This window comes from Trichoplax adhaerens, genomic scaffold, assembly GCF_000150275.1.
Source record: "Trichoplax adhaerens TRIADscaffold_4 genomic scaffold, whole genome shotgun sequence".
Taxonomy (NCBI): Eukaryota; Metazoa; Placozoa; class Uniplacotomia; order Trichoplacea; family Trichoplacidae; genus Trichoplax; species Trichoplax adhaerens.
In genome coordinates this window covers 5,517,891-5,646,295 of record NW_002060946.1, presented here as the reverse complement: position 1 = coordinate 5,646,295, position 128,405 = coordinate 5,517,891, and the positions used below count along the sequence as shown (strand labels likewise).

At 33.9% G+C, this 128,405-nt stretch overlaps 19 protein-coding genes across 19 annotated transcripts; 11 read left to right on the top strand and 8 right to left on the bottom strand.

Moving 5' to 3' along the window:
• Positions 1-8,013: 8,013 nt before the first annotated feature.
• TRIADDRAFT_55838 (uncharacterized protein) lies at positions 8,014-8,841 on the top strand (the record flags this gene model as incomplete). The annotated part of the gene is made up of 3 exons (XM_002112087.1): positions 8,014-8,191; positions 8,390-8,555; positions 8,757-8,841. 3 exons carry the CDS (start codon positions 8,014-8,016, stop codon positions 8,839-8,841), a joined length of 429 nt encoding a protein of 142 aa, XP_002112123.1.
• Positions 8,842-9,314: 473 nt separating this feature from the next.
• On the bottom strand, positions 9,315-14,489 carry TRIADDRAFT_55837 (uncharacterized protein; the record flags this gene model as incomplete). Its single annotated transcript, XM_002111581.1, has 20 exons — positions 9,315-9,705; positions 9,792-9,889; positions 10,009-10,053; positions 10,183-10,278; positions 10,396-10,523; positions 10,628-10,685; positions 10,824-10,957; positions 11,042-11,141; positions 11,282-11,354; positions 11,635-11,708; positions 11,806-11,871; positions 11,995-12,075; positions 12,170-12,239; positions 12,374-12,442; positions 12,545-12,625; positions 12,731-12,847; positions 12,988-13,075; positions 13,823-13,879; positions 14,106-14,134; positions 14,389-14,489. The coding sequence occupies 20 exons, from the start codon at positions 14,487-14,489 to the stop codon at positions 9,315-9,317; spliced, it is 1,956 nt and encodes a 651-aa protein (XP_002111617.1).
• Positions 14,490-18,690: 4,201 nt separating this feature from the next.
• Positions 18,691-29,243, top strand: TRIADDRAFT_55836 (uncharacterized protein; the record flags this gene model as incomplete). The annotated part of the gene is made up of 14 exons (XM_002112086.1): positions 18,691-18,732; positions 21,355-21,495; positions 21,592-21,685; positions 21,788-21,865; positions 22,531-22,648; positions 22,780-22,864; positions 23,042-23,121; positions 23,655-23,727; positions 23,823-23,876; positions 23,952-24,063; positions 24,135-24,184; positions 24,332-24,397; positions 25,549-28,173; positions 29,175-29,243. The coding sequence occupies 14 exons, from the start codon at positions 18,691-18,693 to the stop codon at positions 29,241-29,243; spliced, it is 3,687 nt and encodes a 1,228-aa protein (XP_002112122.1).
• A 2,039-nt stretch (positions 29,244-31,282) lies between these two features.
• Positions 31,283-32,293, bottom strand: TRIADDRAFT_23956 (uncharacterized protein; the record flags this gene model as incomplete). Its single annotated transcript, XM_002111580.1, has 1 exon — positions 31,283-32,293. The coding sequence occupies one exon, from the start codon at positions 32,291-32,293 to the stop codon at positions 31,283-31,285; it is 1,011 nt and encodes a 336-aa protein (XP_002111616.1).
• A 763-nt stretch (positions 32,294-33,056) lies between these two features.
• TRIADDRAFT_55834 (uncharacterized protein) lies at positions 33,057-34,061 on the top strand (the record flags this gene model as incomplete). Its single annotated transcript, XM_002112085.1, has 1 exon — positions 33,057-34,061. The coding sequence occupies one exon, from the start codon at positions 33,057-33,059 to the stop codon at positions 34,059-34,061; it is 1,005 nt and encodes a 334-aa protein (XP_002112121.1).
• A 2,964-nt stretch (positions 34,062-37,025) lies between these two features.
• On the top strand, positions 37,026-37,955 carry TRIADDRAFT_55833 (uncharacterized protein; the record flags this gene model as incomplete). The annotated part of the gene is made up of 2 exons (XM_002112084.1): positions 37,026-37,353; positions 37,699-37,955. 2 exons carry the CDS (start codon positions 37,026-37,028, stop codon positions 37,953-37,955), a joined length of 585 nt encoding a protein of 194 aa, XP_002112120.1.
• Positions 37,956-40,569: 2,614 nt separating this feature from the next.
• TRIADDRAFT_63887 (uncharacterized protein) lies at positions 40,570-41,266 on the top strand (the record flags this gene model as incomplete). The annotated part of the gene is made up of 2 exons (XM_002112083.1): positions 40,570-40,909; positions 41,013-41,266. The coding sequence occupies exons 1-2, from the start codon at positions 40,576-40,578 to the stop codon at positions 41,264-41,266; spliced, it is 588 nt and encodes a 195-aa protein (XP_002112119.1). The 5' UTR covers positions 40,570-40,575.
• Positions 41,267-44,455: 3,189 nt separating this feature from the next.
• Positions 44,456-48,774, top strand: TRIADDRAFT_55831 (uncharacterized protein; the record flags this gene model as incomplete). The annotated part of the gene is made up of 15 exons (XM_002112082.1): positions 44,456-44,497; positions 44,680-44,747; positions 44,890-45,064; positions 45,146-45,205; positions 45,420-45,705; positions 45,871-46,087; positions 46,163-46,299; positions 46,375-46,439; positions 46,573-47,632; positions 47,768-47,835; positions 47,927-48,044; positions 48,120-48,207; positions 48,300-48,420; positions 48,510-48,572; positions 48,652-48,774. The coding sequence occupies 15 exons, from the start codon at positions 44,456-44,458 to the stop codon at positions 48,772-48,774; spliced, it is 2,691 nt and encodes an 896-aa protein (XP_002112118.1).
• A 606-nt stretch (positions 48,775-49,380) lies between these two features.
• Positions 49,381-51,673, bottom strand: TRIADDRAFT_55830 (uncharacterized protein; the record flags this gene model as incomplete). The annotated part of the gene is made up of 3 exons (XM_002111579.1): positions 49,381-49,887; positions 49,982-50,665; positions 51,443-51,673. 3 exons carry the CDS (start codon positions 51,671-51,673, stop codon positions 49,381-49,383), a joined length of 1,422 nt encoding a protein of 473 aa, XP_002111615.1.
• A 4,966-nt stretch (positions 51,674-56,639) lies between these two features.
• Positions 56,640-59,560, top strand: TRIADDRAFT_50235 (uncharacterized protein; the record flags this gene model as incomplete). Its single annotated transcript, XM_002112081.1, has 14 exons — positions 56,640-56,690; positions 56,811-56,922; positions 57,003-57,065; positions 57,141-57,296; positions 57,390-57,490; positions 57,559-57,605; positions 57,724-57,886; positions 57,990-58,154; positions 58,216-58,364; positions 58,447-58,501; positions 58,609-58,743; positions 58,912-59,133; positions 59,232-59,353; positions 59,479-59,560. The coding sequence occupies 14 exons, from the start codon at positions 56,640-56,642 to the stop codon at positions 59,558-59,560; spliced, it is 1,623 nt and encodes a 540-aa protein (XP_002112117.1).
• A 3,396-nt stretch (positions 59,561-62,956) lies between these two features.
• On the top strand, positions 62,957-65,947 carry TRIADDRAFT_63886 (uncharacterized protein; the record flags this gene model as incomplete). Its single annotated transcript, XM_002112080.1, has 5 exons — positions 62,957-63,221; positions 63,514-63,627; positions 63,915-64,040; positions 65,195-65,244; positions 65,848-65,947. The coding sequence occupies 5 exons, from the start codon at positions 62,957-62,959 to the stop codon at positions 65,926-65,928; spliced, it is 636 nt and encodes a 211-aa protein (XP_002112116.1). The 3' UTR covers positions 65,929-65,947.
• A 5,672-nt stretch (positions 65,948-71,619) lies between these two features.
• TRIADDRAFT_55827 (uncharacterized protein) lies at positions 71,620-75,002 on the top strand (the record flags this gene model as incomplete). Its single annotated transcript, XM_002112079.1, has 9 exons — positions 71,620-71,782; positions 72,786-72,982; positions 73,598-73,624; positions 73,729-73,801; positions 73,919-73,989; positions 74,086-74,155; positions 74,501-74,549; positions 74,659-74,731; positions 74,889-75,002. The coding sequence occupies 9 exons, from the start codon at positions 71,620-71,622 to the stop codon at positions 75,000-75,002; spliced, it is 837 nt and encodes a 278-aa protein (XP_002112115.1).
• Positions 75,003-78,922: 3,920 nt separating this feature from the next.
• Positions 78,923-83,213, top strand: TRIADDRAFT_24155 (uncharacterized protein; the record flags this gene model as incomplete). The annotated part of the gene is made up of 12 exons (XM_002112078.1): positions 78,923-79,027; positions 80,863-81,027; positions 81,230-81,382; positions 81,542-81,582; positions 81,730-81,862; positions 81,966-82,099; positions 82,212-82,319; positions 82,445-82,602; positions 82,639-82,651; positions 82,749-82,771; positions 82,868-82,956; positions 83,052-83,213. Coding segments are annotated over 12 exons (1,284 nt in total), but the record flags the coding sequence as incomplete, so codon positions are not given.
• A 2,491-nt stretch (positions 83,214-85,704) lies between these two features.
• On the bottom strand, positions 85,705-86,706 carry TRIADDRAFT_55825 (uncharacterized protein; the record flags this gene model as incomplete). The annotated part of the gene is made up of 2 exons (XM_002111578.1): positions 85,705-85,835; positions 86,490-86,706. The coding sequence occupies 2 exons, from the start codon at positions 86,704-86,706 to the stop codon at positions 85,705-85,707; spliced, it is 348 nt and encodes a 115-aa protein (XP_002111614.1).
• A 2,466-nt stretch (positions 86,707-89,172) lies between these two features.
• Positions 89,173-90,778, bottom strand: TRIADDRAFT_24572 (uncharacterized protein; the record flags this gene model as incomplete). Its single annotated transcript, XM_002111577.1, has 2 exons — positions 89,173-89,406; positions 90,365-90,778. The coding sequence occupies 2 exons, from the start codon at positions 90,776-90,778 to the stop codon at positions 89,173-89,175; spliced, it is 648 nt and encodes a 215-aa protein (XP_002111613.1).
• Positions 90,779-92,200: 1,422 nt separating this feature from the next.
• Positions 92,201-98,856, top strand: TRIADDRAFT_55823 (uncharacterized protein; the record flags this gene model as incomplete). Its single annotated transcript, XM_002112077.1, has 17 exons — positions 92,201-92,454; positions 93,866-93,941; positions 94,105-94,173; positions 94,498-94,611; positions 94,901-95,009; positions 95,086-95,144; positions 95,299-95,350; positions 95,440-95,534; positions 95,608-95,688; positions 95,771-95,840; positions 95,906-95,982; positions 96,058-96,147; positions 96,228-96,298; positions 96,431-96,596; positions 96,669-96,725; positions 96,955-97,152; positions 97,222-98,856. The coding sequence occupies 17 exons, from the start codon at positions 92,201-92,203 to the stop codon at positions 98,854-98,856; spliced, it is 3,273 nt and encodes a 1,090-aa protein (XP_002112113.1).
• A 1,424-nt stretch (positions 98,857-100,280) lies between these two features.
• On the bottom strand, positions 100,281-112,158 carry TRIADDRAFT_55822 (uncharacterized protein; the record flags this gene model as incomplete). The annotated part of the gene is made up of 19 exons (XM_002111576.1): positions 100,281-100,503; positions 101,287-101,402; positions 101,495-101,615; positions 101,717-101,817; positions 101,900-101,941; positions 102,023-102,145; positions 102,586-102,771; positions 103,210-103,308; positions 103,451-103,655; positions 104,188-104,351; positions 104,421-104,528; positions 104,609-104,659; positions 104,782-104,952; positions 105,131-105,216; positions 105,304-105,364; positions 105,449-105,588; positions 106,837-106,949; positions 107,856-107,931; positions 112,056-112,158. The coding sequence occupies 19 exons, from the start codon at positions 112,156-112,158 to the stop codon at positions 100,281-100,283; spliced, it is 2,289 nt and encodes a 762-aa protein (XP_002111612.1).
• Positions 112,159-116,785: 4,627 nt separating this feature from the next.
• On the bottom strand, positions 116,786-119,581 carry TRIADDRAFT_37607 (expressed hypothetical protein; the record flags this gene model as incomplete). The annotated part of the gene is made up of 7 exons (XM_002111575.1): positions 116,786-117,333; positions 117,541-117,683; positions 117,765-117,841; positions 118,026-118,122; positions 118,300-118,406; positions 118,622-118,745; positions 119,483-119,581. The coding sequence occupies 7 exons, from the start codon at positions 119,579-119,581 to the stop codon at positions 117,207-117,209; spliced, it is 774 nt and encodes a 257-aa protein (XP_002111611.1). The 3' UTR covers positions 116,786-117,206.
• A 5,405-nt stretch (positions 119,582-124,986) lies between these two features.
• TRIADDRAFT_23425 (uncharacterized protein) lies at positions 124,987-128,403 on the bottom strand (the record flags this gene model as incomplete). Its single annotated transcript, XM_002111574.1, has 7 exons — positions 124,987-125,110; positions 125,294-125,436; positions 125,543-125,619; positions 125,844-125,940; positions 126,447-126,553; positions 126,667-126,790; positions 128,311-128,403. The coding sequence occupies 7 exons, from the start codon at positions 128,401-128,403 to the stop codon at positions 124,987-124,989; spliced, it is 765 nt and encodes a 254-aa protein (XP_002111610.1).
• Positions 128,404-128,405: the final 2 nt, after the last annotated feature.

The following is a 128,405-nucleotide window of genomic DNA, read 5'->3' as shown; positions in this document are numbered from 1 at the left end:
TATCCATTAGCCTTCCTGTTAAATCACTCATACTTATAAGCTATTGGCATTAATAGTACATATGCTGCCATGCAAAGACTCTGAATACGATAATTAGATTGATTTTGGTTGCAAAAATTTACCGGAAATAAAATCAGCATATGTCATAATAATATAATTAGCAAATGAAGTGTTATTACGTTATTAAACAAAGTGCCATGGCAATACTTTATCGGTTAAAATAGAATAAAAATAAATCGATAAAATTGAAAGATTAAACGAAACTGCAAGCATGAACTATACAATTTTACTTATACCTAAATACTTCGAGTAAAATTAAAAAGAATTCCATTGTAAGTGTAAGGGTTAATAATAAATTTTACTTTAAAACTAAAAAATTATTCGTCGATATATCAACATTATTTAAATTGGATATATTTTAACTTTTCCGTATATTTACTAACCTCATTTATGTCAATATTGGTTATAAGTCTCGCTGTTAAAGAATGAGCACTCAAGGTATTGCTGTACCATTCAATTCTATTCATATCTTAAGAATATTGTTATCCGATGCCAACCTGTATAACATTTTTCATCGGAATGACTTAAACAACAAACCGTCTTATGGTATAACTCTATTGCTAATATCAACGCATCGAAATAAGGCGAACAGAAATATTAAGTAAAAACTAAAGCAACATCTGGACAGCTTGGCTTATTTAGAATAGATTCAGTACTAAAAGTTCAACTCAATGGTTTAGAACACTAGCAATGAAATATTAAGGATTTGTTTAATCGATATGTCAATAATCGGACAATAATTGTTAGCCATAACTAGTTTACTCCCCCCTCTTCAGACACCACTGAAATGGTATATGCTTAATTGGCTCTTTCTGGAGGAGCAATAGAATAAAAATTAGCATAAGGCGTCAACATGATGCCGGCCTAAGGCTATATAAGACCTACAACTACTGGAAAAAATCACTTCTCCTCCAATCTCTGCCAGTTCAATAGTTTCCTACAACTTTCCCCTAAGTTGTTTATCCATTTTTCCGAACACTATTGCTAATTGATTTCGAATACAAGAAAGTCATGTCTGGTAAGTCATGAATTTTTATTATAGATTAGGAGTACTGTTTAGCCATGATAAGCCATTTTAAATCGTCAGGTTCTTGTTTTGGGATATCCTTAAAATCGGTTGAGCTTCCAGTTTTTCCAATAAAATAATGATATATACTTATGGCAATATCTTATTTTACCATGACTTTATTACACAGCGAAAAGTAAGATAATTAAAATAGGGATAAGTTATTCATACGCTGACTTAGATTAATTTATCCTACCTGTTGAATGCTGAATGGATTGTATTTTTGGTGATCAATCGAACCTATTTTTATTATTTTAGTAGCGATAATTTAGAAATATCCATCAATTTTAAGTTGTACATCCTGTAATCATTATTAGGGTATATTGACACATAGAAGCTAGAGTCAAGTAAATTTCATCTCAATCCTAAACATGTACAATATCCTATTTGTAATAGTCTTGGATTGTCTTAGTGGAAAGGATATGTAACATATTCTATATGCTGCTAACTGATGGAATTATTAGAATATTGATTGCACTCTATATTTTAGCTTATTCTACGTAACTATCATACAATAGTATCTGACATACTGTATGAATGTCAATAGAATAGAGTGTCAGCATTAATGATAAAAAGTGAAATTAAAGATGCCGGTATTAAAGACGTATGAAATCGCTACATCTTTAATAGTCTAAGCTTAGAATTTTTGTAAGAAAGAAGTTTTTACGCGGTAGAGTTCGATCAAGGTTAAGGTTAACACTAAAAGATAAGCCGTGGTATAATAATTATTTCAATTTTTATACCTCATAAAGTAATAGAAAATTGAGCATCTAGGCCATTCATAGTAAAAAAATTTTTCTTATGCATACTTCGATCGTAATCCACGTGGATAGAAGGGTTATTCTATGGTCTTATTTTACCACCTAATGTTAATAGATAAAATGTCATTTATTAAGACGTCATAATTTTAAAATCACGCTACGTTAATTAAATCTAAGCTAATTGACTATCGAGAGCGTAGATAAATTACTTGCATGACGTTCATATTAATCAGACGATATTATTAAATATTAAAAGGTTGCAATATAAATATTTCATCAGTCCCTAGAGGTTACTATCATGAACCTACATGAATCGTTTATTGTTAGAGGTCAAAGTTCTCGATGAATCAAAGTGAATTGTTTAAATAGTTAGCTGAGACAAACTATTGATAGTTTAATTATTTTAAGCACTATAGAGCAGGATGAGGTACCATAGTTAATGGAGATGGAGTTGCTCTATAGTGCAGTTAATTGTAATCTATTGAAACTATTCTATATTATTGTCAATCTTTACCTACTGGATACGTAGAAAATGTCTGGCCTGATGTCATTTATTAAGATTGCTATTATTTTAATTGAATCTAGTCGTGATCACATCGATTGTGGACGTGTCTAGTTAGTCATTGTAATGGTGGAATGATATTTTATAGAAATTAATACATTATTCTTCTTTCCAATTTAGCGATAAATGAACAAATCAAAGCCCCTGAAAACGGTTGCCAGATCGTAAATAAGGGTAGTAATACCGTGGCTGAAAACAAAATCGATACTAAGAAACCTTGCGAGGTTGGTGAGCTCCATAATGAATTAGATTTATCGACGAATGTGTTAATACTAACTAAACATTATCTGTAGTTATTCAATGATTGGAGATATTTGAGACATCCATTGATCTTATTAAATCAGTTACTGTACGGTATATGATGATAATTATTTCATTATTTATTAGGATCCAAATTTGGTAAAGCAACAGGTAAATGCTGTCAGTGCTGAAATATCGATGAAAGATGTCTTGGAGTCGGAGCCGAAGCCAACAGAGGCTTCGTAATCTATAACAACACCTTATACAAGGCTGATGGATCTGTCTTTGATAACGGAAAGTAAGTATTCTAGAACAATATACAAGTAGAGATGCCAATATTGAAAATTTTTATCGTCCAACATCAACAGTCAGACAGTATATCGTATTTATGCTACTTGATAGCATTTTGAATGCAATGGGTAGATAAGAAACCTAATCTGTTCTTATTAATACGTCTTCTTAGGGGTCTTGCTTTATACTACAAAGACAACGGTGTATGGAAGATCTACGCTGATTCAGCTAATTCCAATGCTGCTTCAGCTTCCTAAACGTAGCTGTAGTATCATTGATTATTTATACTTATTGTGTAGTGATTCGTACTTATTGGTGTTAGTTGTAATGTCTTATCGTCGATGCTATGTTACCTGCTACATTTTTGGTGTAGCTAGTAATTGCTGTAGACGTAACTAAAAGATTAGCTTTTGGAAACTTTTAGCAACTCTTGAAATAAAGCAATTGAAATGTATCCTATTGTAGTAACAAATATTGCCTGTGCTCTTTTGATTATATTATTAGGAAATACTCCACAAAATTTAACTAGACCTGTTTTACCTGATAAAAATAGATTTAATATTGGTGACTAAAATGAATCATATCAGTTTTCATGTCATGAGTATTTCATGAATACTAGTAATAAACTTAGGTTTTATCAATAATTGATGTTAGTTTAAAAGGATAGTAGTAGTAGTACAAAGAACATTTTATGAAAAAACATAAATCTTAATTTTGTGACTTAGTATAATTCACTAAAGAATTGATAAACTAGTACAATTAATATTTTAAGTCAAGCGACAAAATATGCAAACATAAGAAATTCAACGATAATTTCTTTAGTTAATATCCAACTAGGGTATACTTGAATAATTTTTATAAGGTTAAAAAACAGATTTAGTTGTATTCTGTTAGTTATAGCGGGTAAATGTGACATTGAAAGTTCGAATCTGCATAGCTTTTAGATCGATGTTTAGATTTTCAGCTATCACTTTTTCCAAATTTAGCTTATCTATGTAAGATAAAATTTTATCGAATTTCAGAATTCATAAACTACCAAACATGAAGACCAATAAATTATACTTTAGCAAGATTTATTGTTTAATGGTAAATCAAACCTGAACTTGTGTCATGTGTTTTCCATTGAAGCGGTTTTAATTGGCCTATTTCAGCATTAGCTGACAGAGTCACTTCAGAAATACTAGTTATATTGAAAGATTTGAACAAATTCTGTTGAAGAAAGATAGAAAATTAAGTTAAGCTTATGAATGTCACACACTTCTTGTATTGGGCTTGATTTTATTATAAAAGATGTTTACTACAATTAATATTTTTTATGTGCCTGACCTTTAATGACACAGTAACTGGCTTAGACAATTTGCTGTCTTCTTTAACAGCAAATTGATGTTCCAACCGCAATAATATATTATTATCAAATCTTTGCAATGTTAATAAGTGGACATTTTCGGGTAAACCTTTCTTAATATTTAATATCGGTTCTTTCTTCACGAGATCGTACGGTATTATTTACATAACTCTAATTAAATTAAATAAACAAAGAACTTTCTCATTGTTGGAAAGGACAGTTTTAAATCCCCATCACTTTTAAAAAATAGCAATATAATTAAAATGATCATTGTTATTCTTTTATTCAATCTAAATTATTAATATATTTAGGGAACCAATCATGACAGGTTACAAGCTTAAAAAGCTATTCACAATAATTAAGTTTTCAATGGTATATGAATAATTTGGAGACTAGAAAATATCAATTATTGCTCTATCGCGGATAGATAGAATCCAACTTGTCGACTGATTTAGCCATGATTGATTACATTAGTCTCTCTCCAACTTGAAGTATGTCGCTATCTTAATTCAGTCTGGACATGATTGCCATGGGTTTGATACACTTGATAAAAGTAGAATGTAGGATGATCCATGAAAAAAAGGATAAAATATATAGATTGGCAATAGGGATTGTGATTGCCGTTTTGTACATGATTCTATGCATATCTATGGTGTAAGAGGATTACTGGTTATTTATTTAGTCTGTTGTATCGATAGATGAGATTCCTTATTGTAATAGTAATTTAGCAATATACTAGTATAGCAACAGAAAGCTAATTTTGGCTACGTTATACTAGTATCGAAGTCTTTCTATATTGAAAAGAATAAGCAGACCAATAAATTACTTTCATGAGATGCCACGAAGACTTAAACTGTTTAGTTAACCTTAATCTATTGAAAGGATCGAATGCCATTCATATCTACTTCTCTAGATCAAGAACAAGTTATTTATAAGTACTGTTAGATATCAAAGACGCCATTTCACCTTGCTATCATCGTAGTAGAATTTTATTTCTACTTTTCAAGGGTTAGACTATCAACAATGTGAATAAAGTCTAATACAAGTAAAAGAGGGCGACATAATCTAAATGCTAATGATGGAAATAAAAACCCACTCCTCAATTTTTTTTTGTACTGTCCTGCAGACTAACTCAATAAGGGACAATAGGTGTAAGCTCAAGATGAAATAATATCGTCTAAGCTTAAAAAGTTCCTTAAAGATTGTAAAGAAAGTAACTATAGCGTAAATAATTGCCTTTTAATCAAACATAACTCTAATTATAAATTGATATTTTAATGTCATAGCTCAAAGTATTACCTAGTAGTAGGCCTACGGTTCCAATAACACAATATCAATACATACATAAATATCTTTACATTTAGCCACTAACGAATTACTCTGTATTGATTTGGCCTACTCTGTTCCACACGTGTTTATCGTCTTTTAATTGGATCATTAAATCAAATATAAAACATTTCCATCTGTATAATAAGGTAAATATTACGCCAAAAAAGTTTTTGATACCATGCCATAAAAAGGACAACCTTACAATAGCTATCAATAGTTGTAATCATAGCCATTTCTAGTAATTATATAGACTATACAGTGGATAAAGTAACATCCACTTATAGCAATCTTGAGCTAATTTTAAGAGTTGATCACCTTGTATTTTGAAGAATTACTACTCTACTGTACGGCAATATTGCAACAGTCAGTCCCAATTTACAAATGGGTGCTCCGATCATACCTGTTGGATGACAAACAAAAATCGTAAACACGTTGCATAGCTATAGTAAATAAAGAAAGAATAGCAAAACTATCTCAGTATAATCCTAGCTCCATATTTTACTGCAATGCTATATCCGACGAATGATATTGATTACTAACGCATAAAAGCTAGGATATTGCCATAAAAAGATATTTCCTTGATATTTATCTTAATGGTTAAATTAATTGTGATAATTCAACCAAATTGCCTATTTCAATCTATACAGCTAAGAATTAAAATTAGTTATCATGAAACAATTGATATTCTATTTGCATTTCTTAGTCATAAAAGGTTTAATATTGATTGTATAATAGGAAAAGGACTATTCCTGAGCTCTCTTACACGCCGTTATCAAGCTATGATGATTGCTGATAAATGAATTTTTCTGATAATTAATGGATAGTATAAGCTAAATTTAGCCAGCAATCTGTATGGATTTATTTGATAGAGCAAAAATAGTGTTCAGGTGTATCCTAAAGTGGAGAGATTTTTTAATTTGATTCGTTTAATTTAATTAATTACTATAGCTCTATTGTTGGTAAGGGCGTTTACAACAGGGATGGTTTGCAATATTGGCCACCTTCTAGAGAAATAAATCTCAGCATACCGTGTTCGCTGAAATGCTTAGGAAGCAGTGCTACTAGTAATAAATTACCTTTCAGTTAAACGACCTGCATAGGTAGCCCGTAAAGAATTGGGATACTACCCTAATCTAAATACTTTTCTTATATTCAATGCGGAAGAAGGAAAATCTGAAATTTTACCATACCTGCTTGATTTCTGCACGATATTAAATTATTCTGGCACGTTAATACCGGCTGTGATTGCGTTAAGATTGATGTAAGTTCCATTTCAAGTATTATATGGCAAATAAATCGATGAAATTTTAATCAATCGCTGTATGATAGTGCAATAGAGAGTAATTTGTATGCGATAGATCTGTTTTCTTCCTTCATAAAATCTATTTTAAATTTTAGATTAGACGATACAATTTAGATCTATTTTCATTTATTGATGATAATTAATTTAACATTACGATAAAAATCAAATACTTTCGTCACTTTAGAAATGGCGTGTGTAACTAACTGCGAATGCAGACATAGCGATACTGCTAATAATAGAATTAGTATTACTTAATCATACGTATAAACGTGTATTAGATCAAAGTTTATTTGCTAGTTAGACTACAGTTACACTGATATCTAAGTTTAATGCCTAAAAATAAGAAATTATACATTCCAATCATATACTGTAAAATAGAAAATCTAATTCTATCCGCAGCGTCTGCAGTAACGGAGGCAAAATTTCTTCCAGTTAAATAATATAATTTATATCATCATTTTATGCTAATAAGGAATATTACTAATATTTAATGAAGTAATAACCGTACATCATAACATATGGTTAGATCATTGAACTATTTGTTCCTCCTTTGAGTCCCATGCCGTCTAAAACTCTGAAAATATCGTCATTTAATTAATAAAAACCCCTATTGCATCAGCAAAATAGGACATCACCTCGTAAATATCTACTAGAAAGGAAAGACTTATAAAATAATCAGGTTAATAACTCTTTTATAGGCTAAGGTGAGCTAAAATAATGCATTAAAATTAAAATACATAGTTTAGAATACTATCTTCGCTTGCAAATTACATATTTTGTCCATGTCTGTACTCTGTTTCAACTTAAAAACTGCAAGGTTTTGCAAAGAAGCGAAATCGCTTAATTGCTACTGCTGCAATGCTACCATGAATTGGTGATATGAATGCCATCTTGCTATGCGTTTATGAATAGTTGAGTTATATTATACTTTTATTGCATAATCTTACAGTACAAATAGTCTAATTGCAGCAATGGAATAATTTGCTAATACTGTCAAAATTTTGGCCTTTCTTTATATAGCGAGCATTTTGAACACCTGCAACGTTGTAGTTAATCATGTCAAGTGAAACATCTGATTTTGTTGTCGATCCTTTACTGAAGAAGGAAATTAGTGCTTTTAATAAAATGTTACAAGATGCTTTTAATCAACAAGACTTAGGCGCTATCCATCATTTATTTACTGATGACGCCGTATTATTACCTCCGGGTCATTGCGAAATTGTAGGTAGGCAAGGTAAGATTTTCAATGTGCAAAATAAAAGCATCAAGATGACTTTGCTATTATTTCAAAATGTCGAAGAGATAAGAAGTTAACAGATATTATCAGTTGTACTAATTGAATCTGTGTGGCTATCAATTACTACTCCTTGATTATTTTATATCGTATTGTCTTTATTATGAAAATTTTCAGTTTTTTTTGTTCTATCTTTAGCCATTACGGAATATTTTGATGAAGTGGTCATTATGGGTAAAGAATATGGCTTGCAAAGTCGATATTTTTACGATGGTTATGGAGTCATCATCAAAGATTCAATGTATTATATTAGTGGTCGCTATATCCTTCATCGTGAAGATGCCACTGTAATTGATAAAGGAAAGTAAGTAATGCAGTATTGACAGATTGCCTACTAAATTTAAACTAGATTGAGAAGCTACAATACACTTGCAAGTGCTCGATTGCACAAAGATAATTTGATTGACCAAGATTGATTTACGAGTAAACACCGTTTTGTATGTAGCAAAATATAATCAAGAGTGATTCTTTGGTATTCATAACGACAGACTTGTTTTATTAACAGGTATTTATCTATAGCAAAGAAAATCAACGGCCAACTACAGTTGTATATTGATATCGCAAACTCGGATTTAAAAGATGAAGACTGATATCTTTACAGCGTCATGAAAAGAGATATCTATTACAAACTAACAAATTAATTATACATCATGTTGCCTAACATGAGAATAGCTTAAGACGCATCTTCGAACTTTACATACTCTTATATATCAACTCAAATGCACATTTTAAAAAAAGTAAAAAATCCTCTCCTAAAATGTAATTATCAAAGTCAAGAATGTAATGCAAATATTTTTAATCAAAGATAATGTTATAAATTAAATTTTGATACCGATAGTGACAATTTCACATTAAAGCAAGCATAATTTTAGATCTTTCTTGCTATAATAATGTTTAGCCTACTTTTTCTCGCCATATAATTTATATATAACAGGTGTCTTTTGTTATTATAATGCTATAGAGCAGATAACATAAAATAATACTGTCCTGAAAGAAGTCGATTTCTTTAAATTACTGAACTATACAATTCAAGCTATCAATTCCATTTGGATTATTATAATTATTACTCATCAAAAAATTCTCGGCTAAATTTTTTACCCCAGTCTCCTTTCGATCTTCCTCTTCCTTCACCCATTTTAGAATCCCTATTCCCATCTTTTCGGTAACGTGTGTATTCAAAATCTTTACCAAACTCTCGACGTCTAGAATTTCGATCACCTTTACCAAAATTTTCACGATTCCTACTAAAATCACGATCGCCTCTACCAAAATTTTCACGTCTCCTACTAGAATCGCGCTCACTCCTACCAAAATTTTCACGTCTCCTACTAGAATCGCGATCACTCTTACCAAAATTTTCATATCTCCTACTAGAGTAATTATCGTCCTTATTCGAAAATTTCCTTTTAGAACGCTTTCTATCCCAGTCGTCATCTGCATCGTCTGAACTCCATCTAAAAGATAATATCTATTTTAGTACACTTACCAACTTTATAGGTATAGAGTCGCTGCTACGCTGTGTACGATTATCAAAACTTACTTTGGTTTTAAGCTCGGTAAATCTGCTAAAACCAACAACGCTTTTGCTAAAACATCAGCAGGACCATTTCCGTCAGTAGTTTCTTCTTTTTGTAAGAGCTAAAACGTCAAATATATCCAAATATTGAGATCAGATTTATGTGCTACTCTTTGCACACTGTATACGAGAGAATGAAGTGTATATAGCAAATTTTGGTTGTTTAGTATCTTCAACTTACTTCTTGCGCTTTTGGTAAAGCAAATTTTATCGATCTCTGATCAGCCTATTACATCCAAATAAAATTCACAATGGTTAAGCTGTATTCATGGCTAGCATCTAGCGTGCGGCTACTGGTAAAATCTATCTCAAAAGAGTACAGTATGCTATCATGATAACAATGCCACTACTTTACCTCTTGAAGTCTATCACCCGCGGCACTAATTGCATATTTTGCAATTTCTTCAAACTTTAACGGTGATTTTTCCTCTACTTGTACTTGCTGTCTGAGCTATCATCATTGATAAGTATATGACTTTAAATCAAAGTTTACTTTTGTAAACGACATCAATATCTAGACATAAAATTTAAATTTCAGATAAACATCTGCAGATTCCGTTTATACTACCTCCTTTAAAAATAATCGATCTTTGCGATCGGATCCATAAATTAGTACAGCAACTCCAGAACGACCGGCACGGCCTGTGCGACCAGTACGATGCACGTAAAAGTCAAATCCGTTAGGTGGTGGAGCAACTATAAAAAAAAGAACGTTGATATGTTAATGGTAAAGGGTGGTAAAGCTACGCAAATGACATACTGATCATTATTATACGCTGAAATATTTAGTAATTTCTTACCTTGAATTACTAAATCAGTTTCAGGAATATCTAATCCTCTAGCAGCTACATCGGTTGCCTAATTATATATAGCAAAACGAGTGGAGTATTAGATAAGACACATTTCAAGTGTTTCCGGAACTCCCAATATTATCACTAAGCGTATTGTACTACATATACGGTAATCACAAGGTTAAAATGTCAACAATAAACTTACAACGATTGCCTTTAATTTTCCAACTCTAAATGCTTCTATAATTTCCTCTCTTTTATTCTGACTTAAATCAGAATGTAATGGTTTAACAGGTAAGCCAAAACCATTGATCTTTTGAGCTAAATCGTTGGCTTCCACTTTAATGGTTGAAGTCAAGATATAAAAATTAGTCATAAAACTATTACCAAATGTAAGGTGATTAATAGGTATACTTGGCTGACCTTTTGTTGTTACAAATACAACCGACCGCTGGATACCCTCTTCCTCGATAATATTTCTAACTGCTAATGAACGACAACTCCAGTTTAATAGTTTGACGGCCTATATATGCCAAAAGTTAATTTTTAAGAATGATCAGCAAGACACAATGGTAAAAATATGAAGCCTAAAACTAGGCTTCATGTGTTTAACTATATAATACTCCTTAAAAGGCATCATCTGGTATGGAACTAAGCATCTACCTTATGGGTTACAGTTTTGGGAAATGGAGAACCCTTTTTGGTTATGTCGATTACTTCTGGAGTTTTTAAATATCTTAAATGAACCAATATCAGAAATAGTGAGAAGACATCACAGCACATTACATGGATTATAAAATCATCATAATATTTGGAGCAGGAAGTGTATCAGTCAAGAACTATACGAGAATACCTCATGTTATGTATCCCGTGTGAAAAACAACTGAAAAATGATTTCCCTCAGGCTATGGAACATCACTATATGCTAATATTATAGCTATGTTCTAGGCACCTGAGGTAATTCGACTAGCGTTTATCGTAGCAAAAAAAAATGATGCATCTCCTAACATACATACTTCTTGGCAATTTCTTTGATATATCGTGGCATTGTTGCACCAAACATTAAAACCTGTTTGTTTTGGGGGCTATCCTGTAGAATATTTTCAATTTGTTCCTAACAAAATCATGTCTTTTAGTGCTTATGGTATAGTTAAAAATAAAAGCTATGAAGGGAATGCAACTCTTACTCTAAAATTTGGGGTCAACATTTCATCAGCTTCATCCAAAATTAATAACTGAACATCATCTAAAACCTGCGATCGATTAGAACATGTAAAAAAATCCAGTATTATGACACTATTTAAAAAGATAGCAGCACCATCATACCGCATTGTCTATTCCGCGATATTATTTAAATAAGGGTAAAAGTAACTTACAAAATTGTTACGCTTCAGGTGATCGTTTAATCGTCCAGGTGTAGCACATATAACATCAGCACCTCTTCTTAGCTTTGAGGTCTACAATGAAATATTTGATACTGTTAGACAAATAGACGCGTATAATAGTCGTTCGTAAAGTAAAAAAGCTTAGTATCATTCATTAGCCAATTACTTGAGGACCGTAAGCAGTACCACCATACAATGCAACAGATTTTATTGTACTTGATAAATCAGCAATACACCTGCATTTTGATATGATTATTAGTAATTGATATTGCATCTATGGTTATGACGTTTAAATCAACTGTTTCTTGATTTATGTCACTTCAAGAATTTATTGAACTAGGCTTGTCAACATGATGAATAAGCAATTTACCCATGAACTTGACTACATAACTCTCTTGTAGGAGCAATGACGATGGCTCGAGGATTACCCGTTTTCTCACTACAATTGATATTTACATCCATTTGCTTAGTATTACCTTATCAATAACACAGTCTGTAGAACAATATAGCACTAACTATCGAGCAAATTTAATCCCTTTACCCTTGCGATAATTTTTGAATAATTGGTAAAGCAAAGGCTAACGTTTTACCGCTACCAGTAAGGGCTTTCCCTAATACATCTCTACAATAGCATTTGAAATCATCCAGAGTTAGATATGATTACAAATCTGCAAACACGGCAAACAATACAAGAAAGTAGTTTTGCAATACTGCATTTATGCATCACCTGCCATTCAATGTATAAGGAAGGCTAACTGCTTGAATTTGAAAAGGACGATTGAAACCAAGTTGATGCAGTCTGGATACCAATGTTTCATCTAATGGAAACTGTGCAAAGTTGTCACTGCAATCATTCAAAATAACTACTATTAGTTTGGAAAACAGGCGAAGCCATCAAAATTCTATCATGATATCTCGAGATCCATTGTGTAGCCAATATCCACTACTTATCAACCGTTAATATACGCGTCAGAAAAGACTTACACATCTTCATCGATGGGCTGTAGTCGATTTTTCAAATGTTGAGTTGGTGCATCAAAATGGTGACTAGAATCTTGTTTTAATGCAGTATCTGTCCATCACGAAGCAATTGCAAGCATCATTAGTCTATTGCATTTTACTAAGTTATGGGCGTAGGGCATTTACGGTATAATCACTCAGTCATGATCTATACTACTATCCTTGATGATAAGACATGATTGTATAACGACTCCTTTCCTTCCTATTGCATCCATATGCCTCATCATGGATTTCTACTCTTCTCAGCTTTGTGAAGTTGTACGAAGTGATGCACGCATGTATTTCCTGTATAATGACTTTATCATGATGTACACTATGGCATCCTTGCTTATGCCATACTTGATGATAACTACCTCTATACGTCTACCTCATCATGGGCTGTATTCTCAGCCTTGTAAAGGTGACCAAAACGTTGCATTCCTTACGTATTACTATTTCTAGTCTACAGTCCTATTGCCAACGAATAGGATCACACTTTGAAAATTGCTTTCTAAAAGGTCTTGATCACTTTTTACACTTGAATATCAAGTAAGTTGGATGTAGTGTCTACTTCAACTGTGTGATTGGTATAAAAATACAAGTATGGCATGAATGCTGCAATCGCTATTTCTATTTTATAAGCCTGTATCTACAAGTCATCAAAGTTTTTGATGGAGGACTGATTGATTGTATGCCTGTGATACCGTATCCTTGAACTATTGCCCGATGAGGATTATCAATGCTTGCATCCTAATCAACTCCTGTCCACCAGTGTATCTATAGAACGCATGATTTAATGTAGAAAAGTGTGTCTACTTACTATTATACTTCATGGTCGTGGTCGCTGCCAGTCGAAAGGTAGACCAAGCATTTAATCCTGCACAGCAGATATCAATGACAAATTTAGGATGAATATACACACGATTTATTGTAAGATGATTATGTAGACAATGATTGGATCTATCAAGACTGATGATGTGTATCAACAATTCAGCTATCCTGCAACACTTTCCATCTAAGCAATGATTTATCATTGGAATTGCAAAGATGGTGCAAAACTAAAACTCTGCTCATGGACTTGTGACCAAGATGCAGCAGCATACCTGGTGACAGCACACGTGGCAACCTTAAGCTGCGCGAGTACAAATGAATTGCTGAATAGAAATGCCTTGCAATCATTTTCTTCTGTCGTTTACAGTTAGTTGATCCAATAAGACAATTCCTTGTAATGCTAAAGCTATAATGGCTGCAATCTTTCCCTCTACAATGACGACGTCTGGAGGAGGAATTGCACGAATGGATTGCAGGTTGTCAAATGCTACCTTGAAATAATAGCAAAGATGAGTAGAAAGAGACCTAGAAAAGAATGTGATGCAACCGACTTACCTACAGCAAGAGGCGGATGGTCCGACCGACGTCAGTCCTATCGTCTGCGCCAAAGAGATGACGTCACGTGGATGGCCCTCGGGCTCCTTTATCGGTGACATTCTTTCTGCCAGCGAAGGATACCTTGTTTGGCTGTCTTGGATCATCATACGATATATGATAGAATAAAGTCATTGATGATACAGTAGCCTGACGTCAGTATCGCATCGCTGGCTAAAGTAATGTCATGACAACGTGACCACAGTGACGGCCACAAGCGATTGTCATGGGTGACATTGATTGTGGTGATTTTTTTTTTTTCCTCCACCCTAGTCGCTACTAGTCGCTACCGCAAGCGTGTCCTTGATTCCTATACTGTACCGTGTACGGTAGAATGAGAGTTGAGTAGGTGAGGGGAATAGTCCTACAGTGGTTCTTTTTACGGTACTGTTCCAGTTAGTACTGTAAATAGTAGAGTGTACTGTACAGTACTGTAGACTACAGTACTGTACTGTTAAACTGTGTCCTGTACAGTACAGTGTACAGTACTACAGTATAGTACAGTGTACAGTCGGACGGAAAGCGATTGTGACCAGATCGGACTGTACTGGATTGCTGGACTGGTGGACGTGATGTCTACAAAATTTCTTGACAGTACAGTATTTCTTGACAGTATTTCTTAGCTTCACTACAGTATAAAGGAGTTCATACTGTACTGTACACTGTACAGCCATGCCCTTGTCACGTAGTCCGTCCTGAATGTAATCTCTACAGTACAGGTATTCTCATGTACATTGTACAGTTACACTCACTATCATGCCTTGTCACACAGTCCGTCCTGCCACCGAGTCTACAGTCTACAATGTACAATACTGCCTGGTCGAAAGTGTTACTGCATGCACTGTACACTGTACTCTTGTCATCGATATGATCTGCAATCATTAATGGCGGCCGACTTTGGATCCTCAAATTGGTGCAAATAAATACAAATCCAAACCTAGTAGTACATCCATATACGCGTAGACTACATTTTAAATCAGTACATGACAACTGGATATTGAAAATCTTTCTTAATGACTGCATATTTATCATAGCAGTATCGGATATGGCATTGACCTTACATCCACATACACTACACGAAATTGAGAATCAATACAACATGGCCGACAATTTACTGTTAAAATCATTTATTAACGCCATTCTATTATATCCATATTGGGCAGTAGATCCACGTCACTTCCATATATATTCCATTTACTATCAGTTTAAATAACAATTGGATACTAAAGTGATTTATCAATCAATACTGGTATTGAGTAGGATATCCACATCCTATCGATATACACGAGATTGATAATTCATTATTAGTATGCATAAGAGTTGAGTATTCAAGTTTTTTTACCAACTGTATATTAATATTAGGTATAATATGCACCATCCTTATACATTGGGTTAATAATAATAAACATATAGAAGAATTTGACTTTAAAATTGCTCATCAACAAATTGATATCAAAATTGAGCAGTATATGCAAATCGCATCGATATGCATCGGTTTCAAAATATCTTATACTATGTAAAAGAATTTGACTTTAAAATTGCTCATCAACAAATTGATATTAAAATTGAGCAGTATATGCAAATCGTATCGATAGGCATCGGTTTTAAAAATATATTATAGCTATGTAAAAGAAGTTGCTCTTAAAATTGTTTATTAACGACTATACAATAGTATTGAGTATTATCTTCTGACTACACAATGATACATTGAAAATCTTAGTCTTGTCATCAATAAATGCAAATTTATACACACCACATATAATTACTTGTATACCATCACTTACCAGTATGATCAGAATAGCTAAAAATTGGCCAATAAAAATGCTCTTTTACCACTTTATTTTTAAAAGTTAGGGGTCCATTTACTTGCTGTCTTTCACTACATCACCATCATTGAGGAAAGAAAAGCAATATTATACACACCACCTACATTAATACCATTGTTTGCGGGTGTAGTCAGTAGGGCTAAAAATTAGGCAATAAAAATACTGTTTACTCGGTTTATTTTAAAAAGTGATCCATTCATTTACCTGCTGTCTTACATTACCATCTGTGAGTAGAGAAGAGTAATATACATCATATACACACGTATATTACATAGTACACACCACATCGAGTTATATCATCATTTACCCGTGTAATCAGTATAGTCAAAGGTTGGGCAATCAAAATTTTCTTCTGCCAGTTTATTTTTAATAGCTATGCGTCTATTGACCTGCTGTCTCAAGTTAGATGTTTACACATGTGTATTACATACACCAAATAGATTTAAACCATCGCTTACAAGTAGAATCAATATGGTAGAAAATTAGGCAATAAAAATGCTGTTCTGCTAGCTTATTTTTCAAAATTATCAACCTATTTACCTGCTATCTTACATTAAATCACCACCAATGAGTAAGGAAGAGTAAATAATAAAATAGAGTGATTATATAAATGTACATTGAATATTCATTTCTTCCTATGCACTTGTTTACTACACTATCACTAGGGATAAATTACAAGACTAAATAAAAGAAAATCAGTCATTGAGCATAAATCAATTCTTAACCCTAGTACAAGTCTATAATATCATTATTTGATTTATTTTCAACATTCATCCCCTTAGCCCATAAATTTGTAAACGATGCAATTGCTTTCAAATCTAAAGTACTCAATGAATGGACAGGTGAGTGTACATCTATCAATCTTTTGACAATTATTAATGTACACCTGGATATCACTACATGTTATGTTATATAATTGTTTACAAGCAAGGAAAACATTTGAACGTTTGTGTTCATAGTAAACAATTTATAAATTATGCTAGAATTAATCCTTTCCCTAGTACGTAGTAAAGACCCAATGGAATAATTGAACACGTCAACTTAACTCTACCTAATCTTAACAAGGTAGAATAATTTTTTACCTCTGGAATAATTTTTAAATTAATAGCGATAGATTAACTACTGAGCTGACTTATTTATTATGCAAATTAATTTGGACTTGGTCAATATCATTTATTCACTTGATTAAAATTGTTCTTCATATTGTTTCCATCAGCTTTTCTAGTCCAACCGATTATAAAACAACAAATTAGTTACTGTTTCCTCTATTTCTCTCTTCTTTCAATAGATTTATAGTAATATATAGCATCTGCATTGTTCCCTCATAATAATATATAAACTTCTACCAATTCTATCCATACATCATCATGTAACTTGGAACGGAAGCAAATGTTAGAATAAAAAAATTATGCAAAGAATAAAAATAATCATCATCCATAGCAATCCTCGATAATATTTAGTCTTTTATCTTCTACTCTGATTTATTATACTAAGCAGGATTAGCGTCCTACAGTTTCCATCAATAGCATAAATTATATGCAAAAATGATGAACAAAACTTCGCATAAGGGACGATACTATTATTATCCTTGATGAAAATAGACAATAGTTCAAATCGATTAGAATGACAAAAGTATTGTTTCCATGCTCTAGAATGGAATAGTAATCAGGTTTATAAAGCAATTTCAACCATCATCGTTATTATGATTCTAATGCGTCTAACAGCAGATAAAAAGCTAATTAAATAATAGTTTGACGGAGCAGAATTGGCTCTTGTCCTATCTGTAATAACTGCTAGCTAGCTAGTGTCAAATTAGAATAGGTAACACCCCACAAACTACGCTAACAAATTGATTAAGATGCTTGATTAACGTATGTTCGCATCTCGATATTGAATAAAAAGTCCAGTAAGAATTTGCCCATCCTAGTAATCCGTTAATAATGATTTCAGATCTTTAACAGCAAATCAACTTTGAAAGGTTCATAACGAGAAAATAGTATTATCCAAGTAAATCCGTTACTTTTTTCAACATTATTAAAGCAAGCATTACTTTTATTATTACCGATAGCCATTTTGCTACCCATTTGAACAAAGTAGAAAGACATTGACAGAAAAAGAGAGACAGGGACAGATTGATTACTGGCGTCCATCGAAGGTGAATAATAACTCTATTCGATTTTGAATAAAATTATCTATAGTTATTTAATGTATCCATGAAATTGAATAGATTCTAGTTCAATGTACTAACTGCAATTTTAAGAACGAGTAAAGTTGATGGATTTAAAGCTGATATGTTTTTGTTCGTTAGACAATAACGAATGTGCAATCATGATTAAAATTATTCCATCTGCATAGGTTTTACTATTATCAATTGGTTCAATACAATTTTGTTAATTTACTAGATTAATCATCGCCTTGCTAGACTGGATATTCTAAGATGGCTAATACTAGACCGAAAAAATATCAAACTTTAACAGAGGTAAGCCAATCCATTTACAGCTGCAATCGGAGGTTACCAAATGATTTAGTTACTACCATGAAATCAATGGACATGGTAACCTTAAACAACTCAAGAGCTAATGCCCATTATTATTCTTCGGATTGAATTTATCCTACTGCAGCTTTGATGATTGAAATACGTTTTATTTTCTTCATATTTTTGCCATCATTGCAATAGATTTAATTGCATTCGTACCTTGACATGGTAGTGAGCGTGATTGAATTTCGTTTCTGAAATCATGTCGAGGCACATCATTATTCCAATGTTACAAATTATTGATATAGCTAGCGCTGATTGGAACAGTTTATGCTTACTACAGTTAAAAAGGAAACAAAACACTCGAATTGTCGATGATCTACTACGACATGGGAATCAAATTTTGCACTCTTTCAACTTGTTACTGTAGTACTATCCTAGCAGTTAACCATAGAGAGTATTTGAAATGTCAATATATTCATGATCGAATAACAATTAATCCTTGGCATAAAGATAAAATGATCCGACTATTTTGGCTATTCTATTTTGTTCTTTTTGGGGAATACTATAAATAGTAAATTTAGCAGATTATGACAAAGTTGACAACTTTATTAAATCAATCACGATAATACTAGTGTAGATATACCTTAAACTGTCCGCCATAAAAATATTGCTGGGAAACTCAAACTACTGTAGATAGCATCATAAATATCATTAGCTTGCATGGTGATAATTTTCCTGTCTTCGAGAACATTAAGAGATGACACTAAAATAGATTATGAATTGAGAATCGTGAATTGATAGCCTAAAATAATGTTTACCAAATAATCATGTCGATTAATTCATGGGCTGAGTATATTCTCTACGCTGCATTGCCTCTACGAACAGCAGCGGCGAAAAGTAAAGATCAGAAGGGTAGAAAGTAGTATCTATTTCAGTGAATGAGTAGATTGTATATTTACAAACATCCAACTAGAGGAAAGTCCCTCCATCATGTTATATTAATAACGAATAGAATTTAGAAGAGTGATTCTTCTAATTTTCGCCTTTCTATGCAGATTATGATAGAAATTTTACGAAAAGACATTCATGTCTTTGCTACATAAATATCCTAAATGAACCTAATTTTATCTCAGTATCCTTAAGTTATAAATGTAGTAGTTCCTTGATTACCATGATTATGGATTTAAAGACCTTAATATTCAATCAATCTACTTACCATTTACAATACTGTCAATTTCTCATATTCTGCCGCTTAGACTAAAAAGATATAAAATTATTCCTTCATTAATTCCACCAATCATTGTATTATAAACTTTAAAATAGATTACGAAGATTAATTATTCGTAAGAACTGTACATACACGTATGCTAGAAATTTACAAATAGATCCTATTGACTAATGTACAAGTTGATTGTTGTACATCAGCTTTAACGTCATATTACTTTATTTTCTTAGTTCTAATGCTGATAGAAACAAAGTTGTTTCTCCATTAATTCTATCTATCATCAAGTATATCTTAAAGATATTTCAACTATATTTATTAACTCATACGAAGGCCATCAAAAATCCTCAGTTACATTCGATTGACTGTTGTCAGTCTTATACTTATACATATTCAGCTTTAAGATTATAAATGTATTATTCTCTTATTTCTCATGGTGAAAGAAATAAAATTATCCGTTCATGAATGCTACCTATCATCATAAAGTAGATTAAAAAAATATTTTACGACGATGAGTAAGTTGTACGGACTTAATGCATGCTATCTCAAATATATTCGATCGACTTTTATACAATATTACACTTTTAGTTTTGATATTATTCTACTTTACTGTTCTATTTCTCGTGATATTAAAAGTAAAATTATCCCTTCACTAATCCTATCTATCGTCGTAAACATTACGGTGACTATTTGTTTGTAGGGACTGTACACGTCCTCTAAAAATTTTAAATATATTCGATTAACTTTCAAACGAGCTTATACCTATATTCAAATATTAACATTATACTACTTTAGTCTCCAGCTTCCGATGCTAATAGAGACAAATTACTTATTTGTTAATTACTCTTTTTATTCCATTCATCACCATCAAGAGTAAAATTATAATATTTTATAAGGATTAGTAATTCGTAAGAAGTTTATATGGGCTACGAAAATCTCAAATATCTTCGATTCACTTCTGTATAAACTTATACCTTCAGACTTGATTTCATACCTTAGTAATTATAAAGTTAAATTAAAACTGCTAGCAAAATAGATCATTTTAAGAATTATGCTCTTATCTTCCCATTCGTTAGCATTGTAATTACACATATTTTGAGGATTATTTCCGATTCATTCCCTCACCAAGATTGGCTTGTTAATAAATTTAATATAGTGTATTGGTCGGAACAATTTTATTAACAGATGAAGCTATGAATGAACGATCATTTATTCTGATAACTTCAAATCATTTAAAATTTTAATTTTGGATATGAAAGGCCATTATTAAAGCTTTCAGACAATGAAGGATAATAAGTAATATAGTTCAGTTTAAAATAAAAGTCCTCTAAAATGTATAGAATAGAGTTAATACTGTATAATAATGTAAACTATTTCATTGCCTTATGGATCTCATTTAGGTCTATTTAACATGGGCAAACTTCCATTTGGCTAATCGTGATCTAAAGATCAAAAAGATCCAACATGACTTTTGCGATGGAATTTTATTATGTCATTTGATTGAATTGACATCCAATCATCAATTATTGCATAAAGTCCAGGTTGGAACAGCATAGGAAAAATAATTACGGCATTAAAACTTATATTATTTCAGTTTTTATCAGCTGAATAGCTAAATCAGTCTTTCTCACTGCTAGCAATCACAATCAGTCATGTCTCAAATTAATAATGTCGCTATATTATTGGAGTTTATGAAAAATTGTGGAATCAAATTAACCACAAAACCTGAAGGTAAGTAATTTAATTTATGCTTATTCTTGTGTACTCCGCCTTAAAATCCTAATTAAAATCACTTGGGATATTAATTATTGGCCATTATTTTATTTATTGTAGACATTGTTAAAGGTGATATTAGATCCATTTTAAGCATATTATGGGCAATATTTATCCATTTTGATGTCCATGGAAACGGTAAATAACTCTCTGTTCTAACGTCTAATTGCTGATAGTAGAATGCGTTCGTTTGCAGTGTGCTCCTATACTCATGTTATATAAATTTATCACTCTATTTTTGCCTAGCAAGGTTTAGTTTAAATTTGGTTCCTATTGTAATATTTCTAGCTATGTTTTTACCTAGTTTAAGCAGATTTAACTATTCGTTGTTACCCAGTAGTCAGGGATATTTCCGTACTTTCATATTGAGTTGCCTACTCTTACCGATATTTCATGTTACACATAAACTAATATTCTTAAAAGGAATATAATGTTACAGAATGTAGCTTATGGTGTTATCCAAGGACTTTCACGCTAAATTGATAGTTAATAGATTAAATAAATTACTTAAAAATGTTGAAGTAATCCCGATTATCGTGCTATTTTCCGACTACATGTACTTTCACATCTACCTTACATGCTAGCGATCAAAAGAGCTAGCATTGGCTATTAGTTATTACAAATGATCAGCTTTATACTTGTATAATAATGACTGGGTTATCTCAGTCATGGATATCGTCAACAAATTTTATGCCGCTTCTTATAAGATCCTAAGATTAGCAAATCCGATAAAAACAACACATTTTTAAATTCATAGAACCAAATCGCATTTTAATTTAATTCGTTCTTGCCTAAACCCACAGATTCTACGACTTACTTACGCACAACAGCCCAGGCCATGAAAAAATTAACCAAGTGGTGTCGCGATCAGTTAAATATAACGGATAAATTGGATATGAAGAGAACACCATTCGTAAAATGGTAATATTTTCATAAAAATAATAAACAGCTACATTAAAATCAATTACTAAAATTACCTTGAGCTGCATTAATAAATTAATAGATTTACATCATGATCAATCTTCATTTATGAATTTAATTTTGGCTTTTAGTTATCAAGACGGGAAACTTTTAGCTGGAGTGATTCAAAAATATTGTAAACTACCATCGTCTACGGCCGATTCTTATGGTGGTTCGGTATGCTTGCAAATTAAACTATAGATACATTTCTCAATTTTATTGAATATTTTACAATTAATAACTCCTAGAACTGATACTACATGAACTCAAGATACTGTAGTTATACATTAATTAAGAATGAAATCTCGGCTACTGATACTTATGCTGTCATTCACAATCGCCATCTTACTATAGCCGAATGATAAATTGCGCCATTTTACCAGCGTAATAGAAGCTGCTGAAAATCAACTGGGGATACCTAATAATTTAATTCGGTAAGACTAAACCCAAATTATAAAAACCTTTTAATGCGTAACTAATTCATTATCATTTACCTATCCCTAACTTAACTATCTGAAATAAATAAAGTGTGATGATGCCACAGGAATATTCGCATTAATCAAGTTAAATTTTTACAGTAACTCATGAACCTAACTACGACATGGGCAAGTTTCAGTCATTGAAATTGAAATCAATTAAATAGTACTTTAAAGTAGCTAATGAGCATAAATAATGTATACTACTAGGATATTTCTATCATTGATATTGAAGTTAACCTAATAAGGTTTTGAAGCAATCAATAACCTTAAAGTCGGGTAGTGTAATAATATGAGGGATTTATATCGTTGAATTTGAAGTTAATCCAGTAAGATTTGTAGGAAGTCAATCAATTTAAATAAAATACTTCTCATAGTACCGTTTTAAGCTAAACTATTTTTTAGATATTTTATATACCACTATAATCAATGAATTTATATTGTTTTTAATTAGTACGATAGTCTTAACCTTGCTAGCACTATACTTCTAGACCCAGTGATATTCTCCAAGGAAAGGCTGACGAACATATCCTACTTATTTTCTTAGCATTGCTAAAACACCGGGTTAGAAATCGAACTACTTACTCTTTGCTCTTTACTTTATATATTTTCACCTAATTATAAATCGAATACCTGATCTAATATGCATAAATCTATAGGTGGAAGAAGATAACTTAACGAAGGAAAAACAAGTAAAAGACTCCATAGCTGAAGTAGGCACTTAATTCAAATTGGGCTAATTGATCCTCCTATAAGTTAATCTTTATATTTTTTCTAATTCAAATAAGGGACGCAATAAATATGAAATAAAAACAAGAAATAACTCATCATGGACGGAACTAAACCATCTCACTAAGCCTCTACGTAATCAACTAAAAACGACATCAGCTCCATCCAAAGGTAATATTTCGTTTAGGCAAGTACTCAATGTTCAAATCGTTAGCAATAAAATTCTCCTTTGCAATATTTAGTTAAAATGAACGACATTAATAAAGATGAAGTCACTAGTGAAGCTCTAAAGGTATGTAGGGTACTTTTAGCAGTTGCCGAGTAAGGCTATAGGAGTAAGAAGGTTAATAATTGAATTGGATTGGTAGGGTAGATTGCCTCTCTTGTCTATCACTGATCTAATGCTTTTCTACAACTTGAACTCTTCAACATATTGCAGACTCTACATCAGCGTATTCACTTCTATAAAGATGCTCGACTTGAAACTTTTCAAAAATCAAATCAGGTAGCTATAACATGCAGTTTTCAATCTGAATATCTTGGTCGTACAGATAGCTATGATCATATTTATTTTTACTAGAATCAGTCTATTAATTAGTTAATTAGCAATAGAATTTGATTGCCGGCCTAATAGAAATATGCTTACTCTAGTTGAATCGCTTTCGATGAAATGAGAATCTTTCTATTGAAAGACTGAAAGTGATAATTATCCCATGAGTGTACATTAAATTAGCAATCAATGTCGACCTATGCCTATGGTACTCATGGTATATCTATATTGAAGGTATCCATTCGATTACTGGGCCTAATAGCAACATACCTACTGTAATTTAATCACTTAAGTTGAATTAAGAATCATTCTATTGAACTACTGAAAGTGATAATCATCCCATGAGTGTACATTAAATTAGCAGTCAAATGTCGACCCATGCCCATAGTACTTGTGGTATATATTTATATCTAAGGTATGAATTCGATTACTAGACTGATAGCAACGTTCCTACTGTAGTTTAATTACTGTAGATAAATTAAGAATCTGTTTATTTAACAACTGAAAGTGATAACCATTCCATGAGTGCACATTAAATCAGCAATCAATGTTGATCCATGCCTATAGTAGTTGTAGTATATCCTTATGCAAGGTATTAATTCGACCGCCGAACTTAATAGCAGCATGCTGTAGTTCAATCAGCATAGCTGAAATAAAAATCTTTCTATTTAATGACTGAAGCTGATAATTGCCCTGTGAGAGCAAGTAAACTTAGCTATTAATGCCAGCTCATAAGAGAAACGTATCGTTATCAGCAAGAGCTTAAATGCTTTTAATAAAATAAAAATCTTTCTATTCAACGGATGAAATGGTTAGGCATCTCAAGAGTAAGCATTAACTTAGCGATCAATGTTGACCTATGCCTGTCGTACGGTATATCATATTTAAGGAATTTCTTTGAGACGGATAACTAGAAATGGCCTTGTAATAAAATATCTTCGAAATAGTAGAACAAAGACTCAAATTTCTATTAAAATTTGATTACATTAGAAGTTTGTACTCCAAATTATCTGTGAGCGATTACCTTTCTATTTCGTATACACTTGTTAAATTAACTGTCTGTTTCTATTAAGCATCAACGATTTATATTCCACTCTGTCCTATAGGATAGTCATAGCAAGCCATATGGTGAGCGAACTCCAATGTCAGAGCCAGCTCAAGCTGTAAAATCAGCAGATAATAATGATGATGAACAGGCTCTAGCTTCAAAGATAAATGGACATGCTAATCAACTTTCGCAGTATCAAAATATGGCTGATTCAAAAGTCGATTCTTCCTATCCTCTATTGAATCGAGTTGGACAGGATGGCTCGAATGAACCCAATGGAACTTCTACATTACATGATAGTCATCATGATAGCCGTTATTTAATTGAAAATGAAAGCCGAAAAGTCCAACAAGAATTGGAAAAACTAGAGAAACAATTGCATGCCAGTAAGCAACGTTTTAATCAACCAGATAGCGTTACAGAATTATTAATATCATCCCAAGAACTCGATTTAGAATTGAATGATCGTATACAAAATCATCAACTTTATGAGAATAATGTTGAAGTAAAACCGGTCGATAATCGACAACATTTAGAATCAACTGCTATTATAGAAAACAACACTTCCATCGGCTACGATAAACTTCAACCTCTATCGACATTAAATCAATATCATGGTAAATTAGAATTGCAACACCAATTTGATGAGCAACAGATTGAATTAATCAAGGTAAAAAAAGAGAAAGAGGATTGGATTGCTAAGCAATCGCAATTAGAACAACGGATACAACGATTAAATCAACAATTAGGTAGTGAAAAAGAAATTCAGTTGGAGTTGGGAAAACAAAATATCCTACTTAAAGAGAAATTGATTAAACTAGAAGAAAATTTACAACGTTGTACGCAACAAAATCGTCAAAATCAAGACTTTGAAGTCGATAAAATACGCGATGAATGGGAAATGATGAAGAAAAATAAAGACTTTTATGAAGATCAAATTCAACGGTTAGTCCGTGAAAATACGATCTTACAGACAAAGTTGGACGATTTCCATGTTGTTAAGCAAGAATTAATGGAAGTTCAGCAAGATTTTAAGGTAACTATAACAGATAAAATGGCTAAATTACAGCAAGAGAATGATCAATTAAGGGAAGCATTGCATGAAGTAGAAAGTTTACGCCATGAAGGGATGCAATTTAAGGTTCAATTAAATGAGATATTACAGGAAAATAATCAATTACATCAACAATTAGATAGTGCTGAACAAATGCAATCCTATGTATCGCAAATTAAAGATGAATTAGATCAGTTAGAATTGGAGAACGGCCAATTACACCGAAAGAATCAACTTTTATTCGATCATCAAAACGATGGTGAAAACAACGTTGCTCCAATACAATCATCAACAGTAGCGACTACATTGGATCCTAATTTAAATCATCAAGATTTGGAACCTACGGATAGCCTCCCTTCATCACCTGTAAATCATTCTCATTTAGTTAACGGCCAAGGAAATGATGATAATCATTTCAATCAAACATTGGATACGGATCTATCTACCTTGTCAAGAGAATCCACCAAGTTGAAAGAAATTGAAATTCGTCTCGATGACTTAAGGCGAGAGAATAAATTATTATCCGGTAGTTTAAGAGATACCGAAGTTGCATTCCATTCGTTAACCAACAGTTTTAATATGGATGACCAAGCTCCTAGCAATGCTATAGGACCATCATCAACGACAACACAAGATACTTATCAAGCTGCAAACTTGCATTTACCGATGGTAGAAAAACATGATCCTGCTCCATCATCGATCATGACAGCGAAAATAGAAGAGAGCGAAATGAACTCCATCACCAACGGAAATGATCCTGTTAGGACAACCCATGTCGAATATTTCTCTAGCCAACAGTATCATCATAATCCATTTATAAGTATCAAGAACGATAATCATCATCTTCATAACCGAGATATCAGTCATGCTAATTTTAATGAAGGTAAGAACACGCTTCCTGATGGAAAAGGAAGTCTCAGCGAGAAATCAGTAGAATATAATTCTAATCAATATGGGAATCCATTTTTAAACACACATGCTAACGGCTATCGTGATAACCAAAGTCATCAGGACGATTCTATAACGAAGAATGATCATCTACTCAATATGGGTGAAAATCAGGAGGCAATAGCAACGAATCCAACCTCTGTAGTCCAATCGCATGCCAATTATGATTCTGGTCATTTTTCAGCCAGTTATAACGGCCATAGGACGAATACTATTCATGGAAATCGATCTCTAGGCAGAGATAGAGAGGATTATAATCATCAACCTAATATGGATGTCATAAAACAGCCAACCAATCATTCTTTACCATCGACTCTAAATCATGAATATCGATTAGCTAAAATGCCTGGAAATGATTTACAACCTGCTAAGAATAAATCTACCGTGATAACAACAACGACGACATCGAATGGTAGTTTTGATCGTGAAGAAGTAGCCAAACAACCATTCCGAATGGAGATTAAAGTTCAGCAAGAGAAATCTAATGGCGATGTCTACGGTGGATCATGCACTAGCTCCTTCAATAACGAGAATGTTAGCAGCCGCATTAGCGTTTTTAGCGAGGATAGTTATATGGAATTTGCAACTACTACACGCAATCAAGGTAAAGGCATACCTGCTGGCCATCATCCTCGAAGCGCAATACCCTCTCACCAGCCACAGCAAGGTCGTGATAGAAAGGTAGAAAATCAAGGCAATGGCCGCAGTATTAACTCACCTTTCAAATATGATTTATCCGTAGAAGATTAATTCTCCATTCCATATTATGACTTGATATAAATAGAAGACTGTCGATTCTACTGTGAGAGACAACTATTTAACCTTGCAGTAATAGAATCTTTTAAAATGAGTCCATCATGACAAGAACGTATTGCCATCATTTATGTTCACCATTGGCTACCATTAGCTATCATGATTGCCATCATTTTTATCGCTTTTCCATTACATTAACCATAGAATTTTTTTGTATAATTTTATACTAATGATCAATATAGAAATAATTAAAATAAGGCAGCAATAAAAATATTCCTTTTAGCGATACTGCATACTCTTGTTATAAGCACTATCATGATGAGAGTAAACATAATTTATAGCTGCCAAGGGATGATGTTCAATATTAGGATAATACAAATATTGAGTAATGTTGTTGAAAATGATGGATCGATTAAGGTGTGCTTCGTGTTGATAAATGTATTTTTAGGATTGCTGTTCTATTTAATTTCACTCTCGAGGCAGTTTCTATATCATGTACAAAACGGAAAATATATCAATTCTTTTGAATTAACGCCATTACAATATATCAATTTATTTCATCATGCAATCATCATAAGCATGTATACCTCTAATTTGGGGAAAATTAGCTAGAATTTCCTCATCATTATGGTAAAATGTTAGATTGATTTCATTTTAATCAATTCTCTCACTTACTGTACATGGATAAAACATAGTTATGACAGCTTGATAGTATCATCAGTACTGATGCCAAACTTAAATTCATTTATTACATTCTTTTTATCTAATCATTATGATTTATAATTCATCATAGTCTTCTTATGACATTAATGATACGTATAAATTGTACCTGTACTTTTGAGAATGATTCATTGCTTATGAAAGTGGTGCTCATTACTATGGTAAAATATTTACTTCAACTTCATTTTAATCGATTCTCTCACTTATAGTACATGGATAATTACTATAATCATGGTCATGACAGCTTTGATAGTATCCTAACTGATGCCAAACTCTAATCCACCTATTACATTTATTGTATCTAATAATTTTGATTTATAATTCATTATCGTCTTCTCATGGCATTAAAAATACCTATAAACTGTACTTATGCCTTTTAAGGATGATTAATTGCTTCTGAAAGTGGTGCTGGAAAACGTAAACTCTAACATGCTATTACAGCGGTTCGTTGCTAAAGAGGTCGGTGCTAGTTAACTGGAACTGGCATAACGTATAAAATTTCTATGATATACAGTAGTTAGCGATGACAGGTGTTGTAGTAACTTTAGATTTAGGGTACCTTTTACTGTTTGTGAGATGGCAGTGGATTTGATTTATTTTTGAGCCAATTTTTAAAGGATATTTTACTGGTACAATATTGTATTTCTATGGTTATAGTTACAAATGAAACCTCTATCGTTAGACCGATACTAGTAAGCAGGAATTGATATAGCGCTGGTAGATCGATATTGAGAAAACTTCAGATTTAAGGTCCTATGATTGCATGTGGGATGATAGCAGTTCGGAATCGCTTGAATGACAATTGAAGATTAATTACGTTGCCACTAATATAGTTCTGGAGCTACATTTACGTATATGACCTTTATCGTTAACAAATGGAAATTGATCAGCAGGAGCTGGCGTAAAAAATAGACGTGGGTCGATATAATAGTTAAGATGGTGGTGCGAAAGACTTGCTGCAACGTGCCATGGTTGCCTGTTAGTTAGCGAGAACATAACGTACAGCATATCGGTACTAAAGTCAAGAAGATTCTGTGGGAACTCAAAATTTTACGTGCTATTATTACCTCTGCGATTGCACTAGGTTATTCTTCCTTGAACGAAATTAAAATGCTTTCACTAGTTGTAATGATGTTGTTCTGGAGCTATTATATATTCTACTCGCTACATATGTCGTTACTAGTCAACAGAACCAGGAAAAATACACCAAAGTCGATATTCTATTTTAAGTAGGCACTATCAAAACTTCATATTAAAAATAAAAAGGTGCCATTATTGAATCTGTTGCTAAATATTTCGGTGCTAGTCGGCAGGAATTGGCATAACGAACTGTATGGCAATGTTGTAATTAAGTAAGCATCGCGAGAAGTTAAAATTGAGGGTGCTATTATTATTTTGCGGGATAATAGTAAGGACAATGTTAGATCAAAGTTATTTTGAATGCAATTATGGAAGAGTTTTTTTAATGGTTCAATAGTAGAGTTCTGCAGCTATATTTACGAATAGAATCTTTATCATTAGGTCAATGATGTAGTTAAGTGATAGGTGATATGAAAACTTAAGATTTAAGTTGCCATTACAGTATTGCCTTATTGCCAGTAGGATGATGGTAGATTTGATTCTCTTGAAGGAAATTTTTAACAATTTTTTTATCTGTAATAATGTAGTTGTAGAGCTAGACCGACAACTGTATTTATAAGCCATACTCGGAGACAGATTGATATTGGCATATAATGGACGTCAGTTTAGAACAGTGATCTAAATTGAATATCAGTCATGCACAGTACTAACTAGCTGAAATTATAACTTGCCATTAGCTGTACTTATTCATAATTTATTTCATACTATCAATAATTTCTTGACTGTCATACACGAAAATAGGTGTAAGAGGATCATTTATCCACATTGGATAGGATTAGGATAATTTTACCGCTCCTGTATAGATTTCATAAAAATATGCCATGATTATGGTAGATGATTAATTCACTAATCTCCGACAGATTACTAATATACATTAGATGAGCTGTATGTACCAGTATTCATATATATAGACATATATATATATTATAGATAGATTGCGAAAGACGTTGATGTAGATTAAACTGTCGTATGTCAGAACGTCTTGATGGCCAAGAATTACACACAATGATAAATAACTTTCATCAACGACGATCCTTGGATATACAGTATTAGCATAGGAATTCACTTTATGTCAGTCTAGTTTTCTTGCTTGTCAATGAGCTTAAAATGCATCTTCACGTATCAAGATTGACATAGGATGATCAAGACCTATAACGATTTCTAGGGTCTAGACACATCAACTTAGGAAATCAATTACTTCATCTAATTCTCGCTTTCTAGCTTGTTCATGAGCCCAACGATCTTCAGCAGTTCTAGCCGATATTTTCCAACGATCATGATAGATTCGTTTGGAGCATGCTGGGCATTTTTTTCCTCCAGTAAAAGGAGGCTTTTTCATGTGTTTATCTAGACAACCATAATGGAATAAATGATCACAGTAAACCCTTTCCACATAGGAATCATGCTCTATATCAGTGACAATCTGACTCGGATTTTCTGGTAACGCCAGCTTTTTACATATTGGACACTTTGCAATCGCATGCTTGCGGCAAAAATTGACGATATAATCGGTGACTGGCTGCAATGATGGCTGAGGGATAAAAGGTGGATCTTTTGGATTAGGTTTGAGTGGTTTTTCAACACATTTTCGAGCAATTTCTTCACAGAAACCAGATAACGTCTTTTTTAGTAATTCAGGAAAATTAGTACTTGTAATCTCTGCTGTTGCACAAGCTACTGGATAGTGATGAGGTATAGCTAATTTCGTTTCAATATAGTAACGTTGTTGTTGAAATCGAAGCAGAATAGTGGATGATTTTTGCTTAATTTTAATCCAATCGCCACGCTGAGCATCGACAATATTATTCTTTAAATGGCGTACTTCATCAGCACAAATACATAACGGATTATTGACTATAAATTGGTGTACAAAATGGAGTAGATAAAGAATTTGCTTTTGACCTTTGTGTTTCTTGAATTCACTATTACATAAATTTAATAGAGTATCTAATATTTTTTCAGATATGGTTTTACTTTTGAATTCAACAAGCAGCACATCATGAGGATAATTGGCTGGAAATTGAATAGAGGCTACTATTTGCTTATGCTTTGTCAATCGGATTCGAACTTGTACCAATTCAGTGTTACAAGTTAGAATGGTTGATTCCTTGATTAACGAGTTTAATTTATTCTTTATTTCTTGTAGTTCATCTTGTATCACTCGATTTCGATCAGAGGAATTATCCATCGGCTCCATATCGAAGGACGATGATTGAATATATGCCGATTATATACTGCAGTAGGATCGCCTTGAAGAAGGGGGAGGAAAATCCACAAGCCTGGTAGCATAAGTGGCTTAGTGCCTAACTGCATCAACTGTATAATATACTATAGAGTAAGAGGTAGAGTATATATGTACAGTATGTCAAGTTGCTTGATCTCCGATCGTTTTGACTTCAGCATGATGCCATACTCGGCACAGTCATGCTACTTAAAACGCTTCTACACGATAGTACTATCGTATGGATGGCAAAAGAGGATAGGAGCACATCATTGGTGACACTTTTCACCGTTGCCAAGCCGACGGGCTTGGCCCAACCTCTACTTGTACTCTCGGTTAGTCCTCTACTCATCGCTACTTAGGCAGAACGCCTGGAGAAGCTTGTCTTTAGTTTACCAACATTGAATGATAGAGATCTTCAGATAACCAGGATCAACTCCTAGGAATCCTAGACACACTATCGGGAAAGCCTACCGAGTACGAAGTGAAACCGAATGATGCAGTAATGACAATATTCATGCTATGTTTGTAAGAAGGAGAGCCATGGCCAGAAAGGCTCTGCTTTAACTTACCGTCGATGTGGATTATGGAATTAACGGTGAAAAGCAACACAAAGACATTACTAAATTAGATTGGAATCAAATGCCTAGTAACTTTACATCTACTATCTTATTCATTCACTTCATAAAATCAATCGTTATTGCACGATCGATCCGCAAAGATCCAAAAAATGAATGCTCAAGATGCTAGCGTCAAACTGTTAAAAGCCCATAGTGATGAAATCAATACTTGTGCTTTTTCATCCGATGTAACACTATTATTAACAGGAGCAGACGATGCCACCGTTTGTGTTTGGGATTGTCAATCAGGATCCTTAATTAAAACTTTAGAAAAGCATACAGGTCCTGTTCGTTGTTGTTGTTTCTCACTTGACAATAATTATTTTGCAACATCATCTACCGATCGAACAATTATCCTATGGAAAGCAACAACTTGTCAAGACATTATAACTTTAAAAGGTCATCATCGAAGCGTAGAGGTTTGCTGTTTTTCACCGGACAGCACCTTACTATGTTCTGGCTCCTGGGATAATTGTGCCATTTTATGGAAAATAAATGAGAATAAAAGTCAACTTTATACTAAGTTAACGGGACATTCTAGCTGTGTTCAATCGTGTGCATTCTCCCCTGATGGAGATCAGCTCGCTACAGGATCATGGGATCATACAATTAGAATTTGGAAGTTATACTGTGGTATTCGATGTATCCAAGTGTTAACTGGTCATTCCGGTAATGTACATACTGTAATTTACTCCAGTAAGAATCAATTAGCGTCAGGATCGTGGGATAAAACCGTGATACTATGGGATGTAGATAAAGGATACCCTCTTCACGTATTAGTGGGTCATGATGGATGGATTCAAGCTTGCGCATTTTCTCCTGATGCTACATTTCTGGCATCAGCAGCCGATGATGAAAGCGTTAGGGTATGGGATGTCAGCACTGGAAAATGTACTTCCATTCTACAGGGACATGTCGATGAAGTTCATACTTGCGCATTCTTACCAAGTGGTCATATTTTTACGTCAGGATCCGTAGGAGAATGGTTTAAGAAAGAAAGTGGATTGTTAAATTTATCAACAGAGAGTTTGGACACGATTGATAATGACTTGTTGGCCATGCAGTATAATCCAGAGAAATATATACAAAATTTAGATTTTAATATGCACGTATAGAACGTCGCTGGCTTTATTGTTTATCAATAGTCTGGGATATTGTGTTATACATATTTCTTCTGTACAGGACATTAGAATAGCACCATTATGTATATATATACTATATATTGATGATCTTAGGACAAACTTTGTTGTTCTCATATCAATTCTAACATCTAATAATAATCAACAAAAACTTTTGTCTTTGCCCAATTTCAAGCGCTGTTTGCTGTACCATCGTGACAACTGTCCTATTAATTGTAGAATTGTAAATAATGGAAAAGCCTTCGCGTTAGATTCCTATAGATACACTTCTTCCATTTCAATTATTAAAGATTCAAGTTTTCCATTTAAATATAGCATTAATAACTGTATGTATAACTACCATAGTATAATAAAAATATTCAGAAACATTAGATTGAAATCATGTATTCATACGAACGAGACTTTTTGTTTCATCATTTTAATCATAATCAATTCATAAAAATTACGAATTCTAAGTACATTTCTACTATACTTTTTGTGAATATAATCATTATATCTTCCACAAAAGAAATCAGTTACGCTACAGTTAAGTAGGTGCCGTACTTCATAGTCACTGCAGAGCCAAAAACATCTACGTCATCCATTCACAAAAGCTTGACCTACAGTGTAGAAGATGAGTAAAAATATTGCCATTAGGTGCAAATTTGACACTTTTCCAAGCCGCAAAACTCTTTTTAAACTAATTAAGGGCCAATCAGGAAATAAAATTTCAATATCAACATTAAATTCTGACATATGCTTGTCGTAATTATTTCATCACCTCTAGACCTAGCTTAAAAATAATTTTGCAAAATAACTCATACACTGTACCTGTCCAAAACGGCGTTCGGAAAGTTACAGCAGAGCATGTGGTCGGTCAGCCCTAATATCTGTAGTGGAGAAACGTAACAATTATAAGCTCAGTGCTATACAATCATTCCATGTCCAAGGGCTTATAGAATATGCAATTAACAAAGATATCAGATACAGTTGTCATCAAGACTCAGAACAGGTCTGTGTAGGTGGTTTTGATCATCATTAACTAGTAACTACAGTCGAAATGTATCATACACTACTTGCAAAACTAGGTCTGCAGTCGCTCAAGGTAAAGCTGGACTTACTAGCTAGCATTACAGCTGCAGGCATTTTATTGCAGTAGCAGGTTTTGTGAAGACTCCACACCACCAACAGCAGATACGTCTGCACTTTCTTCTAGATAGCAAAAAAATTGTTGTAGGAACCCAGTCAGGATCCTATGCAAGACAAAGCATAAGATCCTTCACCTGCACACGAGTAGCACGTTATCATTTGATCCATCCGCATTTACAGCAGAACACCATTCCTAAGAATAAAGCATGTTACAGTTAGTATCATTCCTAATCCACTGCTTCGAATAAACCACAAGTTTCTCAAATGTCTATGGAGTAAGTCGATATTTCATTTCCGATCTTTAATTCTGCTCAGATTTGACGTTCGGAACAACTGTCTCTTCAATGTTTCTTTGCGAAACTCAAAGCGAGCTGGGATTATTCCAGTCATCATTGCAGTATATGAAAAAATCGGATCAACTTTGATTCAACAAATCTCTAACGGACTAGTCGCTAACTATATTAAAAGTAGCTTTCAATTTTTTATAATACTGTAATAATTTGTACAGTATATTAAAGTAGGAGAAATCAATCAATGCATGAACCACTCGGCCCATGTGTCAGGTGTACAGAGCTGAAGAAACCAGTTCAGGTCCAAAAAATATCCTCCATTGCAACAGAATTTTAGCAAAAATGTGATTCATTTTGTTTCAATCATTGGATCCGATACTCATAATAGTACTTGTCTATCTTTTTACCATAAAGTAAACTATCTACCATTCAAGATGCTAGAGATGACTATGCGATCTCTTTTCTTGAACAGATCTGCATTTTCTGTAAACGTGCTCAGCATGAAGAATAGGACTGCTGTCGTGTAGATAAAATTCTCTACATCAACTATGCTACTAAAATTCATACCTCCGCAAACAAGTCAAAGTCAAAGTCAGCCTATAATAATGTCAATCAGCAGTAAGTCCTAACCTTTCAAGTGACATTTGTCCATAACTGCAACTTTCCCATGGCGGTTAGTGAGGAAAGAAGAATTTTTGAGGGCCACGACATCATTCCACTGAGATAGAAAGAAGGTCTGGGCAACGAGCAAGGTGCAAGAGATGCTAAATACTATAGGAGTGGATCTCCACAGTGTACAGTACAGAACCCTAGCTGTACTGTAGGGTTATCCTTACTGGACCTGTTCTTGCTACAGTACTGTACACTGTAGCAAGAACTTGTAGCGTCTTGGTGCTTTCTTGCTACCCAGTAGCATGGACTAGCACGGACTGATCACTGTTGGACAGACAGACATTTTCCGCTAAAACAAATAAGTGCCTAACACTCCGTTAAGGCAGTACTTTAGTATGAGGTCGGTCGATTTTGGATTGCCCGATATTTTCTCAATGAAGTAATATGGCATTGAAGTTTATTATTTGTTGCAAAGTTCCACTTAAAAACGGTGCTATAAGATCATAGACGATTTTTAAAATTAGTACCAGTAATTTAGAAAACAGACACGGAAGACCCATACTAAGTCGCCATTTTTTAATATTGACGTAAGAAAAGTCTGCCTGTCCGAGGGAGTGATCAGTCCAGGTCTTCTTCTAGTAGTCCAAGACTGTTATTACCGCCCGACGACTATCATTAACTATCCAAACCATAATTCATTCATTAATTAATTATAACTCAATATATGACGATATGTTATACATTAACATACAGTATATAATGTGCTGTATGTGTAATTAATTATACAGTACAATAATTGACAGCACAATTCATTTTCTAGCCCAAATCCAGAAGGGCCAGATGTGAATGGTGTGAATTATTTTCAAAGTTAAAGCATTCAAACTTTAGCAATCCGTCGAAACGATTCCAAATGGTCTCACCACTACCTATATTTTCTCAGCCGCTTCCAAAGGTGAACAATCAAAAACAAATAATCTATCAGGCAAAAATTGATGAAGCTGCTCTTAGCAGTTTCATGATGAAGCATGCATGCTGTTATTCCTTTTTCCCGGTCTTTGGCTGTTTACTATTGCAACCATGTCGCGCACTATGTTGTGCACGACATGAAGCGCATTTGCAAGCTGCAGCGATCAAAGTAACGCTATACGATGACGATGTAGAAGTTCGTGCAGAATCATATATGCAGTGCTGCACTTGTTATGGTGCCGGTGCGCCTCCACAACCACAAAATCATATTGGTAAATACTGTAGTATCATACATGATTTCATCGCTACAATAATTTAATGTCCGATCAAGTTCGCAGTACTGCCATTAAATCATGATGATACCAATAAGTGTTAATACTAGGAATTACGTGTACAGATATAACGACAACGTATAAGTTTTTGGATCACCCAATACAAATGATTCATTATAATATAATTGTACAGTATTGAAGTAGTTTATGTTAGCCTTTTTTATTCATTAACGATATGTACGCGTGTTGGCGCCTATACCATCGATTAATTGACACCTGAGTTTTTAAAATAATATTAATGATGGTATACAGTACTGAATTCAAATTTTTGATTTTCCTATGTAGGTTTTTGTTGGCCCAGCCCGAAAATGATACGAATTATTCCATTGGATCAAATAACTGATGTAACAATATCGTCTACCTTTCAGTGTGATCGCATATGTATTACTTCTACTGTTAGTGCAAGACCGAAGGATCTCGATTATGGCATTGATATTATCGGCTTGCAAGATACAAAAGATTTTAAAAATGCAATCCTAAAACAACAACGTCTGCGCAAGGAAACAGCCAATGGACGGATGTTACCACCAACTGACAGTTAATGTTTTGCTGTGCCTAAATGATGTGCAATACTTCGTTTCAAGTAGAATTTTAGCCGATAAAAAACACCTCTTACAGTGGTACAGTATCATAGCAAAGTATCACTTTCAAAAGGGGTGTACGCGTATGAATCAGCATGATACTTAGACTTAATATACAGGAATTGGAATCATTCTGTAATAAATTCTCGAGCAAATGTAGAGACAGTGTATTAGCAAAGTATAGAACTTTATTAAGACTTATAAAGGCGAACTAATAAAATATGACAGCAACACTCATATATAGAATCTATCATGGAATATTTTAGAACTTATTAGTAGTTGTTATAATCTACATAGAATGAGTATTTTAGAAGGTTCTACATACATATGAGGTTCGAATACATGCACATCTAAAACTAACCCTTACGAAGTCACTCTATTAATACTATGGCACATTCTTCTCGTCAATTGTCGTCTTCCATATCCTGTAATTTAGCGGACTCTAGCCCAATTGTTCATGATACGCCTAAGCAGTAATTACATATAGTACAACAGAATATTATTTTTGTTCATAATGTGCAATCGGAACTGTACATTATGCCTAATATAATGAAAACCTAGCAGTATTTTTAGATTGACGTCAAATAACAGGTACAATATTTTACTTTTAACAGTATCATCGTTTCGGACGATCTCGAGTATGCATTGTCTGCATGCCGTAGTTTCATTAATAACCAATTATTAATTAATGCCAAACAAATGGAAAAGCAATTCATATTCTATACGTTTTGAGACTCTTTAACAAACTATTACTCAAGAAGTTTATCTAATTATTCAGCTTTAATTTGCGGATTTATTCCTATATTTCTTTAAATCCCGCCTCTGAACAGTTACGTTATTAATAAGAGAGTTGATAGAAAGATTAAAACAGCTATATGACATCATATCTTGATCTCATTTTTTTCATTTATTACAACGACGTTCCTATAGTAGGAGCAGAACCGATTTCTTCTATTTGACAACGTATTATTAGTGAAGACTCTAGAATTGTATATTATTTTAATCGTAATTCCGTGAATCTGTGTTACAGAATATTATTCAAATAGATCATCATGTTCATAGTCGAGGTATGATACAGCCGCATGGTCTCGATCATATTCGTACTGTATACTGAATCAGAACGTCAAAGAAAATTAATCCTTGTTTAAATTTGATTTAAAAATTCTATAATTACTGTATATATTAGGTACCGTGCGCGCAGATGACATTACAATAAATTATAATGCTGCATCCTATGGGACATTACTTAATAATAAAATATATATAATAATTATATTGTATAAATTTAATCAAGTGAGCCATCCAACTTCCGTTCACTACAACACTATTCACAATTCATCATTGGCTGTACAGTATAATGGGTTCATATCCCCAAAATGAGAATGTCCAGTTGATATGATTTGCCAAGGTTTAGTGAAAATACTGCAGAAAATTGCAATCTAATTTTAATGGCCGCCCCACTATACCGAGTATTAGTCCATCGTTGGCCATAGTATTAAATGATTCTTTGAGCATTCTCCAGATACACTCCTATGTGCTATAAAGTGTAGGAGAAATTGAAATACTGTATTTTTTCTACGGATTTGTGAATACGAAGAGAATTTAGTAACTCTTGACAGTATTGGAGATTACTCTTCTAAAGTGATTTCCCACCATTAGCCTCTTTCTTTTGAGTATATCTCTATAATATCAATGTAGGCTATAACTATTACGTCATCATAATCCAAGATTGCCATAAATAAGAACTACCGGACTATGGACATATAAAGTGTAGGAGAAATAGAAATATTGTATTTTTCTACGGATTTGTGAATACGAAGAGAATTTAGTAACTCTTGACAGTATTGGAGATTACTCTTCTAAAGTGATTTCCCACCATTAGCCTCTTTCTTTTGAGTATATCTATAATACCAGCGTAAACTATAACCATTACGTCATCATAATCCAAGATTGCCATAAATAACAACTACTGAACTATGGACATATAAAGTGTAGGAGAAATAGAAATATTGTATTTTTCTACGGATTTATGAATACGAAGAGAATTTAGTAACTCTTGACAGTGTTGGAGATTACTCTTCTAAAGTGATTTCCCACCATTAGCCTCTTTCTTTTGAGTATATCTATAATAACAACGTAAACTATAACCATTACGTCATCATAATCCAAGATTGCCATAAATAACAACTACTGGACTATGGACATATAACAATATTGTACACGTATTCATATTTTTAGCCATGACGAGAGTTTTACTGCCATCGATTGTTATTGTGCTTTTAATAGATGTTTTTAGCATCCATAATTGTAGGCAATTCATAATTAATTAATTATTCATAAATTAGCATCAATTCAGTCATGGACCACTAGAAACACACCTGTATTCTTTTAATTGTGGTCTATGGTTTAATTCACTATCCGTTTTTTTTGCACAGCAAGTTTCTAGTGTTTGGCATTGTATGGTGCTTGGTGAAAAATACTACAATAGTGCATCGCTACAAGGTATACCAAACCTTATATAAAGCTGCTTTTATTGGTAAGAAAATCACTAGTGGTAAAGCAATCACAAAATCTTTTTAAAATGGCACAATCAGCGACAGTATTTTCCCAGCCGCAGCCGTATGAAAAGGCTACTAGCGAACGACGAGTAGTTTATGAAGGAAAGTTGGATGAAAATGCTCTTGCTAGCTTTATGATGAAGCAAGCTTGTTGTTGCTCGTGTTTACCCGGATTTGGCTGCTTATTTCTACAGCCATGTCGAGCAATTTGTTGGGGACGACATGAAGCACACTTACAAGCGCAAGCAGTCAAAGTCCTTATATACGAAGATGCTGTAGAAGTTCGTGCAGATCCGTACATGCAGTGTTGTACTTGTTGCGGAGCCGGTGCACCACCACAACCACAAAATCAAATTGGTAAGTTATGATTTGAAGAATACTCGTACAAGTGCAATACAAACAGACCATAAATTGATAATGATTGAAAACAATTTTAAAATGTCCACATCATCCCATTTAGGCTGCTGTTGGCCCAGCGAAAAAGTGATCAAAGCTATTCCATTGGATCAAATAAGTGATGTAACCATATCGCCCACTTTTGAATGCGACCGTATTCGCATCTCTTCTACCGTTGGAGGGCAAAATAGCAGCAACTACGGCATTGAAATTATTGGTTTACAAGATATTGAAGCTTTCAAGGACGCCATATTTAAGCAACAAAGTGTACGAAAAGCAGCAACCGGTGTAATGGCGTTACCGCCCAGCTATACTTAATAATTTCGTTCAGAGGTGGCTTATCCTATATTGCGGTATAGGGAATAAGTAGAAACTGAAGGGTTCATGTAAAATTGATCGAAAGTAGAATCATCTGGTGTGGATAATACTCTACGATAGCTTTTTACCATTTTATGCATCAATCTATGTATTATTGTTTGATCAGTTTTATAGACTTAAGGTTGTTTACAGTAGTCTCTTACGTGGGTGTCTTAACAGTAATCTTATGCGTGAATTAATCTGTCTTCTATTTCGCAGTCATCTTACCATCGATGGTGCAATAATTGACATAGCGGATGATTCAATATTTCACTTTATTTATTTATAATAGTACGGATGAGTTAGTACTAATTGCAATTGCTTTATGGTACTAGTTTTCTTATTAAAGATCGATTCATTAATTATAACTTCTCGGTATGTAAAATAATTATCCAATAGCGCGCTATACAGGATGTCGTATTGAAGAGCAGTCTATTCGTATGTAGCTGGTCTTTCCAATGTAATATGGATATTAATAGTTTGATTAGATACGAGTACTTCTAATCTGCGCTCAAATGAATTCATGTACAGTAGACTTATTAGAATGAATAATTGGATACGGTTAACGCATACGAGTTTTACATGCTCGTGATTTATTAGACAGTATACTGTATTGTTATTTATTATTGACTAAATTGAAAGTGAATTCCAATTCTCGTGAATAAATAATTTGCTTTGTGATCCTTGATTGATTACACACGTTATGATGTTATGCTCGACGATGGAGGCAAAGAGTCTTCTGTTGTTGAATAATATTCACGGTTTATCGAACAGTTCCGGTCGATCAAATCTTCTAATACGGTTGAAAGTTGGAGTACACAACAGGCATATTGCACCTTATTGATATTGTCGAAATATTTGTATCATCACTATTTGTAATAAATAGCAATCTATCCTAGTCTACTGTCGATTAATCTAGACTGGTTTACTGTAAACAACTATAAGGTATTATTCCGTGTGTAGGCAGTCAGAACTCGGCCGCACTTGGAACTGTTTGCCGATATAAAATGGTGGATAATAGTTCGTGTGCTTCATAAAATGATTATCAATCTACGTTCATGGCAGGATGCTTATGTCTTCAGTCATGTCGTGCACAGTGTTGGGCACGAAATGAAGCACATTTACAAGCCCAAGCAGTCAAAGCTACCTTATACGAAGATTGTGTAGAACTTTGTGCAAATCCATTTCTGCAGTGTTGCATTTTTTATTAGATCTGCAGTAGGCTTATTCTGACCTTGCTTTTCTTGCAAAGGCATTAGCTTAAGCTGTAGTATTGACGAGAAGTATCCAGTTGTCAGTATGCTATCCGTCTATCCATTTCTTCACTATCAGTACTGTACTATAAGGAAGAAAGTCCACATATGAGTAGAGATCTTGATGTTCTAACCCTTCATTGGATCTGCAGTAGGCTTATCCTGTGCCTTGCTTTCCTCGCCAGAGGCTTATGCTAAAGCTGTACAGTAGTATTTACGAAAAGTATCCAGTTGTCGGTATGCTATCCGCCTAGCCATTTCTTCACTAGCAGTACTGTACTATAAAGAAGAAACTCTATGTACAAGAAGAGATCTTCATGGTCTATCTACCATTATAAGTCCCTAAATTGATCCTGTAGTTTGCTTTCTTTGCCATTCGCAGTTTTGCCTTTTTCATATTCTCGATAGTCTCCATCCATGCAAGTTGATGTAAAACAGATGTCGTGCATTGAGGTAGCAATTTGCAGCGCCAAGTACAGACTTGACATGCCCTTTTGTGACATCTATTTGACACATATTGTTCTTATTGTACTAGTTGAAGTATACAGTCCTGGATTGACTCAATTACTATGCTTAATTACTATAGGTAATTTAGTACCACAAGGGACAGTACTTCAATTTCAGTATGCAAAAGTATAGACGGCCTACCGCCATTCCAAAGTCGAAACTTCTTAGCTGGGTAGCAAATATCATTATTATCCTTCAATCAGAGCTTGTGGAAAACCTAGAAAAGTTGCAATCTTCCAGCTTGAAACTGCCGAAATGAGAGTCTATTAGGTCTCTACGGGATAACATTTTGTGCCGCCTGAGACAGCCTAAAAGATACAAATCGTTTTTGCTTAAAAAGATAGATGTACAAACATTTAGTTTACTGCTACTTTTCAAGTCTTCTTGTAGCTCCGAGCACCGTGTTTCGACTTTTAACTCCAGTTTTTAACCCACCTGACTAGGAGTATGCTCTGTCCTTTGGGCTAAACTAGACATTCTGATAGATGGCACTTTAACAATCTTATTGCAAGCCTAAAATTGCATACTATACCTAATTTTCTGGATTAGGTTGCTGCAATAGTGGACAAGAAGTTAACCTCCATTGGTAAGTAGAGTACCTACAACCTTGTCTACAAGTGTGCATTCCATGTTGCAGCTGTTGATACATCAATACCTATCGAACTATCCTTAACCCTCTTCCATAAACTGCTTGATATTGTCTACAAAATTGTCTTTATCAGCCATTAATTTTACTGGTTTTACCTTCACCCTTCAGGAACCATCGATTTCAATTAATGTTTAGGATATGTAGTGTAAAGTATTCACAGTCATGTAATATTTGCTTATATCATAAGCTCTGTTCAGGTTTCAGTAACTTGCACAAATGAACAAGATTTTACACCTTTAGAGCTGATGATTCAGCTGCAATGGCAGACAAATGAACTAAATGGACAAAACTATTCGTATTCATATCGATAATTGAGATGATAAATCTCAGGAATGATACTGCTGATTTGCAGCCATGGACTAATACTAGTGTACTTCAAACTTACAAAATGGCTTGCCTTTCTCAACGAGCTATATTGGCCGTTCATTATCGAATTATTCATTCATACCAGTCAGTGAAATTATTACAAAGTTGCATAGAGGATCAGGGCAGGAAATATTAAAACTATTGAACGATAAACTTGCTTTTATTGTTCTTCTTTTTCCCCTCCAATAACTTGATAATATCTACAAGTTATAATTTCTCCATCTGGAATGGAGACAGACGAGTACCGTGCATACCTTGAACCAAGAGATTCATGATTAAACTAAAAATATTAACAGAAAAACAAGCTACAATGTGCTAACCAAATCGAACTGACTCAATTGTATTTTTATTCCTATTATTGGTAGGCGGTGAAAGATGAGTATTCGGAATCATAACCGTTCAGATCAATTCGCTCAGGTTAGCCATCCAATTACTTTCAAATTTCCATCTACTGTACAGGCTCAGTTTTATTAAATTAAACTTGACCCGGTATTAGACTTATTACTATTACTCGAAATTATCAACTCCAAAAGTGATAAATACTGGATTGCCACATAACCTATACAAAATGAATCAAATTATATACTTAATGATTATAGAATGACAACAGCGATGACGATTATCTGCTAGAGCAAAGTCTTGTAAAAGTAGAAGCTGACTTATCAAAGTAGGTTAAATGCAACGCAATTGTTTAAGTCAAGAATTGAATGCTGCGTTGTGTATATTTGCATTACCATCATGTAGTGTACGATGGCATGACAAACTTGTAACTATAACAGCTTTTTGATGCTATCCATTTGTCAATGTAGAAAAAATTCGTTTGTCAGCATGGACGATATCGAAAATGGAGATGATATAGTGTGGAGTGATGGCGACTCTTTAACTTGGCCTGAAGTAGAAGATACAATCGATAATGGAAGTGATATTTTAGTAGCCGAAGCATTAGATGAAACGAAGGCCAAAACGATCGTTAACAGTAGTCAGGTAGTTGTTTAATCATGACCAACATGAATGATATATGTTCTTATCCTTGGATATTACTAATATCGATTTTCTACTATTCAGGTTGAAGATATTTACGACTTTGATTCATCAGATGATGAAGAGCTGGTTGCAGCAGAAGAGGTGAGAAAGTTATTTATACAAGTCGATAATTCTTTATACGTCATTGTACTTATTCTAATGGCTTGGAAGAAATCAATGCTTGCACTTGTCTATGCTCACCTGTGAGCACTATGCTAATAGATTACACTGTGCGTATTATATAGTATCTGGAAGTATTTCTATTTTTTGACCATATTCCTTACTTTACATTAATTGTACCTATTCAAATCTCTAGGAAATTACAGGACAAACATCTTTTTCTTCGATTAAAAGTGAATTAACGACTTCATCGAATTACAAAACTCCATCGTCAAAAAATATATCATCACCTTCATCATCAATTAACAGCATAGCCAGTAGCTCTCCTGAAAATGTTAAAACCAATGTGACTTCAACCCCTCTGCTAAGTAGCAAGCAACTGACATCGCATAAAGTTCTAATGCGTAAACGAAAAGCCAGTGAATTTATAAAAGAATTGACCAGCCGTGATAGCCCTTCAATGGATGAAAATTTTGTAGAAAGTCCGCCCAATTCAGTAAAAAAGAAAAGAAGAAACCGCCACATTAGGTTGATGAAATTAATTATAATGCTGCGTAACCGTTACCTCTGTATAGTTGCATAGGTGGCGTTATAGTCAGTATCATAAATGCCTGTTGTAATATTGTTAACGTCTGTGTTCAATATAGAAAAGAAATCGTCCATAGAAGTTCAAATCTTAACAGAATGCAAGTCTTATGGTTTATCTATAACCTTCTGCAATGTTGTCAAACATAATCAAATTGGTCAAACCGAAAAGGATGATGATTTATCAAATTACTCCCATGTGATTGCTATTTTTACTGGTGAAACTAAAACATCAATAAAATACAAAACTGGCGATTGTGTGGAAATTTTTGAGCCTTGGTAACGATATTTTTACAGAGTTGTGTCTACATAAAACTGGTAGTGTTAAATTGAAATCTTTGATTGCTGTTTTAGGCAGAGGCTGGACATTCCAGCTAAGGACTCTCCAGTTCTTATATGTACATACTTCGGTATTCTTAGTAATACGAAAACAGAAAGCATTGTTGGAGATGGTAGCCAAAACAGTGGCGTCAGAACAGCAGTAGATATTCGTAAGTTACCTCTTATTTAACGTCACAAACATGACGCTTGCACGTACTTATCGTTAACTATTTATCCATCGTCAGAAAAACTGCTCAATTCTTCTCGTAGCGCTCTTAGCCCTGATGAGAGTCGAATACCACTATCCAAGGTTCTTTAATATTTCTTTTATTATATTCATGCAACGCCTTACCGTTTCAGCATTTTGTACTAACCTATTGCTTAGATAATATATTTAAATACGCGATTAATAGTACTACTTTACTTTCATGTTTACGTTATAGGATCTTCGTCGTCGTCGTTTAATATTCCATAGTAGCAATTTGTCTTCAATAGGGTCAGATGAAAGCAAAGCTGGTAACGAGTTTGATCAGACCAAGAATGAAACTCGATCCATAAAGAGTTCGCTAACTTTAGTAACAAGTTCAGATGATGGATCACTTTACGGGTCTAGTACGTCACTACATGCAGCAATTGAAAGTAGCTCTCTATTTAAGCACCCAAATAGTGTATCATTTATTGGCAGAATACAAAGAATCTGTAGTACTATTGCAAGAAATTCTACGAGTTCAAGGACAGACTCAAGAAAAAACAATGTCGTTAAAAGTATTATCCATAGGGCATCAAGCTCTAGCTCATATTGCCAACAGAAGTGGATGCTCATTGTACAAGATCTCTGCGGAACTTTTACCGAAATCATAGTAGACTGTCAAGTGAGTCAGCTAAACAGTTGGCATCATTGCTTAAGGGAAGGTGAAGGAAAGTGCTTCAAATTTTCCAATTTAGACGTAGCTAATCGAACGAACAGTCAGAAATCTCCAGTACTATTTAGCTTACTGAAATCGTTACCTTTAAATGACGACAATGAATACAAAAATTTACAAAATATCGATAACAACAATTCTTGTTCAAATTGTTATATTCTTACTGCTCGTGCTGGAGAATCTTCGGCTACTCTGATTCCCTCTAATGAGGAATATCTCTACGAATCAATCACAGCAAGCTTTGATGCTTATTCTTACCCTAAGATTAGCTCCTTATATTCGGTTAAAATGTTATCGGGAGAATGTCAACGAGTTAGCACGGCGGTCAAAGTTGTCTACATAAGACATGATGATGATCCAAATTCTAATATTCAGCAAATCAGTTCTTCTAATGTTTCATTTTCTCAACTGGGATTATACGTATATGCAACGGACAGCAGTATACTTAGTAAAAGTATCCCGCGAACACCCAACGAAAGCAATGATTGTAATACTTCACAATTGTTAAGGAATGAACCTATTGTAATGATCCATTTGGACAAGACTGTTGTTTTACTAAATTCTTTGGTTCAATGCCTTGGTGAGAAAAATTGTCTTCTATATATTAAAGATCTCTGCATTAAGAAAAAAGGCAAGGGCAAATCGCGTTTCATTCTTCCCGTTAATTAGCGACTGATTAATTGTCCTTTATAAATTTTTTGTTGATTCTTTCTAGATTCAAATTGCAACTTTTTCGCTGATCGTTATTCTATTGTTTGTAAAGCAACATCGGAAAAAGACGTGGTATATTGTAGATAATTATAGTATTACTAAGATTATTTATGATAGCAATTACTGATTCTGATATAAATCCTTTTTTAATTATATAATTTAGAAAAATGAAACCATAGGAATACCCGATAATATTTATAATAATTTGCTAAGTATTGATCTCAAAAGTCTGCGAAGGTTGCAACTTAGTAATACTAATCGAAACTTAGTTTGTATTGAAGGTTAGCAATGTTTTGTGAATGCTTTGTACTATTCTTGTTTAGATCTATTAATACTTTAAATTGATGAACTGACAGGTCAGCTACTAGATCTTGATAAAGAATCAATAAAATTCTATTTCCATTGTATGGCTTGCAAGAAAAAGAACTTTATATATGATGATAGGTAAAAAATTGAAGAAATATTTTGTATCTTTTAACAGGTTACATAGAAATTAGTAGGTTTATTGTATTTATATATCCTATTTCGTTCCGTAGATACGTGCGCCGGTGTCATAAATGTAAACCGAGTCAAATTACATGCAAGCTTGGCTTTGAAGTTCAAGCCAGCCTTGAAACAGAAGAGAGTATTGCTCAATGCTTTGACTTAAAGATGACGGTATGTATTCATTTTTAAATGCGTTAATGAAGTGTTTGAAATAAAAAGTAGACGCTGATAAAATTGACGATGAAGTTAAATCTCTATAGATAAATGATATAGTATTAGGCAATCTTATAGCCCCTGAACGTCTACGATCTTGTCCTACAGAGGTAAATTACAATGCAAACCGATGACACGATATAATTAATTACATAATCATTTTAAGTAAGCAAAAATGTTTCAAACTAGGATTTGGGATATTTGAAAGGAAATAAGATTGGCCCTCTTAATGGTTACGTACGGAAGAAACTAATTAATAAGTGCAATAATAGAACTACGTTTATTATTGAGGAAATAGCGTTATCAAATTAACCAGTATCTAATATATGATCTTCTTAATTCTACAATTGTTGCGGAATTGAAGCTTTTACTTTATTAATAAATTATAAATTATTATGAATATCTCAAGACATATTTAGACAGCTTGCTCTACATATTATTCTTTCAGTAGAGACTATTGCTACGATACTTTAATATCGTATCTGGTTATATTAAAGTGATTATATTTGTGTAAATATTTTACTATATCGGTTTCTAAACGAAATAGATTCAATGTGCCTGTTCAGATATTTTGTAGGTATTACTCGCAGTGTACAGTAAATAGTGTTTAAAACATTATTTATCTATATCATACTATCTGGTTTTGTAAAACGCAGATTCGTGTTCATTATAGCAATAATATTATTCACGAATAATGATTGTACAACATATTATATTACTACTTCTATGAATCAGAAGTGACCTTTACGCTTGCATCGTTATGAACTATGTCTACCTGGATTATTATTTCACCACATTTATACGTGTATTAAAAGTACTGTTTTAATAAACAGCAACAAAGATAATTTAAGTCATCTGATTAGTGTGCGTTCTGTACTGTAACATTAAAAATACTTTAGACTAAGGATCATTGATTAATCATTCAGATTGACCAAATTGTTTTATAACTGCGTCAGGAATGTCAATAGAAAGTGGCAGTATAACATACTGATTCCTACTTAAATCGAAAAGGTTATAATTTCGACATAGATACTCCTTTTCACCAATTCGACCATCTTCAAGCTTTGTATGGCCATCACCTGCAAAGAGTTCCAGTAATCGAAGTTCACAATATAAAAATAGTCTGACTTGCCATGCTTTACGCGGATGAGGGAGATTACAAAATCGTTGATAAGACATGTAGTTTAAGCTATCTCTGAAAGGCAGCACTTCAATAAATCTGAATTGTGCTTGCTTTTCGAAAGTCTCGATATTTGTTGCTTTTATCTCATCCAAATGGATTAAAAGATCATCATAAGCTTGCGGATAAATGACCTTCATGGCTTCAACAACACCTTGCCAGGTTGCTTCGTAAAAATCTAATTTAGACCCACATTGGCCTGGACATAATAATATCAACCAATAAACATGTTTGCGAATGCAGCACTAAAAACAATATGATAAAATTGATAATTGGTGATTAATTCGTTCATTTCGATTTCTCTATTAAGCAAACTACGTACAGTGCTATGCATACAACCTTTTCGTGAATTCCTTCAGGTAACATCCCAAGCTCGAGTAAGATTTCATACGGTTTCTTTTGCAATAAAAGGGTTTGCACAGTTTCAGGTCCAAAAACAAAAGCCGTCTTTCTTCTAGGCACATAGGATAGATTCTTGGGTCTTTCTTGCCTAGTTGGTGTCGAGCAGATTCTTCCAAAGACTCGACCATTTGCTTTACTTAGGAAACCATTGACTATACCAGGAAGATTACTATAAGTCTTGATAGTCTCTTCAGGTATGCTTATTTGCGACGGTAGTAATTCAACACAATCAGCCATTGTAAAATCTTTAGCTGAGCATAAATATCTTTCTGGTAAATTATCTGGATGTAGATTTCGTAAAGTATCATAATACAACTGGTGAACATGCATTTCGCTAGTTAGGAAATACAAGGCTTGATTTTTAGTAACTGGCTCCCTTAAGTTCATGAATGTATCATAGTGCATCTCAGAATCGTCACTATTATAAAGGTATCGACCTGGATCATTGCTCAATTCTCTTTCAATAGTGTCAAGCCATGGTTGCAAGCGCTTTTCGGCCAGTGGCAAACAGCTCTTAATCGCTGCTTTAATTCCAGCCCATGTCAAGGGATAAAGTCGTAATCTCGCAATGGAATTTTCTGATATGAAAGCTACGGAGAAGTTATCTCCAGCTTCGTATAGCTAAAAAAATGAAAGAATACAATTTTAACATTTTGATTGATATTTCCATTCTATAGTACACGTTTTTTAAATGGTTTATTTAAAAGTACTGCTTTATTAATGAGTTCAATTGCTCTATTTGTAAAGCTATGATACTTGTGCGAGTGCCGAGTAAGGAACTGTAAAATCTAGTAATGTTCATAAGCATTTCACAATTTTTTAGTTTACAGTATAGCGTAAAGGTTATTAAGATAGCACTCATAGTTATGTAACGCATATGCACATGTTATACTATATGCTCGTATATGGCTACATGCGTGTCTATTAATGCAAATTTTATTGACGCTTCTAATAATAGTAGATGCTGCATACTCAAATCGAATGTAAAATAACTTCTCAAGTATCTTGTAACTGTAAAGATAAATTAGCGTCATAAAACAGTAATGACACTTGGATTTACTAGCGATTACAGTAGTACTGTATAACCAGTTTTACGATGGTATATTTGTGTCCTTGCATAACAAATACAAATATAAACCAACTTCTATACAGTATATGCTATATACCCATAGATTAATCAATTAAAATAGTAGCTAGCGGTATACGGCAGACTTGTATTTCCGAATTTGTATTAGCTATCCGATTAAGCTCATAAAACCGAATTACACGTAGGCATTACACCATTGATGGCTATACGCTATATAGTATTCAATATATGTGCATACTCCTACTGCCGTTGACTTTGAAGACAACATACAATTTACGACTTGCATGACGCCATTAGTGATAGATTATTACCGTTTGATATATCTTGAATGGTTTCAATCCAGACCATAATAACAACTGATAATGATTATGAGAGTCCTGAGGCGGTGGAATATTCCGATTAGAGCATAAGATTACAAACTTTCCTTCTGTTGGTTGAACTACCGGCATAGAATGAGCGATGCTCGCTTTACCACTAGAGTCAATATCCGATTGGATAGAATTGATCACCATGGTGAAATATCCATTGGTTCGCGCAGACATGGCAGCAATTGTTATACACCGTACTGCAATGAAACGATAATGACTAGATTTACTAATCAGAATAATCTCATTGGAATAGACTTGATATCATTCTTGTAGGCCCTGTTTTACCCTCAATCAGCCGATGTTGACGTTCTATTCGTGAGGAGTAAACGCCATGCAAAGTCTAGCTCAGCAGTTGTTAAGATAACTTAACTACTACTATCGCATTAAATCAGGATAGACTTGATGTCCATCCTGTCCATCCTCAACCCATGCAAAATGAATCAACAGGTGTTTGTTGTATTCGTAGTTGTGCTAGCGTAGTCAAGTATCTTCCATTGCAATATTGAGATTGGTGTCTTTTGCAGATCATGTTTGGGCATCAATATTATCGAAATCCTCCAAATAATCTGTCTTATATAAGTTGTAGGCAAAAATGCAAAGTACGCGTCCGTTAATAGGACTACGAAAGATCCAGTATGCCCATAGATCATATTTTGCTTCGAGTCCATAAATTTGTTGGACTCTGGGCCATCTACAATAACGTACAAGTCTGATTGACTTCGATGGTACCCCATGGTTGAAAATCAAAGTTGTATTGTGTTGAAATTCTCGAGTAATATTGATATGTACACGTAGAAGGATATCTATGAAATAAATAAAATTGTGCTAGTTTGAGCTTGATTTAACTTTGCATTCTTTCCAGGTGCCATCGAAATTAATCAGACTCTAGTCTATTTCATTACATTATACAATACTATACAATATTCGGAGGGCCTGATTGTAGTAGACTCCAGTCTAGACTAGAAGTCCATACTGCTACTACTGTACTGTCAGTAGATTTATGGCTCATTATTGAAGAAATAATAACGAAAATTGTGAGTTAGTCATTTCCAACCGTCCGCTAGCACCGAGCAGTTTTGCAGGCATCTCCTTTAGGCTTTTAGGCCTTTTTCCTCCAAGTCGATGGAGTAAAAGGCCTAGTAAACTCTATTACAACAACTCCTGTTTGGGTATCAGTACTACCGTGCTATTTCCAGTCATACACCATTTATGACCAGTCATTGGGTCAAAATGCTGTACTGTATCGACAACTACAGGTAGCAGATAGTAGGCCTAAATTTTGTTTTCTACAGTGTACAGTGCACTATAACTACAGTGCAGTACTGTATGAAGAAGAAAGATACACTATATACGGTACGATACAAGGGTACCATTGCACTCATACTGAGTGGCTGGTCTGACAGCCGTCGGCTACCCCATTTTAGACTGTAGCATCACGACTGCGTAGTAACGACAACGTTAGCGGGCTCTAATTCAATCATTTGAAAAGGCCAGCGAGCAAAGATTGCAATTCTTGCTGCCTATTTGTGACTAGAAATTGAAGAAATCGTTTGAAATAGCGGCCGATATGGATGATAGTGATGCTGGCGGTTTTGATGTTGGCTCTCATGATCGACTGGAAGGTAGTCAAAGTAGTGGAGGTGGTTTAGTTATTAAAAAGAGGACCGCCAATGATGGAGATCAACATGTCTTTCGAGCACCTCCAACAGCTGCAAATGCCGGTGTCTCGGAATTAGGTTTGGATAAGTTAGCCCGTGAGAAAAGACGACAGAAAGAGGAGCTTCAATTTAAAGAGAAAAGAGCTAGATTAACTCCTTTACGTCGTGATTGGGATGAAGATGAAGATGTCCGATTTAGTCGTGGTGGTAGTGGGAGTAAGAGAGACAGTAGCAGTCATCGTGATCAAGGTCGTGATCGGCATTTTCGTCCTCCACGTATTGAAACGCCTTCACATACTGGTGGAGTTAGCGATCAAGTACGTTTAGAGAGGGAAAAACGGCATCAACGCGATAGAGAAAGTCGAAAACATGGTGTTTATGCTTCTAACCAGCATACTTCTCAATCACGTAGAAGAGATGATGTAGAAAGAGAACGCTATCGCCATTACCAACAAGAACGTGGCGTTCAACGTTCTGCTCGTGATAAATGGGAAGAGGATACACCAAATCGAAGACACAATCGCAATTGGGAACATACACCGCGCTTTAAAGGTTACCAATAGTAGAGTATAATATAATTCAATGAAATGTTAAAAACCATAGTAAAACGGATAATTATCCTTCTATTGATTGACCTTTTATTCATGTAAAATTAACTATACTAAACCGATATAAAATAAGGATGGACAAGTGCTAATGATCATGGATAAGAATGATATGTAACAACAACCATCAGAATGTACTCATACTGTAGTAATTCAACCTGACTTTTATACGTATCTTTGCAGTCAGTATCAATATGTCACATATATTAAAGGAAAAAACTTCCAGTTATACGCTTTATATGCGAAAGAAATTGCTTTGCCTAAAACAATGACATTAAACCAATTGTTCACAACTAAATAACTATTTAGGCGATCGAACTCCTTCTCGTACTGGCTGGGAAGACAGCAATAAAACACCTAAACCCTCTGATTGGGATTTATATTCACCATCTCGTCAAGACAAGACAGATCGACGTGATAATCGTAGCAGGTGATACAAAGATACGAGAGAATAGTTAATCTAGACATTGATTTTGTTATAATTGATCATATTGATACATTGATCTTGGCTGATTATTACCATCGATATAGATACTGTATTTTCATAAATATCATTTTCTCTTATACAATGCTATCATTAGGCGGTATGCTGATGATACTCCTAAGGCTACTCCATCTCATAAATACAATGCATGGGCTAATGATCGCAGAAGCACTGGCGCTACACCAAGATTTTCTACTGGCCTAGCTGGTATGACCCTATTAACAGTTTAGCCGATGTCAACAGTAATATTTATTTTTTAACTGTAAAGAATTCGAGTTACATAATAGTTTCTTAATTTTAACACGACTATTGTACTATAAAATATTACACATCATGTCGATTAATTAAAATTTTTATGACAATAAAAACAACACGACTCAAAATTTAACCAGTCCATTTATCTATTTGTTAAGGTGATACAGATGATTCAAAATTAGATCAAGGCATAACAGAGAAAGGATGGGAAGAAGAACAAAAGGTAACACCGTCGAACTTATATTACCCTATGTTTTACAATTTAGGTTCAAGAGCGTCTTTAACTACATGTTACATTACCATAAGAGTTTGTAACTAAAGTACTTTGATAATCACTGATTAGAAACTCGATCGAGCATGGTATGATATGGATAGCGGTTATGATGAATTAAACAACCCTTTCTCTAACTTATCCGAAGACTATGTTAAAAAGAAGGAAGAAGAAATTACTCGAAAGCATGTCAAGAAAGTATCCGCTCAGCAAAGGCAAATCAATAAGGTAAGGATCATAGCACAAGATTGATCACATTTTGTGTACTATACGCGTATGACATGATTACATGCGTATGTAATTTACTGTACCCTATATAATTATTCTATTAAGGATAATGAAAGATGGGAAACTAATCGGATGTTAACAAGTGGCGTTGTCCAACGTTTAGAACTAGAAGAGAATGAAGAAGATGAATACAAAGCCAAAGTTAACCTTTTAGTTCAGAATATTGTACCACCATTTTTAGATGGTAGAATTGTGTTTACTAAGCAGCCAGAACCGGTATTACCAATCAAAGTACGTTTACTAAGGGATTTTTTAAATTTAAATCAAAATTATTGTATTTTTATACTAAAAGTTGTCATTAATTATTAATTGTTTCATTATTCTGGTATCAATTTAATTTTTGATGTTGTTATTTATGATGCAGGATCCAACGTCTGATATGGCTATCATTTCACGTAAGGGATCTTTAGTAGTCCGACGCTATAGAGAAGAGAAAGAACGAATGAAAGCTCAAAATAAAGACTGGGAATTAGCAGGTACAAAACTCGGAAATTTAATGGGTATTAAAAAGAAAGCAGAAGAGGTATATAATAAGTCATTACATATTGATTCAATCGTCTAGCCTTGCGGTCGAAATGTCTTAAAAAAATTAATTATCATGTCTTCGTAGGATCAACAAGAAGAGGGAGATTATAAGGAAGGTCATAAATTTGCAAAACATATGAATAAAGCCGATGAAGCAAGTAGCGAGTTCGCTAAAACGAAAACTTTAAGAGAACAGCGACAGTATCTACCAATATTTGCTTCTAGAGAACAGGTCTTTATTGAAATGATATCAAAACTAATTAAATAATTACTTGGCTCGTGATGATTGATGATGATCTTTATTTAACCCATTCAATACACAGTTATTAACGATTATCCGCGATAATAATATTATTATTATTGTCGGTGAAACTGGCTCTGGCAAGACAACACAATTAACTCAGGTATGTATATCATTTGATGCATCTTCTCTAGTTTTATAAAATATGTATCAAGACGATAATACAATATATAAATTTATATTAAAATTTATCATTCTATCGCATTTGTAGTATGTACATGAAGATGGATATAGTAAATATGGCATGATTGGATGCACACAACCTCGTCGTGTTGCAGCAATGTCCGTAGCTAAACGTGTTAGTGATGAAATGAATACAAAGTTAGGCGAAGAAGTTGGCTATGCTATCCGATTCGAAGATGTGACCTCTGAGGTTGTAGTGTTAGATGCGTAGAAAGCCTACGTGTTAGTTAATAAAACTGTGAATTAATTACTCTAATAATAGATAGTATTGTTTGTTTCTTCGTATAGAATACAATCATTAAATATATGACCGATGGAATTTTATTGAGAGAATCACTCAGAGAGCCCGATTTAGACAACTATAGCGTAATCATTATGGATGAAGCTCATGAACGATCATTAAATACAGATGTCTTATTCGGCTTACTTCGCGATGTAATATACAGCCATAGTTTTATTACCATCGTTCTTTCAATATAAAAATATACCATTATTTAATTTCATGTATACTATATTTTTCAGATTGCTTGCCGGAGAAGAGACCTGAAATTAATAATTACCTCTGCTACTATGGACGCGACAAAATTTTCGAAATTCTTTGGAAATGTTCCTACCTTTACGGTTAGTTGTTTACAGATTATTAATACACGTTATAGAAGCTTTCAATGTTTGATTTCTATATCGAGTTAGCGTAAAAATTGTTCATTTAATTACTTAATTTCTTATCCTGCCGTTGTGTAGATACCTGGAAGAACATTTCCTGTGGATATATTTTTTAGTAAAACTGCAATTGAAGACTATGTAGATGGAGCTGTTAAACAAGCACTGCAGATTCACTTACAACCTAGTAAAGGTAGGCATTTGAAAATTTTTTATTACAAGGGTGTTGATAATTATAAATCGAATACGATCAATACATTATTCCATTTGTAGGTGATATCTTAATTTTTATGCCTGGACAAGAAGATATTGAAGTTACTTGCGACCTTATTACAGGTAAATACCTTACCGAGTTAGATATTAATACTATCTGCAATTTGAAGATTTGAATTCTGCTGTTGTTTGCTTTAGAGCGCCTTGGTGAGGTAGAAGGAGCACCTCCATTGACTGTCTTGCCTATATATTCCCAACTTCCATCAGACTTGCAAGCTAAAATTTTTCACCGCGCCCCTGATGGTGTCCGAAAATGTGTAGTTGCTACTAACATTGCCGAGACTTCATTAACTGGTATGTGAACACTTAACGAATTAAATCTTGGTATTAGGATCCAATTAGCTCTATATACCATAAAAGAAATTAAAACATACAATTACTCTCTAGTTGATGGAATTATGTACGTAATTGACTGCGGATACTGTAAACTGAAAGTATACAATCCTAAAATTGGTATGGACGCTCTTCAAGTTTTTCCAATTAGCCAAGTAAGGAAATATAGGACTTCTCAAATTGCAATACGGACAATATTCCTTAATATATTATCGTGTATTAGGCAAATGCTAACCAAAGGTCTGGCCGAGCTGGTAGAACTGGGCCTGGGTAAGTAGATTGCAAACAAATTCAGTTCTTAACACTTTTAATTTGTTGGGAGATTTACAATCGTAACTAAAATCTTATTTTAAATCCCTTCATTATTGCCTTGGATTTATCAAATTAGACAATGCTTTCGATTGTATAATGAATCGGCTTACAAGAACGAACTCTTAATAACAAATGTCCCCGAAATACAAAGAACCAACTTGGCAAATGTTGTATTGCTGCTGAAATCATTAGGAGTAAACAATTTGCTTGAGTTTCACTTCATGGATCCGCCGCCACAAGTAACGATAGATTACTCGTTGAATGCATTGATTTCATATTACAGTTAAGATTAATCATTTCTGTACTATTTGAGTAATTATTGCGTTTAAAATCACCTATTAGGATAATATACTTAATTCAATGTATCAGTTGTGGGTTCTTGGCGCCTTAGATAATACTGGTATGCTAACGCCTCTGGGTCGTCAAATGGTTGAGTTTCCTCTTGATCCCGCTCTATCAAAAATGCTTATTGTATCAGTTGATATGGAATGCAGTGCGGAAATTTTGGTATGATACGTGAATTATTTGGATAATGTAACTTCTTAACTTAATAAGACACTTTTTTTAGACAATTGTCTCGATGTTATCCGTGCCAACAATATTCTACCGCCCAAAAGGGAGGGAAGAAGAGAGCGATAGTATTCGTGAAAAATTTTCCGTTCCTGAAAGTGATCATTTAACTTACCTTCACGTTTATCAACAATGGAAAACTAATAAGTAATATAGATTTTCTTTGTGAGAATTTTAGTTAATGCAAGTAGGCTTAGGTTGATATGCTATTGCATCTTTTAACTTTTAGCTATTCATCATCATGGTGTACACAACACTTCCTCCATTTCAAAGCTTTGCGTAAGGTCAGCTCAAAACGATTATCGAATTAAAATTATGAAATGGTGCCTTATAGCTCGATACATATTTTGTCTATATGCTGTGTTAATACTACTACTTTTATATTGCCTAGGTGAGGGAAGTTCGTTCTCAACTTACCGACATTATGCATCAGCAGAACTTGAAGATCGTATCTTGCGGAACTGACTGGGATATCTGTAGAAAATGTATTTGTTCATCATATTTTCACCAAGCTGCAAGACTGAAGGTAAACGATCGTTTAAGAATAAGAAAGTATTCCACGGTTGTTAGCTGATAATAAAGATGTACTAAGAGTATTTATATAGTTAAGACAACTAATTACTATCAGTGCTGTAATTAAAATATGTATAAAATTAACAGCATTCTTGATCAATGTCTGTCAATGAATCTCTAGGGTATTGGTGAATATGTAAATATGAGAACCGGCATGCCATGCAATTTACATCCGACAAGTTCCTTATATGGTATGGGATTTACGCCCGACTATATTGTATATCATGAACTGGTTATGACAACAAAAGAGTACATGCAATGTGTAACTTCAGTAGAAGGGGAGTGGTTAGCTGAATTAGGGCCCATGTTCTATACTATTAAAGAGACGACAAAAGACGCTCAGGTTCGCTTCAATGAAGTTGCATTAATTTTAAGCGCTATAAATATTTTTCTTTCACTGTATCGTATGTCTGATTTTGTTAAATGCAATTATTTGTACAGTCAAGGCGTAAGAAAGCACTAGAACAGCAAAGTGTCATGGAATCTGAAATGGAAGCTGCAGCAGAATTACTCAAGAGTAGAAAGGAAAAGGAAAATGTCACAACAAGAATCGACGCTAAAAAGTAAGCTATACTGTCGAATTATTTTCCTCGCTAAATTTTAACTAAATATTTTTATTTGATGACTGTTGTTAGAGTTCTGTATTTAGCATTGTAAGTTTATAAAGTAATCCTTATTCTATCACTAGAAATAGAATAGAAACACCTGGTAAGTTTACTGGCAAGGATGCACCAACACCACGTAGGACCCCACGTCAGTTTGGTTTATAAGCCTCTGTTACGTGTATATATAGTATTCAATTTTACTAGTTAATTTAATGTCTGATAAGCTCACTCTGGGCATTGAAGTAGGTCATGAAAAAAATTCTATTTGAAAAGTAATCTGAAATTATGCAAGGCTTAGTAAAGTACTCGTGTAATATTTATTGTGGCTTTCGTTGCATATAATGATTTTCATGAAACATCATGCAATTGTAGTTTGACAGAATTTCTGTTATTTATGATTTTAATCGTATGTAAACCATTGATTCTGTAATACGATGTATATTATGCTATCACACCCGGGCTACCATAAATTGCAACGATTGACATGATCTACATTTATAATTTTAAAACTTTAATGTAAATAGGGTTTACGTACAACCTGTATTATAATGTTTTCTCGTATTTTTTTGTTTATTAGACTGTCCTCATCAAGGCGTGATGAGTGTAAAATTACAATATCACTACTAGTTATGCAATTATACAGCATCCTTAGAAGGGTGAATAAATTTTGCATTAAAACGTTTTTAGTTTTGAAAATTCACTCTGCAGCTGCGCTGTGTAGGTTCTTTATTGTTTACTTAATCCATTTGATTTAAAATGTGTTGCAAGTACGAAGATTGCAAAGCACTGTAGTGTAATAACTATATAATCAACAACCTAAATGAGGCCTTTTTTCTAAGTGAAGATCATACCGTAATTGATCTGCTTAATCTAAAGGTAAACTGCCGATTAATATTAAGAAAATCAAAACGATTTCTTATAAACTAGTAAATTATACATAATCGAATTGTTCATATATTTTTCTAGATATAGGATTAAATGATAATGATCGTGCTTTAACAGGGCAATATTCAGACTGTCAGCTACTGCATGTTCAGTATTGATTGCATATTAACAAATGATTCGTTATAAAGATTAATCAATATTAAATAATTAAAAGAGAATAAAGATAATCTCCCACATACACGTAAATTATAGCTAATCGGGTTATGCTGTACTTGATACAGTATATCTGTAGATAGGATAACATTATAATGACTGATTTTTTCAACAGAAAATACTCTAATAAAACAGTCTGTTCGCTTTTGATCTTGTCAGTCATGTATTCCAGATAATTAATTCGTATATTACACGATATTTAGTATATAATCCTGCATACATCTAGATCAGATAAACAAAATAAAAATCGGTCCTCACCCTTAGGTGGATGTCGTCATTTAAACGATGTTAAAACATTTTTTTTCAACAATGATCGACGATTGGTGTTGGATTTACGAAATCACACTAGGGGTTTGGATATTCCCCATCAAGATAGAATGGATCATAATATCAACAGTTTTGTTATTAACGTCATCATTTACATCGCAATTGTAATGTACTTCGTCACAAGTCAATCATCCTTGTTTAAAACTCCGTCAGAACCATTTTAACCGCCTGGAGTTGCTCTTAAATTAACAAATTATTCCTATCTATTACTTACATGATTCCTTGCATAAACTAACGTCTTTTATCGCGTCAAGACGGCCCCCATACTATCTCTATCTGCCTATATAATAGTTGAAAGTAGATGTAGGAAAAGTGGAATATTTGTAAATTATGATCTATATCCACTAATAGCATGATATTGATATTTTCATTACATCGTCTAAGCTATCGAAGATTAGAGCTATGAAAATTAAGTAAAATCAATGCTGTAAAGTATAGAGATACGAGTCTAATAAGTTATTTATCAAGATCATGTCTAGCATATTTAAGCTGTTTATTTATCCTACGATAATTCAATTATACAGAATATTAGAAAAAAAGGCTGTTGTAGCTATATCAATACCAATAATTTCTTAGAAAACGTTTATAGGAGTGCCTTTATTTTAATGAATGAATCTATTTTGATCAAGGGTTCAAGGAGATTGAATCTTTAATAAACTCTTCATTTATCCATTCAGAAATCTTTGAGTTTACCTTACCTAATTTTAATCAAAATATATTATTGAAAACACCCAATCATAAGTATATCAATACTAACAGTTTCTTCGAAAAGGACTTGTAGCTAGCTATGAGTATGCCTTTCAGCTATTAAATTTATCTTGATGAAGGTAAAGGCTAACGGAATTTGGATCTTTTATTAAACTCTTAGTATAATCATTTAGTATTGGAGTTTGTGATATTTCAATTGAAGCAGAATGTTGGAAGCTGTTGAAGTTCTACTACTTTTCTAGAAGACTAATTATTGCTCATATAATAAGGGTACTTTCATCACAACAAATGGATCTACTTTTGATCTGAGGTATAGGTGAAGCAAATTGCGACTATTTATTTACCCGTACTGTGAATATACCTACAAGGTAGTTTTTGGGGGATATGATCGATCGGATTAACATGTATTATTGAAAAGAACTAAATTGTCCATATTCACTTTAACATGGTAGCTATTCTCTGCTAACGTATAAATTGCAAAAATCTGTTTTAGCTCTCTCAAATTAGAAAAGTATTTATTGCTCTACAGTAGGAGTACTTTCATCATAATAATATAAATTTAAGTAGCTTGAGTAGTATCGATGGGATGAATTTTATCCAACTGTGGAAAGTCCAAATTCACTCTAATACAAATGATCTTTCTTTACTACAGGCTAAGTTGGAAAGGGTTGTTATTCATTCCCTCGACGAGAAGGGCGTTTATTGCTTATACAGTAGAAGTACTTTCATCATAATAATGAATGTGTTTTATTTTGGAGTATAAGTTAAACTAATTAAAATCATTGATTAGCCAGTACTACCAGTATACTTAGAAGGCGATTTTGGGATAGTAACGATTCGATACATTATTGCAATGGAAGAAATTCAAATCAAGTTTACTTAATAACATTGCCATATTCTGCCCACTTTCTACCTTATTTTATGTATAGAAAATTTTGTACCGTCCATTGCCAGGATAGGTATATTTCAAGTAAGTTATGGCGGTTTATCCGTAAGTTAAATTTTTCTGAAACAATAAACCTTTCTTGTTTTTCTGTTGATCTTATCGAATTGATTGTATATTTGTATAAGTTATTTATGCAGTAATAAAAACAACGTCGATCTGAGTTAGCGTGGCCGACTGAACGTCGAATTGTATCCTATTTATTTGGTATACTATCCAGGTTAACTTCAGCGTGCTTGTACTAGCCATTACCTCATTTGTAAAGATTGTTTTATTTCTATTACTGTTCCGCAAATTGGAACCGTTTTTCCTCAAGATTTAATCTGTCCTTTATTAGATTTTATAAGAAATAATTTTGACCGATTGCAGAAATAATTGCTCTGTACTCGTCTATTTCCTGTCCAAGAAATTTAAATCCTATTTTAGCCGGTTACTATTTCTATCTTGCCACGTCATCAGTCCAAAAGAAGAAGAAATCATTCATTATGTCTTCGGAAAAAAGTGAAGAAACCACCGAGAAAAAATCTTGGCAGATTCGAAAGAAACATATCATCATTGCTATTATTGCATTAATCGTCTTCTACATTGGTTATAAATTTTATCCAGTCAAAGGCACAGATGTCATTCGTAAGATTAGTAAGAATAAGAAAAAGGTTTGTGGCAGTGCCAAAGGTGAGAATCAAATGTATTGGAAAAAGTGGCTGAATGACCCAAATAAAGTTGAGATTGGCGATGTTTTCAGGCCATGCCGTAAGTTTCATTTGTTAGACATGTTATTATTATATGTATAAGTTACAGTATTCCTACAGAGAATCAAACTAGCTAAGGAATAATATCCCTTTAAGAAATGAAAAAGGGAACAGGAAGGAATTATCAACATAAATCATCATTGATTATACAGAATTTCATCATTTTTTAAGTCTCCATAGCTATTTCAATCGCGTTGCAGATTAATAATTTCATCATTTAAAGTTGATCTAACTTTTCGCAATATCTAATTGACTATAACTAAATGGCTTCATATTGAATTTATCTGGTCTAGCATCCAGCAATCAGGAGGTCATTTGTGACCGAGAGATATTGGGTAAAATTGCCCTTGTAGTGGATCAAGAAACTGAAAGATTAAATGTAACCTATAGAGCTAAAACCGAACTAGGTAGGAATATATAGACCATACTGTCGCCATAAGAAGAAGCAAAGCTGTCATAGAGAGAATAAATAAATTAATTACCATACTTTAGAATACTGCTGCGAAGAAAAGATATTAGTACTATATTTCCCGTTAGGTTACCTTGTTAAAGCAAGATGAAATATCCGTTGAATATTGTAATAAAAAAGCTTTAGTTCTACCGCCTTTCACTTTGGATTCTTTAGCTCATAATTATTATCATTCTAGTTTTTAAAACTGTTATTTGACATTTGATTATTCTGTCTGTATCATAGAGTATGATATCACGAAAGCCGGTATCCACTTAAAAGTTACCATCGATGGCCTGTCTGCTGTTGATAAACAGCTAGAAATGTGTAAGATGTCCAATTTAACTCATATTTCCTGTCCTGTCCGAAAAGGTAATTTAGCTGCAGCGATGATATTATTTCCAGACTAATTTTACAGCTTTCTAGTATTAGCGGTAGTTGTTTCTAGGCATCTTTCAATCAAAATAAATATAGTACTCAGAGTTTTTAATATAAATGGAAAGAATCAGTGAGGTTAGCGTTATTTCTTGGCCTCTCAAAGTCAAAATAAATATACTACCTAAGATTTGAAAGTTAATTAAAATGACTTCTCTTCAAATATCAGGCAGTAACTTTTCTAGTGCCATCGTGAGTCATACCCATAATTAAGCTTCCATAACGATAGTCTATCTTCCATTGCATAAATCTATTGATCTATCATCTAGTTATACTATATAGATTGCATTTTACAGGATATATTTTCGAATGGTCTATGTTAAAATTTCAAAATAAAAAAGATCATCAGGAAAGAATTTCTTTAATAGTGATTTGAGAGAGAAAATCGTGAAATTTTAGTTTTCGAATGTATTTTTATGTTGGCTAATCGTGCTATAGAAAGTTAAAAATGGCATTTCTGTCCACAAGTGTCTACTAAAAGTAGCCAATAGTGATGGTTTTATTGCATTCATAATAGCAAGATTCTATTTTTTTAAAGACTGCTTTCAATGCCTTACAGTAGAGAGTTTGAAAGCGCAAATCTATCTGTGAACACCTGCTAGAAATAGATAGTAGCAATAGCTTCGTCATTACTTTCAGATAATTATTTCATTTTATTTTAAGCAGCTCAAATAGAGCAACTAAATAATGTTTTAGTGCTTTTTGAGACTGATGTATAAAAAATTTTATTGCTACTTTCAAGATGATTACTTATCTCAAGGATAGCCATCATTGTAAAATTTAATAATCATGGCTGATATTGTATTGAATCTATTTTAGCGCAGTAATACGAATACGAGCTATCCTTCCGTTTTTTTTAATAATTATATATAATCAACCAATAAGATCGACTGAAAATAGTATTTCGTTTAAGTAGAGTCCATGTGAAAATAATTTGTTTTAACGAGAACGAGATGGAGTCCAATATATTATATTGTAAAGGAGAGAATATCGAATTACAAGTTCTATTTTATAAGTTTAGGCAATAGTCTAGGAGAAGAACGGTATTTGTTTAGCGTATCTAATATTTTCTATTATACATGAATTTTTAGGACTACTAAAACTTCACGATAGCTTTGCTTTGCCAAAACTTCTTATGAAAGTAAGTAAAAGAGCTTAATGGATGAATTTATATCCTTCTTAATTATACGTTTAACTGAATATACAGACAAGATTTAACTCACTGTAATCTGAATATGACGAAAACAATATCGTAGCAAATAAACTTAGCAATAAGTATAGCTGATCTTCTCGAAGCTGATAATCATTGAAGATTTTATGGCTTGTAAGAACTTCTCTACAATATATTTAGCTTGTAAATGATATAGAATATCTTTTTAGCTCAAAGTAAATCCTCTACTCTAGAACATCGCCATTCTATCCAAACGCACCACTTCACTGATTATATTTATTACATACGCATAGCCTTGCCGATTGCTTGTAATAGCGTATACATTGCCAAAATAACCATCTATTTGCAGCTGATGATATACTGTGTTCGATAGTAATTTAGTTGTAATCTTTAAAACAAAAAATTTTCTAAAAATCTCTACCATTAATTAAATTATGATGTGACTTTACTTTTTCGAGATGGAAACCGCTGATACCTCCCATTTTGATAGATCATTCTCAAATTATTTGCTTCCACACTTAAGATACGGACTACAGTTAGGATCCAGTGCTAATAGATCTTAACTTTCATTAGGGATCATATTCCGCGGAAGCCAGATTAACAAACCAGCATGGAGATGACATCGCTTGTCTTAATGTCCAATTCGATATCTAGTTCGATTTGCTCAGTCATATTAATTTTTATTGGAAATATATTGGTACTATCCTAGTTTGTATTAATTTTATGAGTAAATCGTTTAACGATTCGTATAGATCTTGATGATCTTCCAGTGTTAACTTGGCTACCTACAGCTGTCTAGCATAAGTTTATTCGTACATTTTTAAGTTCCAATGGCTATCCTATTCTAAATTTTGGTGTACCTTACATTTTTCGGGAGACCTTAACATTCGGTGGAATGACAATTGTTGATACTCAATGTATCTATAGAACTACGGTTTTTCATGTTCCATCTATTATTTTAGTGTATATGCCAAAGGATAAGGAAGGTTCACGATGATGTATGCCGCCCGCTTATCTTTTGCTAATGTTATAACATTTAAAGTAATCTCGTTGCAATGCTAATGATATTTGTCTTAGTACTTGTGTTAAGTAAGTTTAACCTTCTAGAAGGCTACTGATCAAACAAGCATTTGATAAGCTAGATGACCAAATATCCAAGATCTATTATGGTCTAAAGATTTATTACTGTTAAACGGAAAATATAATGTAATAAATCAAATATAAAATCTTCAAAAGGATTGTTATGATTGTCTATTATCTCACCTATTATTATAATTATTTACCGTAGGCAAGATTTGATAAAATGAAATACATGTTTAGTACTATCGAATACAAATTGACGTATGGAGGCAGTAATCAGTGATTATTTACATAACATCTCGCGTAATTTTATCTCGTATGATTTAGTTAAAATCTAATGTAAATGAACCCTACTATAGGTAATTTACAACAATATCTTGGGATTAAGTTACTTATTTAGTATATTATGTTTAGATATCTTTTGCTGGTTAAGAAGGCATGATCTTTGCAGAAAAATAAGTACAATTTGAAAAAGATTGAATGATATCAATTGAAATCACGGGATAGAATTTAACGGAAGATTATTATACTCTCTGAAAAAGGATTTTAGTATCTTAACGTAATCAGACCTTGGATATAAAAAATAAATTTTCAGTGGATGACATGATCTTACACTATAGACCATGACAGCATACATTTCGATTTAAACATATTTTTCTCAATTATGAGTTATCATCTTCTACATTAATATACAATAAAAAGTTTCAAATGGGAAAAAATTGATCTTGCTGTTCAATTTTAAGATTAATGACCAGGTCGATACTTCAAAAGCATAGAGAACTAATGTAATCATTCTAGACAATGCTTCGTAAACAATTTTATATTGTCGTAGTTTATATAATTTCTGCTAGTGCATATCGAGATAATTATAGAACAATGAATTTCTTAGCTTTGATCATCCAAGTAGGATTAATAGTCGTATATATATAATCAAGAAGTAGTTCAATTTACAACACTTTACTGAAGCGGTCTGGAAGCGCAGTAAGAACCGCCAAATAACAATTGTTGAAGCAGTAATAACACTTTCGAAGTGGTAATATAGTAATTCATTACAGATAGATTTTGAAGCCAAAAAAGGGTGCCTTGTTTAACTTACTATTAATAAGACAAACCCTGTAAGTAAACCACTGTCTAAGGAATATAACGAGTTTGATTCAACGTCTGCTTTTTGCAACTAATTTTACGAGTGCCGACTATACTCGTACCCGTATGTGGATTACATTCATAATAAGCGTTGCCCTTGTAAAACTATCAAATAATTCTTTATTTTCTTGCCACTCTATTTGTTGATAAAGAGGTAAAAGATGAAATAAACGGCCAGCAGTAATACAAATAGTCCACCAACAACAGCAAACAAGGCCTGATTATAACAGAGTGAAAAGCATGGTTAACCGCGGAGATCAAAGATTTACTTCAGCACGCAAGGCACTTTTAAACTTTAGTAACTTTATCTCAACGCTGAAATTTTAAATAGATACCAAGATTTGATTGCAGAACTAAATACAGCAGTAAGCATCGCTCATTATTGCTTTGCTTAATCTTAAAATTGAGCTTTTAATTTGTTGACAAAATCGATCGAAATGGAAGGCATTGAGAACTCTACTATGGTTCTAAAATACAAGTAATTTATCATAATTCAACTTATTTTGGTTCTGATCTAAAGGTAGTGTGATGGTGGCATTTAGAAGTAGGAAAATATCGATGGATTTATGCAATATAAAGTATGGAATGCATTACTACCAAATAAGTATGTGGTAGGGCACTGTAATTCTAAGATGAGTCATGGTGTATTGCATATGTAGCATTAGAAGATCATAAGCTAATAATTGTAATTACTTAAATTAGTTTTACAGGTAGGAACTACTTTCTTTGTAGTCCCCGTTGCAGGTTATATTGTAAAAGCATTGAATTGCACAGCATATACGTTGAACAAGTACATCAATTATGATCTCAAATTTAGATGGTGTACTCACTTGAATGCCATTGGAAGATCGGCGAGCCTGAGCTTTTTCTCTGGTAGCTAACGTATTTCTTTTATTTCTTCCTTTAAATTCTTGCTCACCTAATAAACCAGTATTGAGGTATTCAATTTAGCCTTTATTATTAAAATCGAAAATCGAAAATCGAAAGCAATTTGCTAGTGATTGTCGAAATTATATGAATACCACCGTAACTAGTTTCTAACATATATTGGTAGGCTAGTCACAAAAATCTATCGTATCTGCTAGTTTAACGGCAGCATGATTTCTGAGATACTCCTAGTTTGCAGATTTGTATAATTTTATTCGTCATGATAGCAGATAAAGTACCAAATGTTTGCATGTTACAGTTTCTTAAGAATATACGTACGACTATTATGCAATTCGAATATGTTTTTAAGTGCATTTATGAGTATACATATATACTGAATTAATTATGCAGGATATACAACTTGAGAGCAGCTATATCAAGTAAAGTGTACGCATACTTGAAATTAAAGTGCAATAAATACTGATCATTTCGAATGATTCCTCTATCAGGGACTTGTATCATAGAAGTTTCTGTCTCTATCATGGAATAGGTACAGCTTGCATAGCTGTATTTTAAGCACAGCCAAGCGCCTTTCGTTATGGTTCAAATATCGATTTCATAGTACAGTATATGATTTTTACATTGCACGTAACATATACAAATCCAACAGTGTTGTTATGCTTCATCATTCAGACAGTAATATCCAATTCTCCAAATTAATAATGCCTGAAGAGTCTACTCCATATCCGTACTGTACTACATAAGTGCAGTCATAAGAAGATGCAGCTTGCAAGATGTCTATCACTACAATGGCAGAATCATAGTGTGTCAATTAAATAACAATAATGGAATTTCAGGTACCGCAATATGAATGGCCGCAATCACATTACAGTACTTTAGCACTGTCTGCTGTCTCAAAATCGGGGGGAAAGGGGTGTACGAGTAGTAATATTCAAGTTGCTATTAAAAACTTCCTGCTGCAGAAACATGCAGAAGAAAGCTTTTGCCAGATTGACTACAGTGCTGTGATCATCATTAGGGGCACCTCCCATTCCAGGATAATTTGGTCTATAACTTTTGTAATCGTACGTTTACTGTGACGAAACTGTGACATGGCATAACTCAATTCATCATCACCCATGCACAACTGTTCCATTTAGTCTTCAATTCAGTATGATAGTCTGACAGTCCAATTTCGACACCCCCCTACTAAAATTTCGCATTGATCGCTATTCATGAATTGCCGTCTATATCGATCTACAATTTAAAGGTCGAAAGTGAAACAAGACCTAGGCGATGAGTGCTACCAAGTATGGCTAGAGTCTTATATAGCAAAGTTATGCATTAAGGCCGCTATATGAGGAGGAATGCAAACAGAGTGACTGTCCCTAATGATGATGACAGGACTGTCTATGTTATAAAGCACATAGCAGCCATGCCAGTGATGCGACGTCAGCACGGCAATGATAATAGTCTAGCAGAGTACTGTAATAAGGCGAAGGTTGCTCACTTAGTGTGCTCATTCCTTCAAGCGAATGTAGAAGAAACATGCATCGTGGCCGTTTCTACAACAGGTCGTACTTCTAGGTTTAACTAGTCCATATCCAAAGCGAATAAAACACTACCAAGTGAAAGAACTATCGATGACCAGCAACACCTAAAATGGACAACTACTCTTCTCACCGGTCATCATCCTATTCTAGCAGAGTACTGTAATAAGGCGAAGGTTGCTCACTCAGTGTGCTCATTCCTTCAAGGGAATGTAGGAGAAACATGCATCGTGGCTGTTTCTACAACAGGTCGTGCTTCTAGGTTCAACTAGTCCATATTTCAAGCGGATAAAACATTACCAAGTGAAAGAACTATCGATCACCAGCAACACCTAAAATGGACGACTACTCTTCTCAGCAGTAATATGATAGATACTACTGGTATCACTTGCCGAATTCACCATTTCCAAGTCAACATTGTTTCCACACTGGATTCAAGGTGGATTTATGCATGTATGGACTTCAAGCTCAAAGAATTTCTATTTTGTTGGATATCGTAGGTAAAACCAAGGCAATAGAAGAACAAGTAGACTGCAGTTTACCTAATTTTTGACGATATTGTTGGATTGGTGTAGAATTGGCAATATCTTTTCGTCCCATGGCGAATCTTTCTTGCTGTGAATTTGTTGACAGGCAAGGTCGATGAAATGGATGAAGTGGTGCGGCGACAGGTGACAGGTGTTGATTTCAAGTGTAGCGGTTGGAATGACGCGCAGTGATAGCAGTACAGTACAGTACAGCGACGTACAGTACTGTAAGGTTCTCAAGGTATAAGCATTTGTATGGGTGATGTCTACAGTAGGTACAGTAGTTACAGTACTGTACACTGTACAGTACAGTACTGTAGGTGACAGTTGACTTTACTTACTAGGTGACATGTGTTGATTTCAAGTGTAGCACTGGAATGACGCGCAGTGATAGCAGTACAGTACAGTACAGTACACCCTAACCCACAGTGTACAGTATAGTACTGTACACCGTAAGCCGAAGAATACAGTACTTTGTATTGTAAAATAGTGCAGTACTGTACACTGTACACTGTAATCAACTATTAATAGGATTGCACTTTCAGTACAGTACAGTACTGTACTGTACAATTAAATGTGTACTGTACTGTACTGTACAGTACACCGTAACCCGAAGTGTACAAAGTACTGTACACTGTACACTGTAATCAACAATAGGATTGCACTTTCAGTACAGTACTGTACTGTACAGTATGTACTGTACACTGTACAATTAAATGTGTACATAGAGTACTGTATACTGTACTGTGCTGAAACACAGCCAGCACAGCCCACACGAGATGCACCTCGTAAGTTACAAGTGTAGTCAGCGACTTGTCTTCAATGCTCTGACCTGGTACAGTAGTCCAGGCCAGGACAGCACGACATACTGTAAACAAACCATTTTTACTGAGTCACGTTCGTCAAAAGCCTCAACCACAGTTCGTTTCACACAAGTGAGGTGAAGCAGCGATCCAATCCACCAGTCTACTTCCATGTCCGATGTGAGCAACAGTTCTCAACAGCTGCAGCCATTTTCGTCCATCTAGGAAAGTGTCGTTGATCCAATTCTGTCTATTCCTTTTCAATTCTTACTGCATCCATTTCTATTCAACAAAGTGCGGGTGCCAAATCAAAACAAAGAAGTTGTACAATTTTGAGCTGCAGTACAGTAATCTCCTTCAACGATATTATCATTCATGGAGAGCGTGAGTCATTTAGTCAGTAACGGCCAATCTGTCCTTTTGGTATGGAGTCAAGGTGGTCAACTGGATACATTGGCCAATTTTACTTCTTCACTACGAGAAAGAGTAGGTACTAATGGTACTGTAGCCGTGGAAAATATCAACCGACTATCTCAATGTACGTAAGTTACAAACCTATTGAATGATCAAGAGTCAATCAGCAATGAAAAAGTACTTTCCATTTGTCCATAGCTTGACGAGTGGAGATCTCCTTCCATGGTCAGTTTGACCATGAAGGCACTGCCTACACTACTAAAAGTCATCCAGTACAGCATCCAATAAGACAGTAGATTGCCGATGTTAACTTTGTATTCAATGTTGTGAATGGCTGGAAATCGCCAAGGTGTACAACATAGTATGACCAATATGGCGACTCTAATCAATCTCTAGTTGCATAGCTAATGCTAAGAGAGCATGACTTACGTAAGAGCTTGAGTCGATATTGTTGCCCTTTCGACCAATTGGACAGTATACTGTAGAAATTCAGCAAGACATGGTGATATCGTCTTGAAAATGTTCCAATTGGTTGTCAATGATGTACAAGTCTATTAACACTGTACAATTTCACTTGATCAGCATGATCGTTATGGAAAGAAATCTGCTTAAAATAAGGTCACAAATTTAAAGTACAGTACTTACAGGCAGGACTAGATTGATTGGGAAACGGATCAAAGTAATCTTGCTCGTTGAATCATCAATTATTCTGTATCGGTGAATTTGAGAATGTATAATTTGACGTATTGCAATGTTAATAATGATGATAATGAACTCTTAGTGGTGATTTTGTTAGAACGTTTTAGTAAAGTCTGTAAAAGAGCAATGAACTCAATTTATTCAAAGTATACGTGTGTAACCACAATCGTCGTAGGTTACATATTAAGTGAGTTTGCACTTTGATTACTGTGATGGTGTGCTTACTATACTAATATAGTAAGAATCGCCAATGGCACGGTTTTAGAGTGCCTAATCGACAGTAAACATGTTATAAACATACAACTATGGATTTCATATATTGTAGCAATGTCAATTACACAACATATCCGTTTCCATTGTGCCATATTAGCTAATTTAGCCCTCCTTGTGTAGTATTGAACACGTTTAATCTTCATTTTATCTTTCAGCTTCTTATGGATCATCAACGTTTGATGTCGCCCTTTCCAATGTTGTATCAAGTTACTGTTGCAAGCATACTTCGGAACAGTTAGCACAGATTCTAAAAATGTTAAAGCCAGATTGCAAATGTTTATTAAGAGATACCTCACCGTCTGACCAAATTAGAAGTGAATTAATTTTGGCAGGATTTACCAATATATCCATAGTAAGTAATGTTGAGATTATGCATTGCTTGGAATGACATGTACGTATTTCCAGAATAGATTCTGTATGATATAGCTATAATAATTTCTTTCAATCTTGAGATTTTTCAACATTTTGGGGGAGGGGAGATGAACAGAACGATTAATGATAATTGAAGTCTTCGAGCACAAATTTTCACGTTAGCCTAGTACAGTTCGAAATTTGAAATCATGCATTTTCCTATGTTATAAAAGTTATTTATCTACGAATAAGCACAAATTTTCACGTTAGCCTAGTACAGTTCGAAATTTGAAATCATGATTTTCCTATGTTATAAATGTTATTTATCTACGAATGGGTATAGTAAGTCTACAACTTTCTCCTTTACGTACGTTGGTATAATGCGTGCCACTTTCTATCCATTGTAAATGAGAAATCTATATACGAGTCTTTACTCGTATATGAGTGTGTCTTTTGTGTTACAACTTTTGAAGGAATTACAGTCTTGATTGAAAAAAAAATCCAACGTCATTTTCGTTCCAGGATGTTCTTAAAACCATTTTTAGTACTTTTAAAGTATATGGGTAGTAATATTGTCATAAAATTAATCTCTCGTTGTATACACTTTGCCTTCTAGGTAGCAGAAGACAATGCAACTGTAAAGGTATTTAATTCCCATTATATAAAATTGATCATGGCATGGATTTCGTCGCTCTACAGTACTTGTAAACTTAAATGTTGCCTAAAATTGTTTCGTGTTGTCCATAGGTAAATGCTCGCAAGCCCAATTTTGAAATTGGTTCTTCCGCTGCGCTACCATTTGCTAATAAAATCTCATTAGGTATCGTCCAGCATAATAATTCAATACTGATAGTATAAACGAAAATGTTTCAACTGGGGAACACCCATAAGGGTGGTTATGAAATAGATATCGTAATGGTGTCTTGTATTTCACTAGGTGGCAACTCGAAAATGGAGACTGCAAAAATGTGGACGTTGTCATCTCAAGATTTTGTGGATGATGATATTGTTAGCAGATATTGATATTATCAATTATTCTTACTATTTATTTACGCGTATAGTGAGCTTTAATTTTAACTATTTTTTATGACTGCAATTGGTTAGGATATTATCGATGAAAACACACTCATTGAGGAAGACGACTTTTTGAAGCCCGATCCGTCATCGTTGAGAAGTACGTCTTTACGAGTACATAGTTTATTATTAGCGTTTGCGTGTTACTTAAGAAATTAAATTAGTAATAATGCCAGTGATTACTATTTACGCTATTTGGGGGTTATATTACAAAGTTACTGTTTCCACGTAATCACTTCAATTACATCAGTTGTACAATAGGATTACGAAATGAGAGATTTTCGGTATTTTCCTAAACAGTTTATTCAAATAATCGTGTCTGTTTTATCATTGCTATTAGTATATTGTGATGAATTTATTTCATATGTTGAAACTTCCCATTATTGGTCTACAGTAACTTAATTATTTAGTGTCATAATTGCTATTTTCAATATCACAAAAACAGGTCAAGAATGCGATTCAGCTAAAAAAAAGCGAAAAGCCTGCAAAAATTGGTTTGTAGTGACAGGATGTGCTGTCAACTCTTAATACTTTATTAGCTTAAACTGCTATTGGATCGTCATTAGTAACATTAGCTGCATCTATGTATTCTACTTGTAATAGTTCATGTGGCTTAGCTGAAGAAATCGAAAGCGAAAAGAAGACCAATGGGAACCCCGTTTCTTCGTGCGGCAGTGTATGTTTTTAAATAGGAATATAACCTGATGACTGCAATTTGATATGATACTGTATACAGCAACCAATGCATTTTATTCATATTGATCTTATTACTATTATTACGAGCCGTAGCTTACAGTGGCTCCTCAAGCGTAATTCCTTATTCTATTCATTAGTGTTATTTAGGAGATGCCTTTCGATGCTCAAGCTGTCCCTACCTTGGAATGCCAGCATTCAAACCTGGTGAGAAAGTTGCATTACCGTCTCGATTGCTTCAGGCAGACGTATAATTGCATTTCAATGTACAAGTTGAGGTTTCAGTCATCATACTTGCGCCGCAGATAAAATCTTGATGCAAAAACTGTAACAAATTCTTGGCGATATAAGCAAAATTTACAGTCTATCTTAGCATGTCTATGAGCTCTGAAACTGTAGTCTCTAGAGCCAATTGGTAATTTTTAACTACTGTTCCAATTAGACCAGAATCCAATTTGTTCAATTCTTACGATTTACGAATTAGCATTAGTTGTATTATTTGTAAATGTGTAATTTTTGTTGACTGACATTTTAGCTAATGTGCGCCTGCGAACTTGTTATACAAATAATTTAATTTTGCTGTATCCTGGTCTATGAATCATGTATTTGAAATTTTATATTATCTAACAGATACCTATTGTTGATCAATCTTTATGATACTATTTGTATTCTTGCGATCACTGTTATTATAGCAAGAAAATGATAATGCATGCAATCATCATTGAAAGACTTACGTATGATTGCTTTAAGCAACTTCTGACGTAAGCGTTAGTACTTTACGTTTCCAATCTACGCGTATAAATGCATTATACATCATGTTAACTCTTACGTTGTGCATAATTATTCAACTAGTAGAACGTAAACAATATAAACCCATGCTGATGGATTGGTCAATTACAAGTGTAAAGATTCTTTTCATTAGCCAATTGTATGTTGGATTGGACTGATATTTTTGAACAATCTCTATATCAAATGATTCACTGTGCCACTTTATCCCGTATTTATAAATCATGACGGTTTATTAACTGACTCTGTGATTGTTATCATTCTATAATGAACTAATAAATGCATGCTAACTGATAGTTGTGAAACAGTATTGATCGATGGGTGGGTATACAAAATTTGCCAGATTAGTATGATGCTTACAAGGCAAAGAGAAGGTTGGATATGCAGTGTACTGGTGAATCTACACTGAGATAGGCTGATGGTTGATTTTCATTTACCGTTGAGTTAATCCATTAATAATGTCATCATTACTTGGAATGATGGAATAATTACGAGGGGGTGGATGAGTACAGTACAGTGCTTTACTCGAATACGGACCACTAGTAATGTAATGGTGTTTGAAAAGCTTGGGCTAGCTGAATTGTCAATCATTTCAGCGACTTGAGCAGAATGCTTACGGATAACTTTGACACGCTTGTCCATCAAGATGGTTATTTTAACACTGATGGATTGGAGAAGAATGCGGTACTTGTTAGATCTTCTTTCTATAGATATTTGTTTACTTAGTTATGAATTGAGCGCTATCTTGTTGTGTTTTTTTCATTCCGTATTGACACTTCTTCAATGATGATTGTTATGAGTCTACAGTCTGTGTACTTCGTTGTGACTACTTTGGATGCACTTAGTAATAAGCGAAAGATGGTTTGGATTGATAATTAGAATAATAATTAGAATAAATTGATATTTGTTATAATTATTCTAACTGACGAATGTCCCCGTGTTGCTTTGACCCCAGAGTCCCTCATTATAATAATAATAATAATAATAATAATCAAGGTCTTCAAGGTCTGATGTGGTCCACCAACAACTGGCCGGCACAGTACAGTACAGTACACTATAAAGTAGCATACTGTACTGTACTGTACTGTACGTACTGTAGGTCAGAATTAGTGCCTTGATACTGTATGGGATGGTGGCGTCGTGGTTGCAGTCCCATAGTGTACGGACGGTACGGACTGAATGAAATGCAGCAGTTTCACTGTTCGGGAGATTGACACCACTCACTTACATCATTGTGTTGAACCCTGTGAACTGGGATCGGTAATGCCTGGCAAGGTCCGCTGGGTCATGCCATGTCGGTGTCAATGCCACGTCGTAGTGACTCGACTTGTACAGTACACTGCACTGTAAAGTACAGTACTGTACTGTAGACTGCAGACTGGACTCGGGCCGTGCTACAGGCTACATGACGGAGAAGTTCAAGACCCCCCCCCCCCCTATGGGTCAAACAACATGGTACGTATCGCAGTCGATTCCACCGAGTCTTCAACACACCACCGTACTACTTCAATCGATACGAAAGGCGACGACAAAACCATCACGCCACCGAGAAAAACCACCTCAGGTGTCTCTAGACCACGATTGTCGAGCGCAAGCGTACGATCGTGTAGCACTGTAGCGTACCATCGTGTACCGTACCCTTGAAGCCTACCGTACAGTACACGAACGATACAGTTCAACGTCCAATGATGATGACTCGACGATCCGTGCCGGACCAAAACAACTTTTCAAGCCATTGATGATGAATTAATCTGTTCAACTTTTTATCATCGTGGACTAGATAAAATCTTCTTTTACGCAATTAACTAATTTGAGCTGACTATTACAACAACTCACCAGACTTATTACAACGTCAGGGTAGTCTAGGAAAATTATTAACCAAGTTGGATCATCGATCGATTTGCTTCTTTGGGGGGAAACCCTTGGATTGCTGCTGGTGTATCAATACAATCCAAATCGATTGCCTTGACATTGATGACAATTAATGAGGTAAATGTTTTGGATTTTTTCAACTCTTCCCATCCTAATAGTAATGTTATGATGACGAAAGACAAACCACTTGCAAGTGGTCATCATAGACTTGCACTTTTTGCTTCATTTCACCATAAGATCGATTGTAGTTGGATGAGCATGATGAAAAATAGCATATTGTACAGTACTTGACGGTTTTCAACCTTTTTCTCCATTTCCTTATTAGCCTTTATTCTGCATTTTCAAGAAATGTGGACGACTGTATTTGTTATTGGTGTCGCCAACATCTTCCTCCTTCATAGTTTGAATAGTACAATAGGATATTCATATACTGTAGGCAATAATAATATTATTCTATTTCCAACCCTATTATTGTACTCGACTTCAATTAATGTACTGTAGAATGAATATCGCGCTCTATTTCTTCATCCATGTACTACAATCGAAGAATTGTAAAATGATCAATCAATCAGGTCCAAATTGCAAATAATTAGCTTACATGTGCATTGCACCAAAGACTCACTTTGTCATTCTATTGCTTATCATTATGATGATTTAGATTTCCAATTTTCTGCCAGTCGACTGTCAAAGAAATACTGCGATACCCGCAACAACGAATTGATTTGTTCTTCTACAGTCTACATTGTATCATTTTGCCTACTACAACGTCGATAATCGATGTGTTGATTTCTTCACCAAAACGCTTCTATTCTATCTACGCCAATAGTCGATCATGCCGTCTTTAGGAGTGGAAAGTATCCCAGTACCTACCTTACGTACCTATTCTATATTTAGCCTTGGATTATTCCTAGCATCGGTATATTATGCTCGTGAAGTATCTCATTCCCGCTTTTTGCATGAATCGACAAGCTTTGATGGCCTCAACAAATCCAATCTCGATTGTTTTCACCCAAAGCCTGAACAGACATTGATGCTTTCATGGACACAAACTGCTTCGGTCATGCTGGAAGAGCTGTGGTGTGTTTGGGTTAGTCTCTCTACTTGTCATACAAACAGTTGTTTAAAATTGCATAACATTGCAAAGTAGATTACTTTCTTCTTGATTAACTCATGGACTGTATGTACACTGTACAGTAGTGATAGAGGTAAAAGAACCTCGATGATTGTTCATCACAACGTTTACCGTGATTATCAAATGTTATTGTTCCAAATTCTCTATTCCTACACTACCTCTAAGTAATGAAGTACTTGCTGCATACGTAGTGACAATGATTAGAGGATATCATCTGATCATTTCCAGAAATGTGTTGTTCAAAAATTGCAGTACTAGTTGTTTATAACTACGATCATCATTTTATTTTGATTGTAATGACTTAATATCGTAGTGTGTATAGCAATTCCTATTCAGGATAATCAACGATATTCATGGTTCCTTTTTTTAATTAATTTACTTTTCAAAACAAATCAGGTGGTAGTCAATATGGCGTACTGTACACTATTCCTAGTAGCTCGATTGGTGCAAAAAGTGGTTTTTGGCGAACTTCGTGTTAGCGAACAACAGGTAAAAATACTCACTGAAGAATTTAGCATTGAATACTGCTAAAATGGTTAGCTTTCATGATCAACTGATTGCTACAACAGTTTGACATAGATATTAATTGACGTTCTTCTTGCCTTGCCTCGATCATGGTTCATAATTATAATATTGTCACTCTTGTGTCTTTCTATTAAAAGTAGTTGTTGTGTTGATTTTTATCTAATATCACCAGCAAGACTATCTTATTCCTGAACGTACTTTAGGCTTAATTACAAATAGTATTGTCCACACTAATATTAGAAATACTGGTACATTAGATTGATTTCCAATTAAAGTGCTGATGTAAAGAAAATGTTTACCCGGATGTTCATACTTTGGGCACATACCGATGATTGCAAAAAAGGGAATTAGAGCATAGTACTATACCGCAGTTAGGCGGAGACGATTACCATATAGAGTATATTTATGTTGCCTACTCAAGTACCGTATGGTTACACCAGTTATGTTTTTGTATCAGAGCGATAGCAGCGTAGATGGGCAAATTTATTATTTTTTTCTCTCATTTTCTGATCCTTATCTTGGTTATGTGAATGTGTCTATCACTTCTTCTCTTTTTTAAAATCATGTTTTGCTTTATTAGAGTCATATACTACGACTTTATTTGTCCTAATTTCATCGGTTGAAGGCATTTCATGATTTGCATGTGCTAAATACGTATACCCAAGGTTGACATCTGTAGTTAAATTCTATCACTGTCAGAGGAGGAAACTTTGACAGTGGTTCATAAAACATTAAAAGCCATCGATTGTAATACCCTTCCATAAATTAAATAGCCTCCCTTTAAGAAAAAATCGTTTCAAAACTTTTGAAACGGAAGTTAATTTCCCCATCGGTATCGTCGTAACATTACTATTTCTGTAGTTCCGCATCTAGCTGCGATTAGTTCTACCGCACAGTCATGTCATTGAAAGCGATCCTGGTAGAGCATATTTCTTTTCTACGAGTTTTTTACTGTATTATATCAAGTGGAATAAAACGAGGGATATTTTTAGGCTATCAAGAAGTTGAAGCTACTCTGTAGTCTATAAAAGTATTGAAATACGCTTCCATGCCTATTCTCTGATTCCACCAGATGACGTATGATTCGAACTTGCAAAGTCTGCTTTTATTCCGTGATGTTAATTTAGATTCACACTATTGCTTTATCGTAATAGCCGTATAACATACGGATTCTCCTCATTATTTTCGGATATTATGCCCTAGAACTAAATAGCCGTGCAATTATGATTGTATAGCTCGTTATAATAGAAACGATAGGCATTATTATTTTATTATTGATGGCAATGTTGACATCCCTAGCTACGTATAATATCAGTACTTGTAAAAGATCAATCAATCATTTACTGGTACGGAATTTTATACAAGATGCAGTCTCTTCGCGGAAAGAGTAAATAATCATTCATTAATATATTCTTATTAATTATATTTTACTGCCACTAAACTTTCCGCACAATGAAATTTTACTGACGCACTTGTTCATCACTAGTCTATACTGTACTGCTGTAGTACACTATGTTCAACAACGTTAATATAGATAGTACAAGGAGCATAATGAAGGATAGCGATTGCTCTAGTCAATGAAATAATCAACTGTTCCCTCCTTCGATTAGAATTATTTCAGTTTTATTGCGTCTTTGTGCATAGCATAAAATTGGAGGCCTAATGCAAATTTCCGTGCAGTGTGCCTGTGAGAAATGATTTTTTTAGGATTGATCTTGATGTCAATTTCTACTAGTGCTATTGAAAGTTAGACATTTGCGTTTGCTTGCTAAAATTACTTTATCATTGTCTTTTTACAGCACTTGAAGGACAAATTTTGGAATTTTGTCTTTTATAAGTTTATCTTCATATTTGGAGTTTTAAATGTACAGAAACTAAGCGAAGTAGGAATGTGGTGTGCTTGGTTTTCCTTGGTGGGATTTTTACACTTTTTTACGCAATTATGCCGTGATCGTTTTGATTATGTGAGTACTTCCTCCTGATTACTAGAGCAATTGTTTTACTTAATGCTATAAGAGCTACTTCATTACAAACACTAAAATGTATGCAAGTCGCTATATACTGTACGTTTAGCATAGGACCTACTTATCGGAAATGATTTATAGAAAATAAAGTACACTAATTCTAAAGCAGAAACTCTAGCAATATTCCTTCTATACTTTTTAGTTAACTTTTTCTGCTACATTCAATACTGGCACACATGGACGTGTTTTATTATTATTGCTGGGTATCTTGGGTTCATGCTTTACTTTAATGGGTATATCCTATCATGTTGGGTTAGAAGTCGGATTAAATACCTTTGCCTTTATGATCGTTGAGGTAAGTGATTTATATTTTCTTAATTCTGTCTTTTATAGTGTTGTTGGTTGAAATTATTTTTTAGATATTATAATAGCCAAAAACAATATACTGTAATTGCCATATATCGGTTATCGGCTATGCTAACTGTGATCGTTTGATATTTTCTCATTCCAATAGTGTTTTCTGTTGGCCTTAAATGCGTTGAATTGTCTTATAAGGTACTATAAAAATAGTTATGAAATAGTGTTAACAATCTTTGGTGGTTTAATAACAGACGGATGGATTAATTTTCTATAGTGTATCGACTGAGAAATAGTGTAGTTATTCATGAATAGATAATATTTTGTTTTCAATTAACATCAAAGATATGGCATTCACCTGTGGGATATTGGTCATGAAGGTGTTTGGGAGAATCGTGGCACTTATTTATATTATACCGAACTAGTCATTGAATTGGCTGCAATTTTTATTGATTTTTTCCATCATCTTCACATGTTGGTAGGTAGAAAATCTCTTAGTTTGGTACACAAATGCAGTTACAGTTTATGGAGTTTGTAAATAAGAAATAAACACGTGGCTTGTTTGTACCCTTTCCCAATAGATTTGGACTAATTTCTTCCTAAGCATTGCAAGTTTGATTATATGCATGCAGATGCGTTTTCTATTTTACGAGTTTCGACGACGGGTGGCTAAACACCAAAACTATGTACGGGTTATGACGAATATGGAAGCAAAGTACGGCCCCAATATTTCTATGATTTCACTGTGCACTTTGGAATATTGCTATTAAGAATGTCATTATTACTAGATTACGTGTTATGTATCTAATCATAAATATTTACTCTAGGTTTTCAATGGCAACACCTGAAGAATTGAAAGAGCATCAAAAGTGTGCAATATGTTGGGAAAAGCTGGAAAGTGCTAGAAAATTGCCGTGTACACACTTGTTCCACAGGTATTAATGCTGCATTCCAAGATACAGCTTGTACGAATAGTGCTAGATATCCGTATGATTTTTTGATCATACTTGATTAAGCAATTGAAGGACCCATAATGATTGTGTGTATTATTTTTGTCTAGTTCTTGTTTGCAGTCATGGTTAGAACAAGATACAACATGTCCGACATGTCGACTTTCGTTGGCAGATATATGTCCGGATACTCAACATGTTGACAGCAGGTATCAGGAAGGTCCTTACTCTATGCATGGTCAAGCAGCGGGGGCAGATGGAAATTTAGGTCGACTATCAACTGATTCGGATCGGCATCCTGCAGTAGTTAATGCACGGTTAGTCTATTTGGATTTCGTTGAATTCTTAAAATGGAAAGTGTAAGGCATACAATTTGCTTGAACTAATCTTCTTTTCCTTTATAAATATTAATAGGAATCATTATTTTCATTTCGATGGTACGTGTATTGAGACAGCTGAATGATTTTGCTAGCCATTTTAGATCTGTCTTTAATTTATTGACTAAATATTGTGTGGCACTATTTCTTGTATAGGGTCACGAATCGCTAGTTGGATGCCTAGCTTCTCTGTTGAAGTTACTAGCAATCGCGAAATGATGATGCCACACCAAACCGAAGCCATGGTATTATTATTTTTGATAGATCCTCCATTACCGCACAATAGAAGGCGTTGTATGTCCATGCAGTATTAACATGCTTTTCTTGTATTTTATTTTAGGCAATGCAAATACATTCCATGTTTCCCAATTTTTCCTTAAACGCCATTACAGCTGATTTAAACCTCACCCGTTCCATAGAAATAACTACTGATAACATATTAGAAGGTCGCTTAAATGTTGCGGAGGTAATTGCCAATCAGAAATGTGTAGCTACCCTGTAAAAAGTACTTGATATCATACTAAATATGTTTATTGCTTTGATTTCAAACCATAACGGGTTATAGACTGCTGACAATCCTACTGCAACGGCATCGGACGAAAATAGTGCTGCAGTTGGTGGACCGTCACTACCTCAAAGTAATGATACCACTTTATCAGATAGTGGCGATAGTGCCAATAAGATAGAAGCAAACCGAACACCTTGTTCAACAAACTTTAGCCAAGCAAGTAGTGACCCAAAACCAACTCCTGAAGTCACTGAGTGCCACAATAAGGAATTGAAAGAATCCAATGACGACAGTAAAGTACAAATTGATCTCAATAACCACAAATCGCCGGAGGAACGTCAGTCATTGTTGTTCAGAAGGAAAAGAGAAATTTTAGATAATGCACGAAGGTAACTATTACATGATTAGATATTGCTCCATTTTTGAACTATAATAGCCTTGTTCAATATTAATCATGCAATTAAACACAATTTTTGTAGGAAATACTTAGAAAGGCGGAGTACAGAATATTAAATGTTGCCAGTCTGAAATTGAACAATTGATGAAAGTGCAATTATTTTTAAATTATAACTGGATTTTCTTTGTACAATATTTTAACGATATAAGTTGATTTTAGTTTTGGAAATATGATAATAATAATCAATTGGAGCGATTCTGCTCATAAGCGTCAATGTATACTGAAAGAAGCATTGCAATGTACAGAATTTATAATTTGGCATTATCATTAATTAAGGTGTAAATATTGGATAGATTGACTATTTGTCAGATTTATTTCACCAAAAATATGAATCTCTTTAACGGTGTAATTGTCAAGGAACGAAATTTTGCCCTTAAGACCTACGCTACCCAAGATAAGATATAAGATACAGCATGTTAGTTTTTATGATGCAAATAGGCTTCCTTCCATTCAGCTTGTAATGCTAAACCTGAACATCACACTGCAAAGCCTCTGATTAAGCTTTTATTTTAGCAAACGCAGGTGATAAATAAACAAATGTAACTGAACACCTTTAAAACCTTTCGGAAATTGGACTTATTTTCAAGGTTCTGTCACTGCGAGTTACAAATATGATAATAATAGTACTAGATGTCGTTTACAGTACCGTATGATTATTTTCTGATATTGAGTCTATACCGAAGTGCAGCTAATCACATAGCAATATTTAATTGGTTCAACTACGAAATCGTAATTTTCATTGACCTAACGAGTTTAGCATTGACTAAAGAGTCCTCTCGACAGTAAGTGATGGATGATGATATCATGATGCATGTTGACATAACATGGTACAGCAGTGATCTTTTGGTCGCTTATAAGTGAAAAAATGTTTCTTTACGTTGTACCGTTGAAATTACTTGAATGAATATCCATTCCAATCAATGTTACTTTCCTAGTTGTTACTTTAGGTCGGCAAATTCTTGATAGGTGACTTTACGATGTAATGTTGGTAGGGAGAATATATTAAAAGTCCTTGTTCAATCTCATATTGTCTATATTTGACAGTCGACAATTCTGAAATAGGCCGAGTCTTTCCATCTTTAAAAAGTAGTAGTGAATTGAAAGAATTTTCTTATATGATTCATATGATTACTATAAATTGAAAGCTATCAACACGATATTGCTATCTGAGAGTCAAGTATAAAACACTGATTGATATTTCCATTAAAAGAATTTGCGTTCGTGCATGTTGGATAAAAACACATCTTAGGGTAGGCAAATCAATCATCTTGAAACTGATCCATCTTTTAACTGCTAACAATTGATCGAAATTTTAAGCTACTGCCATTTATAAATAAATTAGTACACATTTTATATGATGTACGTAAATTTGCTTTTTGGCTCTAGGAGAAATAGGCAGAATAGAAGAGGACTATAAGTTCACATAAACGGCCAATATGAGTGATCGTAGCGGCAAGCGTACGGTTCTACTATCGCTACTCGTTATAAGACTATTTACTACAGGCATGATTAATGGATAATGAATATTGAAACTATCTCACGTTATAGATATTGATCGTAAGATGTGATTTACTAATCTCATTTTGCTCACACAACTCTTGGGAGTAATAAATTACGTATAGCTATTCGCTAAAAGAAGAAAATGGCAATAAACTGTTGCCTTATTCGTATGCTGTCACAAGCTCTTGGAATAACGCAAAATATTGCAAGCATTCGTAGTCAAAGTATGGCACACAAACATGCTGCGTAGTAGTCTACTGTAATTCACTTTCTTCTTCAATTTCTTCAAAAGATAAGATACACTATCATTCATTTTTAAAGCAAGCAAACAAAGATACTATGGAATATTGATCATATTTCTTATAGTTTTATTTCTGTGTTATTAGAATGGGTAAGAATCCACACCATTGATTTGTGTGGAAACATAGTTACGTCAATAAAAATTGGTCGCATCCAAATTGTCATATTACTATCCTTTTCATATTGTAAATGTTACAAAATCAAGTCTTGAGTGACAAGGTTGACTGATTAACCGATAAAATTGATCACAATCAAATGGAGTAAGACGTTAGCAAACAAAAAATCACCAAAAGCACGTTCCGGTGAAATTCCTTTGAAGATTGGCCTGTTGAGAGGATTAACTTGCACTCGAAGACAGACTATAAGATTGGAAGAAGAAAAAGAAATTAGCATGTCAGCTAATCGATTAAAAAAGTACAACTCAATCCAAATGTGATAGAGTTAGAACAATTTCATAAATCATCATGTATACAATGTGCATCGACAACATTACTACAGTATATTTCTAGACTTTTTATTCTAGTATTATTTTGATTTCTTTCATCGCTATTTGTTTTAACTGTAGTATGTAGTCAGCGACAGTCGGTATCTACGTTGATTTCAGTCGATTTCCTTGCAGAATACTTTCTCAAGAGTGATGTAGACGATTCAGCTGGACTAATTTATCAGTCATATACTAAGTTAGGTTTTATTGTCAGTTGGATGTGAGGTAGGTCTATTTCAAGTGTTGTATTTGATTGGCCTAGTGCTGTTAAGGCTGCAATCGCTCGTTGGACCATGATACGGTAGTCGACATTTTATTGAAGTAAAAAAGGACAACAAAGTAATGTACCGTAGACGACTATTGTATGTAGCGTAGAAAGTCCAAAATAACTTTTGTTGAGAATCGGCCTTCAAGGGACGATCGCAAGTATTGAAATAGTTGTTGTTGTTTTTGACTACAAACATGGCCATCTTGCCTACAGTAAGGGCATAAGATGGTCTTTGAAAGATCAACAAATGGAGCAATTTACCTCCTAAGGTAAAGCTAGCCACAGTAGAGATGAATCCTGACAAGAACGCATTGAAGGGGAAAGTACCAACCAAGCAGCAATAGCCAAATTGAAAGATACCAGTTAATAGAATATAGAACAAGTAGCAATCGACTATTTTCAACTTGTTTGGAGTTTTAAGATTGTATTCCGTATACAAGGTGGATAAAATTTCGGATAGAGAAGCCTGTGAAGACATTTTTTTTCTTCTTCTTGCCTTGCTGGCTTTACTTCGGAACGCAGGAACGTCGTTGAGCAAGCGCTTCAAGTACGGGACCGTGCGTCACCCAATCCCGTACGGTACCGTCCTGGCGTACTGTGTTGGTTCGCTTGGATCCGGTACTGTACTGCTCCTGCGCACTGTATCCGGCTAGACCATGGTTGCATTCGATCCACAGTGGACACGTGTACGGTGGCGTACGATCGGTTGGAGTTGAGTAGCATTCAATTCATCAACGTCGTACAGTTATACTACAGTACAGTACATACTGCACACTAGTACAAGTACTCCCCCCCCCCCCATTCCTATATAAAGTTCACTACACTCTCACTAAAAGCATTTGAGAACGTTTCTGCCATAAACTTCCAGTAGTAGTCTATTAATCGACTCGGTACAAGTCCATCGTAAACAGCCAAGTAGCCATTCAGTGAATGGAGGATGTATATACTGTATAATAAATTGCCAAATTATATATCAGATTGTCGAGGAAGATCTCAATTTTCCCAATATTACTACTAAGTCAGTGGTAATAACCTTAGAAATAAGTTAGACGAGTTCAAAGCAGAAACTACATATATAAAGTTCAGTATACTCTCACGAAAAGTATTTGAGAACGTTTCTGCCATGGACTTTTAGTAGTAGTCCATTAATCGACTCGGTAGAAGTCCATCGTAAACAGCCAAGTAGCCATTCAGTGAATGGAGGATGTATATACTGTATAATAAATTGCCAAATTATATATCAGATTGTCGAGGAAGATCTCAATTTTCCCAATATTACTACTAAATGAATGGTAAATAACCTCAGAAATAAGTTAGACGAGTTCAAAGCAGAAGCTACATATATAAAGTTCAGTGTACTCTCACTAAAAGCATTTGAGAACGTTTCTGCCATGGACTTTTAGTAGTAGTCCATTAATCGACTCGGTAGAAGTCCATCGTAAACAGCCAAGTAGCCATTCAGTGAATGGAGGATGTATATACTGTATAATAAATTGCCAAATTATATATCAGATTGTCGAGGAAGATCTCAATTTTCCCAATATTACTACTAAGTCAGTGGTAATAACCTTAGAAATAAGTTAGACGAGTTCAAAGCAGAAACTACATATATAAAGTTCAGTATACTCTCACGAAAAGCATTTGAGAACGTTTCTGCCATGGACTTTTAGTAGTAGTCCATTAATCGACTCGGTAGAAGTCCATCGTAAACAGCCAAGTAGCCATTCAGTGAATGGAGGATGTATATATAATAAATTGCCGAATTATATATCAGATTATCGAGGAAGATCTCAATTTTCCCAATATTACTACTAAATCAGTGGTAATAACCTTAGAAATAAGTTAGACGAGTTCAAAGCAGAGACTACAGTGCGTACAGTACATTGTGCACTTCAATGTACAGCATAGGGTAAAGCTCGTCTTTTACCTCTGCTTAATGTGTTGACCTGAGTATCAATACTGTCGATCTATCGTGTGGAGATGAGACTACAGTAGTAATAAATTAAGGTTCCATTTCATATTTCATCATGGACTAGACATAAGATCAGAATAATTGTAAGTTTTACTCACTACTATACTTAATAAATTATTATGCAGTAGAAGTAGAGATGGAAAAACAATATAAAACGATCGTGTTTACAAATCTTATAGGCCAGTTTACGTAGGCAGTCAATAGATAGTCAGGAAAGATTGACTTAATTAAGCCATCTTGCCAAGAGCTCAAAGATCTACAAGATAACCCTTCATACTGTACAGCTAAATTGACAGTACCCAACTATTCCTATACAACTACAGCCTGAAATGATGCAAATATACGTTGTCAATTATCCATCGACATCAGTTAATTAATTCATGATCGATGTCACAATTCGCATTTTGCATCGATACGTGTATGAGTATATGTCGGCCAATGTATACAGAACAGTCATGAACTACTAGCAGAAGACCATGATACAGTACAATGCCGGTCTATATTACTATACGAACGGATTTATGCTGCAATTTGAATGAATGCAATTTAATCGTTGCATAAAATGCTAAAAGATTCATATTTCAAACAATTTTATAATTTGTTATTGTTATCATACGTCGTGTATGTACATTGTACAGAAACTTTCAATTTTTCAAGTTATCATAGCAAAGTATACCTATAAAACTCGAGCATATTTACATACGATACAGGCAGTATACTGTATATACAATATTGTTTGCAAATACTGTAGAATGAAGTAAAAAAATTGCAATAAGTTAAGGATTGTCATGGTGCTAGATGTACATCTATGAATATATATCACAATATACAATAAGAGTAGCATTTTACCAGTACCAAGGAAAGCTATCGAGGTAGCAAACCATATGATTCAATAAATGTTACGTCAGCGTATACACTTTGCAGCCAATAAAATAATCTCAATTACATTGACATTGGTTGGGAACGACAACTTCATGATACGTTATCGTCAGTATGTTTCCTCTTACGATGGCTTAAAATTGCTTCAGAAGTCGATAATTGATTCGATTTTCCAACCTGCCAACGCTCAAAGTCCTCAACATTTTGTCTTGTTGATTTAAATATTTTCCGCTCAATTTCATCCAGTTTCTCGGTGAGTTGATATGTATCTTGGTATTGAGCATTCTGTGAAGAATCCATTACTTTACGAAATCGAGAAATAAATGCCTGAAAAGAAATGAACAATTCCTTTATGATTAAGTATGAAGATATCGAAGACTATCTTGATTACAGTATTATTGTTAACATATCCACGCCTACTGAAGATTTCCAGATACTGCTGAAACTGAAACCAGGCATTAATAAAGGAGCTTGGCTTGATAGGATGTGTGTCTTAATTTATTTTACTTAAAAAGAATATATTTTCTTCAATAAGGATGACAGTTACACTTGTCTGCCATAATATATTTGTTACAACATAGCGTAAAGACAGCGTTATGCATTTTATTACTAGAGACTTTGAAAACTAATGAATTTGCTTTAGTTTGTATACTGTAGACGTGTACAGTAGCAAATCCCATCAGCTTTACTTGATTCAATTTACTATCTTCATTTGTTGACTGAAAAACAATATATTTTCTTCAATAAGAATGACAGTTGCACTTGTCTGCCATAATCTATTTGTTACAACATAGGATAAAGATAGCGTTATGCATTTTACTACTAGAGACTTTGGAAACTAATGAATTCGCGTTAGTTTGCATACTGTAGGCGTGTACAGCAGCAAACCCTATCTACTTTACTTGATTCAATTTACCATCTACCTAACACAGTCAGATCACAACTTTTTCTCGTTAAGAAGTCTCACACCATCGTCGCCTACTACAGTAATGTCTCTATTTCTACAGTATCACAATTGAATCATTATTGCAGCTGAATTCATGCCGACCTACTGTACTCTTGATCTCTAGCTGTACCGTATGTGTTACATAGCTTTAATGTTACATCGTCATTTCTGCATGAATTGAGTACACGATAACAGTAAGATCCATCCAGAATGCCTATTCTTGGCATGTCGTAGTGATAGTAAATTAATTAAGCATTTTATTACTTCACTCTATTCATTTATGCGCCTGTCAAACTCTACAGTGGGCGTAATGCGTCTACTTTATTTGATGAAATATACCTGTAATAGGCCTTCAGCAAGTGGACGAGATTCATCATGCTCAAAATTGAATAATTTTTCTCCTAATCGATAATAGGAAGGCCCCCATTTATGCAGATCGACGACATTTGCATCAGCAGCCAAAATTTGCAAATAAGAACTTCGATATACATTAGGATACTCGATGGACACTATTTTACGTTTTCTAGTGCATAACGCCTTGGCTAACCAATAGGGTAATTCCATTTTGGCGTCCTCTTGGATATCCTCCTTATTCGATCCAGGATCAATATATCCTAATCGATGTACAGTGGATTGAAAAGTACAAGTTACTTTCTCTTGGCAGACGATAATATCATCCAGATCGAAATAGTTGTCTTTCTTTAACGTTGAAAATAGCTGTGGAGTTGAAGGAGATGCCTCTGGATACGACATGTTGACTGTTTTGGCCAGTTGTCGCAGCTGTCTACGCTTGTATCAAGATTTCGATTGAAGTCGTTTGAGCGCCTTTTGGATTTGAAGCCAGTGTTTACCGTCCGGTCGAGTCTGTAATGTCTGTAGCATCCGTAAGCAGTGTTGAAAAGCGCTAGTGTAGACTAGTCGATTGACTCTCTTACCTGGTTATTTCAGCTGTACAGTCCCTCTAGAACTGTACACTACACTGTTGGCGTTTGCCGCTCTGGTGACGCAATTGCCACGTGACTTTTATTCGCTGTCCAATGTCCATACAGGAATCATTTCTTACGCTCCTGTTTCTAGCTTGCAGTACAGTACATTAGCTGATGGTTTTCGCGCATGGATACTATAGTGAAGACTCAAGCAGGGACTCGTGTACTGACTGTACTAGTAAAAGAGGAAAGAAAAGAGTAGAGTCAACAACCGTTGGCAGTTCCTTTTCTTTCTTCTTTTAGTACTGCAGCTGCAGTCCCTGACTCAAGTTCAACTGGCTACAGTACAGCACACTCTGTGCGTACAGTACTGCACTGTAGCTTCACTCAACGTACAGTACTGTACAATACCCTGTACTAAGGGTCTCTAGCGCACACACGTCACACGCTACATTCTAACATTACGTCATATACTGTACCGTACGTATCGATCTAAAAATGGATCGTTTGTCAGTGAATGCTTCGCATACAGTACAGTACAGTGTGACACTACGGACGAGTCAGTCTCACTACAGTACAGTACAATACTGTACAGTCGACAGTCTACCGTGCACAGTCTATAGTACTCTGAGTCAATTGCTAGGACAATCAATCGTTTTGTCAGTGAATGCTTCGCATACAGACATACAGTACAGTACATTGTGACGCTACGGACGAGTCAGTCTCACTACTGAGTACAATACTGTACAGTACTATACACAGTCTACAGTCGACAGTCTACCGTGCACAGTCTATAGTACTCTGAGTCAATGGCTAGGACAATTAATCGTTTTGTCAATGAATGCTTCGCATATAGTACAGTGTGACGCTAAGGACGAGTCAGCCTCACTACAGTACAATACTGCACAGTCTACAGTCGACAGTCTACCGTGCACAGTCTATAGTACTCTGAGTCAATGGCTAGGACAATCAATCGATGAACCCCGTTAGCAAGGCATAATAACGACTACTCTATGCTTAATACAATACTCGTGTTCCAATAGATTTCAACAGAGCAAAATATACCCATATTTAAGTCGGCAAGAAGTTGATGAAGTCGACTAATCAACACAAACGAAGAGGAAAGACTTCATCAATTCATTACTACTTGATTAATTTTCCTATTGCCTAGCCTATCAAGCCTATATTCCATCGCTTTATCGTTGAAAAGAGTGGATCAACAGAGCCAATTTCGATCGGAGTGGTTGTTATGGCTACTGCCATTCCTTTACGTGCATTGAATAATGTTAAATACGCCAAGAACGAATCGGCATTATCGGCCAAGACCAAACTGATTGATACTCGAGATCATTCCACTGCCGATGATTACTCATCCTTGACCGATGATGAATATACGGACGATGGTTTTGCAGCTTATAGTAACCGACAAGCTCATCGTAGAAGAAGAAATTCACGACTAGCCAATCTATTCTCGCCATCTTGTCTGACAGACTCTTTCACAAGGTAAGAAGAAAGCTGTTCAATGGAGTCATTGATAGTAGCATAGGTGGCGTTTAATGAATAACTCTAGTCATGAGAATTACAATCTACTGTACATCAAAGTAGGTCTACACAGATATTACTACACCAGTTCAATTTCTATCTTTCTACCTTATCGACTCAATAAATGGTACCAATAGAAGAATACGATAACGTGTACACAGTCAAATGATCTCATTGTGGTGGCCATCATTCAATGCAACATTGTTAACACTTCGTTGTACCATCTTGGATGAAGAAATTCAATCTAGACATGTCGATTGGACACGGTCTACAGTACAGTCTTACAAGTTGCAACTGTTTAAACGTCGGGAAATCATGACCAAAGACCCTATACTATAGTCGTTCTTTCTAATCCACGATTACTCGTACGTTTACAATTGACTGTAGTAAAGTAGCAATGTCCAATAAACTTGATCAACACTGCTTCATAAACTGTACGCGTAGACAGCGAACAATTACGTCAGTTGTCGCAGTAGGCTTTCAAACAACATCCAACTCATGCATTGCCAAAAGAATCACAACAACATCGTGACGGTATGGACACGGATATACTCAAGTAATATTCTAAATTTTACAACATAATGCAATAATGGATCGCCAGATCGCAACGTAGTATGGAGATTTGCTTGCTCTTATGATTTGTAAAAATGATAGCGAATGAATTTCGACTTTTATGTACAACTGCTTGTAGTACTGTACCATAACAACATCGATCAATTTCACTTCATCAAAACTGATAATCATTCTCCTTCTCAAATAATGACCATAATAGCAATTGCTTTATTTATCCAAAAGCTTGAGATTCAACTTTGCCATGCCTTTCAAGAAAGACCTTTATTAATTATTGATGCATCTGTTCCAAACCCATAATTACCGTGCATTGCATCCAAAGCGTATTGTTCGAAAAGTAACCATGCGACATAAGGACACCATTAACATACTTTCTTAAACAACTGATACAACTCATGTAGTCCGGATGAATGCAATGATAAATTAAGCCAATACTCTACTTTGATACGCGTGTTATTCCTCTACATTGTACATTATAATTAATTATTATGAATCATTCACCGTGTAAGTAATTATGGTAGACATGCGTACGTGCAGTAATTTGATCTGCTCTTCATAGCGATTTTAATATAGTCAATGCTCATACAGTTACGTCACATGATAAAGGTAGAAAACTATATACATTATCGTCTACCTGTTTATGTCTACATATTTTTATTCATTAATTATCGTACCATAGTTTAGAACACAAATGATTTCATGATCAATTATCCTACTACTACAGTATAGGCAATTCCTGATACGCTAGGCTAAATGTCACTGTCAAGCTTCTCTCTTATTCATAAGACTTGTCAATCTTTAGATGCTGTACAAAGATACGTAATATTTGTAAAGAAGAAAAAGAATATCATTCACGAAATATACAGATCGGCCAAGTGGTAAGATAATATACTTGTGATTGAGTGATTTGGATCGATTGGCATCACTTTCTAATGCAATACTTTTTATACATTTACACATTATATCCAAGAAAATAAAAAGTAGCATGAATTAAAAAATTAAAATTTACTTAAAACCATCTTATAATTCAATATTCTCTAGATTCAAGCGGATTATCCTCCAAATATCACTCGAAATCAAAAATATTCCGTATTTACTTTCCTTCCTTGTGTATGTATAACATACAAATAATGGACACACTTTATTGTTAATTGATTTATGTATATGATACAGTATACAGCATGTATATATTATAATATATAATAGATGCGGTTACTAACTGGATTTATATCATTTAATGAATTTATATTTGTATTTCAATCTTAGATTACAATAATAAATTGCAACACGTATACTGCCCAAAATAGAAATATTATATTGCTATATCGAATGTGCAATACGGAATATTGGAATGATAGCCGTATCTTACACGCTATTATGCGTATGCAATAGAACTTCGATAACCATAGTTTTCAACTTTCTATTTTTGAATAGGTATTATATGAACAATTCAGATTCTTCCTCAATTTTTATTTCTTGATGGTAGCACTATCACAATTTATTCCAGATTTAAAAATTGGCTATTTGTATACTTATTGGGGACCATTGGTAAGTAATAGTAGCAATGAATAACCGCAGATAGTATTCGACAGTTATTGCTTCACTGATGTAATCATGCTATTCTCTTGATATTATTATATTCTTTACATTACTGTAGATAACTTATTTTATTCTACATAAGTTTAAATATGCTTTCGTGCGGCATTACATAATAGATAGATCTTATATCATATTACACAGTAAATACTATATTTATCTATTTACACTTGTACAAAAATTACAATTATGCTGCTAGAAGACTTTTTTATAATAACAATTTAAAATATATCCTCCATAGACCTTTGTATTATTTGTTACAATGTGCCGTGAAGCTTTCGATGACTTTAAAAGATATCGAAGAGATCGTGAAATCAATAATCAATCATATAAGAAACTAACAAGAAGAGGTATGAATTTCCTATGATCGTTTACCAATGTTACTACGTTAATACAATAATGTAAATCTCTTTATTGTCAATATAGGGACTCAACCCGTTATGTGCAGTGAAATCGTTGTTGGCGACATTATCATGATTGATAAAGTAAGCTTAGGATTATGATAGTTGAGTAGATTATTGTAAAATACGAAATACCTGATGTAGCGGCAATTCGTTAAACTGAATATGATATTGATATCATGCAACCTAGTAGTCTAACCCTGCACTTATTTAAATACTCTGTTTACGTACTGTCTAGAATCAACGAGTACCCGCTGATATGGTTTTATTGCAGACAACCGAAAAAGGAGGTAGCTACAGTAATTAGAAAAGATGGAAACTGCTATTTTTACTAAAAACGATAAATTATACCCACATTCCTATTAACTATGGGATATAGGTGCATGCTTTATACGTACTGATCAACTCGATGGGGAAACAGATTGGAAATTAAGATTAGCCGTGGGAACATGTCAACAACTTCGCTCGAATAGGGTATAGAAATTATTTTTATTGTCTAAGCTATGGGTTCATCAGTAATATCATCCCTCTGTTATTAATTTTTTAGGAATTATTTTCAATAAACGCCTCGATTTATGCAGAAAAACCTCGAATGGATATCTATGACTTTGTAGGAACTTTTAATGAGGTTAACAGAAATACCAAGATTGTCCTATTCCTTTCTATAATATTACTATATTTTAAGAAAGACATTTTCGTACTAATATTAGAGTGATAACGAAATTCAAGAGCCTCTAAGTATCGAAAATACAATATGGGCCAATACAGTTGTTGCATCAGGTAACTCCATATGATTAAACCTTTTAATTCGTTAATTCTAACATTTTTAATCTGTGTTTCTGTAGGTCCTATTGTAGGGATTGTCATTTACACAGGACTTGAAACTAGAAGTTCAATGAATGCATCTAGTCCCCCAACAAAGGTACCATCTCTATCATAGTTAAATCTACCATTGTTTCAAGTAACCCAGATACTTTTTTATGGTTATACATTCTAGATTGGATTAATCGATATCGAAATTAATCAACTAACCAAAGTACTATTTATGGCTACTATTAGTTTAGCACTTTTGCTCGTAAGCTTGAAGGTCAGTTTCATGGCTTTACTATTATTTACACCTAGAATTGATCAAGTCAATACATTAACCATATAACTTATTTTCTTAAGGGCTTTCAAGGACCATGGTATCGTTACTTTTTTAGATTTATTTTACTATTTTCTTCAATCATCCCTATAAGGTACATGTCCATTATACCCAAGTTGACGATTTAGATTTAATCATTGCAATTTGGCCATTGATTACAGCGAGATTGGAATTCTATCTGTAACTCAAACGTGTTATTCTGAATTTTTTCTCTTAAATGAATTAGCCTAAGAGTAAATTTGGACATGGGCAAAATTGTCTATTCTTGGATGATCAATTCTGATAAAGAGATTCCTGGAACAGTCGTTCGCAGTAGTACAATTCCTGAAGAGCTTGGTAGAGTAGGTTACATCCTATCCGACAAAACGGGAACACTAACACAAAATGAGATGGTAAGGATGCTGATAGCATAAATTGTAAGCCTGAGATGCCTTTCTGACGCAGGAAACTTATGATTGGATTAGGTTTTTAAACGCCTACACACAGGCAATGTATCATTTGGTATAGAGAGCATGGAAGAGGTAATCTGTTCTTTCATGCTACCCTAGAAAATTATGCGTTAGTTAAGCGAACTAATTTTGATGGGTTGCATAGATCAAAGAATACTTACGTAGCCTATACATATCTTCGGCTTCCGATAGTGACAATGGTAGTGGCCTCTCGAGACGATCTAGGGTTCGAATAGGATACAATTTAATAAATTTTTTTCAAAACTTTGTTTGTAAAATTGAATATAAATTTTATTTATAGATGAGAAATCAGCCGTTAGAACAAGCTCATGAAGCGATCTTAGCGATCGCTCTATGTCACAACGTTACACCTGTAATCGCTAAAAGTTTCGATAACGTTGTCGACGATGACAGCATTTCTAGTGATGACGTCGATATTGAAGTTTCTCTTAGCGCTGACGACAACAGAATCGATTATCAAGCGTCAAGTCCAGATGAGGTATCAAATTTGTTTCTTGAAATATTCATGTTGCATAGCATATTAATTAGACTTTCTTACATAATTTAGATTGCTCTTGTCAAATGGACAGAATCAGTAGGGATTACGCTAGTGAAACGAGATCTTTCTACAATATGCTTGAGACTGCCTAATGGACAAATTTTGAGATACAGTATACTGCAATTGTTTCCCTTCACATCGGAGAGAAAACGAATGGGAATAATTCTGAAAGATCACACCAGTAATGAAATCTTTTTCCTGATGAAAGGTGCTGATGCTGTTATGTCAAATATAGTGCAATACAATGATTGGTTAGAAGAGGAATGTGGCAACATGGCAAGAGAAGGACTTCGAACGCTAGTTGTAGCGAAAAGAATTCTTACACAAGAATTATATAATGATTTTGATGCACGCTATTCTCAAGCAAAGTTAAGCGTTAATGAAAGAGCGGCGAAAGTGAGCGCTGTTATCGAGAGACTAGAAAAAGATATGAAACTATTATGCTTGACTGGTGTAGAAGATACATTGCAAGTTGATGTTCGACCGACTTTAGAGTTGGTAAGGAATGCTGGCATTAAAGTATGGATGTTAACAGGTGATAAGATGGAAACTGCAGCATGTATTGGTGTAAGCGCACGATTAATATCTAGAAATCAAGCAATTCATACTTTTAAGCAAGTTAATAATCGGCCTGAAGTAAGAATAGAACTGAATACCTTTAGAAGGAAAAATGATTGTGCATTAATTATACGCGGTGATACGCTAGATGTTTGCTTGCGATATTTTGAGCATGAATTTATGGAAGTAGCTTGTCAATGTTCAGCGGTAATTTGCTGTCGATGTTCACCAACTCAAAAAGCAAATATTGTACGACTGATTAAGAAACATACGCAACAACAAACATGCGCTATTGGAGACGGAGGAAATGATGTCAGTATGATACAAGTGGCGGATGTTGGTATTGGGATTGTTGGAAAAGAAGGTAAGCAAGCATCGCTAGCGTCGGATTTTTCTATAACGCAATTTAAATATATAGGGCGGTTATTGCTATGGCATGGTAGAAATAGTTATAAACGAACAGCATCATTAAGCCAATTTGTTATCCATCGAGGTCTAATAATATCTGTCATGCAAGCTGTCTTCTCGTCTATATTCTATTTCTCATCGGTTGCGCTTTATCAAGGCTTTCTCATGGTTGGCTATGCAACAATATATACCATGGCTCCAGTATTTTCTTTAGTTTTAGATGTTGATGTTTCTGCTGAAATTGCAATGACTTATCCGGAATTATATAAAGACCTATCTAAAGGACGTTCTTTATCTTATAAAACTTTTTTTATATGGATCTTGATTAGTATTTACCAAGGTGGAACAATTATGTGCGGTGCATTATTACTATTTGAGTCTGAATTTGCTCATATAGTATCAATCTCTTTCACTGCACTTATATTGACCGAGTTGCTCATGGTCGCTTTGACAATACGTACCTGGCATTGGGTAGTGATAGTATCGGAAATATTTAGCTTGGCTTTATACTTTTGTTCTATGTTGTTATTACGCAATTACTTTGATCTGAACTTTATAACATCCTTCAATTTTTTGTGGAAAGTAGTTGTATTAACAATTATTAGCTGTGTGCCATTGTATATATTAAAATTTTTACGAAGGAGGTTTGCACCACCGAGTTATGCTAAGTTAACCTAAAGAACAACGAGTTTGCTATTAAAATAATAACAATAGGCTCGTATGTTAACTATTACTGTATATGTTTGATTTTAGTCAGTGCAATAGTACCGTACATGTAATGTAAATGATTAATTAAATTATGCTTTATCATAGATCTGCTTAGTGTACAATAAGATCTTAAGGATGACTCTAAGAATTCTTTTATAATGTAGGAGATCTTAGCATTAAGAGATGTGTATAAAGTTGATAATTTTATATAGTGCTGGAACGGTAACTTTTTTAATATTGAAATTTCTACCAATTGTATACTGTAAAAAATATTGGGTAAAAATTAATTCCTATTGAAAGATCGATATCTATAATTGTAAATCAAGCGCAGATCTAACTTTGACTACTTTAATCTTTCAGTGATGATTGGTATCATTTTGGATTACATATAACAATAAGATACAGAAATATTTCCTCTATTTTTTCCGTTATTATTACAATAGAATGAGTATAAATTATTTTGTATATATATACTGTATGGATAGATGAAAAGTAGATATATATATATACTGAATGTACGAGTATATTACATATTGGATTACACAACACTTTGATCATTCTGATTAAAATAACGAGTAAAATGCGAGATTATACCTTTAGTATAGGCATATATATTACATATTTTCAGTGAATTATCCCATATAGTAATAAATATTATTATTATAACATCCAGAGTAAGCATTTTTTTTTAAATCACACAATAAATGGAAGTGATTAAGAAATTAGTCGGATTAAGTTTGCAAACTTTGTGGCAATACATTATATTAAGGCTTAGTTGATTTGAAGTGAGTAAAATATGACAATTAGGTGGATAAGGTGGCCGGATAATGATATTATTCGGTTGTTTGATATAAAATTTATGAGTATGGAGCACATCATTGACTTTAACAATATCGTAAATAGGTTCCTGTAAATTTTAAGTTTTACTAGGTATTATATGATATATAATACTTAAATTTTCCTCCTTTGCCCGATTAGTAATCACTAGAAATAGGAAAGTTAATAATAATTCATTAATAATTTAGCCATGAGGCCACCGTGTTTATCAATCAATCACTAGTTGAGCTTACATGGAGAAATACAGTAGCATAATATTGCACATCAGGATCTGGATCGTTAGCTAAGTTTGCAAGAGTTGATGTTAATTTACTTTGATTAAATGAATCCTGCTCTGAAGGATAGAGGTAAAAATCTGCAAGAAATTGTACATTTTATCATTAGAGCACTGCAATCAAAATGATCCCTGGATAGATTTGCTTTATTTCTTAGTTTGATTTTGTAATTACTACGAAATAACACTTTAAAAGCTTCCTATCAGTGGATAGATTTGTTTCACTTCTTAATTTGATTTGAAAAATGAAACTATTGATATTACTTTAAGCTATGATGTTTTACTAGACTATAGGATTAAAATTATGCAATAAGCAAAGAGTAATATCATGAAAGAAAGCTTTACCAATCTTGGATATTGTTTGGCTTAATGTTCTTGCAACTCCAAGCCGCACATTGGGTACTTTATCAGTGGCCAATTCAAGTAGGCTGGGCAGAAAACGAACTGCAAAATCTTCAGGAGTTTCACTTTGATTTTCAAGTAAACTTTGACATAAGTGGGTATACCTAGAATATATTTGAGAATAGTAAAGTTAACTCATGACAGCTATATTGACATAGAAAACCTTCAATATAAGTTAGTCTACTGCCTATTAGAATGGTTACACTTGAATAAGCTAAAATGATGCATTCTACTCAATTCTTCGTGCAATTAGTAGCATAGTGTTTATAAGAGTACTTTTATGCCGTTAAAAAATTATTGACGGAAATGTAGTTGATATTGTATCAGAATTCTGCCTAGGACTAGAAACGATGCTTTCTACCGAATTCTTCTTGTAACTGATAAAATAGTCTTTTAGAAATGTACTTTTACGGCGTTGAAATGCTAGTGAGAGAAATAAAGTTAATATCATAGCCGAATTCGCCTAGGAGTAAGAACCATACTATCTACTTAATTCTTCTTGTAATTAATAACATAATATTTTATATTACAATGAATGGCGTTGAAATGTTGGTAAAGGAAGTAAAGTTAATATTTTAACGAAATTCTACCTAGGACTAAAAACGATACTTTCTACCAAATTTTTCTTGTAATTAATAACATTGTGTTTTATAAATGTACTTTTACAAGCATGAAATATTGCTAATGGAAATAAAATTAATATCGTAACAGCATTCTGCCTAGGAATTATCGAAATACTCCAAGAAAAGCCAAAAAATATTTTCCTTATTAGAATAAGAACCGTAATAATAGCAGAAAGATTCTTTACTCTTAAATAGTAATCAGCATTCTACATGTCTATTACAACTCTAACCAAATATACCATAGGAAATTTTAAAGTAACTTACTCTTGGCGTCGTAACCAGTGTGGATGATTTGAAAATATAGTAACAATCTCCTGGCAAAAACTATCCCATAGTGTAAGATCTGAAAATTCTCGAAATCGCTTCATCAAATCGCAAATCTAAAATATCAATCATTGACCAGAAAGGATCATAAATTACTTGATTAGCGAATTCAAGATTGATTTTTTATTTTAATCTATTTTAAACTAACCAATACATTTGCTTTCTTGCGAACACTTGCTACCGAATCAGCAGCTAAATTTAAAGCTACAGGGCAAAAAAAGGTGTACAATTCTGCAGGAGGATAGATTTCTGATAGTAAAATAAGTTGCCTAATGTAGTATAATCATAAATAGGTAAAATGAGGGTTAAGATGATATCTTAAACAGTGTCCAGAAGAAATGAAGTATGATCATGTCGGATAAGTGCATACTGGATATAATCAAATCTCATCCTCCAGTTAGAGCTGGAATAAGAAGGGATAAACTCTTTCAATAATGGAAGATATTGAATTTGAATTTGGTAAGGCAGTAGCTATAAAAGGATAGGAATGAATTGATTTTTAGGAAAATAGCAGACTACAATATTGACAATGTTTCATTTCCCACTGTCTTACTTGAATAAATTGATGCAGATGTTTTAAAATGCCCATTCGAACCTAGTATAAGAGTTAATTAAAAATCGATGGATGAGCTAATAGAATTAAGATTATAGAGTATATACGAAAAAATATTGCAACCTCTTCTTTACTGTCTTGCATAAATTCATGGAATACGGGCACTAAATCTTTTGTAGTAATATCCATTCCAAGTATTAATGCCATATCGATAAAGGAATGAGCTAAAGTACGCCGAACTTTCACCTTTAAAAATAAATTTCAAGTCAACATTACTTTACAAACTAAATTTACATTTGCTACATCTTGATGAATAATTGTATGAACGTACTCTTTTTGTTAAAATGATCAAATAATAATTTTGTAGAAATACTATTAAGGAAATGAAATGAATATTTTTCGCTATCTTGAGGAAAGATTTATGAACGGATTCTTTCCATTAGAAATCGTCAAAATAAATTTGAAAGCAATATTACGCTGCATACGAAATGGAGATTTCCGTCATCTTAATAAATGATTTTATAAATGGGCACTTTTCATGAGAAATAAGATGGTGGAAACTACATGTAGATTTTTGGCCACTTTAACTATAGATTTGATGCAGAAAATATATTCTTTCCACTAGAAATGCTTCAATTTTGCAAAGATTAATACACAGTAAAAAGTAGAAAAGGGAGGAATCATACCTGTGGATTAATTGCCAAGGAAGCGTAGACACGTTTTAAATAGTGCCAATATCTTCTACCTAAAGCTAGTGTTACTGCTGGTAAGTTATAAGCGCAAAAATAGGGCAGCTGTACATCGACTTTTTCTATTACTTCCGGATTGACCATAGCTAAATAATTATCCAATAAAGTTTGCGGTATAAGATCCTAAAAAAATAGAGCAGATACATCTGTTATGACGCAATCTCGAACAAATCTTTAATCTAATTTATATAATGTTTAATGAAGGAAAGTCGTATTCCAATCTAAAAATTATTCCATCAAAAGTATTGCTACTACCTCTGAGTAGATACTAAATATAAAAAATATCGCAATAATTTTAATCATTGATCTTATTCAAGATATGCAGTAAGTAGAATACTAAAATAACAACGATGAATTAAGAATCATTATAGCAATGGCGGTGTTTCAAGTTATATTCTATCGAAAGAAGAATGGGCAGGAATAACTTGATCGAGATAGTCGAAAAATCTTTCAAGAGCTACTTCAAGGAAGAAAAATCTTTCTCCATCATCCTCAAGTTTGATTCAGGTTATCCATTACTGTTTCTTGCAGTTGATTTATTCGATTTAGAAGTAAACTTACTTGTTCGATAGCCTGGTCGCCATTATTGACCGATTTAGTAGAGAACAAGATTGGACTTGCTGAGATACTGCTATTTAAAGAGGAGGCTCGAGATCGGTTCTATGGAAGAGAGAGAATTGATTTGGTCTGATAGATCAATTAATGCTTAATTTTATCCACAAAAAATACCCTTCAAGGGTTAAAGTATAATTCAAATCAAGTGCTATACTCTAAATTGACTTTGTCCCAGCTATTAACGAACCTTTTTGACTGGATATGGTAAATTATTTATATCGCCATTATTATCAACTGTCATGGAAGCTAATTGATTGACAATATCGTCCACTGATTTATGCGTAAAATTTCCTAAAGTTCGAGTAGTAAATTGATTATTTCCATCTTGCCATGGGAATGGCAATTGTCCAGCTAAAGCACCAGTAATGCTACCAGTATCGATTGGATCAATCCTAAGATTTCAATTTTATAAGTAGTCATGAAAAAAATTGTGTTAGTAGCATCGTAAATCTTTTCTACTGTTATTTATAAGTCTGCAGTCGATCAATGAATTAAATCATTTTATTTTGAGTATTTCTCCTTTAGTTGTAAAAGCAGTATCTCTATCAGAACTCCTTTGTTTCGATCTGTTCGTTGACTATGTTATTGCATTTAAAATTGTTCTAATTGCATGTAAAATCGCTGTAATTGCTTTTATAACTAGTAACAAGTTGTTCTGCATTTTTAAAAACTTTTTGGTAAGTTGATTTTAAATCTTTTCTCTTTCAACCATCTAATCATTGATGTTGTCGCATCTAAAATCATTTTAAGTGCTTTTATAACGAATAGTAAGCAGTTACTATGCATTAAAAATGTTTAGTGAGTTGAATAATTTAATTTATCCTTTTCTTCTCGTTTCAAATTCAAAACCTCTGTCTCTACCACTCAATCTAAAGTAGAAATGCATCCAACTCATATCATAACATCGACAAATGTTCTACTTACGTAGCTATTCCTCCAATGAATTGATGATTTTGTAGATCTAAGTCAGGTAAAATTTTTCTAGCTAAATCAGTAGTATCGCTATTATTATTGGTAATAGTATTATCTTCGGAATCAACAAATGAAAAGATAAATTGGCCAAGAGATTTATAGGCTCCCATGCGTACCTATAAGAATTCCATATTATTAGATAGTTAAATTTATTGTCCAGTTTAATATTCTAGTTAAAGTCTTACCCATTTCGATTTATCTTGCAATAAATCGATTGCAATAGCAGCTAGAACGCTATGCCGGAGATGGAGTGAGACAGCGAAAGAAACAGCCATAATATTGTCAGCACAAGCCTACAAGGAATAGTAGTAATCCATTTATTCTTACATAATGATTCCCTTTTAGATATACTTCAAATGAAATTGAAATGAACCTTTCGCACTCCCCATATTTCATCACGGCTTAATTTGATAAAAATTGGTAGCTAAAATAGAGATGATTAGACAGTTCAATTGGAACTTTTAAAAATCTCGTAAGAAAGATTACTAATAGAACATAAACTTATACTGACAAAATAGGTAGAACTCTTATATAAGCATATCTTACGAGAATTTCTTCCGTTTTACTACTACCAATGGCATTGCAGATATCACCGATATTTTCAGCGCAAGCTTTGCGCATTTGTGAGAACTCATCTTTACATAATTGTTCAAATCGAGGCAAAATTGAACGCTGAGCAATTTCCTCCTCAATTTGTTGGGCCATCCTAGCCATAATCTACGGATATTTTGATATCATATTATTTTAATCATTAAAATATTACCTATACAGCGCTACCAATATCATCTTATTTTAAAATCTTTTAGCTACTAGCAAGGCATAAAATGAAATAGTATAGTAGCCTAATTGATGCCTCTATCCATTGCATATCTGAGAAAGGACAAGAAAGACATACACAGACAGATTCACAACGATTTTCATCACTGCAATCAGGATGACTCATTTCAAATAAAACTTGGCATATTTGGTCTTCAATATCCTCTATATTTTTTTTTAAATAATTAAACAACGAGTCAGAAAACAAATAAAATGTTTTATTATGCTAATAAAAATCGAATCAAGGATAACCTTGACTAATTAGATTTTTCATCAACATGACGATCAAGGTCGCCTGACTTATTTTTCTAACCTGAAATAAAGAAATAATTGCATATTAATAGAATATTTCGATAATAATTTACCTTGTCGATTATATATCAATTTTTATGCATACTTCTATGTAAGGATCCATTAAACTCTTTAATACAATAGGTAATAAGTAATCAGACATTGCCGTTGGCATCTGACAGTCTTGAACTAAATAATTGGCAACTTGAGGTATTTGTTCCATCATTTCAGCGCGAAGATTTGGACCTATCATATCATTAAGGGATAACGATACGTGGTTTGAAGAAAGTAGAAATTATAAGTACTCTTCAATATTGCCTAGATCTAGATATACTCTGTCCTCTAACAACATGATACATGAATTACTGCAACAATGCATTTTCATAGCGATAGCATTGGAATAATTGTATAACCCTGAAAAGTATCAACTCATGAGCGCCATGATATATCGCTTAGATTAAGATTGAGGAATTCGCAAAGAAGATAATTTATCCAAATTAAATACTAATAAAATTGTGATCAAGCAGTCATGGCAAAATGGGAATGGAAAAGACTGATACTTATGCACTACCGGATATATGTGCTAGTAAACTCTAGGCAAGTGAGCGAAGTGTAGTCATTTAAAATTAGCAATGTCACGAAATAATATCCAAATTAGCGTCAAAAATGGCTGTAGATATGGAGCGATAGATATAAATATAGATATGGAGAAATCAGGATCTCCAATTTTAACATAATACAGCAATAAAGTGTATTCATATGATTAATATTCTACTTAAAGCACTCGCATAGCCAACTAAAGCCCGTTTTTGCTCTCTACTCGGACTTTAGCTAGACATATCGATATGGCTATAACTATTCTACGCCATTCAATTTTCGATCTTATTGGAAGTATTCACGTTACAATTTATAGCACTAAACACTTGAGCACGATTAATTTAATGTCGCTTGGATCAAGCCTAATTCTATCCTGTAATAATATAACATGGAAAGGTCTGTAAGAAATGAATTTACGATCATATACAACTACTTGTGCTAAGTAAAGTAGACGTGAATGTCATCCTTTAAAATTAGCGGCGTGGTCATATTCTCCAATTAAGGCAAAAATAGAAGATTCAAAATGTACTATGAATATGATAAGCTAAGGGATGGAATGAATACAAATTTCAATCAATCGATATAGAAGGAGAAATCAAGAATCCATGAAAGACTGATGCAATGTTAATATATTGAAATAATTACAGTGTCAAGCAGAGTTTGGGAATGGAAAAAAATGGATGATGCGACTTATACAAGTTTAATATAGATAGCAGGAATAAAATCAAAATTTGCAAAATGAAATAAACTGGTGGCAAAGGAAAAAATAGACGTATTTTTCAGAAAGCAATCCACCGAATCATGAAACGAACAAACTTATGGCTCTAGACTTATATTATTTATTGCCGATATGATTCAATATAAAGGTTGGACAAAGAAAATTTCTCTTGAACTTACTGGCTTCTTCCATAAGTAAATCTAAACTTTCTAAAACTTGATTTAATTCTTGAAAATTGAGCGAGCTTTTAATAATATCCCACAGGTCTCTACTTTCGCCGGGATGAACATATCTAGATAGCAATCGGAGTCAATCAAAGTGATTCATTATGACAGTTTGTTTAGTACTAGAAATAAAATTGTATCCTATTTATGGTTGGTTATAAAACTGCTTCAAGGTTTAACGTGATTCCTTATACTAATGAAGTAAGTAGAATTAGCAAAGAATGTGACTGCTGACTCGATTTTTAACCCATACGGTGATTAAGAGAAACTTCGTTCGTAATGTCTTCCATGGAGTTGAAAATTTCTTCGCTACATAACTGAAGGCTACGATGATAAACTAGATTTTAGTCCATGCAGTTATTAGCCCTTAGCTTATTAATAAAGTCGATTTTTAAGCCATACGGTGATTAAGAGAAATTTCGTTCATAATGTCTTCCATGGAGTTGAAAATTTTTTCGCTACATAACTGAAGGCTACGATGACAAACTAGATTTTAATCCATGCAGTTAGTAGCGCTTAGTTTATCATGACTTGGATATCTGTGCGGTCGAAATTTCTTCACGAAAATATAGATACAGAAGCGAATGGATTTGCCGCAGCTTAGGCATTCTATGCTGAAGAACTTGTAATCTATCGCGTTCTGCTCATTTCTAACTACGATTTGAGAAATGAGAGAATTCTCTACTACTACTACCGTCATTGAAGGTAAAATCACTTTGCTCTATATCTTATCTTCTTCTCTTGTCTGTTGCTTGGATATGCTAGAGAACTTGCTTCGCCATGCAACGATAGTCAAGTATTCTCTTCAAATTTAGATTTTGAACTAATAATCTCCTTTAACAGAAATGGTTCTTCAAGTCAAATAGTATTGGGTTTTACAGTATGTTGGAAGGATAACGATGATACTACGATACTCTAATAAGATCGAGTTCATGGTGAAAGCTCCTTTAATAGGATTTAGTCTTGTTATTTACCTTTCTTCTTCATCAACGCTGGCAGCTTGTGTAAATTCATCGCGCTCCATTGGCCAGTAATTGCTACCATCGTGATCTAAAATAGCGATAAATGAAAAACAGAAATTCTATAGCGATCCTGAGATATTTTGTAACCTATAGGATATAACTCATTAAGTCTATCCAGCGGGATAGCAAACTTTTATAATATTTCGTATCCTGCTGCTTTTTGAACGCAAGTGCCTATCCCCAATTATTGAGTTGGCGCCTGTAGGCTACCGTCCATAACCGATCGCTGAGCATGGACGAATTGGTTTAATTAAGATTCTCTTGTTAAACACGGTGCTTGTCGGCTTTTTAGGGCAACATTTTAGGTCTTTACTACCCTTCCAAGGTATTGAGTAAATTATTTATTCCCCTATTGCCAAATTTCCTATTGCAATAGTTCTATTCGTGAAATAATGGTTAGCAGTAGCAGTTCTACTCGTATTTCGAATAACGAAATCAAGAGTAGGAATATTTCTTTTTACCGATCGAGAGAGGTAAATTGTTCTATTGCAACAGTTCTACTGCAAAATGATGGTCAGTCATAGCAGAGATGGGCAATATTTAGAATATATTGCAGAATCATGGCAGGAATGGTGTAACGTAGTTCTACGACACCTTGATATTGGCTGTGGTATTTCATTTCTATCCTTGGACAAACTTTATTCTACTGAAATTGACAATTCAGCGGTTAGGATTTGGAGATGCAATACAAGAATTTTTTCAATTCCTCACAACAAGCTAAAATCGTTATAGCTTGTCCATGAAGAGAAAATGACAAATGATGGGGATAAGAGGTATAGGAGCAAGATAGATTGGGAGAGGAAGAAGTAGATCGAATGGATTAGAGTATCGCTACGAGTAGAGGTAGCCAAGATACAACCGCCATCATGCTATCCAAGCATGGCTAACGAGCTTGTTGACATAAGTATAGACTGTAGCGTATAATGAGTCTAGAATTAGAATAGGACTGACTGACAAAGGTTTTCATTCCAACATCCAATCGAATATCCAATGAATTATTACTTTTTAAATCTGAAGATTGGATGACGAGGGAGTAAAACTATCGAAAGTGGTGAAGACAGCGAACAAGATTTTCTGCCCAAGATGGCCATGCTTTACAGTGGCATAAAAAAAAAAAAAAAATGCTCTCTAGTAATCTAAAGGAATTTCGTTTTTGTCTCTGATCAGGATATAATATTGGAATCAAACTTATTGATGGTCAGACATGAAAGGATAAACTCAACATGATATCATAGCAATGTTCACTTGATAATCTACTTATATAAGATCGAAAAAGATCCTTGGCAGCATTAGATAAAATGGCAAAGTTTTCATCGGTTTGAAGCTGTGGATCCATCAACAATCTGCAATATGTCAACAAGTGTTGCTCAAAGGCAAATGGAAATAGTAATAAGGTAGAAAACTCGGTCAATGCTTACGGGATCGGAAGGAAGGACTAGAATTAAATGATTAGATTGAATATTGAGCTTCAATTCAACGCTTTAAAACCCTTTTGGTTCAAGTAAAGTGGATTAATCATCGACTCATGCACGAAGAGTAAGGATGATTCTTCCTTACGATTCAGGAGACAATTTGGCAATGGATAGATCAACAAGTTAGTAATAATATTATTTATATCTGATCAATTAAAGTAGTCATGGTGATGTATAGTAAGGATTAAGGAAAGGAAAGGAATGGTTTGATTTTATATCTACCTAATATTCAACGTAGGAAAAGGCCTCCTTCTGAGGGCTAAGTAGGACAAATGACCAATTAGGATTGAAGGAGTCATAGCGATTCCTCTTTCCGCTCAGCCAGACCAATTGACAACGAATAGGTCAACAAGTCATGAATAAGATCATGAATTAATTAAAGTTAATGGAAACTGTTATGACGACAGCTAATGGAGATTAATGAAAGGCGTTGAATCATGAGATTCTCTTTTTCATTGCCATGCAAGATACTCAAATAGCTCTTGTGAAGACGAAGTGGATATAGAATCAATCCAATAGCAATGCGAGAAGATTCTCCTTCAATCTAAACAAATCATGGGCAACCGCTCGATCTTCAAATCGAGAATTACATTACCTAGCTATTGACACCTTTTAAAGCAGTAGTAGCAATGGATGATGAAGGCGGTGGGAAGAAATTAGATTCAAAGATTCATTTTGCACCGAGATCATAATCGAAACAGATCCATTGGTAATGAATTGATCTACGAATCGAGAATTCTATTGCATATTAAAGTAGTAATTGCAATCGATCTACGAATGGAAAAATTTATTTCTCATTAGAGGAGTAATCGCCATCGATGAGATCAATTGGCAACCGATCGATCTAAGAATCGAGAATCTTATTATGCATATGCATTATAAAGCTGTAGAAACGATCGATCTACGAATCGAGAATCTTATTACCCATTAAAGCAGTAGTAGCGATCGATCAGATTAATTGACAACCGATCATTCTCAGAATAGAGAATCTTATTATCCATTAAAGCAGAAGAAACGATTGATCGATCTACCAATCGGGTATCTTATTTCCCATTAAAGCAGTCGCAGTGATCGATGATAAGGAGAAAGGAAAGAAACTGGATCAATTGATTGAATTCTAAATCGAGATTGAATAATTCTCCTGGATTGATTTAATCGAAAAGTAACGAGGCAGAAGATTGTTTTGTAATTAAGAGAGACAAATTTACACCTAAATGATCAACAAAGTAAGAATATAGTCTCTACAGAAGGACTCAACGATAAATGATAAAGATTGCAGAAAGGAACTTTAGCCATGGATTCATTTATTAAACGAGATACAACCAATTTCCCTTAAGGAATAAATAGACTATAGATTGATTTAATTGGATAGGAATGCGAAAGAATTCTTTTTAAATCCAGTTAGGCAAATTTACACCCAATAGATCAACGAATGAAGAATCATGTCGCCCATGCTTGTGGTAGTAGCTATGGATAATGAGGATAAACTCCTCCACAAGACTGGAGAAATCATTGATTCTACGCCGCGGTAATCGGAGAGGATTCTTCTATTACTGAAGATTGGTAAATTTTACGACCCATAGATTAACGAGTGAAGAATAATTTCACACATTAAAGTCGTTATGATAGCGATGATGAGACTTAAATAAACTCCTCCTAAAGACTGCTGATATTTTTGATTCTATATAATAGTAATGAGAGAGGATTCCTTTTCAATTAAGATAGGCAAATCGAACTACCCATCGATCAACAAATGAAGAATATTATCACGGATGGATGTTGTCATGATGATGATAGATGATGGGAAAAGGATTCAATCATTTCATCTTTTAATATGAAACTACAATCAAATCATCAGAAAATACCTTGTTATCAAAACAAATGATTGATTAAACCGCAAGCAATAATAATGATTTGTCATTAACGAAATTTAACAAGATAAATTTCACTACCCGTAGATCAATAAATCAAGAACAAGTCAAATATCGTCATAGTGATGGATGATGAGGATTTAAGAAAGGAATGAAACCTTTCAAGTGGATGTTAAACTGCAATCGAATCGTCTGAATAACCTTGACCCATCTACATCAAGTAGACAAATAATCCATTAACATACAAACAGTAAGCATGATTCGTCTTTCATGCAGTTCAATAAGACAAATTTATCACCCTTAGATCAGCAAATGATTAATCGATTCTTGATATAAAGGGAAGAACAACGATCAAGGATGTGAAATTAGGAATAATAAAAGTGATCAAATCCAATTTAAAATTTTGATGAAAATTGATATGGACAAATCCTTGACTAGCCGTCTTACCCCATCATCAACGATGGAGAGGAAACCATAGCGTAACAAAATCAATCATCCATAAAGTAAGTATGAATAGCACAATAAATTTCACAATTTACTCAGAAAAACTCAAGTTGATCACTGATTAGCTGTTTAACAACAATCATGTTGAGAAAATTGAATCTGTTGATTTTATACAGTAGTTTAAGCAATAGATGTCATGGTGAGCTTTGGTAAAGTAATGGCTACGTAATTTTGATGTCATGATCGCTTCTTTTATTGGGCAGAAGAATAGGTTAAAAAGTGAATGTTATAGTATCCCGCAAGGTTAGACTATCTCCGTTTATCGAATTGGCTATGCCAATATGATAGGTTAGATATCGGCTTACCTGAATGGTAAGAATACGTTGAATTAAACCATGCTGCTGTTGATGTTGCTGCCTCTGTTGATGTTCTTGTCATGAGATTGAAGTCGGGATCATTAATGTCCATCATTGTAATTGCATGTTGGAATGGACTACACAGCCAACAATTACCATGCACAATAATATTACAAGGTGGCGTAGGAATAACGGTGTTTAGTCGATGAGAGAAGGGTAGGAAAAAATTGAGCAATTTAATTAGATTTAAGGATAGATGGTTGAGACTAAATCATTCTTGATCAACTGCAACCACAACGACGCCATGATGTTAAAGATACTACTCATGATTGACAGTAGTGAACATAAATAATAATAAGAAAAGTGGCTTATATCAACATATATAGAGAGAGGACGAGAGATGTCTATCTTCAAATTGTACTTCCTTCTATCTCTCTCACTCTCTCTCTCTCTCTAGACTGTATATACAATATATATTGTACATTAAGTGTACAATAGACGAAAGAATTTTGTGTACAGAAGGATAGCTAAATTGTATAATTGTATATATAGAGACTCTACTTGGATGTCAATCAATCAATCAATCAGAAATTCCAGAAAAAAGGAACTGTGGCTATTTAAATTATTGAAGCCCAGTCTTTGATTGAAACTTTTCAACACTAAATTAACTTGTCTTAATTATCAAATTACTTGAAATAGACTTCTACCCATGCTAATCTACTCATGGAAAGGAAATTGCCCTGGGTAGCCAGTTCTTTAATAATCAATAGAAAGGCAAGCAATCATTAGTATTCTATCTAAATGATTGAACGAGACATGAAAGATTGATTTTAATAGCAGTTATTCAACACTTTATTTTACAATCATGACGAATAAATAAGCAATCCTATGGAATTAATATAATGTACACACACATTGGTTACTCGTGTTGCTTTTCAACTAACCACTTATGTAGTACACAAAAAGAGAGAAAAGAATGCTGCTAAAATTGCATAGTAATAGGCTGTTACTACGAGATAAAAGGTGGGAAGAATAAAAGCCAGTCTAATGATGTCTGTGCCGTATCTATTCCTCATTTCAATTTAATGTTTCTCAAACAATCCAATCTAATCTTGCAATAATGTTATCGACAGCCTTCTATTGATCTAACTATAATAGTAAAATACTCTTTCATAGATAAGAATACAATACATCAATCATATGAATGATAATTAAGCATTATGAACAATTTAATTCTCTTCGTAGGCTTATTAATTTCTATCATCTTGTTGCCAATCCATCATCAATAGTGCCCCATCACGTGATAGAAGAGGAAAAGGATGAAGAAGAAGACAACAACAACTTATTCAATCGTCGACAAGTTGAGAAATGCTATCGATCAACATGGGTCGAAAGGATCGAGAGAGAAAGAGAGAATAGATGATAAAATCGTCTTTACTGCTTTAAAATTTTAATACAACCCAAGATAGTCTGTGTTAGTAACATGATTTTGGAATAGAATGATTCAAAGATTTGAAAAGATGATAATCATCATTCCAGAAAATATCAAATTAAGAAGATATTGAATAAATCAGTCTATAATATATGCTAATCAAATTCTAAATATAACAATATCATTGTTGGTAATAATAATGATAATCATGGTAGGATTGAGTTTAAAAAAATATTATTATCTCATATTGATCATCGTGGATATAAACAATCTGTTAAAGAAAAGACAGATATGCAATCAGTTGATTACTACTGTCATTTTTGTATATCTCTACCAAATACGATGGCGCCATCAATTCGTCTTGATTAAAATAATAATATCTCTACCATCATCAAGAATAACAGTCGATCTGATCTATTGTATCTTAAACTATTTTTATACTTTGCTAATAGGTTAATCTTTTATCTCTATTGATTTTCTCCATCTTTTCTTATTTTCTATATCTACTCTCTACCTTCAACTTGTTTACGTCTTTGACTACAATCAAGGCACATAAGTATCAAAAATAATAAATCGTATCTTTATTGCTGTCGACGAAAACTTTTACCCAAGGGTATACACCTAGTAGCAAGCAACATGTGGATGCTTGTCACATGTAGATTCAAATTAACGTGATCGTGTTCAAATTATGTTCGAAAACTTTCACTAAAGGGTATACACCTAGTAGTGAGCAACATGTGGATGCTTGTCGTTTGTAGATTCAAATTTACGTTATTGTGTTCAAATTTGTGTTATAAAATAGTAACACAAATTAGAACTGAAAACTATATAATCGATTCGAATATTCAACTAGACTGTAAGATAGTCTTGTCGGTCCGTTATGATAAAATTACCATTATTAGCAATCGATATTCAACTACAATAGAAACTATCTATCTTAAATAATACTGTGACTAAGAATAGTTCTTGTTGTTGTCATCGGTAATAATAAATTAATCTATTCTAACTTAGATTGAATAGTAGCTTCAATTATGGTTATGAATAAGAACAATCTAGTAGTTTATTACTAATTGAAGGTATAGTATTAATTTTTATATCATTGTTACCACCACTGGTGCAAAGTTTTTAACACATTAAAAACATTCATTTTGACACCCACTGCCAGAGTGTAATAATATTATAACAATGCTTGTCGTTCAATCGATGCGCTACTTAATTATCTAAAATTACAAAATGGTAATAAGTTACATGCTCTCATTTTTTTCTCTCGAAGAGTCAATGGCTAGTTTTGATAAAAAATGAAATTAGACTAATTTAAATCGTCAAGGTTTTTGTAATGTTGAAATAGAGACAGTGTCTTATAAGTTCTAACGCTTTTAAAAATGATCTCTAATTTTGTAGGATAATTTTTAGAAATATTTTACTACTGTATATTTCAACTATCAACTTATAATTATAAAAAGAGAGGATTGAGACAATGTTATTTTATTCTTGTTTAGTATCTTACAGGATAAAGGAGACACCAATCGGCATAAGAACGAACTGCATTTACTGTCTGCTATCATAATAGGAAGCATCCAAATAGAAGAGATAAATCAGTATAAAAAGAAGTCAATTTTACTGTCTGCTTCCATGATGAGAGTAACATGAAGGATATAAAGATGTAGAAGAGAAATAAAACAGTATAAGATACAGCAGTAATATATTTACTGGCTATTGTGGCATTAGGCAGCAACTAGATATAATGGAAGATATATCGGTATATTGTAGGAAGGAATTACATTTACCATCTGCGATCAGAATACAGTAGGCACCGTAGTAACTAGATATAAATGTAGAATCTAATTTGTATTGAGAAGAAATTAGCAGTTCAGATGTTAGTTCAGCCATTGATATCCGGCTATTATAGGATAAGAATGGATTAAAATAGGCTAGATGATAATCCTTAAAATGTCAGACATAGATAACTTGCCTAATCCTCTAACATAATTTGGCCTCTTTTAGCTTAGATATTCGTTGTTGCTTATATAATGATTATGGAAGAATTTTATCATTTCATTATCTTGTCTACACTTAAATTCATTAAAATCAATGGATAAATACATTTGCCATAGCTTCCATCTAACAATAACCAATTTTATATATTATTGAGTACTACTCTGATACAATATGCATTTCTAATATTTGAGCTTTTGAACTCTCCTGTCATTACTGGAAGAATTTCAGTATGATGAGTATTAAAGTATGGTCTAACAATTAAATACGATATTAGATGAGTGTTCGTATTTCTATTTCCATAGAAAAACAATTTGAGTAGAAATAAGAAGACGCTTTACCAGCTTCGTATTGCATCTATTTGATAGAATCAAATGAATGAATTCTAGATGGCTGTGGCTTGATCGCCTTTCATTTATAATGCATAGGCCGTACGAAGGAATAATACACTCATATTTTGAGTTCCTATCCAGATATTTATTGACTGCAGTGTGCTTATACTAGTAGCCTATGCTATATCCAAAGCCAACATATCGATATAACGGGGATTTTAATAGACTCTTGTGCTACAAATCGAAATTTTTAACGGGACATTAAAACTGTAAATAAGTATACAGAACACTACCTTTGTTCTCCCCAGTATCTATCTACAGTACGCTTTAAGTACTGACAATATCTCCATCGTATAGTTATGACTAAAGTAAATGCATTAACAACAAATCCGTAGGACAAGTGAGCAAAGATATGGACTTTAGGAATGACCGCATTATCATTTTGTCAGTAGTTACTACCCTAGTAATCACCAATAAATAATGAATGTATTTACAGCAAATTTATAGATCCAAGTTTGTAGATAATATACTAGACTCTAGAAATGATTGCGTCAATTTTTATAGGATATATTGCTTCATTAATCGTGAGTAAATAGCAACCGGATCTCCAAATATTATCATTAAAGAAGTATATTAATGGCAAATTCGTAAAACATGCAGGTAAGCAAATTGGACTCTAGGGGTGATTCATCACCAAAGTAGATTAGTACCGTGGATAGGCTTAAGCTGATTGATTTTTAAATAAGTCGAAAGTTACAATCATCTCATCAACCCGTTGACGAAAAGAGCAGCTGCAAGATCTCGCTTACTTCACTTCACTTCAATTTGATCAATTTGCTAGAATTAGCAAAACACTATCTTATCTTACAATAAGAATAGCCGATATAAGTACTTATAACTAGAGTTTTACTTAACTATAAGTAGTTAAGGAATACTGAAGGAATCTTAAAATTTACGCGGAATTACAACAATACACCATATTTATTTTAGCCAGAATCATCAATTATCAAATGCTAACAATACACAACGTTGATGATAAAGTGCATATTGTGAAAATGCAAAATAATAGTAGATCAAGCTAGAATAATATTTTGCAATTCTCTAGTATCTGATTAATGTGTAATATTGAACCGAAATAAATTATGACTATTAAGCATAATATACCCTTATCAATGGCCTTGTACTGATCATTAAATATAACTACTATCGATACCAAATCAATTTTAAGTCCTGGCTAACTTAACATTATCGGTAATGACGTAATTTTAAAAGTATTGATATAGCAAATACGCTCTGACAGTGTAATACTAATTAATCACCCAAAAGAAAGTTGCAGTTAAGAAATTTAAGCTAGAAATAGATACCGTTCACGCAAGATGATCGAGTAATCCATTATTTAACTTAAAAAGGCAAGACAGATGGTTGCTCATAGTAATCCCATTTTTGGAATGGCGTTACTAAATATGCTTTGCCGGCATTTGATTCATCTTCGATGAGGAATATAACAGCTTCAGCAATGTCCTCTGTCCTATATTTATGTTAATTGATGTCAATAATAGTTAAGTTATACTAAATGAGCTGTAAAACTATAAAGGTTACACCTGGTAAAAGATTATATGCTTAACAATGTATGCCATTTATTCTAATAATAATTCGTACTTTTATTTCTGATAATTATTGAATTCAATTAAATAGAAGCATATTGACAGATAGAAAATAGCAACATATTACTTACTTCAACATATGTGCCTTTAATTTTTCAATCAGATCACTTGTTAGGAAAGTACGATTGGAATTATCCCAATCTTGGGCTAACGCAGTATCCACCAAAAATGGGCAAACACAGTTGAAACGCACATTATCCGTGCCTTGTGTTAGCTTTAAAATAGAATACAAGCTCATTGAACAAGGTAAATTATATTGCAAAAAAATGCATTATATGGCATTGGAGAAAATTACATATTGACTTCGGGTGTAACCATAAACAGCATGTTTTGATGCATGGTATACTTTTGAGCCTTCTCCAGCCATGAGTCCTATAGAGTTATTCCATACGTTATATTGACGAGTTTTGTAATACTACATATTAGCATTTCATGTCTTACTCCTACGGAAAATATTTCAGTACTATCCATACTGCAAACATCTCTATTTTTGATATTAACTAGAATAGTATCGAAAGCATGATTGAATTATTAGAAAATCGATCAGAATTTTTACCTGCTACTGAAGCCAAATTAACGACCACACCACCTTTACCCTTATTTTTCGTCGACATATTATCTAGAGCCAACTGGCATGATCGGATTAAGCCAGTCTGGGAGTAAAAATTAATGTCTCGATTAATGCTGGTCTGCACATGGCAAGAATATTGAATTGTATTCATAACAAACAGCATCAAGTCAAGTTAAGGATACAATCAATCGATAGAAGCAGTTTTCATAAACTATTCTACGTTAATAGTAAACATTAGATCTGCCAGCTCAAGACTTACCACATTGATTTCCATCATCAACTTCCAGTTTTCCTCATTCAAAATACCCGCATTGTTAACGACTATATCAACGTAGCCAAAAGTTGCAATAGCTTTGCTGTATAGATCTGATATTGCCAATGATGATGTTGTGATCATAGAAAAATAATGATAGTATATTTATCGATAAGATAAACGCATTTTAAAGTAATAAATTGCATAAGTTTATGGACACTTGTTGTAAAAGTGAGTCTATAGAAATCCATCTAATACAAGAGATTAATTAGGTACAGCTGTACAAGTCATAAATCGATCGAGATATTCATCGTTATTGGATCCGTACTTTGCAAGTCTTCTTCTTTGGTTACATTGCATCTGATAAAAACAACTCTGCTTTCTCCGAATTCTTTTTGAAATTCTGCAGTAGTTTCATTACCAACATCTTCTGCTGTATCGCTAACAACAACCTAAAGTATAGATAAACTTATTAATGGTTGGTAAGCTACCATATAATACCTTATAAAAATACATTGATATTTTTAGAGTGTAAATACTGTAGTAAAATAAATTCCGAGAATCGAAATTTTATTCGTTGAAAACGTTTCGACAAACTTTCCTATTATAACGATATCAAATTTTATGATGGCAACAACGCTATAATTATTTGATTCATATCTAAGCTCATTATCAAATGGATATTTATTTATCAGTATTATGATAACAAGGAATTCTAATTTCTAAGACATTTTTATGAGCGTCTTCTCAATCTAAAAAGTTATGCTAATATAATACTATGCATTTGACAGCTAGTTGATAGAATTTAATGGGATGGGATCAATTAGCGGTACAGCTACCTTGCTATAGCAATACTGACTTAATTAATTTACAAAGACAAAGAACTTCTTTACTTTAAGTTATCAATATTAATTCATATCGGTAAATAAGAATTATGTTTGTTATTTAATTAATCATAGTATCATTCCATTATTTTATTTATATACTATCATTAAACTCCATATTGGAATTGAATGTAATCATTCGTCGTAGCTAAAAGGCTACAAGTAGCATGACGGCATTTAGTAATGATATGTCTGTATCATTTATTGCCTGCCACTTTTACAATGATCAGTAGCAAATACAACCTACTTGTTAGCTAGGCGATATTATTAGCCAAGTAAAAGATTTACATCTTTTATAAACTTACATTAGCTCCTTTCTTGAGTAAATCACTGCAGATGCATTTGCCAATGCCTCGAGCACTGCCGGTAACGATGGCAGTTTTACCTTTGATATCATAAGTCATGTTTGTGGATAGTTGATGGACTGGAAATCGTCAAACTTGATAAAATGAGATATTGAGCAAAAAATTAGTATTTGGATTTGTATCGAGCTATTTTATAAGCACTACTAGAAGACATCTATCATGTAGAATTGACAAGCAGCATATGAGTTATTTGGAGCTAAAATCATTTTGGTATAAACAATACTAGATTTGAAAAAGATCCTCAATCTAGTATCAAGAATGATATACTAGTTAGCCTAAAGTAGAGATCGATAGCATGACTGCATAAGTTGCGATTGACGAAAAATTTTGATTGTTCTTTAAAAAAGCTAAACATCATGATATCAAATAAACATTTTAATCGTTCTACATTTGAAATAAATCTTCAATCTGGCTTGAGTTATTACGCAGAATTTAGTCTAATGCCGAGATCGGCACTATATTTACATAAGTTGTGATTGATGGAAATTTAGGTTTTCTTTAGGTAAGTACTCGTATGCATACGGCGTAACATTACATTAAATTTTGTCTACAGCAATGTAAAGATCGACACTGATATAAATTGTAATTGATGAAAAATTTTGATTTTTCTTTATAAAGCTAAACATCATGCTATATAGTAACATTAAAAGTGTCGTATTTGAAATACGTGAATCCTAGATCTGATATCAATAATTAAATATTTCGAATTTAGTGCCATGTAAAGATTGACACCATAACCACATAAATTGTGATTGATGAAAATTTAGTTGTTCTTTAGGAAACTATATACCATTGCTATATAAAATGCAATTACATAGGATTTGCCTAGAGTATAGATCGAAATCTTATTATGTAAGTGATGATGAGAGATTTTAGTTGTTATTGAAGAAATTACACACGATGCATTATGATAACGATCATTCATTTTATATTTTTAATAGACTATCCATCAATCTAATGTCATTAATTACATCGAATTTAGTCTGATACAAAAATTGACACTATAATCAAGTAAATTGTAAAAGATGAGAAATTTTTGTTGTGATTTGAGCAATTATACGTTGCAATGCGTATTTTAGTAATGATTAGAATATATCTCGTTCGTTATACTTTGCGCGCAGTAATTGCTACAAGATTTGAAATAGATCGTCATTTTAATGTCAGTAGTTTCATAGAATTTAGGATACTGAAAAGATCGATATCATAAGCACACAAAATTGTAATTGATGAGAAATTTTAGTGGCTATTTAAGCAATTATACGGTATACTATGCATTTTACACAAGATAATACCAGACTTGAAGTATTTCCATTTTAAAGTCAATAATTACATAGAACTTAGCATACTGTAAAAATCCACCTCTTAAGTCTACAAATTGATGATAGAAAAGGAAATTTCGGTGGTTATTGACCGGAAAAAATTATGTATTATGCTGCACCATATGATATCTTTAGAAAAGATTAATCAATGTCGGAAGGAAGACGCTACAGGTAACAATAGCAGTCTTATATTGTAAATTTACATTGCAGTTAGAAAGGGGACAGTAATGGGAGCAGTTCTAAATGGCATTTTATGTTCTAAAATAATAATGTAGTAATTGGTATAGGTTATTAAAGTGAGTGGCAAGATCCTGCAGGTAGAAATGTGCCTAAATTAATCACAGATCCGAAGAGGAATGGGATCAAAAGGAATTACTGACAAGGTTCTATTAGCGTTATCGAACTAAATTGATCAAATTAAAGATCTTTCCCTAGCCACATTTTCCGCCATGAGCATATCCTCCTTGTACCAGATTTTCACCTGCAGTTGACGCTACCTGGCTTTATTAATTCCATCATCATCAATTAACAAGCCTACGACATGTACCTGTGCATCATCCATTTCGAAAATAGTGCAGCGAGTGTAAATCAATCGATTTCTCTCTACAATTTCAGTTCCGTATACTCGTACCAACGATTTTGATATATCGATATTTATTTATGCCGTGATTAGGGAATGTTACTACGTTATCAACTGACAACATAATGAAAAAAAGCCGATATTGTAAGTTGCGACTACTATTTAGTAAAAAGCAGGAATTAAAAAAAGTGTTTCATCATACATCACACTCTTCTAGTCGCTAGACTACAATATAGTCTAACTACAAAGTATGATAATGGCCATGCTACTGCACTCAACAAGCCTGAGTTTGAGCACATACCTGTCAGGATCGATTTGCGGAACAAGTGGCATCTCTTTAGGAGAGTGATTTGTATTTATCAAGCAGCTTATAGCGTAGATCGATTCAAGACTATTCTGTCAAGTCCGCATGCTAGGACTCATTTAGAATAGCATGATAAGGAATAGGAAGAAAAACTATCATGTTTGTTGGCATTTTCTTAATTTGCCTATCGCATATGGGCGTCTACCCTGTCAGTACCTGTTCAGGTGTCGTGCTATCTAAGCGTCGAAATAGTCCTAATTCAACGATCTAGTGGGCAATAACAACGATGAAATAACATCGATCCATCATCAAGCCCTCAATAGCCATAGTAATTCTAATCAATTGGTATTATTCTATTCTATCCTGTTATAGAATGGGCTGAAGATGGATCGAATCCGCATCGCTAGGCAAGAAGGCAATCCAATCAACTACATGATAAAGGTCAAGCGTCCAAGTATTCCTAATTCGACGAACTACTGGGCAATAATAAACGATGAAATAACATCGATTCATCATCCAGCCTCAATAACAATAATAGTTCTAAATGAATTGGTGCTATTCTATTTTATCCAGTCATGAAATAGGCTGGAAATAGATTCAATCAGCATCGCTGGCCAACAAGGCACCGTAATCAAAGGAGTTATCAAGGCCGAGATAGGCGTTATCGGCTCTCTATCTCGACACTCACATCGATTATTGATTGATAATACGATACTCCTATCCTAGCCAAGTGTTCTATCGGCCTACTTGGCTAAGTAGAGAGCTAAGAACTGTAGGGTATTATAGGCTACATGGTGAACAAGTCGAGAAATAAATGAAATAAGTCATTACTTACCTTGTGGTAAGAAAAGATCTTCACTTTCTCAATTGCTGGTATGGCAAGAGGAGAGAGAGAATAACCGTTTGCTATAGGCTTTTATAGCATCGGTAAGGGGGTGTGGTAGGGTGGTCCAAGCACACCGAAGGGACTCCCATGCCTCGTCTAGTTTAGACTTCAGAGAACAGGACTATGGACTGACTACTCGAATTTAAAGCTTTTAAAGCTACATTCATATCATGCACTTTTTTCCGGGATTTGGTAGTCCATAATATGATTATAAGAGAGGCAGATACTCAAACTGCCTCATGGAGAAGAGAGTGTCCTTGGAATTTTCTTCTGCTATCGTTTCTATTCTATAACACAAGCACTAGGGAGGATGATCAATTTTCGCTCATTCTAAATAATATATGCCTACCACTCAAGCTATCTCATAGAGAGAGGTAAAGGGAACATCGTGTAGTTGCAGTTTTCTTCTGCTGTAACCTATCGGCAATTAGGCAGAAGTCATGCTGCTCATATTTTGGTCATTCTACATAATATACCCGTACTGCTCAAACTGCCTCATCGAGAGAGAGTGTCCTTGGAGTTTCTTCTGCTACAGCCTCTATTCTATCACATAAGCACTAAGCGGGCTGATCATCTTTTTGGTCATTTTACGTCTCGATCTGCCTCATTGAGAAAGACCGAGAAGAGAGAGTCCTTGGAGTTTCTTCTGCTATAGCCTCTATTCTATCACATAAGCACTAGGCATTCTGATCATCTTTTTTGGTCATTTTACGTCTCAATCTACCTCATCGAGAAAGGCCGAGGGAAAAGAGTGTAGGTGGAGTTCTCTTCTGCTCTATAGTCTCTACAGTATTCTATCACATAGGCACTAGCCAAGGGACCATTTTCTGGCATCATTCTACGCAGTATATTGTCTATGCCTATCACTCTAACTGCCTTATGGAGAGAGGTAGAGGGAAGAGAGTGTACTTAGAGTTTTCTTCTATGACCTCTATCCTGTCATATAGACAGGGTGATCATGTTTTTGGTCATTCTACGTAGTGTATATGCGTACCGCTCTAACAGCCTCATGGAGAAAGGTAGAGGGAAGAGAGTGTACTTGGAGCTTTCTTCTATAATCTCTATTCTATCACATAGGCACTAGGTAGGCTGATGATATTTTGGTCATTCGAGTAGACGTGTATCACTCAAATCGTCTACCATATTATAGAAACCAACCTAGTAGCTAATTCAGTAGACAATCTCTTTCTTTTTACTGCACAAACTACGAACTGCATACTGTACGGAAGGATAAATAAAGCTATAAATACTGTGCTAGCTGATCATTTTTTCGGTCATTCTACTATATCGTACCAATAAATAAGTCTACCATACTGAATCAAATCAAGGACTACTAAAAGAAGACCTCGGACAAATCGTCCTTTGCTACGGTTCAATAATATAATCGACTGTAGCTTATTTGGATGCCTAATACTGTATGGTGCACCACTACAGACATGCAATGCAGCTAAAATGACCAGTAAAATAATCAGCCTCCACTCGAGCGAACGACCATTTCTAGCCCCTCGCTTTCTTTTCGTAGTCCATGCTGTCACAGGGTGTCTCAGAGAGGTAAATAAAGATCATTTTGAGCTTTTCCTTTCCGCTACCATATGTTGAGTCCCTACGATTGTATTGTGCAGTATAATTAAATATGTGTTATACAGTATAATACCCGATTTCTATAAATATCGATGACTTTCTGCCATGCACTATCCTTAACCCTTGTCTAATTATATTATCAGCTCAGGGCTATCGTCATCGTGAATTGTAGGAAAACCGATGGTGTAAACAATAGCTCATTTAACGAAGAAGATATTGCATAGTCAAAACTGATTTATCGCCTTTAGTCATGAAAGGGGGAAGCGTATAACTCTATTTGACCTTCATAAATCCAATTACAGTTAATGTTGATGTGCAAGCTAATCAAATTTGAAGTTGTGGTAGCAGTATTATTCGGAAACGAACACATTTAAATGTATTTGCTATTAAATTTATTTCCAGAATTCAAGATAGATTAACAGGTCGTTAATGCTAGTGCTAGCTGCAGTAATAGAACAACTTACGAGCGCAAAACCTGATTAATAAAGAGTCTCCGATCACATTAACAAGAAGGATCGATATTAGCCATACTTTTCTATATCAAAATACATAATAGTGCAACTGTACTCATTTTTCATAATGCTAATTTTAAAGGGCGTCTACTAGAATTTTAGACTATTATTCATAAAACAGCTAAATTGATAAAGACTAGTCTTACTATCTTAGTCATACAATAAAATTACGCGATGAGCAAAAAAATTTCATCCTATTCACAATATGAAGAGCCAAACAAGAACAGGTGGATAACTTTGGAAATACCCTTTCCTCATCAAGTTATAATTTAGATTCTTGAAATTTATAGTAATCGATACCACGAACACCAGTAACTCGCATAACGGCATCATTCTTTGTGTCATCTTCTACCAATTGTATCATTCCACGGGCAACCAGAACTGGACTGCAAGGCAGAGAGAATCAAATTCAACATTCTACTTGGAATAAATTAATAGCATACTACTTCCATTTATAAAATAGTAAATAATATCAACTACAGTCTTTGACAGAGACTGCTTTCACCAAACTTACGCGTACAACAATAAGTAAAGAAGGCCTCGACAAGGCATACTATGAACAACTTTACCTGACAATGTGCTTTTTCATCTTCTTCTGAAAGTCATTACCATAGCTGTCTATATAATTTGGAATAGAAGCTTCAAACATTTCAGTTCGCACAAATGCAGGGCATATGACATTAACACGGATACCGTCCGATGCATTCAAGTTCTTGGATACAAAATAGTTGAAAAGTTATGCAAGTGCCTTATTAGTCCTTAAATCGAAAGAGTCGCTATGAACCGGAATGGAGTATATTTAATATTGTCTGTCTTACGCTCAAGCTTCGTGAGAAGCCCAAAACTCCAAATTTAGTTCCACTATAGACAGGGCCACCCATGATAGGAAATATTGCTACCATAATTGTAAAGAAAGAATTACTTAAAAAGCCATCTACTACCGGTATATCATAGCAGGCAATATGCTTGTATGTAGCCTTAGTGCTATATTTTAGAAGTAGAAGTACGCCCGGCAACATAGCATATGAATATGAATCATCTTGACTTGCTATATCTTGTAAGTAAGTTTAATGTCATAATAAATAACAACAGGAAGAAAATAAATCTATATTCTCATACCTCCCATAGATGCAGTGTTAATAATTACTCCTCCATGGCCACCATTTCGTGTAGACATTACTTCTATTGCTAACTTGGTACCACGAATTACACTAGTCTAATTGATAAATCATTGATATAATAGTGCTATGAGATAGAGCAGAGGTCTGTTCTATCGGCAGTGGTATTGAGAAGTTAGACATTACTCCATTTTAGTCGACTAGCCTACAAAATTTATTTTTAAGGCTAGTGTAAAATTGCTATGAAATTATTTTCTGCTTGAGGACTATTTCCTACAAATTAATCAATAAAGGTAGCGATAATGATCGAATGATTCTAGTTGTATGCTAGACTGTTTCGGATATTTTATGAAAGTAGCATTGTGGATCGATAAGCCTATTATTGATTGATTAATACTATCAGGATACCAACCAAGCAACCTCATAATTAGTATAGACAATTATAATTATTATACGTAAATCATAATCTGTTTAGCAATAATAGATTCTATATTACTACAACTCTATTAGTGCATGGTCTTAAATTGATCATTCAATAGTACATTCTTTTCTATTCGCCTTTAAATGAATTAATGCTCTTTCTATCCATAGGAGCTTTACTTACGAAATTGATCTCGATAGCTTTCTCCCAATTTCCGATTTCTGTTACACCCGCATTATTACATAAAATATCCAATCTACCAAATGTCTTGATAGCAAAATGGATTGTATCTATGATACAATGGTGCAGGGAAAGTTTCAGTATTTGCAACTATCCTCGTTTCACTCTATAATCATGGTACCGTTATCAATCAATATAACCAAAGGTGATATAATAAGCTTACTTTGTAAATCCGCCTTGGATGTTACATCACATTGTATGAATTTTGCACGATTGGATCTATATTGTTTGTTTAATTCCCTACAAAGATCTTCGCCTCTTTGTTTCTTAAGATCTGCAATAATCACCTAATAAAAGATTATCAATAATTTAGCACGTAAGTAGTCATGCTTACGGAGAATATCCACCAAGATGAGCAAATTTATTTCCATAAAGAACTACAACTGATCGCTAGTAAATTTGCTGATTATCTCTACTCTTAAGTATTGTAGATACGATACGATATTTAACATATCTTCTCTAGGTTAAGATATGTAAGTAAGCTATTTAATCTTGTGTCAGTAAAGACTAGAAATTTACTCTAATACTGCTGAAGGAAGTACAAGTATAGCAACGAATCGTTTAGCTTGCAATGGTTGCATAAACATTGTAATGAAATATCCTACGATAAATGTTTAATCTTATAGGAGTAAAAATTGAAAATTAATCTATCGCGAACCATACAAGAAAGCTTCGCACAATAGAACTTGCAACTGTAATCTTTTAGTTTAACTTAGATATACACTTTGCAACGACAAATACTATGCGTAACATATAGGACATTACGTGGGTAGAGGCTGGAATTTACTCTAGTCCTTTATCACGGAACATGTAGGAAAGTACAGCTCAGCCAAGCAATACTTTCGGTTACAGTAACTGTATCAACTTTATAATGATCAACATTATGCGTGAGATATTTGTTCTAACGTGGGTAAGGGCTGAAATTAATATCATTTACTATGCGAGAAAGTAGGATGCAATAAGATTGACTACTGCAGCCATTTAGCTCAATTTGCATTTGCTCGAACGTAAGAAAAGCTTAAAAATAGACTATCATTTTGCATCGCTAATCCTGCAAGGAAAAATATACAATATCGCACACTACAGTAGTTCCCGAGCTTAAAATAGTACATATGGTAATTGGTAATGAAATAACACATCCATTCGTACCCTGATAGTGATGACCTGATTGCAACTTGGAAGTAATCTATTCGATTTAATATACACGTACTTGTCATTTGAAGATCTACCGTATGTCTAATTACCAAATCAAGATAGCAAAATCCTGCGACTATTTGCTGGCATGTAATGCAAATCCATACAGAGTCCATGTAGAGGCTAATTCTAACCTCTACTCTAAATGTTAGTTTCTCAGCTAGATTTATAAATTCTGCTTTTATAACTTGAAATACTTTATTCGATTTAATGTGCTCGTCATTTCAGGTCTACCATGTGTCTAACTACCCTATCAAGATAGTAAAATTCTGCGATTATTTGCTTGCATGTAACGCAAGTCTGTAACAGAGTAAAGGTGATGTCTGACAGTAAAATTTAAGCCTAGTTCTGTTTCCTACTCTAAATTACAATATGGAAGCTGGATTTTCTGCTTTTATAGCTTTACTCGTCACTTGCAGGTCTACAAATGCTATCTAATTACCGTATCAAGATGGAAGAATCCTGCAGCTATTACTTATATGTAATACAAATCTATACAGAGTAAAGCCGTTATCAATAGCGATTTTTTAGCCTACTTCTATTTCCTACTCTAAATGATAATATCAAAGGTGGATTTTAATAAATTCTACTTTTACATGTATGTAAAGTTTACATTGGCTCCGTGATCAACAAGAGCACGGCAGAATTGCTCTCCAATGCCTTGAGCGCCGCCCGTTACAATGGCTGTCTTCCCTTCAATTTTCATCT